Genomic DNA, 123,815 nt, shown 5'->3' on the forward strand with positions numbered 1-123,815 from the left:
GGTGAGAAAAGGATCCAGGACAGGGCCCTGAGGGAGGAGCAGCCAAGCTGTGGGGTGAGGAAGAGGTGCCAGCAAAGGAGGCTGAGTAGGACAGACAGATATGTATAAGGAACAGCGAGATCAGAAATGTGAGTGCCCCGTAGCAGTCCTGAAAACCAAGGGTTCTAAAACCTGTAGAGAAAGGAGCAAGAATCTAACTCTGCCCTCACCTTAGTCCCATTGGTAAGATGTGCCCTTTGCCTCCCAGGAGTGAAATACTTGCATTCCTTTCTTTCTCTGCTCCTGGACTTAAGTCTCAGAGTTCTCTTTTTATCTCCCTCCTCATTACAGGGCGTCCCTCCTCTTCCCATGTGTCACCAGCACATAGCCTTGGGGTCACCCTGCCCCAGTCACCTGAGGAAGCAGCAAGTCTCTCCAACATATGGCAGCCTCATCTCACTCTACCTCTGCCTCCAGATGTTCATACTGGTTGCAGGTAGGAATTCTTACAAGAGTCTCTGATTCTCTGATATGTAAAGGGGAGGGAAAAGTAAAAGGAAGGGAAGCTGGAAGGAAAAGTTTGACAAAAATACAAATGCTATGAGATCCTGGGAAAAGTAAAGAAATTAGGGCCGGCCCGTGGCTTAGCGGTTAAGTGCACCCGCTCAGCTACTGCCGGCCCGGGGTTCAGATCCTGGGCGCGCACCAACGCACCGCTTCTCCAGCCATGCTGAGGCCGCGTCCCACATACAGCAACTAGAAGGATGTGCAACTACGACATACAACTATCTACTGGGGCTTTGAGGAAAAAAAGGAGGAGGATTGCAATAGATGTTAGCACAGAGCCCGTCTTCCTCAGCAAAAAGAGGAGGATTAGCACGGATGTTAGCTCAGGGCTGATCTTCCTCACAAAAAAAAAAAAAGAAATTAACTTTATTCCACTTACCAAGTGCCAGGCACTCTACTAGGCATTCTTACTTGCATCTCCTGGTCCAGACCTGCTGGTGTGTGTGTGCATGTGTGTATATACACATGAGTACAAATGTGCATGTGGTGGGGCAAAGATTGAGAGAAGGTGAAGGAGCCCCAGATGGAAATAAAGAAGTATAAATTCTTAGAGCCTCCAGATGATGTAGAATAAGATTGGCGAACATAAGCTTGTATTCCCCCATTTTCTCATTCCATGCTTAATGCAAATATTAATGATTCTCAAACATCTTTCCCACTGAGCTGCTTCAGATTTTTCTCAACACAGTTATCCAACTATCCACTCCAGAGCCATCAGTGCTCCTGTGTGATCCCTCCATCCTACAGACAAGGACTGAATCTGACCTGAAGGAACCAGCATGTCTATTCTCCATCTCCTGCAGTCACATTCCTCAGGTCCCTCCCCACAGGGTGAATTAAGTGAGGCATCTAGGGGGCAGAATTTAAAGAGGCACTCACTCACAGGATCTTGCCAGCCCTGCACTTGCACACCTGAGTGTGAGTGCCTCTTTAAATTCTGTGCCCTAAGTGCTTTGCTTCCCTCACCTTAGTCCAGGCCTACACCTCCTACTTCCAACAACTCCAGCTTCCTCCTAGCTCTGTGTGTATGTTCAGGTCAGAAAAGAGACCCCCAAGATCCAGCAGCCATCCCCTTCCAGACCTTGCCCCTCGGACTTTGTGAGGATGGAAATGGCCAATCACGTGTGTAATCAAAGCCCCCTTCATCTGCCCAAATCTTCCCCAGAGTCCTCCCTGACTCCATCTCTGTTCTCTTTTCAGGAGCATTTCAAGTTCAGGGGCCTCATGAACCCTTGGTGGCCACGGTGGGTGGTGAAGCCGAGCTACCTTGCTTCCTCTTGCCCACTCAAAGTGCTAAGAATATGCAAATAAGCTGGTCCCGCTCCCTGCCCTCGCAGGTGGTGCACCTGTACAAGGATGGAAGGGACCAGCCTGAGGAAGCCATAGAGGAGTATTTGGGAAGGACAGAGCTTGTGAGAGATGTCATTTATAAAGGGATCGTAGTCCTGAGAATCCTCAATGTCCGACCCTCTGACAATGGGCAGTATCGCTGTGGGTTCCAACATGGCTCCTTCTAGAATGATAAAGTGATTGAGCTGAAAGTGGCAGGTAATGGCCCACATTTCTCCCCCTTGAAACCCTACAGGGGTGAGTTTATTCTGGGATGGGCTCCTTCCTCTGATTCATTTCCTGGGAAACATAAAGGAGAAGTCATAAGAGAAAGGGAGATAGCCATTACTTCTCCAATTCACCCCATTACTCCATATATCACTGCTTGGAGCAGACTACCTTCATGGCTTGGGACTAAATACTAGATAATAAAGAGACTCATAGTGGGAGTTAAGAAATAGCCAGGGGCCATTTGTGTTGGTCTGTGTTGGACTCCTCTCTAGCCTATGAGTCTAGATCCCTCTCCTTTGTTGCCAAGACTTCTTCAGAGCCTCAGTTTCCTGTTCTATACATTGGGGTCTAGTCAGCAGCAATAACTTTCAGAAGCAGGGCAGGGTTACGTGTGAAGGAAAATAAGCTTAGGAGCTGACTTCTCTCTCTTCCTCTTCCCAGTTCTTGGCTCAAATCCTCACTTCCAGGTGGAGGTCACTGAGTCCAGAGAAATCCAGTTAGAGTGCAAGTCAGAGGGCTGGTTCCCTCGGCCAAAGGTCCAGTGCATAGACTCTCAGAGAGGGGAAGTTCCAGCTATGTCTGTGTCTCATACCCAGGATAAAGGTGGCCTGTTCCAGGTAACAACGTCGCTGTTACTCAGAGAACTTTCTCAGAAGAATCTGATATGTTCTGTCTGGAATCCAGTACTGAATCAGAAAAAGGAAGAACAATTGTCTATAGCAGGTCAGTTTTCTCTCTCCCTTCACTGTGCCCCCAAAATGGGCTTTTATGCTCAGACTCCATAGTGGTGGCAGCTCTAACCTGCCACCCTGGGAGAGTTGTTCCCCTCACCAGGTATGCTCGGTTCTGCTCTCTTCCATCACGCCCACACCAACATTGCTGCCAGGACCCAACTTCCCTCCTTTTTTATCTACCACCTCTCTTCCTTTCCTGAGCCAATTTTTCGGTCTTCGTCCTATTAACTTCTCCATGGAATTAGACTTGCTCTTCTTAGTCCATTCAGGCTGGTATAACAAAATATCACAGACTGAATGGCTTATAAGCAACAGAAATTTATTTCTCACAGTTCTGGAGGCTGGAAGTCCAAGATCAGAGTGACAGCTTGGTTGGGTTCTGGTGAAAGCCCTCTTCCAGGTTGCAGACTGCCAGTTTCTCCCTGTGTCCTCACCTGGTGGAAGGGGCTAGGGAGCTCTGTGGGGTCTCTTTTATAAGGGCATTAAACCCATTCATAAGGGCTTTGCCCTCAGGACCTAAGCATTTCCATAGGCCCCACCTTCTGATACTATCACATTGGGCATTGTGATTCCAGCATATGAATTTTGAGGGGACAAAAACATTCAAACCATAGCACTCTTTACCACAAACCACTTTCAAACTTTCTCCTCACTAGACCTCCAATAGGCCAATCTGTCTGGTTTCTGCTATTACAAGGTTTCTCCTCAGCCTTGCTGAATTCTCCCTCTACCTAGATGGCTTGCTGCAAAAATACTATGAGCCTAAACACAGATCAAATTCCTGTTGACATGCAGTTATGACTTTGACATGTCTTGCTATATATATATATATGTTCTACCTTCTTTCCTGATTTCTGCTAGGTTCTGTTGTCTTGCCACAGTTTCCTTAAGGTCTTGATTTCTGCTCTGTGGTATTCCTTCATAGAGGTTATTATTCATTAATAGTTTTTAAATTCCCAGATAAACATTTGGCTACAGTATTCATCTGTCCTATGGCAACATTTTTCTAGTAAATCTCGATTATCCTTTTTCTCCTTTTTCCACGCATAATCTTTGTATTGTTGCTATGCCAGTTATTTTTCTGTTACTCATTATTCCATGCACTGAATTCTCCTGAGCTAGCTATTTCCACAAGTTTCTTGTGAGGGAGGGAGGCTAGTGTAGTCTTTCAGAATAGCCAATTCTTACAATCCAACTGCTGCCAGAGAAACAGGCTTCTTCTACAAATATGGCTAATGTGTGTGAATATTTGCATAGCCCATTTCCTCTTCTTCTCTAAACAAAAACAGGTTTAGGATTGCACACCTCAGTTCCTGGGCCCATTGTTACAAACAAGCACGTAGCTTTTGACCTTCAAGGTGTGCCCCTCATCTTCAGTAAGTATATTTTTGCTAGTGCTTTCCGACATTTGGCATTGCATAGTCTTCTCGCCATTCTCCATGCCCCTCTTCACTTTTCCCACATGGCTGCTATGTGATCACAGCTGCTTTTACACATATTTTGAAGTCTGGTGTTTGCAGTTTTTTTCTTTGGTTCTTTTGCATTGGCATCTTATTTCCAAGAAGGGAAGAGGAATATACCGACTGATGCAGTCATATTGATATTGGAAGTCTAAAGTCTGAATTTAAGTCAGGGGTGGGGCAATTCTGGGTGCTGACAAGTCCAGAAATGACCATGGTGGAAAGGTGGAGAAAAGTGGGTCAAAGTAGAGGCTACGAGGAGCAGCATACTTTGCCATCTCCCTAATTCTCAAACGTGATCCCAGTTAGTCTCCCTCTCTCTCGCTGAGCTTTAAGTACACTGGCTTTGACTGTTTCCTCAAATGCACCAACTTTTTTTTTTTTACATTGGGCCTTTGCACTTGCTGGCCACTCTGACTGGAACACTCTATTCTGGATTTCTTCTTAGTGGAATTTATTTATAGTTTGAGAGGGTGACATGGAGAGATCACACCAAATCCTGCTATGTCCCTAGCTGCAGTCTCCCTCTTCCCCTCCCAGACTCACTCTTCATCGTTTTATCCCTTTCCTTCTAAACTGTGTCTTTCCTTCTATTATAAAGGACAATTCAGCTTTCTCTAACTCCTACCTCCAAATTTGCCTATCCAAACTTCTCAAGGCCTCAGCTGAACTAAAGGCCTTCCATCTAGTAACCATAGTCCTTAGAAGGAGGTTAAAATAAAAGTAGTAGGAAAATAATGTGTATCTGCCATTACAATGTCTGCATACATTCCAAAGAGAAAGTCAGAGAAACTGACATATAGAAAGAAAATCAGACTTGTCTGAGACATGTTATCAAACCAAGCCTGGTGTAGCTGAGCACCAAACTCTCGCCAAACTCAAGTTCTCTGTCTCCCAGCCCAGAATTGTTTTCACCAAAACATTGTACCCCATTTGTACATGTTTGTTTTTCAATTATTCTCTCTATTCTTCATCTGGATAACTCTTACTTACTCTTCTGCTCTTGGATCAAATATTACCTCCTTAAAGAGGTTTTCTTTTACTGCCCCTCCAGCTGAATTAGGTTCCAGTTTTATTCTCTTTCATAGTACCTTGTTGTTTTCATAACCTTGGTACCAAAACAAATTCAATTACATATTTCCTTGTGCATTGATATTTAATGTCAATGTCACTCAGTATAGAGTAAGTTTCATAAAGATGGAAGGCATGATTTTTATTTTCAATTGTTCTCAACTTACTGAGTAATATAGTACATGGAAAAAAGAAAGCATTCAATAAACATTTGTTGATAAACAGTTCAATAAAGAGAAAGACATAGGTTTTGGATAGCTTGTCCATGTGGACACTAAATTCACTAAGGATATTGACAGACCTTGGCCTGTAGAGTGGCATGGAAGCCAGGGCCAGGTGCCATCAATGAATGGCAAGAATGACGATGAGACCAGGCAGGGAGATAAAGGGTAGTGCTATGAAACAGAGCTCAAAAGAGAGGGGTTTTATATGATCAGGATTTAAGACGTGATACAGGCTACTCACCCCCATTCATTCTCTAATTTGAATCAACTTCCTACTGGTCCCAATTCCCTCAATCCAAACTTCTCCTCTGGGCCCTCTAGAAATTTATTCCATTGAAAATAACTCCCATGACATCCTCCACCTCTTCCCTCAAATTCCATCTACCTTCTTGCCTAATTAAAACCTAAATTTACCCTAAGGATCTTATTTTCCTTGCATTGCATTCAATTCCCAGCACCAATTCCAGCCCTTTCTCCTTTTCCAATCATGTAAATACTTCCTGTTTTTTAAGGTTTTGTCACAAGCCAGTCACTCCTTTCCATTTACTGAAGATTCAGTTGTACTCTGCCTCTCTACCTTAATACTTGCCATTTCCTTAGTTTACTTCAATGTCCAAGGAGACAGTTCATCTAACACACTAGCATCTCAGTTCTATGTGGAATGCCACATTTCCAGTGTTATTCATTCATCAACACATTTATCCAACAGATATTTATTGGGCAACTTTTGTGGGCCAGCACTGAGAATGTCATAATGGTGAAGACATAGTCTCTATACTTACGGGACTTACACTCTAGTAGGTGGAGAACACTGTGTGACAGGAAAAAGTCCTTAAGAACTAGACCATGTCTGCCTTGTTCACTGCAGTATCACTAGCACCTATCACTGTATGTGGCATCTAGGAGGAATTCAATACATAGTCTTTGAATGAATGAAAGTGACAGTTATAATACAAGGTATGGAGTAAGCACAGGATGCCATGAGCACACAAAGGAGAGATAGATAATGTGAAGAGGAAGAAAAGAAATCAAAGTATAATTTTCAAAATGTTAAAAATATAATTCTCATAAAAATACTTAGAGGGCTGGCTCCGTGGCTTAGTGGTTAGGTGCACGCACTACACTGCTGGCGGCCCGGGTTTGGATCCCAGGTGCGCACCGACACACCGCTTCTCTGGCCACGCTGAGGCCGCGTCCCACATACAGCAACTAGAAGGATGTGCAGCTGTGACATACAACTATCTACTGGGGCTTTGGGGGAAAAAATAAATTAATTTAAAAAAAAAGATGAGGTCATACTGAATTAGGGTGGGTCCTAATCCAAAATGACTGGCATGATAAGAAGATAAGAGACACAGATACAGAGCCATAGAGAAGAGAATGTCATGTGAAGATGCAGAGAGAGAGAGGGAGAACACAGTCATGTGAAGATGGAGGTAGATATTGGAATTATGCTGCCACAAGCCAAGGAATGCCTGAGGCAATCTGAAGCTAGGAAGAGGCAAGGAATGATTCTTCCCTAGAACCTTCACAGGGAGCATGACTTTCCCAACACAGTGATTTTGGACTTTTAGCCTCTAGAACTGTGAGAGAATAAATGTTGTTGTTTTAAGCCAAACAATTTGTGGTACTGTGTTACAGTAGCCCAAGGAAACTAATACAGACCTCCCACCTAAATGTAAGAGCTAAAATTATAAAGAATGGATAAATAAATTGTGGTGCATCCAGACAATGGAATTTTATTTAGCACTATAAGAAATGAGCTATCATGCCATGAAAAGACATGAAGGAACTTTAAATGCATATTACTAATTAAAAGAAGCCAATTTGAAAAGGCTACGTACTGGATGATTCCAACTATAGGACATTCTGACAAAAGGCAAAACTATAGAGACAATAAAAATATCACTGGCGGGGCCAGCCCTGTGGCCTAGTGGTTAAGTTTGTCATGCTCTGCTTCAGTAGCCCAGGTTCAGTTCCCCAGCGCGGACCACTCATCAGCAGACATGTTGTGGCAGCGACCTACATACAAAATAGAGGAAGATTGACACAGATGTTAGCTCAGGGTGAATCTTCCTCAAGCAAAAAAGGAGGAAAGATTGGCAACAGATGTTAGCTCAGGGTGAATCTTCCTCAACAAAAAAAAATCACTGGTTACCAGAGGTAAAGGAGAGGGTGGGATGAACAGGCAGAGCACAGAGGATTTTTAAGGGAGTGAAACTATTCTGTATGATATTATAATGGTGGATACATGTCATTATACATTTCTTAAAGCCCATTGAATGAACACCACCAAGAGTGAACCCTAATGTAAACAATGGACTGTGGGTAATACTGATGTTTAAATGTAGGCTCATCAGTAATAACAAATGTACCACTCTAGTGTAGAACGTTAATGGTACAGGAGGCTGGGGGAGGGGAAGTATAAGGGAATGCTCTGTGGGCCAGCCCAGCGGCGTAGTGGTTAAGTGCCCATGCTCCGCTTCAGTGTCCCAGGATTCACAGGTTCAGATCCCAGGCGCGCACCAATGCACCGCTTGTAAAGCCATGCTATGGTAGCATCCCATATAAAGTAGAGGAAGATGAGCACAGACGTTAGCCCAGGGCCAGTCTTCCTCAGCAAAAAGAGGAGGATTGGCATCGGATGTTACCTCAGGGCTGATCTTCTTCACAAAAAAAAAAAAAAAAAAGGGAATGCTCTGTATCTTTCACTCAATTGTGCTGTAAACTGAAAACTGTTCTAAAAACATAAAGTCTACTTTTTTTAAATGAGCAGAGGATCTAAATAGACATTTCTCCAAAGAATATTTATAAATGGGCAATAATCATATGAGAAGATGCTCATTAGCCATAAGGGAAATGCAAATCAAAACCATGAGATACCATATCACACCCATAGAATGGCTATAATCCAAAAGGCAGAAAATACATGTTTTTGATGAGGATGTTGAGGAATTAGAACTCATATACAGCTGATGAGAATGTGAAATAGTGCAGCTGCTTTGGAAATCAGTCTGGCAATTCCTCAAATTGTTAAACACAGAGTTACCATATATTCCAAAAAATCCACTCCTAGGCATATACCCAAGAGAAATGAAAACAAGTCCACACAAAACTTGTCCAAAAATGTTCAGAGCAGCATTATTCACCATAGCCAGAAAATGGAAAAAACCCAATTTATCAACTGAAGAATAAATAAATAAAATCACAGCACAGACCCTTAGAATTCTGGAGCAAAGCCCTGCCATCCTCTGAGGATAACTAGGGAAACAGTTTTGGCTTTCTACTGGGGCTTCACAGAGACTGAATGCTTAACCATGGGCCACCAAGTTACCATGCGACCTGAGCTGCCTTGTGAACTGAGTGGTGTCTGCCCCAAGAAGCCATAAATTGGACATACATAGTACCACTCTATCATCAAATAGAAATGGTATAGGGTTCAAGATGGCAATGTAGGAAGATCTTGAACTCACCTCCTCCCACAGATACACCAAATCTACAGCTATATATGGAACAATTTCCTCTTAAAAAGGACCCTAAAAACTAGCCGAGCAACTCCTATACATGGTGTAAACAAGAAAAATCCCACATAGGAGTGGGTAGGAGAGGCTGAGACACAATTTCACCATAAACCTTACCACCAGCACAGCAACCCACAATTAGGAGGGAACCCAAAACCCGGAGCTTCTCCCTGAGGAGTGAAGAGTTTGAACCCCTCATTGGGCACTCCAACTCTTAAGACCTATGAGATGAGCCCTCAAAATATCTGGCTTTGAAAACCAATGGGGTTCACATCCATGAGACCCAAAAAGCTATAGCAAACTGAGAAACAGTTCTTAAAGAGCTCACACGCTGGGACTTACTCCAGAGACTAGAACAGAGCAGCCAATTGAGAGGCACCCAGGCTTTATGTGAAAAAGGTTTATTTGCTTACTTAAAGCACCAGCCTGAGGGGCAGGCATCTAATTTAACAGACAGCTGGGGCCCGCTGGAGTACTCTCTGGAGATGGAGGCCAGCGAGTGTCATCTTTGTGCTCTACTTCTGCCTCGCTCCAGCTCACCAGTATCTCCTGGAAAGGAGCTTGTATCTTCCTCTGGCACATTGATTTTTGCAGCTGCCATCCAGGGGACACCTCTAGATTGCCTGGCCCTGGTGGCCAGTGGGGCTTATGCTTGAGAGTCCCACAGGACTATAAACTATGAGGAAAGTGTTCTTAACTGGCTATCATCCCCAGGGCAAAGCATGAGGCAACAGTCGAAGGAGCCCAGTCTTTATGTGAAAGAGGCCTATTTCTCTTTCAGATTGTCTTCCAAAATGGCTGTACTATTTTGCATTCCCACCGGCAATGAATAAGCGTTCCTGTCGCTCCACATCTTTGCCAGCATTTGCTGTTACAAGTGTTTCAGATTTCCAATAGGTGTATAGTGGGATCTCATTGTTGTTTTAATTTGCAGTTACCTAATAACATACCTTTTCATCTGCTTACTTGCCATCTGTATGTCTTATTTGGTGATGTGTCTGTTCAGATAGTCTGCTCATTTTTTAGTTAGGTGGTTTGTTTTCTTATTGTTGAGTTTTAAGAGTTTTTATATATTTTGGATAAAATTCCTTTATCAGATATGTGTTTTGCAAATGTTTTATCCCAGTCTGTGGCTTGTCTTTTGATTCTCTTAACAGTGTCTTTTGCAGAGCAGAAGTTCTTAATTTTAATGAACTCCAAGTTATCAATATTTTCTTTCATAGATCATGCTTTTGGTGTTGTATCTAAAAAGTCATCCCCAAACCCAAGGTCATATAGATTTTCTTCTATGTTATTTTCTAGAAGTTGTTTAGTTTTATGAATTATGTTTAGGTCTATGATCCATTTTGAGTTAATTTTTGTGAAAGCTGTAAGGTCTGTGTCTAGATTTATATATATTTATATAAAATTTTTTTGTTTTGTTTTGTTTTTTGGTGAGGAAGATTGTCCCTGAGCTAACACCTGTGCCAGTCTTCCTCTGTTTTCTATGTGGGATGCCACCTCAGCATGGCTTGACGAGCGGTGTGTAGGTCCACGCCTGGGATCCAAACCTTCGAACCCTGCACCACAGAAGCGGAGCATGCGAACTTAACCACTATGCCACTGGGCCGGCCCCTAGATTTATAATTTGTTCATGTGGATGTCCAGTTGTTCCAGGACTATTTGTTGAAAAGACTATCCATTCTTCATTGAATTGCCTTTGCTCCTTTGTCAAAGACCAGTTGGTTATATTTGCACGGATTTATTTCCGGGCTCTCTATTCTGTTCCATTGACCTATTTGTCTATACTTCTGCCAATGTCTTAATCATGATGGCTTCACAGTAAGTCTTGAAGTTAGATAATGTCTATGCTCTTTGTTCTTTTTAGTATTGCGTTGGCTATTCTGGTTCTGTTGTTTTTCCATATAAACTTTAGAATCAATTTATTGATAGCCACAAAATAACTTGCTGGAATTTTGAGGGATTGCATTGAATCTATAGATCAAGTTGGGAAAAATTGATATCTTAGTAATATTAAGTCTTCCTATCCATGAACATGGAATATATTTCCATTTATTTAGACCTTCTTTGATTTCTTTCATTAGACTTTTATAGTTTTTCTCATATAGATCTTGTTCATATTTTGTTGGGTACATAAGCATTAGCTATTACTATTTTTTAAATTAATTATAGCAAAGGAACCTTGGACAAGGCTAGGAACTCCCCTAAAGTTTAGGGATGCAGGGCAAGAGGGGAATTGCCAAGGAACAGAGTGTCATGTTTCAAGGGACCCACAAATCTTCATCCCCTTCCCAGTTAGCCAGAAGCTTGCCTCTCTGTCTTGTTTGTCAAAAGATCCCCTCCTTATTCCTACCTCTCAGAACACGTAGCAAGATCCCTTCAGAAAGCTTAGACTTTTGGAAAACAAGAGCTGGAAGGGAAGATGTAGAGCACACCTGCTCTCTATCTGACCACACATCCTGAGGCAAGAGAACAATTAGGGACTGGCGACCTGCTTCAAAGGGGAAAAAAGTTGGGGGAAATGTAGAGAAAGAAAACATAAACTGACATCTCAAATACCCATCCTGACCTAAGAATAAAGCTAGCTTCATAAATGGCTCAGGAAAATTTCCTTTTTTCTTTTATTCCTTCTCTTAGAACTGGAAGAGTAACCATTGAAAGAAATTGCCCATAAAACGATCTGGGTGGGAGCATATTTTGGAGGCAAATTTCTTAGACTTAATAGGCAAAAAATAAAACCAGGGCCTACCTATGTAACCAAAACAAACTACCCTATGGTCATAGATTTCACATTTGCCGGAAGCAGTTCATGTGTAAAAACCATTGATCCAGGAAGTCTGAATCAGTTTTGTACGTGAATTGTTACCCGCTGTACCTCAATATGTGAAAATCTCTTGTCACCTTGCTAGGCCTTTTCTGTGCAAGTCATATCTTTATATACGAGAATGATAGAAGCAAGATAGGTTACCCCCATTTTATGAATGAGAAAACAGGGTTGTTGAGATCACACCACTAGTACATGGTGGAGCTAATATTTAAATCTGGTTCTGATTGACACCTAAATCTATCCTGTTTCTACTATACCTCCATTGCTTTACAGCAAATTAATGACAAATACTTGAATCTTTCTCCCAAACTTCATTGTTGCAAACTGAGATTTTTATTAGGTCTAGCTCTTTGATAAGCCCTAAGCTGAGAGAAGACCGATAAAAAAATATATATGTTTATGAACAGCAGAACTAATTTCACTATAGAATATAAACTTCCTAAAAGTTTCTCTTGAACAAGCTGCATCCTGATTAATCTCAGATGAAGATCTTCTATACCATGACAGGAAGTTTTCGAAAGGTCAGTTGGGAAGTGGATGGCTTAGCTGAACATTGGAGTCTTGTAGGCCTCTTTAAAGCAGGCTTACGCACATATTGTCTTGGGACTTTTTTCCAAAGCCGCTATATGTGATGACTCCCCCAAATTATATCCCAGTAAGAAATTAAGCATTGTTAATGGGAAAGGAATATCACCCACTTCTATTTTCATGCAAATGGTCCCAGCAGAATAAAAGGGGGATAGAGAAAGTGATGACACTGATCTAATTATCTGCAGGCCAATATCACCAAGTTCTTGAAAGGAACCCACAGAATGGCCTGACACAGACACACAAAACAGCGGGGAAACAATTGGGACCTTAGCAACAAGGCAAAAACTGGCTCCTCTCTGCATAAAGAGCTATTTTATGAGCATTTCTTGTTACTTTCCATTAAGCCCCATCACCTCCCCCCAAGGAAGGTCACAAGCCATTTTTAATCGATGCCGCAGTGCCCTACAATCATTGACATATTCCATTCCAACAACTTCTGCTTTCCAGGTCTATTATCCACTCGCACAGTTTCAAGCCCTAGTTTTATGGAAAATGTAACACATAAGAATAAGACTTCGGTGGATACACAGCCTCAGCATCCAGAAAGCGTGGTGCTTCACAAACTCTCATATGATCTTCATAACCACAGAGTGAGGCCAATGTTAAAATCTCCGTATTTAAAATGAGGAAAATGAAATCCAAGGAGATGAGGCCACCTAACAAGACGTCCCAAGCTAGCAAGTAGAAAGAAAGGAACTTGAAGTCTAAGATTCTTTATACTGCACCACCTTGCAGCTGTGTTGGTACCATATCAGCAAAAAGAGGAAATGAGAGGTATGCCCTAAAAAGCAACATTCAATGCAATTCAGCAGTTTCCTGGTTTACGCTTTAGGGTCCTGAATCCACCCTGCTTTACCCGGGTTCCAAGGCCTTCCCAACTTTGCTGAAGAGCCTCCTCTCTCAATGGGATGTGCCCTATCCCATCTCTCTCACCACTATCTCCCAACCTGCTGCCAGCTATAGCCCTATTTCAAATCCTGTCGCTGCCTTATCCCCACCCTCTATTGTCTAAGTATCATCACTCCCTGGGACCAGATATAAATCTTTGCCTCCTAAAACCAGCTCTGATGAAATCAAGTTCATCACAACCCCTTAGGCTCTGGGCCATCCCCCTCAGGGATCAGACCTACAGACACCTTAGTTCCCCCAGCCCCAGCCCTACCTAAATCCAGCTCCATCCACTTCTCCAGGGCCTGACACTAAGGTTCCACACCCTCTAGCAGAGGCAGTGTGGGTCAGGCAATGACCATAGGCTCTGGAGTCAGGCAGACAGACTTGGATTTGAATCTCATTATGTGAGATGGGCAAGTTATTTCAGCTCCATAAACCTCTATTTTCTTACCTGCTTAAGGAGAATGATACTATATGCCTTAGGAGGAATCAGCACACAGTGATCGTTCAATAAAGTGCAGGTGTGTCCACAGTCATAACTTTCATTACATTTAATCAAAATTCTTTCTACTGTTATTTAAGGATAACTTTACATTCAAATTCAATGGTGATAAATTGCCTTACTACCTAAAAATAGCTCACACTATTTAAGGAGTGAATAAATGATTAAATAACTGGTTAAATAATTGAATGAATCAATCAAACCATTGGATATACTTGGTATAAGTGGATCAATTCAATTAAACAAATATATATTAAATACTGTAATGTCCCAGGCACTATGCTAAGTTCCAGGTAAATAGCAGTGAATAAGATAGAATCTTTGCTCTCATAGAGCTTACAGTCTCCTTCCATTGGTTTTTGATGCAAAATCTATAACATTGAATGAATTCCAGGAGGCTGCCCTAGAATTTACCCAAGATCTGATGGGAACAGGGGTTTGAGCAGGGAAACACTTTGATGCCCGGTTACAATTTATGGATCCAGAGAATGAATTTAAATATATATATATCTTAAAGGAAAATGCTGATGTTGTGACAGAAAAATGAGTCCAAAATAGTATGTCAACTGAAGAGAGCCAAGGGATCAATGAGAGTCAAATTGGGAACCAGGGAGCAAGAAACGGTGGATTTGAGGAAGCCCATGGCAATGCCCAAATTAATTCTGGAGACCAAGAGCTGATCCTGCTGCTCCTATTGTATCTTCCTACCATGTATTTGAGCAAGTGGGCCCAGGTTAGTTAAAGGAACAGAACTATGTGAATGCTGGTAACCTGTGGTGCTTCAAACCTGCTCCAGGGACTAAACGAAATTTGGACTAAGACTGAGTAAACTTGAGAGTGGTCACCCTTTTCCTGACAGGAAAATTTGTTCTGCCTTCAAAGACTCAGGGCTTGACTAAGAAAATGAATTCAGGGCCAGCCCCGTGGCATAGCAGTTAAGTGCGCGCGCTCTGCTGCTGCAAGGGATCCCGGGCGTGCACCGACGCACCCCTTGTCAGGCCATGCTGTGGCGGCCTCCCACATAAAGTGGAGGAAGATTGGCACGGATGTTAGCCCAGGGCCAGTATTCTTCAGCAAAAAGAGGAGGATTGGCATGGATGTTAGCTCAGGGCTGATCTTCCTCATAAATAAATAAATAAATAAATAAATAAATAAATAAATAAAAGAAAATGAATTCAATCAGCTGTCGGACACCTGCACAAACAGGATGTGCCAGGGTTTCTTCACCTTCTTTCTGGTGTCACAGGTGGAGGAAGGACAGATAACAAGGGCTAACAATAACTTGCACTTACTTATACAATGGATGGTGAACAGGAAGGCTGAATGCAACTGTTTCATCCCTGTCAGAGCTTATAGCTGGAGATCTCGAACATCTGAGTGCCTACGGTTTTCAACTATTTCACAGAGGAACCCTTCAGAGTAAATGGAGCCCGGTAGGTCATTTCACAAAGCAGATGGTAGCAGAGCTCCTGTGGATAGAGTGAGGATATGAGGTCTGGAAGGCCACCTGCTCAGCCTCCTCCTTGTCCCTTGCAGTGGTGGGGTGCGAGGGGCAGGCAGGAAGAGGGACCGCGGAAAGGATGAGGAGGTTGTGGTTCATAAAGAGAAACCACAAGGCTCCAGAGCATTAGGGATTTGATATTCTTTCAAGGTTTTATATTTTAAAACAACGGTGAACGAGAATGGTCAGGAATGAATAACTGGCTGCCAGGATCCTCCCTAACCATGGCGATTATCTCCCAGCCAAAGTCAAGAGGCAGCAGACCGATAAGAGTCACATCAGCTCTTCTGTTCACAATTCATTTAGAGCTTTGTTTTTTCTTCATGTGGAGGTCAATTTATTCAGACTTCCAAGCTAGATCTTTAGTCAGCAAATGGGCATTTGTCCCTTATTCCTCGTCCTCTCTGACTCCTCAAAACCAGAGAGGAAAACGTACTAAACCAGCTGGTCAGAAAGGTCTGAGTTCACGCAGAACCTTCTTTCAAAGGCTTTGGAAGCAGAAGCCTGTGTAAGTGCATTGCCTGTAGCCAAGCATCTGCAGAGGCCCCTCTCCCACCACACTCCAGCTTTAGGTAGCTGCTTCCTAGCTGCACTGGTTGCCAACCCTCAGACTGGAGAAAGGGAAATAAACCATTGCCATTGGTCACCTGTCAAAAATTCAGACTCCACTTGTCTTGGACAGCACAGCCAGCCACAAAAAGGCAACCACCAGTCAGAGGATAAGAAGGATGTGAAGGAAAGCCGGGGGGCCTGTATCCCCGCTGCAGGGAAGAAGACAGGAACATAACAGAATATTTTGCCACTCTCTTCCTGTCTTTGAACTAAATAGGAAGGCAGAGTCTTCTGATGTGTGCCTCTCCAGGAATAAAAAGATCTAGCTGAGGGTCTCCATTCCACCCCTTAACTGTGTGCCTTCTGGAAACTTACTTGATCCTTCTCAGATCTGGTTCCTTCACCTGTAGAAGGAGGATAATATGAACACTTGCTTCAAGGTTTTTCTGAAGGTCGACTAAGAAATGTGATGAGCTTTATGGACTGTAAAGCACTGTATATCATCTTACCATCCACTTGTTTCTGTTCCTTCCCGTGTATGACCGTGTTTGCCTCGTGTGACTGAAGGAATCATCGACAGGCAGTGCTGCCGGAGACAGCAGTCCAATTAGATCACCACAGCAGGCTGCAAGGTGTTAACAGGAGGCTCTGAAGGTTAACAGGCTGGGGGCCCAGTCCTGCCTCTTACCAGCTATGTGCCCTTTGACAAAATATTTATCTCTAAGTTTCTGTGTCCTAACTTTCCCTGTAATGTAGGGCTAAGAGCACCCACCTTCCAGGTAAAGTTTAAGTGACACAATATCTAAAACGCCCAGCTTATCATAGTGTTAGGTAAAATAAGCATGATCTTTCTTGTCCAGGTCACTAAGACAAAACATCTGAAAATTAGTACTGCTGTAAGGGGGGTACAGATTTAACAAACTACCATTTCACCTTTTCTTTAATTGCTTCAGTCTTCCCCAAAAGTTGCAGGACCAAGAGGACTTAGAATTTTCAATTCCATAGTATTTCTTTCTCATCTAGTTTAACAGTCTTTTTCATATATCTTGATGTGTTTTGGGTAAATGCTTAGGCTTTTGGCTTTCTCCTCCTTCCGTGGATCCACCCCAGGTCGCATATGGGTCTGTGAGGAGGAGGTTTCATAGGTTGGTGGCAGTTGGGGAGGAGGGTCCTCATATCTCTTCAGGAAGTTTCTTATGCTTCACCCTCATGCCTGGTCCCTGAACTGGTACACATGGAGGTGTTGCTGACCCCATCAGATCTTTTGGAATATCACACCTGTATCTACTGCTCTTAAAGTTTACTCCATTGGCCATTTGCCTCTGGGTGAAAAATTCCTATTCCTATATGACCTTGTCTTTATCTCAACCCCAACTCTGCTAGTCCACCCATCTTCTCACTGGATCTGAGCCCCATCACCAAGCTGAGCAGAAACCTGAATTCCCTGTGTGCTCCTCACAGGCCAGGGACCCAGCAGTGCTCTCACAGTGTCTGTCTAGACTACTTGTCAGCCCCTGGTACACTGTACAGTTCCTGACTCTGGTTAGACTCAGTGCTAACTCAAATGCACGACTTCTCCTAGAGGCTTAAGCAACCGTAGGCCCAGGACCCAGGCCACTAGTTCCAATGCTTTCAGGTCCCTCATACCAATCTGAAGACTTCTATGGTATACACACACAAGCACACACATACTCACTCCCTCACACACGTTCTTCAAGGTTATACCCTAAAAATGTGGGGAATGAGGATTCTGGAGTCTGAATGTCTTACTTTACCTCTTCCATGGTCTCTCTTCTCCTTCCAACATTAACAATGCTAAGAGAGGTGGAATTTCTTCAGTCTCATGAGTCAGAGCCTTTCCCTATGTCTCCTGACTGTTCCCTGCACTATGATTTATAGGAGTTTTTAATTACCTGCTATAAGTTATTAATGTGTTACAAAATCAATCTAGTATTTAGCATTTCTGTAAATGAAATAAAATAGAATTGAACAGAACAGAAAGTATTAGGGGGCATCCCCTGAGCTAAGGGCAATACTATTTCCAGAAACTTTTGTTTCAATTTTACACAAATATATGCGCGTGTGTGTGTGTGTGTATTGGGTGATGATAAAAAATGTATTTCTTACCATGGATTGTGGCCAAAAATTCTGAAAACCACTGGTTAAAATTACTTGTTCATGTTAAGAAATCTATTTGCTTTTGATATATAAGGGTAGCTTAAGATCTTTAGAAATCTATCTTTTCTTTCAAAAATGCCTAACTCTCAAAACTATTATCTTCCTAAAGATTCATGAAAGAATTTAGGTCTGAAACTTAAAGCTGAATAACGGACACTTTGCTCTAGGTGCCCTTCCAATGGAAGATAATGACATTGAGTCATTGAGTATAGAGCTGCCAGGCAATGAGATTTATATTAAAATGAATAGTCCAAAAAGTATGATCCCCAATATCCCTTTTAGAAAAGCATATGCACCACTAGCAGATCTGACCCAAGAAACACCCCAAGATTCAATGACCTGTTACTTCCTAGTATTTTGCCAGACATCTCAGAATCAAAGACATCCTGGCTGACTTATATCCTATCACAAATGGTCTATTTTAATCCAGTGGTTATCATCAGCCAAATTGAGTTATTCATTATTCCTAGAGCCAAATTTAGGGGTGGGCCAGCCAGGCCACTTCCCAAGACCCCAATTCATAAAGAGAGCTAAAGCAGGTCTGCATCATATAATGTCAACACAGATGGTTTTAAACAAATGACAGCAGCCCAATTTCACCAGAAAACCCCACCAATAGAGTCAGGAGAAAGTCTCAGAGCACCTTGTGCTACATAAATGAGAAGAGTCCCTTGGAGTCTGGGTTGATCCAGACAAGACCACTTCTCTCGAAATTCTGTGCTCTTGATGGGACCCTTTACCCAGCTTAGAGACTACAATCTGTCATTATAATTTCTCCCTTACATGCACCTTCAACTATCTTTTCCCTTTCTTGCTTCTTTGTACTCTTCTAAATAATTCTATTTAGAAGTCTAATAGGCATCTCAAACTTAACATGTCTGAAGCCAAACTCCTGATCTTCCTTTTAAATCTCTGCTTCCACAATTTTCTCTATCTCAATTAATGAAAACTCCAACTTTCTGATTTCTCAGATCAAAAACTTGGAGTCAACACTGACTCCTTTCTCTAGTACCAGACATTGAATCCATGAGCAAATTCTGCCGGCTGTATTTTAAAAGTATCTAAAGACACCGCCACAGTACAGCCTGACAAGCAGTGCATGGTTGTAGCTCGGGATCCGAACCCGGGCCGCCAGCAGCTGAGTGCACGCACTTAACCACTATGCCACGGGGCCAGCCCCTCTCCAAACTTTTAAAAATGTGTCAGATTGTGTCATTCCTCTGCTCAAAACCCTCCAGTGGTTCCCATCTCACTGAGAGTAAGAGCCAAGGAGCTGCATAGAGTAAACCACCTATTCTCTGAATCCTGTATGTGCCACTGTAATAGCTCTTCTCACACTGGACACTAATGAGCTTGTTGACTGGTTTGTCATTGCCCACTCTGTTAATTTCTTGAGGACATGGGTTGTGGGCATTTTCTTTTTCTTTTCAATTCTGGTATTCCCAGCTCCTAGCACTCTGCCTAATACATGGAAGGAGATCCATAAATATTAATTGAATTTTAATTGCACATGACCAAGTGGGTCCTCCTAAATACCCAATTTTTCTTGATGAAAAGTCCCAGGTATATTCCCAACTAGACTATATGCTCCGTGAGGACAGAGATTGCATCTGCCTCATTCACAGTACGTAGCATGACACCTACTACAGAGTGGGTGGCAGGTAAATGACTATGGAATGAATGAATGATGAATGAGTAATGAAATAAAGATCCCACACCTCAGGCTGACTGCCCTCCCACCAAATGCCACTGTCATCTCCAGAACAACTCCCTGTACTTTTCTGAGAGGAGGCTTAGAGCTGTTAACTTCTTTCAGCCCTGCCGAGTTGGCAGCGAGGAGCCGCTAGCCTTGTTTCCTGGGCTCAGCTGGCTGGGCTCCGAGTTCCATGGCCGGCCCTGGGTTAGGGGGAGAAAGGGAAGAGCTACCATAGATCACTGCTTCAGTGAAGTGACGCAACCCTTGCTTCCGCAAAGAAAATATCTTCTTTATTCACCTTCACCTCAACTCAGAAGAGCTCCTGAGCAGCCAGCTTTGTCCCCAGACTCTTCCTTCTCAATTTCAGGAAGCCAGGAGCCAGAGCCCACTCCCTCTTTTCTGGTGTGTGGTCTGAGTTTCAATTCTGTCTGCCAGACAGTATGGAGGACTCCAGGTCAGCAGGGTCATCAGAATGCTAAGAGGAAATCTGATTGATGAGCAAGTGTCAGCAGGAATGAATGGGAGCCTTAATTAATGACTTCTGCCCTGTTTCAAAGAAAAGTTCCTTACACCCAGTTCTCTCTTTTCTCTGGAAAAAAAAAAAATTGGGGTGGGGTGAGGAACTGAGGAAGAAAAGGAGGAAAAAACACCCCTATAATCCAAAGTTTTCTAAACGACATAAAGGAGACTTCAAAGACAGACATGGTCAGTTTTTTATGTGAGAGACTGGTTCAGTGATTCTCTCCTCTCTTTGTTTCCATGGACAGCTAGGCTCCATTCCAAAGCTAAAAAATAAAAGGCCACATTGTTCTGAGGGGAGCTAGCTTTTACAAGAAATTTCCTCCTCACCACTGGGACAAATTAACTGCCTCGGCCCTGGGTGCTCCAGGAGCATTTCTTCTAGAGCTGGTTCAGCAGGCCAGCCTCCCACTCCTGCCCTGCTCACTCTTGCCAGAGGGAAGCATAATCCACCTTGTCCACTCAATGGACTGAGAAAACTGACCTGCCTGAAAGATCACAGTCAGAGTAATAGGTGTGGTAACAGAGGTCTGATCAGGGTTCATGGGCACCAAAGAGGCAACATCAGGACTCCTAGAACAGGTGGTGTCTAAACTGAGGTTTGCACTCAGGAAGTCTAGTTTGTAACTCGGCATTGAACGTCTGCCACTTGCCTAGTCATGGAGCTGGATGATGCAACAGAATATAAAGAGAATGGTTCAAATCAGCTCAGCAAGTCACTTAAATTCTCTGCTCTTAGAATCCCCACCTTGAAAGTGGATTTCATAATATCTATTTCTAGGGGTTTCTGAGGAAGCAATGAAATGAGATAACATAGACCAAATTCTTATACAGTACTCGGCACGGAGAAGTTAATCAATAAGTGGTAGTTTAGAAAGGGGGAGGGGAGTTAGTCCCTGTCTGGAAGCCCTCTCAGCCTAGTGAGAACAACAAACTTGAAAAACAAGTAATTACATGATGTCTTAGTCAGTTTTGGCTGCTGTAACAACTTACCATAGAAAGGGTGGCTTATAAACAACAGAAATTTATTTCTCACAGTTCCGCAGGCTGGAAGTCCAAGATCAGGGTGCCAGCGTGGGCAGATTCTGGGGAAAGCCCTCTTCTGTTGCAGACTGCTGGCTTCTTGCCATGTCCTCATTCATGAGGCTTCCACACTTATGACCTAATACCTCCCAAATGCCCCACTTCCTACTACCATCACATTGGGGGTTAGGATTTTAGCATATTAATTTGGCGGGGGGTGGGGGGACACAAACATTCAGTCAGTTGCACATTATAATATTACAAAGACTACAAGAAGTATGCACAAAATATAAGTATAAATTATAGTGTACACAGTATAATAAATCTCAAGGGGAAGTTTCAGCACAGGTTTAATAAAGAGGCCAAATTTAATGAGTGTTGAAAATCGAGTAACAATTCACCAAGTAAAGGAAGCTGGGAGGACAATCTGAGGAGAGAGCCCAATGAAATTACATCAAGCTGTTACTATGGACCATATGAGTGGAGATTCAGTAAAAGATGAGAGCGACATTGGGATGACAGAAGCAATTGAACTTGGCAATGGATTGGACGTGGAGTAGAGGGCAGAGGAAGAAGTCAAAGATGGCTGAGGGTGGGTTTGAAGGAGGGAAGATGGTGATGCTTCAAATTAATCTTACAAGGAACAACGCAGAGTTGCTCATCCAGGGGAAAGACGAAAGAGCAGATTGAGTGGATCTACAAATCCACGACCAGTGGGGTAATTTAGATGCTCTAACGCTTCCAGAAGTGATGAGCTGGAGGGAGGATGCTTGGCTAATTTTGACCCAGCATCCTCAAATTGTAACAGACTCCACTTGTGTAATTTCACCACCTTGATGAATTCCTCCTGAAATTCTCATCAGATATTCCTCTGGCAATCCTGTCAAGCAGGTGAGCACACTTGCTGTCAGTTTAAAGATGAGAAAGCTGGAACAATGAGTAGCCTTTTACTGAAAAATTATAGGCCTGTTAATTAACTTAATTGACTTATCTGATTGTGCTTGAGTTAAAATTCAGAGATTCAGTTTGCTGAATTTTGCAAAAACACCCGAAACGAGTAAGTCAAATTGTCTTCCAATGACAAATCAAGTCTACATAAAGTTAATATGCAATAATTACTTCTTACAGTTTTTTTTTTACCATTTGTACTTATTTTTTGACTAGAAAATACATCCACGATAAAAAATTCTAAAGGTATGAAAGCTTACAATGAAAAGGAAATCTACCTGTCCCCCAGCACCCTCATTTATCCTCTCCAGAGCTCACTACCTGTTTCTTGTATATCTTGAAAAAGAATATATTATCTTGCAAAGTATATTTGACACTAATAAAATCTTATTTGTATAGTTCCTTTTATTTACATAAATGATATTATACTATACTCACAGTTCTGGACCTATATTTTTCTCCACTTAGCAATTTATCTTGGACATTGTTCCATATCATTATAGAGTTGTTCTTTCTTTTTCACAATTTTACCATTCAGAAACAATGCTTTATTAAATATTCTGGTATATAGGTCACTTTAGACTTTGTAGAATAAAGTCCAACAAGTGGGATTGCAGGAAAAGAGGATGTGTGCGTTTTTACTTTTTATAGTTATTGCCAAATTGCTCTCTGGTTAACTATCCCGTTAGCAATTTATGAAAGTGTCTAATCTCCCTCACCCTCTTCAAGGCAAAGTGTTATCAAATATTTCTATCTTTGCCAATCTGATTGGTAAAAATGGTCTCTTATTATGAGTGAGGTTGATCATTTTTTCATATACTTAATAGCAACTTGTATTTCCTTATCTATAAATTCTACATCTTGATTGTTGATCTTCTTCTTAGTGAGTTGTAGATATTTCTTATACACTTATTTTGTGTCAGGCACTGTTCTAATCATGTTACATAAATTAACTCTTTTGGTCCTCATAATAACGCCATAAGGTAAGTCCTAGCACCCCCGTATTCTTAAGTGAGGAAATGGAAGCTCAGAGAGGATTAGTAATTTTCCCAATGTCACACAACCACAAAGTGGCAGAGCTTGTGTTTGAACACAGGTAGTTTGGCCCCAGAACCAAGAGTTAGCTAACCATTATGCTATACAGCTTCTGAGCATTGTACCCCTCTTCGTAATCTCATGTCCTCCACATACTATGTGGCACTAGATGAAAGAGGGCACAAATGAATATTTAACCCAATAGGAAGACCAAAAGAGGAAGAGTAAGGCTACTCAGAACAAAAAAGCTGCCTCCCTTTGGGCACTGTCCAAAAGGAAGGAGAGAAATTGGGAAATTGCTTTAGAGGAGATCAACCTGTTGCCACCCCACAGCCAGTGAGTCCTTAGGCCCAAGGTAATTTGCATGCGTCTTGGAGTCCCTTGAGGAATGCTGATAAAAGGAGCTTCATTGATCCAGATATTTTAACAGGGGTCTGGAGGCAACTGGAAGCACTGTCTTTTAGAGAATGTGCTCCTGTACAAGCTGCTTTCACTCTGGCCTTTCCCCCACCACCTCCCCAACACACCATCACCAACGCATTTCATAACAAAAAGAATTGAGAGCTTTTATTTCCATAGGATGTAGAATTTGGAGAAATCACTTGAATCCCAATCAAGAATAACCTTCCAGTTGCCCACCAAGATTGAAAAATCAAGACCCCAAACTGGAAGTGAATCATGCAGCTCCTTTCCATAGGGGCCAGACCTCAAACCTTTGACCCTGATTCCCACCTCAGTACTTTTTATACTATTGGGGAAATATAATTAAAAACAAAATCTCTTCTCAACTCAGAAAACTTCTCCACAAAGGTTGAAGAGAAAGAAAACAATTTTATTATTGAATAAGCTTTAAACCAGAATATGATGCACATCATAGGCAATCCACTAAGAGATTACAAAGACAGAAAGAAATCTCACCTTTTTATATAGCTGTCATAAGCTGAATTTTTTCCCTTCAAAATTCACATGTTGAAGTCCTAACCCCCATTACCTCAGAATGTGACTCTATTTGAAGATAGGGCCTTTAAAAAGGTAATTAAGTTAAAATGAGGCCATTAGGGAAGGCCCTACTCCAATCTGACTGGTATCCTTATAAGAAGAGGAAATTTGGACACACGAAAAGCCACCAAGGATGTATGTGCACAGCAGAAAAACCATGTCAGGACACAGAAAGGAGGCAGTCATCTGCAGGCCAAGGAGAGGCCTCAGAAGAAATCAAACCTGCTAACACCTTGATCTTGGACTTCTAGCTCCAGAAATGGGAGAACATAAATTTCTGTTGTTTAAGCCAACCAGTCTGTGGTATTTTGTTATGGCAGCCTTAGCAAACCAATAGCCAAGCAGATGCAATCCACTTCATACATGTTCTCAAGATAAACAATAACTAGTCTTCAGGTAAGAGGATTTGTCAGCACCAATTGTCACACAATAGTTCATCCTAGCTGCACCTGGTAATTAAGGTGGCCATCTGTGTTCTCTAATTGGCTTTATCCAAAGGAAAAATAAATTCAGATCTTTATGAAAGGAGGTAGTTTTACAACTTGGAGCAAGGCACCCACTGAATGTAGGCTCCTACCTTCCCACAGAAGCTGGGAGATAGGGGTGCTATCTCCTTTGATGATTACATTTCAAAGAGAGGGCTCACAAGATGGATAGTGGTGTCACTGTGCAACAATGTGAATGTACTTAATGACACCGAACCATACACTTTAAAATGGTTAAAATGATCAATTTTGTATTATATATTTATTTTACCACAATAAAAAAAAAAAGAGAGATGGTTCCCACGTCCTTGAGAAAGACATTCCTGGGTTGTAAAACTGGCAAGATGCCTTTTAAAAGATTTACATGCATCTCAAAGGGGCAGGGAAAGAATTTATAAGTTTTCTAAAGAAAATGCTCTAAGAAAAAAGAGGAGAAGGCTCTTCCCTTATTCTCAACAGGGAGAATTAAGCCTTTTATTTTTCATTTGTATTTGCCCTTGCAATCTAAATGCTATTCCCCAATTTCACACTTATGGAAACTGAGGCCCAGAAATGATGAAAGAGCTTGCCCAAGGTCACATAGTTGGTGAATGGCTAAGCTTGGACTTGAACTCAGGTGTCATGACACCCAGGCTAGTATCACTTTTGAGATCCCTTCAGAGACAAGAAAGGCCCTACACCTGTATCTGGAGATGCAGCATCTTATCTTGCAACTCACTGCTCAGCTGCTCTGCATGTTAGGAAGGCAATGCCCTTTGACAGCATCTGTGCGGCTGGAGTCAATACAACAACTCATCTCAGTTTGAGCCAAACACAAACAACCAAGAAGTCTCTCCAGGGCCTCACTCCCTGCTTTGAGGGGAAGGCGAGTGAGGAGGCAAGCAGCACCTGGCCACAGTGTTTGGGGAAGTTCCTCTGCCTCCCTTTCTAATCTGTCTTGGTTTGGACAGATGGCATAAATTCTGTACTTCCCATCTGCATCTAGGCCAAGGAAAAGCCCTGTGAAGACAGCGTGGAGGAAGCAAAGCTTGAAGGGGTTAGAGGAGAAAATCCTGATGCTTGGCCCAATGTGGTACCATCTCCAAGAGACTGGATTACATTATTCTAGGCACTAACAAGAACAGTGACTACATTTCTATAGCACTTAGTTTTCAAAGTACTGTAAAACTATTTTTATCATCACAACAACCTTCTGAGTGAAAAAGGAAGGGTTTTATACACCCACCACCTTTCCCTTCCCCTAACATAAACACACACACACACGACTTCACCCTCTAGTCAAAAATACATACATACATCTTTTCCCCCTACTCCCTATGCTATTTTTTTTTTAAAAAAACTCCTCAAGACATTCAGGAAGTCAACCAAGATGGCAACATTGAGGGCTCCTGAACTCCTCTCCTCCCATGGATCCAAAAATACAGCTACACATGGAGCAATTCTCTCTGAAAGAAATCCAGAAACTAGCTGAGCAACACTTACACAACAGGCAAATGAGAAAATACCCACATCAAAACAGGTAAGAAAGGCTGAGACACACTCTCACCATAGAATTCACCCCCTACACAGTGCCAAGCATTCAGGAGGAAACTCCCAACTCCCAACTTTTTCCTGAGGTGCAAAGGGTTTGGACCCCATGTATAGTGTTCTAACTTTCAAGGCTCTCACCTGAGAGATGGGCCCCCAAAACATCTAGCTCTGAAAGCAAATGAAGCTTGTGTTCAAGGGTCCTACAGGACTATAGCAAACAAAGAAGCAATTCTTAATGGGTGCACAAGCACTAACTGCAGCTATATCCCAGGGCTCAGCACAGAGGAAGCTGGCAAAAATGCCCATCTCCCACTATTTCCCAGTAGTCCACCTGCATACTTTGAAAGCTGCTGCCTGAGGTCAGGCTTCTAATTTAGCATATATCTAGGGGCTGTATGGGATCCTCCCCAGGGACTGAGGAAGCTGGTGGACACCTCCTCTACCTTCTCCCTCTCGCCCACTCCAAGTCACCAGTATCTCCCTGGAAGGAGCTTGTATACATATCTGTGCCCCAGCTTTGTGGCCACCACCCAAGGGATGGTCCCTAGATTGCCTGGCTCTGATAGCCAATGGGGTTTCCACTCATGAGTCCCATAGGACTGTAGCAAACAAAGAAGTAGTTCTCAACCAGCTATCCCCCCAGGACTCAGCCCAGAGGGAGCAGGCTAGATGAAGCAGAGAAAGGATCAGCAAACTGAAAGACAGGGAGGTAGAATTCATCCCATCAGAGGAGCAAAAAGAAAAAAGAATGAAAAAGAGTGAAGATAGCGTAAGGGACTTATGGGATGCCATCGTGTGGTCCATGGTCCATCAGGTGGACCAATATATACATTATAGAAGTCCCACAAGGAGAAGAGAGAAAAAAATGGGGAGAAAACCTATTTAAAGAAATAATGGCTGAAAACTTCCCTAATCTGGTGAAGGAAAGAGACATTTAGATCTAGGCAGCCCAGAGAGTACAAATAAGATAAAAAGAGACCCAGGCTGAGACATATTATAATTAAGTTGTCAAAAGTTAAAGACAAGGCGAGAATCTTAAAAGCAGCAAGAGAAAAGCAACTTGTTATGTACAAGGGAAACCCTCCTCCCCCTTAAGACTATCAACAGATTTTTCAGCAGAAATTTTGCATGCCAGATAGGAGTAGCACAATATATTCAAGATGCTGAAATTAAAAACCTACCAACCAAAAATACTCTACCCAGTAAGGAGAGATAGAGTTTCCAGAAAAGTAAAAGCTAAAAGAGTTCATTACCACTAGACAGAATTCACAAAGAAATGCTAAAGGGAATTCTTCAGGCTGAAATGAAAGGCTGCTAATTATTACAAGGAAAACAAATGAAAGTATAAAAATAACTGGTAAAAGCAAATATATAGTTAAATTTAGAATACTCTAATGTTGTAATGGTGGTGGGTAAATCACTTAGAACTCTAGTATGAAGATTAAAATACAAAAGTATTAAAAATAACTTTATAATAGTTCATTAATGGATACACAATGTAAAAGATGTAAATTGTGACAACAAAAACATAAAATGTAGGAGGGGAGTGTAAAAATGTAGAGCTCTTGTATGTGTTCAAAGTTAAGTTGTTATTAGCTAAAAATAGATGGCTATAAATGTATGGTGTTTTATGTAAGCCCTATGGTAACCATAAAGCAAAAACCTACAATAGATACACAAATGGTAAAAAGAAAGGAATCAAAGCACACCACTAGAGAAAATCATCATATCACAAAGAAAGAGAGCAAGAAAGGAATAGAGGAACAACGGAATCACAAAACAACCAGTAAACAATTAACAAAATGGCAATAGTAAGTCCATACCTATAAATAATTACTTTAAATGTAAGTGGACTAAACTTTCCAATCAAAAGACGTAGAGTGGCTGAATGGATAAAAAATCAAGATCCAACTATATGCTGCCTGCAAGAGACTCACTTCAGCTTTAAGGAAACACATAGAGTGAAAGTGAAGGTATGTAAAAAAATTTTCCAAGCAAATGGAAACCAAAAGAAAGCAGGGATAGCTATTATCAAACAGACTTTAAATCAAAGACTGTAACAAGAGAAAAACAAAGTCATTATATAATGATAAAGGGGTCAATTCATCAAGAGGATATAACAATTGCAAATATATATGCATTCAACATCAGAGCAACTAAATATATAAAGCAAACATTAACAGATCTGAAGGGAGAAACAGACAACAATACAATACTATGAGGAAGAAAAGAAAATTACAGGCCTATATCCCTGATGTATATAGATGTGAAAATCCTCAACAAAATATTAGCACACTGAATTCAACAATACATTAAAAGGATCATACACCATGATCAAGTGGGATTTCTTCCTGGCATGTAAGGATGGTTCCACATCCACAAATCAAGCAAGTGATATACCACGTTAACAAAATGAAGGATAAAAATCATGATCATCTCAATAGATGCAGAAAAAGCACTTGACAAAATTCAACACCCATTCATGATAAAAACTCTCAACAAAGGGGGTACAGAGGGAATGTACCTCAACATAATAAAGGCCATAGATGACAAGCCCACAGCTAACATCTTACTCAACAGTAAAATGCTGAAAGCTTGTCCTTTAAGAGCAGAACCAAGACAAGGATGCCCATTCTCACCACTTTTATTTAACATAGTATTGGACGTCCTAGCCAGAGCAATTAGGCAAGAAGAAGAAATAAAAGTCATCCAAATCAGAAAGAAAGAAGTAAAACTGTCACTATTTGCAGATGACATATTATACACAGAAAATCATAAAGACTCCACCAAAAGACTGTTAGAACTAGTCAACAAATACAGTAAATTTGAAGGATACAAAATAAATACGCAAAAATCTGTTGTGTTTTTATACACTAACAACAAACTGTCAAAAAGAGAAATTAAGAAAACAATTCCATTTACAACAGCATCAAAATAATGAAATACTTAGAAATAAATTTAACCATGGAGGTCAAAGATATATACACTGAAAACTATAAGACATTGATGAATGAAATTGAAGAAGATATAAATAAATGGAAAAATATTCCATGCTCATGGATTGGAAGAATTAATATTGTTAAAATGTCCATATCCAAAGCAATCTACTGATTCAACGCAATCCCTATCGAAATTCCAATGGCATTTCTCACAGAAATAGAACAAACAATCCTAAAGTCTGTGTGGAACCACAAAAGACCAAAAAGATAGCCAAAGCAATCTTGAGAAAGAAAAACAATGCGGGAGGCATCACACTTCCTGACTTCAAAATATATTACAAAGCTACAGTAATCAAAACAGTATGGTACTGGCATAAAAACAAACATATTGACCAGTGGAACAAAATAGAAAGCCCAGAACTAAACTCACACATTTACAGTAAACTGATCTTCAACAACAGTGCCAAAAATACACAATGGGGAAAGGATAGTCTCTCCAATAAATGGTGCGAGGAGAACTGGATAGCCACATGCAAAAAGAATGAAATGGGACCCCTATTTTATAACATACACTAAAATCAACTCAAAATGGATGAAAGACTTAAAGGTAAGACCTGAAACTGTTAAACAACTAGAAGAAAACATAGGAAAAATTTTCTTGACACTGGCCTTGGCAATGATTTCTTGGATATGACACCGAAAGCAAAGGCAACAAAAGCAAAAATAAAAAAAGGGAACTAGGGCCCGGTCCAGTGGCGCAAGCAGTTAAGTGTGCATGCTCCACTGTGGTGGCCCAGCGTTCGCAAGTTCGGATCCCGGGCTCGCACTGACACACCGCTTGTCAAGCCATGCTGTGGCAGCGTCCCATATAAAGTAGAGGAAGATGGGCACAGATGTTAGCCCAGGGCTGATCTTTCTCAGCAAAAAGGAGGAGGATTGGCATCGGATGTTAGCTCAGGGCTGATCTTCCTCACCAAAAAAAAAAAAAAAAAAAGGTGGGATTATATCAAACTAAAAAGCTTCTGTACAGCAAAGGAAATAATCAACAAAGTGAAAAGGCAACCTACAGAATGAGAGAAAATATTTGTCAATTATAAGACTAATAAAGGATTAAGATCCAAAATATATAAGGGACTCCTATAACTCAATAGCAAAAAAACAAATTTAAAAATTGGCAAAAGATCTGAATAACCATTTCTTCAAAAGGAAAAAATATTTAAAGATCATAATAAAGAGTTCAATTATAACAAAAGCCATAGACACACGATGTTTGGCAACCTTCCTTAACAAAGGTCCCCTGAGAAAATTAAATCCTACAGAAAATATTTTGAATGACTTTTTTTTTTAATTCTCTTAAGGATGGTACATAGCTAGGACCATTTCTAGATGCAATGGAGAAAAGTTAATTTATTGCACACAAAGGATACTTTCAGCATTGGGGCATAATTCCTTCATGAAATATATGAGAAAGGCTTGAATAGAGAGCCTGAGGAAGAGGGAAGGGTCAAGAAGGAAGCCTGAGTTTCAGGCTTGGGACTTGAAAAGCCGGGAGTTCTATTTAGTGAAACAGGAAACACGAAATCCCACCCCCACCCCTCTGAGTGTAGAAAGCTCTGCCACATCTAGAGTCCTATTTCTTGAACTTTCTGCCCAGTCTGCCTGGATGTCCCAAAGGCAGAATTGCTACTCATGTCCCAAAACCAAGTTCTCGTTTTCCTTTTCCCTACATGCCCTCTCTACCCTCAGTTGATGAGACTTGACCCTGGAGATGAGAAAAAGTCAGTGTTTTGAAATCATCTCTTTAAGGGCAGATATATTTCTGCAGTCTCACCCAGTGCCTGCCACAGGGCAGGTGCTCCATACATATTGAGTGATAATTAGGAATACATTTATGATGACAATCATTTGGGACTTTTTAAGCAAGAAAATGACTTAAGATTTATGTTTAAAAGGATTACTCTGGTTGCAGAGTGCAGAATCTCCTAGAGCAGTTTTTCTTATCCCTGATACTGTTGATATTTGAACAGGTTAATTCTTTGTTGGGGGGTGGTGTCCCGTGCATTGTAGGATGTTGAGTGGCATCCCTTGTTTCCACCCACTAAGTACCAGTAGCACCCCCCTCCCCAATTATGACAGTCAAAACGTCTCTCCAGACACTGGCAATGTTCTCTGAGAAGCAAAATTGCCCCTGGATGAGAACCACTGTCCTAGAGGGAAAAGAAGATGAAAGATCAGTCAGGAGGCCATTCACCAGATAATGTTATAAGAGGAAGGAAGAAAGTGCACTCACATTGACTGAAAATGTCTACTATGTGGTGGGCACTTTACGTATATTATCATATTTTAAAGGGGGATATTGGATAAGAGAGCCCCACTCCCATACCAACTGCCTGCTGAAATCCCTTTGGGGTTACCTGAGGTTAAGCTCCCAAATGATTAAACCCTAGAACAAGATATCATCACTTTCTCTGTGATTTGAGCGCAGTGAACTCTAACTCCCACGTCATGTTACAGAGGAGTGTTTGACGTTGCTTAGTGGATATTAATTTAAGTTATTCTGGAGAGGCCTCAAAATCACTTTCCAGCCAACGCCAAGGGGCAACAGGGCAGAGGTTCTTTGGCACAAGCTGGTCAAACTCCCTCCAGGACATGGGTGTCTTCTTCCTTTGCCCAAGTCCTTGGCCATCCTTAGGGAGCCTCTCCCTGGGGACCACACAACAGCTGGGCTAAGAGCTGAAGGCTGGAGCCAGCTGGGTTGGTTGGTGAGGTCCAGCTCAGAGGACCCTGGCAGGTGCCTCTGCACTCTCTCAGCAGCCTCGGGGACTCAGTTTGCTCTTCTTTTCTCCCACCAACGCCCGCTGGTTGCTGCTGGTATTAATAACATGAGCAGCAGGAGGCTTTGCACAGAATCGGGGCTGTCTGGATAATTATCTAGTGGTCCAGGACCAGCCAGTAAATTACTCTGCGACCTGGGAATTTAGCAGGTTACCACCATCACTCAATCCTGTTCACTTTATTGCTCTCCCCTCCTGCTGCACTGACATTTATTTGTCTAGTTTACATTCAGAGCATTGATTTCATGCCTTTTTGTTTTCTGTCTTAGAGGTGAAAAGTAGCCCCTTTGGGGAGACTGGTTCTCAGGTCAGTGGGATGGCTGTAGTGACATGGGGTGGGGGAATATTGGAGTTTTTGTTTTGTGCAATCATTTAGTGTGCCCCTAGCACATCAGCACCTGCTCTCTGTGGCACTCACAAATATATTTCAATCTCTTTTGTCAGAGCTGTGACACTCTCTAGTAAACTGCCTGTATATGTAACCTTGCATATTGGGGAAGGGGAGGTCAGAGAAAAAAATCTCATGTCACTCCCACTGCACACACTACACTTCAGCTATACCAAATGGTAATAGCACATTCAAGTTAATTTTCCCACGTGTAGTGGTCTCTCTCCTTGGGGCATTTGCATAAACTCTTCCCTTTATCTAGACCACTCTTTACCCTCCCCTTCACCACACTCTTAGTCATCTTTCAGGTCTTACCTTAGAAGTCACTCCCCTCCCAGGAAGCTCTTTCTCACTCATCCAGAACATAGTCGGGTTATTCATGCCCCTTCTGGACTGCCATAGCATCCTATTCCTTGCTATATGACTAATTCCAGTTGATTGCAATCACCTGTTTTCCTGCCTGTCCTTTCTTTCAGATTGTGAGCTCAGTGAGAACAAGAACCAGCCACATCTGTACCAGGCCCCCACTTAAAGTAGCCAAAGAAAATTAATAAATAGACGTAGAAAGATATCCCCTAACTTTACCTTCCAGGCAAACCTGACTCCCAGCTTCAGTTCAGCCAAGATGCTCACTTATATATCCACATCCTTCTCCAAAAAAGAGCTGTCATGAAGTTTCCCATTGGGGAACCTATAGCTTCAGCTAAGGGCTTGATTCCCATTCCCAGGAATCACCTACTACATCCCTCCCTCTTTTCAAGTCACCAATTTCTGTAAATGCACCTGAAGACAATCCTATAACTCATTTATTGTTTACTTTAACTCCATAATCCATCTAAAAAACACAAATATTCCTGACTCAGCTGTTTAAACTGCTTTATAACCTGGATTAAGACATTTACATGCATTCAGCCTTGACTTCCTTTTGCACAGAATGAGTTCATGATCTTTTAAGTGCCTTCCATCCTGAAAGTTTTCTAATTCTAAAATCTGAAGCATATTTTATGATTCTGCACCAGAAAGGTGGCAACAGTTCTCAATTTGCTGCAAAACCCTTTTTGACAAACAGAATATAAATCAAGTAATTAATTAAAATAAAAATTTACCCACTTTTTTCCACAAAGGTGCAGTGTGAGAGATCATAACCTGGTCCCTCCTTAACTCTCCCAGCTGCCCCACTCCACTACAAATCACACACTGCTTCTAGTTCCTCTCCGCACAAATGCTTTTCTAGCCAATATGCTTTAATCTACACTATTCCCTCTGCCTGGACTGCCTTTTCTCCTCTGTACACCTGGAAAACTTCTAATTCTGTTTTGAAACCCAGCTATGGTCAACTCCGCCAGGAAGTCTTCCTTGACTTCAGATGCAGCACAGCACAATGAGTAAGAGTTTAGACTGTGAAGTCTGACATATCTGGGACTCTAATTTGGCCCACCACTTATGGCGGAAAAGTGACTTAATTGATCTGACCGAGCCTCAGCCTCATCTGTGAAATTGGCACAACAGTTCCTACCTCCTAGGGCTATAAGGATTGAATGAGGTAACAAGTAAAGAATTTGGCTCAGCTCTTGGCAAATAATAAGCACTGTATAAGAGATTTAGCTATTATTATTGACCCCAAGTTAGAATTAATCACTTCTGATGCACATTTATCAAGCTGAATTTTACATGCCTGCCTCCCCTCCAAGACTGTGACCTCCTTAAAGGTCAGAGACCTCTCTTCATATCTGTATTCCCAGAACTGTGCATAATGTCTGGCATATAGTAAATAGCCAACAAATGTTTTGTTGAGTTGAATTATACATTTAGAAGAGTATTCTTTAAAAGAATAAGAATTAAAAATAATGCTTTAAATAAAGTAAGATAAAATAAAAATAAAAGTGTATAGCATGTTATTTGATAGTCTTCTAGCTTAGCTGTGACATTTTCACATTCATGTTCACATTTTCACTTTGGTTCTCACAGTGAATTTACGTGGCAGGTACTATCATCCCGAGTTCACAAAGGAGAGATCAGCCTCAGAAAGACTTAGTTTGGGCCAAAGTCACAGAGCAAGTTGCAAAACTCAAATCTGTATCACTTTCCCCCACTCTTAGTCTTCCCTTGCCCACCCACTAAAAAAGGAGCTGCTAAGCCAGTCTTAAAACTCAGGTGTATGATTTTAAGCTTCCACAAGTGACCCCTCACCCAGCACCCAATGAAAGCAGGCGCCAGGAAGGAGGCGCCTCGAGATGCCATTCCCGCTGGTGCCCGCAGCCCTCACTTCTCCGCATGCCACGGAGAAAGCATGCATGTGCTGTATGTTTTGCCCTCATTCAGAGGAGACGCTTGGTTTCTGGCAGTGCTTTGGGCTCCTCCAGGCTTTTCCTGTGCTTTTGTGCAGCTGAGAAGGTGAAGCGTAAGGGTATCAAAAGCTGCAAACAGTCCCTACCTCTGGAGACAGGCATTTACTAGAAGAAAGGACGGACCAATGGCTTCCCAGAGCATTGTTCAGCCACATTAGAGAAAGGATTAAGCAGATACATTCAGCTATTCTAACAGATTTTCTTTAAGCCTTGAATATGCCTCTCACACTCACTCAGATAATCACATTAGTTTTGTCATTAAAAGATCCCTTTTATAGAAAGTACCTAAACCGCTTAAACCACCCAGAGAGGTTGCATACATTATCAAACACCAAGACAAACAAAAGGGATTTTCTGTTCCACATCTCAGTTTTCCTTATTCCTTAAAACATTTGTGAAATTGAGGTAGAAATGATTCTGCAACGGACAGTGGCGAGACAGCAATTCTCACTCCTTCCTTCCCTTGGCAGTCCCTCAGCAATAGGAACTGGGAAGACGGGAAAACTCCTTTACCACTGGGGCCAGCAGAAAACAAAAGTGAAGACAGAAATGAAGACAGCAAGGCAAGGAGGGGGGTAGAAAGAAGTGGGCTTGCCTCTCTGCCACAGGAAATTGCATTTGGAACCAACGAACAGTAGAAAAGCACCGGATTTGGGATCAGACAACTCCGCTTACTAGGTCTGTGGCCATGGTTGGGGGTGAGTCATTTAATTTCTCTTGGCCTCATGGTCCTCCTTTATAAAATGGAGGTAATATCCGCCTTGCCTTCCGCCCAGGGTTGTTGAGGGGCTCCAATGAGAAGAGGCAGGCAGCAGAGTTCTGAGGCATATAAAGTCTGATATAAGTATTAGAGGGAGGTTTCCTTTGGCTTTTCTTTTATAACCCCCATAATGACAGGCGCTATGTCTGTTTTTTTCACAGTAACATGATGGGTGCCTAACACTTGGTATATAATGGGTGCTTAATGATTTTTTTTTTTTTTATGAATAGTGCTTTTATTGCCTTTCTCACCAAGCCCCCTCTACCCTGCAAACTCCCATCTTTCAAATCTCAGTTCAAAGGTTACTTCACCTTTAAATAAGCCTTCCTCAAACCTTCAGGATGAATTCATCATTTCTGCCTTCATGCTCCCATAGCATCCTGAATGCAACACAATTCTAAGCCCAATGTATTTAATCTGACACAGTGACTATCTCTCCTCATTAACATTGAGTTTCTTGAAAACAACTGGGCTTTGCCTTTTTATTCTTACTACCTACCACTGTACCTGCATAGGGTTGCCAATCAATAAATGTTTGAATGAATGAAGGATAAACGAACAAATGATCCAAAGAATTGGGGCTACTTAGCGCAAGGAAGAGAAATTCAAGGAGTAACTTAAGAATCGGTCTCCAAAATAAAGGTTATTAAGTTTTAGAGAAGAGGGTGTCTGTACTAAACATTGTGCTATTGTGTTATTTAGAACGTAAGACTATTGGATGGGGCCGGCCCCGTGGCATAGCGGTTAAGTGCACGCGCTCCGCTGCTGGTGGCCCGGGTTCAGATCCCAGGTGCGCACCGACGCACCGCTCGTCAGGCTATGCTGTGGGAGCATCCCACATAAAGTGGAGGAAGATCAGCACGGACGTTAGCTCAGGGGCAGTCTTCCTCAGCAAAAAGAGGAGGATTGGCAAGGATGTTAGCTCAGGGCTAATCTTCCTCACACACACCCAAAAAAAAGACTATTGGATGAATTGAATGAACAATCAATTTTTCATCTCCTGTGTTGGGTAAAACTTGAGGAAAAGGCCTTAAGTTATGATGGAGAAGATTGAGGTTAGATATCAACACTATTGCCATTTGGGGCCAGATAATTCTTTGTTGTAAGAGGCTGTCCTTTGCATTGTAGGATGTTTAGCAAAATCCCTGTTGTCTACTCATTAGATGCCAGTAGCAAGTCCTCTCCACCCCACGCAATCACGTCTTCAGACATTGCCGGTTGTCCCTTGGGGGGCAAAAGTACTGCCAGTTGAAAACTACTTGCTTAGACCTAAAACCTAAAGAGTCAATTCTTGCAGGTGAAGGTTTTGTGGCATCAGAAAAGGAGACAAAAGAGATGGTGGAACTCTGACCGTGAGTTCCTTAAATATAAAGCAGATGGATATTTTACTGGTTTCTATTGTAGCTTCCATTCTGAAAGCAGGTAGAACTGACATCATGGTAACATATGAAATGTCTTCTGTCAACTGTAAGGGATATTTCTTTTTTTTTTTTTTTTTCTGGTGAGGAAGACTAGCCCTGAGCTAACATCCGATGCCAATCCTCCTCTTTTTGCTGAGGAAGATTGGCCCTGGGATAACATCCGTGGCCATCTTCCTCCACTTTATATGGACGCCACCACAGCATGGCTTGACAAGCGGTGCGTCTGTACGCACCCGGGATCCGAACCGGAGAACCCTTGGCCGCCGCAGCGGAGCCCGTGCACTTAACCGCTTGCGCCACCAGGCCGGCCCCTAAGGGAGATTTCTTAAACAGAAATAATCCGATAGCCTTTACTGATGAGAAAAGGAAGCCATTTATCAAATCATCTGGCTACATCTACAGTATTGCACTTATTCAAGGGCACTTACTGTATACCTTCAATGTCATAGCATTTTACATACCACCTGAGCAAAAAGTTTCATTTAGAGTTTAATACCTTGGAGTTACTGATTGCTGGTTTTCTGCAAACCTTTGTTTGGCTATTTGCCTCTAGATTTCAGGAGCTACAAAACAAAGAAAAACAATTAAAACCACTCCCCCAAAGCCATAGAGGAAGTTTGCTCAGATGCAAACATCTCTGCAGTGGAAGAGGCACCTGATTCCTTGTCTTGGCTCTGCCTCCACATGGCTGGTGAGCTACCGTTGGTCCCACAGTCCACCTGTGAGCCAAGTAGAGTGATAGTAAATTCAGGTGTCTGAAGTATTTCATTTGTGTTATAAAACATTCATTTCTTCCCCCTGTTCAACTATCTACTAAGGCATTCAAACTGGCCAAGAAACATCTATCTGGCAAAATTTTGGGTAAGAGTGTTCCTCCAGACACTGTAAAATCTATTTCTAGATTAAGCCAGATCAGCAAAGAAAAATACACCAGTAGCATATTTCATTAGTTCATTATAGAATAACTGTTATACTTGGGTGTTGTGATTTTCCTTTATACTGAAGGATTGTATAAGGATGAATACAGTGAAACTTAGCGATATACGTAGAGAAGTTGAAGATCTCATTCGTTACACTTTTCCCCTTTCTGAAGCTCTTTCAGGAAGTTCCTGACTGAGCTTCTCCAGGTTGATGGGTGTGGTTTTATCTTATGCACAGTATGAACTGTTTAACTGACCGTGTTTTCCTCTTTGCAGATGGCTGCTAGAAAGCTTAGAGCCAAATTTTCTTAGCCCCTATCTTCAGAACTCCATGGCAGCATTTCCCAATGGGTGTTTGGCAAGAGCACTAGTTCCTCAAATGTTGTTGAAAAAAGGGTTCTGGATCAAACAAGTTTGGGAAATGTTGCATTCTTGTTGAGTCATGATGTGCATGGCACATCAAAGGTTTGAGAGATTCTATTAAAGATAACCTGTTTAAATTTATTTCCACCATGTTCAAACATTTTGATCATGTACCCTTGTTGTATGTAATAGTCACTAATATCTGGCCTTACTAGCATTCTGTAGAAGCTATTTGATAAATGCTGCTTTATGGTTTGCATTCCTAGATCCATTTTACATCTCTATCCCTTTTAAATCTCTTCTGTTCACTTATGCTACATTTAATGTATATCTTTAGCTCACCCGAAATCCTTTCAGAAACAGGTGTGACAAAAATAAATAAATGAATGATAAACATGTTAGCCGTATGACCTTGGGCAAGTAACTTTCACACTCCAGGCCTGCGTTTCTTACTAAAGATGTTAGCCATGTTAAACACGCACATGGAACTAATTGATCCCAAGATTGCTTTCAGCTCTGCTATTGTAAGCTTCTATCCTCCCATCTCCATTATTAGAAAAATCTATTGGAACCAGCCCCTTCTTTGACCCCTTGAGTTGAAAAGTGGCTCCAGAGAAATCTATCCACTTGAATGGCTCTGTTTCTACTCAGTATTCTGTTCCCACCTAACATCAAGGCAGAGTTACATTCAGCCCCCTTGACAAAGAGTGCTAGGCTGATGGAGAGGAAGGGGAAGCCCCGGGACACACGTAGTTGAAAAGAGGGTAAATCAGGAAGTCTAAGTTCTAGAGGTATTGAGTACTAGGTGATCCCCTTTCCAAAATCCAGGGAAGCCAAGGGCAGGAGGTCACGTGAGCACTTCAGAGCTATGAAAAGTGCTTGGCTATAGAGAGAGATGGATAGAAAGCTTGGCCTTTCCTCCTTGAAATGTATCCATTCATATAAGTTTATGAAGGGCCTACTGAGACCTGGCTGCCAGGCCCCAGGTTAGGTGCTGATTACTAAAAGGACTAAGACATACTCCCTACTCTCAGAGACCTTGGCCTTCCTAAAAATAAGGTGAGAACATTTAGCAAAATATTACAGTTTGGGGTATGTGTATTAAATTAGAAATGGTCAGGCACTGTCTTAAGATACTAGAGATGCAGAGATGAACAAGAGAGACAATCCCCACCTTGGTGGAATTTACATTCTAGCTGACACACTAGTGTGAACCTTTTTCTGTGAGAGCGTAGATAAGGAAACCAGTCCCTTTAGGAAAGCTGAGAAAGACTTCACAGGGGAGGTAATCAAGTTCATCGGGGCTTTGAAAGATGCACATAAGTTTGCCAGTGAAAACATACTGGAGGATAGTGCTGAGAAAGAAATTTTAGACAGAGGAACAGTATTTTAGAATGATGGGAAGTTTGATGTGGCTGAAGTACAGACTATTAGGAAAGTGAAGGGTGGCAGTAAGAATGGGAAACGAGTGCAGAGGGGTAGATCCCAGTTTAAGCAAAGGCTGTACCAGGGCTCAAGTGGTGGGTTGGATCAGTAGAGTTGTATGTACTATAGTTGTAGGATGTTTGAGGATTTCTTAGGAATGTATCATGGTAGGTACAGTACAGTAACAGCTCCTAAAGCTTGTTTCCTGAACACTAGTTCCTTAAGCTCACATCCCATACTTTGATTACCATCTATTCACCCATGCTCTTCTGCCCAGATTGGGTTCCAGATCTTTACATCCAACAGCCCTACTTGACGGCTAGTTCCACATGGTTATTTCAAAAGTGCATAAAACTCAACATGACAAAATTGAACTGAACTCATAATCTTCCTGCCAAACCTGGTCACCCTCTAGTGTTCCCTTTCCAGTGTACGGCACCACCATCTATCCAAGTGCACAAGCCAGAATTCATCCTTCTTGATACCTGCCCAGCTCGTATCTCATATAGAACCCATCACCAAATCTCACTGACATTCCTTACTAAATCTCTCTCAGTTCATCCACTTCTCATTTCCACTTCTACCTCCCTAGTCAAAGCTTCATGTCTTCCTCCTACTAGAGCGGAAACCACATTAGAACAGATACTGTGTTTGCTTTTCCACCATTGTTTTCTTCAGGTTCCAGAAAAACACCACATGCCTTATAGATGCTCTGTAAGTAAGGGTAGGAAAAGTTGCATTTCTCAATTACCATTTTAGAGAGTCACAATGCATGTTTACAGACTGAAAAGCAACAACTATTTAACTTTGTTTAACCCATCATTTTACAAAATTGCTTTGCTATGGATCTTTCTCCTACATAAGTTATTGGCATTTTGTTGGACACCTGTGTTCCAAGAAACACTGTGTGATAGATATGTATTGAGTTGCCTGAACTGCTCCTCTCCATCTTAAATAGTGTATCTCTGAAGTCATGTTTTTATGACCTTGTCCCTTCCTAACCACCTGAGAGTTCTGGGCTTGTAAGGTGGTACAGACTTAGGGGCCTGAGGATACCATTCTGGGAAGTCACCATGGGCCTTGTGCAAGCAGAGAAACAGCTAGTCTACAAAGAGAGAATGAAGCAGCCATGAGAAAAGAAGCCTTAGGCAGGGTTTCCCACACTCAGATAGGATCAGGCAGGACAACAGGAGTGAGGAGAACTGAAGGGGCATGCCCTGGCTGAAGAAATTCAATTTAGAATCCTTTCAACTAGTGGTTCTCAAAGTGTGATTCCCCAGCCTCACCTGGGAACCTGTTAGAAATGTAACTTCCCAGGATCCACTCCAAGACATATTACAAACTCTGGGGTGGGGCTCAGCAATCACTGTTTTAACAAGCCCTTCAGGTAACTCTGATGACATGCACACTTTAGATTGCTAGCCAAACTATAAACCTCTGAGGAACAAACCTCACCCACAGGCTGACAACTAACTGGTGATCTCTATTGAAAGTGAGAGAAAGAGAAAGGAGCAGTCTTGACTTTTAACGACTTTCCAGACCCCAGTTCCATTCCCTCATGATTCCTAGTTACCCAAGTCCTGGAGCTATTCCTGCATAGTTTCAATAAATTCCCTCTTTTGCTTAAGCTAGTTTGGCGAGGTTTTGTTGCTTGAATCCAAACAAAGATAAGCTACAACAATAAAATGACAACAACAACAGTCAAACCTGGTTCTGACAAAAATGAGCTATGAGGCCTTAGACAAGTCCCTTCTCTCTGGGCCACATAGCCATCACCTACAAATGACAGGGTTGGACTGGATGATATCTGAGGTGCCTTCACTCTCTAATATACTAGACTAGATATTGGCTCCTCTGGATAATCTCTTGACTCTACAGATTCCTCAGGAAAGATCCTTAAGTTTCTTTAGTTCTACTCATTGACTCCAGGTAGTTAAAGTAACAAAAACAGAAAATAAAAAACACCCCATCTCTCTATGTCTCACTTCCCCAGTCTTCCAAAAGCTAATTAGAGGGATGCTTTAAATAATATGGCTTATTTGATGTTCCAACTCTTTTTCAATTTAAAATTAAATTTTAGCGTATTATAATTAAGCTAACTAGTTAAGGTTGCTATTTGTCAAGAAATGTACATAGAAAAACATGCACATAGGACCAAATTATATCTGTAGAAAAATAGTCATTTTTTTGGCAATTTTTCTCTTCACAAAAATGCAACTCATCCTAACAATCAACCTTAAATGAAGTGGCAAAGTATTTTAAATATTTTAAGTAAGTAGAAAGGTTTCAAGCAAAATATCCTAAAATCAACAGTACCCTAAAATAAATAGTAAGAATATCCTCTATTAAGCCCATAAACCCTGCATTATATAACTTCTTAGTTGACAAAGATTAAAACTAGTATTGTTTAGACCCTTAAATTCCCACCCTAGCAGACTTTTCTCTGACGCTGAAATGAAAATAGTGACCGAATGCTTTGATGGACAACTCATTACAATGAGAACTGAAGGCTTCCGAAAGCTGACAAAGATTTTTCTGTGTCTCCCAGATGTCAGGGAAATATTTCAGTCTCCCACCCAAGAATGAACTTTATATCTGCACTTTAAAAAAATAACTGCTTTAGAAATGATCAAGCTCAAGGTACAGTTTTTAAAAAGCAGAAAATGTTCCCAAGGCTGGGTGAAGAAAAAAAAATTTATTGAGAGAAAATAAAAAGAAACAAGGGAGAAGAAATCTTTCAACAGAGTAGAAACTGTTAGTCTCTCTCTGTGCCCCTGAAAGGTTTTGATCCAACCCTATTTGTTATCCTAGAAAAGCTCTTCTGAAGAAAGGTCTCAGTGTAAGAACTGCTTGAAAGAAGCCAACCCCTTGGAAATAGGAATGGTGCGGCCATTTATTAATGTCAAATATGCTGCCTGCATGAATTAGTCAGCTTGTCTTTTGGAAGCCATACAGAAAAGTTCTCGTGCACCTGCCTCTTAGTGTCCTGACACTTCTGGCTCTAATGACAGCAGCAACAGCCACCAGAAAATAAAATTTAAAAAACAAAATGCTGAACATAACTACATTCTACCTTCTGAATAGCTGATTCATCAGTTTCTAAAGGCTTCTTACTGAAGTATCATCAGTGACTACAGTATATAAAAACTTGCTCAGATGTAAAAGGAAAAGCAAAACAGAGTCATTTTCCTAAACTGGCAAAATGTAACCACATTACCACAAACTGCCCTCAGAAAAAAAAGAGAAATGGAGCAGAAAAAGGCCAGATTTCTCACTGGCAGTACCACAGTGGCAAATATCCCAGAACTAAGAAAAGCTGCCAAGTAGAAGAGAGAAAATTAAAGGACTTTCCAAAAAAAGCCAGGCCCAGTGCACACAGCATTCCCAACAGCTGGAGTGAGCTTCAGAAGCAACACACAGGTATAAGGTCCAGCCTTATTCTTTATTTACAGCACAGTTCAAAGTCATTAAATCGAGTACAAAAGAAATGGCTCCCATTTCCTGGACTGGCATCAGACATCCTTCCTACCAGCTGCAATTACATCATTTTTATCTATCTTCAGCTTTCCTTTTGGGAGGATAGAGGTGGGGAGTGACACACGGGCCAAAGAAACTTCAACCTCAAAACCAAAAGAAATCCTGCTTTCAGAGAAACAAAAGAAGTGACTCTCCCTCTTGTGAAAGGCAGTTGGGAACTCTGTTCTAGTTCTGAGGGCCACTGATGCTGTGGGAAAGCTGTCATGACGAGATTCTTCCTGGAGGCCGTGCAAAGATGGCGAGGACCCAGGGTGTGGGATGGCTGCTGTTGCCACCATCACCCTCTTTCTCTCTCAACCTTTGCCCCACCAAATCTAATGATAAACAAGGGAAAGTAATTACATGTAGAAAACCAAAGTGAATGGGAACGTGGGTGGAATGAACATAAAAGAAACTGAAAATGATCACAAGTTGCTCAGTGCTTCTTTCTCAGACTGCCATAGAAATTTTTGATCCACTGCTTCATGTATCTAACTTCCAAGGAGCGCGCTAATAGCACAGTCGTTGGATCAAAGGCATTGTTGGCTCGGAGATCCAGATGATGGGCCCCTTCTGGGATGGTAATTGCAACCAAGGTGTCTGTGATGTCCTTGGTTACTCCACCTCCTGACCAGGGGTCTAGGTCACCATTGCTAAGTGAGGGAAAGAAGAAAAAAATAAGACTGTTAGTTTTTCATATTTACATGCAGATAAGACAGGAGAAATCTATTGTATGTACAACATCTAAAATTATAAGCTTATAACCTGAGGAATTTGATCTGAGGATCTAATCTGTCATATAGAAAGGTGCTTCATACTCGAGTTTTAAAATATTTTTGCAACCAGTTGCAAGAAATAGGACTAGAGAAGACTGAAGCTGGCGCCTCATGAATCAAACCAGATTGTAGTGGGACTTGGAATTTAGAAGCCTGAACTCAGTGCCAGCTTCATCACTCAAAAGCCATACGATCTTACACAAGTTATCTGACTCCCTTTCCTCATCTGTACAATAGAGATAACAACGCCTACCTGATAAGGTTGTTGTAAGGGTTAAACCAGATGGTACATGTGGATGTATTCAATAAGTACAAGTGTTAGGCTCATAGGAGTCCCTCAGTCAGTGCACGTTTCGTTTTTTTCCTAGGACCCAACTACCAAAGCGATAAAGAAAAACTCCCACATTTAAAAATGCTAATTATCTCTTAGTTCTTAAAAGAAAAAACAAAACTTGCTTCTTTTTTTTTTAATTTTTTTTAACAATGCTTTCCTCTTAGTACAGTACTTTGGGAAATAAGGTGGTAGAACTGAAAAAATTCCCCTGGATCTGGAATCAGAAAATTTGGGAATTACTCCAAGACTCTCATTTTACATTAGCTCCACAGTTAAGGAAATGCTATTAGGTTATTAATCTTGGCTGATTCACACAACACATTTCAGAATGATGTAAACAAGATCAGTCACTGAAACAGGCTATTTAGTTTAGCTGAGTAAAAAAGCTCTAGGGGCCAGCCGCATGGTGTAGTGGTTAGGCTTGGCGTGCTCCACTTTGGCGGCCTGGGTTCACGGGTTTGGATCCCGGATGCAGACCTACACCACTTGTCAAGCCATGCTATGGTGGTGACCCACATACAAAATAGAGGAAGACTGGCACAGATGTTAGCTCAGGGTGAATCTTCCTCAACAACAGCAACAAAAAAAATACAACCACAGACAGCATCCCTAATAATATTTGTTAACAACTTTGTTGAGATATAATTTACCTACCACAAAATTCACCCATTTAAAATGTACAATCCAATGGTTTTTAGTAAGTTCTGAGTTGTGAAACCATCACTACAATCAATTTTACAACATTGCATCACCCCAGAAAGAAATCCATACTCATTGACAGGCAATCCCCATTTTCCTCCCCTACACCCCATCACTCTCAGCCCCAGGCTACCACTAATCTACTTTCTGTCTCTTTCTGCCTATTCTGAACATTTCATTTAAATGGAATTATATAGTACGTGGTCTTTTGTGATTGGCTTCTTTCACTTTAGCATAACCTTTTCAAGTTTCATCCATGTTGTAGCATGTATCAGTACATTATTCTTTTTTATTGCCAAATAGTATTCCATGTATGGATATGACATATTTTATTTATCCATTCATCAGATGTACATTTGTGTTGTTTCCACTTTTTGGCTATTACGAATATTATTCCTATGAACATCTGTGTACAAGTTTTTGCATGAACGCATGTTTTCATTTCTCTTGGATATATGCCTAGGAATGGAATTTCTGATATATATGGTGACTTAACTTTTGATGAACTGCCAAATTGTTTTCCAAAGTGGCTGCACCATTTTACATTCCCTCCAGCAACATATCAGGGTTCCAATTTCTCTGTATCCTCGCCAATACTTATCATCTGTTGTTTTGATTATAGCCATCCTACGTGGGTATGAAATGGAGTCTCATTGTGTTTTGATTTGCATTTCCCAAATGACTGATGGTATTGAGCATTTTTTCATGTATTGATTGGCTATTTGCATACCTTTTTTGACAAAATGTCTATTCAGATATTTGCCCATTTTAAATTGGGTTATCAATTAAATCATTTGATCCATTTTGAGTTAATTTTTTGTACGGTATGAAATAGAGATCCAATTTCATTCTTTTGCATGTGAATATTCAGTTTTCCCAGGATCATTTCTTAGAAAAAAACTATTCTTTCCCCATAAATTGTCTTGGCACTCTTGTCTGAAAATCAATGGACCATACACATAAAGGTTGACTTCTGGACTGTCACTTCTCTTCCACTGATCTATATGTCTATCTTTATGTCAGTATCACACTGTATTGATTATGATAGTTTTATAATAAGTTTGAAACCAGGAAATACAAGTTCCTCAAATCTGCTCTTCATTTTCAAGATTGTTTTGGCTATTCTGAGTCCCTCACATCTTTATATGAATTTTAAGATCAGCTTGTCAATTTCTGTAAAAAAGCCAGCTGGGATTTTGATAGGGATTGCATTGAATCTGTAGAGTAGTGACATCTTAATAATATTACTACTTCCACAAGAACATGAAATGTCTTTCCATTTCTTTAATTTACTCCAACAATATTTTGTAGTTTTCAGTGCATATGTCTTGCACTTCTTTTGTTAAACTTATTCCTAAGTATTCTATTCTTGATGCTATTGTAAATCAAATTGTTGCCTAGTATTATTAATTCCACACATACATAGACTGGTTTAGTGTTATACAGCCTTTCACATTTGACCATTATAACAACTCTATGAGGTAGGTTTAATTACAACTTTTTTATAGATGAGAAAACTAATGCCCAGAGAAGTTAAAAGGCTTGCCCAAATCATTCAGCTAGAAATGGCAAATCTGAGATACAAACTCAGGTCTTGGAACCCTAGTCTAATGCTCAATTTCATACTACATTGCATTTCATGGACACTTGCTTGCTGCTGGAAATCAACAGCACATACCCTCTTGACTTGTGTGGTGCAGAGTAAGAAGAGCATGAGCTTTGGGATCAGACACAGCTGGGTTCCAGTCCCAGGTCTGCCCCTCATCTTCCTAAACTCATGGAAGCTTAAATTCCTCAGGATAAAATAGGGACTGAAATACCTGGATTTAAGTACCTGGCGCACGGCAGGTATTAGATCCCTTTCCCCCTGTAAGGCACCTCTTGGTATATCTTTATCTACATTTCTCTTGAAATCACTTAGAGAACACTTGTACCTGTGTTCTGACATTTGTTTAATGCACATTCCATTTTGCTAACATTGTTACAAAGCCTAAAATAACAAATCTTCAAGGTCACATTATCATATACATGAAATTATTCCCATAATTTGCATAATCATTAAAAAAACACTCATCTATAAGTACAATCTATATACAGACGACTACCAAATAACGTCTCTAGTCAGGACCTTTCCCCTAAACCTCAGAACCAAAACTCAGCTGTCTATTTGACATTTCTACATGGAAGTCTAATTAGACATCTCAAACTTACCAGGTCCAAAACAGAGCTCTTGATACTCCCCAACACCCAACCAGCCCCTCCCACTATCTTTCCAATCCCTTTTAATGGCAACCCTATCCTTCTAGTTGTTCAAGCTGAAAATTTTGGCGTCACTCTTCAATCTTCTCTTTCTTTCACACCCAATCCTGTCAGCCAGAAATTCAAATATATCCAGAATTTGAACACTTCTCACCACCTCCACTGACAACACTCTGGTCCAAATCACCATTATCTCGAGTCTGAATAGCCTTTTAACTGATTTTCCTGCTTCTTCTCTTATCTCCCTACAATCTAATATCAACAGGGCAGCCACTTGATCCTGTTAAAACCTAAATCAGATTATGTTATTCCTCTGCTCAAAACACTCCAAGTTTTCCCATCTCATTCAGAGTAAAAACCAAAGTCCTTACTAGGATCTACAAGTCTGTACGTGATCTGGGCCCTCAGGCGCCTCTCTGATTTCATCTCCTGCTACCCTCTCCCTCATTGACTCCACTCCAGCCACACTGTACCTGCAGCAGAGCATGTTGGGGACATTTACCTCTCAAGGCCTTTGACCTTGCTTACTCTTCTGGAATGTTCTTACCCCACCAAACTCATGGCTAGCTAGCTCCTTGTTCCAGATCATTCTTCAAAAGTCACCCACTGGTGAGGTCTTTCTTGGTCACTCTCATCTAAAATTTCAAACCTCCCCCTGCCCCCCAACATTTCATAGCCCTCATCCCTGTTTTACTTTTTCTCCTTAGCACTTACCTCCTTCTGCCGTGTTTATAGGTGCTATCTTGTTTATTACCTCTCTCTCAAACTAGAACTCCTCAAGGGCAGGGATTTTTATCTGTTTTGTTTATTACTATACCCTCAGTGCCTGGCACATGGTAGGAGACACACAAATATTCATTGCATGAAGGAAAAAAAATGTAAGTGTCTAGTTGTCTGTGGCCTTATACCAGATGCCCTACACAAAAGAGATCTATAAATACATGTATGCAGGTTCAGGAACATGTAAATCACTTCAGTACTTTTTACATGGGAAAGCAGACGATATAAATGATTAATATAAATATGGAAAGACAGACCTTCAGCTGTGTGTAGTAGTGGCAAGAACAATGAGCTAGTCAGCAGATCTAAGTTTTATTCCCTTACTATCCACATGACTCTGGTTAAGCCACCTGACCTCTTTGAACCTCAAGTCCCACATGTATAACCCGCCAAAACTTTTTAAAGATAATGCCCCAACCTCATAGAGATATTATGAGGCCTAAGTCGAATAATATACGTGGAAGTAAGGTATAAACTATAAAATACTACACATATGTTCAGTCTTATAATTATTATTATTATCATATTCTATAAGCAAGAGAAGTGTTAATACTTCTGAGAGGTAAATGAATCATGAAAAGGGATGTGAAAGCATTTCTCATAGAAATTTGGTCGGAAAACTAATGCAACCAATTTTCTAGGTAAATGTACAAATTAAATGAGAACATAATCATTTAGGTACATTAAATATATGTGTGTTTGAAATACAAGTTTAAATTCTCTGTTCTATTCTCACAGTTTTCTTAAAAAAAAATTAATTCAATTGTAACTTAGCATCATTCTTGGAAAAAAAAAAATCACTCCAAAAATGTACTTTTTTGGCTTTGTTAAAAACAAAAGGGAAAACTCACATGCAAAATGGGATCCTTACTTTTCAACCACCAGATAAATTTTTAAAATAAACTACACAAGGGGTTGAATTCTCTTAAGTGAACAAACAGCCTTTATCATTATTCCAATTTGACAGGACCAACCCAGATAGGAAACTCCATTATTCACAAAACAAAAAAGCCATCCCAACAGCCACATAATAAGCAAACCGCATTTGATTTAAAAGGTCATCTGAACCAGACTAGTGGCTTAGCAACAGTGTTTGGAGTTGCTGAGAGACCCAAGATGCACATGGACTTGAATTTCTTGGTCCTAGACATGTGAAAGCTAAACCAGTCACTGGGAAATTTACCAAAAAAAAAAATACTGGCTTTCATGAGAGAATCTAGATGCCTGGATAAAATCCCTACAGCTAGCCTCACTTAATTGCTGGCAACAATTAATTTGCCTGAGAAACTATGTTAAACTAACCAGCTTCTCGGACTCCCTTTTGGATTCAGATTTAAATAACTGAGAATGACCATTAGTAAGATAATTTCTTACCAACTGGCGTTGGGGGAAAAAACAAATCTTTCCAACAAAACCACTGTGGAATTTAAAAAATTGCTGAACTAGAGCTATTAATAGCTACTATTTACTAAGTCTTCATTCATTCAACAAATATTTACCGAGTGCTAACTATGTGTCAGGCACTCATTAGGCACAGGAGACTCAGCAGCAAACAGACAAAATCTGTGCCCTCATAGTGTTCACCTCCATGATAATCTATCTACTCCTTGAAATAACCCTGTTAGGTAGTCATTGTTTCTAACTTATATAAATAGGCAAATTGCCTGAGGCCACACAGCTAATGCGGTGAGGAAGCAGTAAGGCACCCAGTCTCCCTGACTTCAAAGCCCAAGCTCTCAACTGGCAAATCTGCAATCCAGCAATTACAGTTTGATTTTTCCAATCAGAAAAGCAGTCACACTTGGCTAAGGAGAGAAGCATGAACATAAAGATACTTTGCACATGGTTCCTTGGACATTTTTTTTGAGTAATGAGGAGAAATGTTTTCTAGCTGGTAGCCACTAAGTCAACAGTATAGAGACACCTGAGGCTGCTCCTTTACTATGGGAATGTGCTTTCTTCAGAAAAGCAAGAGAATTTTGAATTTTTAAATAACTTAAAAGTTGACTTGCCACTGCAGAAAGATAAACCAGCATCTTCATATAGTCCTGCCTTTAAACTTTCACATGCCCCTGAAGCCTTCCTGAGCTTTGTATTTCATTCCTCATCCTTATCAACACCCACATTTATTGGGCATCCATTATGTGCCAGTCACTGTAGCAGGTGCTAAAGGCACAGAGATGATTAAGACAAAGCCTCTGCCATTGAGAAGTTCACAATCTCCTGAAGCAGATAGAAACACAAACAGATAATTTCCAGACAGAGTGCTAAGTGACAGACATAGGCCCTGTGGGAGCTAAGGGAGTGGGGAAAACCAAACCTCCTTGGAGGAGTCAGGGAAGTTTTCTTGGAGGATGCTGAGCCTTAAGAAAAGGATAAAAAGAGGAAGGACCAGGACACTCAGGGACAAATAGATAGTTCCCTGTGGCTAGAACATAAAGTGCAAGGCAGAGAGTGTGCTTCTATTTATTCATTCAACACGTATTTTTTGAGTATATATTATTTGCCAGGTCTTGGCCAAGTACTTCACTGGGTTAACTCTTTTAAGCATCACAACAACTCTATGGAGTGAGCAGTATTATTACTCTCATTTTACAGAGAGAAAACTGAAGACCAATAAGCTTAAGTAATTTTACTTAAGACAGCTCAATTTACCTTTGCACAGCGCTGTATGAGACGGATTGACTCCACAAAGGAAGCCATACGCATGAGTCTAAAAAGCTGAGGAGGGCTGCTGAGGACAGGACATTGTGGACGTCACTCATTCATAGGGTCGCCAGGAGTCAGAGCCGACTTGACGGCACGTAACAACAGCTGTTAGCAAGTCCTTTCTTACACTGAGCTATAATTTCCACCTACTGACTTCTGTTCTATCCCCCAAACTTTTCTCACAACATCTGCCTCCATCCCCAACAATGCTGATGATGATGATTGTTATTTTGATAGCATGAGGAAAATAATATAAGAAGACAAATGGATAACTGAAATACTTATCTGTAATGACTGAATCCAACAAAAAAGGACAATGTAGTTGACCAAAACTCATATATTAAAACCTTCATACAGGAATTTAAAGACTCCACTTTACAATTCAACTTGAACTTCAGCTTTGTAATGTCAAAGCAAAGAAGATGAGCTTAAAGTGTCAGGATGCTAGAGAAATCCATATAAATATAACATGGAGATAAGGTCCTAAAGAAAAACAGGAAATTGACAAAGTACTTCCTCCTCTGAGGGAACAAAGATGAGCTTGGAGACCTAAGGCTTGTATTTAAGCCTTTTTCAGTCCTCTCACATTTTCCTGATTTCAAACGTCCTATTTTAGCAGTTTCCTTAAACACCCTAAATAGATGTATTCGCTCAACTGTCAGTCTGTAAGGCTGAGCTGAAGAGTATCGTTTTGAGGAATCCTATTGAGGACAAGGAACACAATTTAAGGAAATTAAACAAAAAGAATCTTTAAATTTTCCATTGAAGTGTGTCACCTTTTTTTGGGCAGGTACCCTGCTGGGTAAGAAAATAGCATGAATCCAATAAGACAGAGGCTCTTTTGCAAAGTGGGCAGTGCCACCAGCCAGACCCAGAGAGTCATCCTTCACTCAAAATGGCACTCTTCACTTCTTTTTTTTTTTTTTCGTGAGGAAGATCAGCCCTGAGCTAACATCCATGCCAATCCTCCTCTTTTTGCTGAGGAAGACTGGCCCTGAGCTAACATCTATTGCCAATCCTCCTCCTTTTTTCCCCTTTTTCTCCCCAAAGCCCCAGTAGATAGTTGTATGTCGTAGTCGCACATCTTGCTAGTTGCTGTATGTGGGACGCCACCTCAGCATGGCCAGCAAGTGGTACGTCAGTGCGCACCCGGGATCCGAACCCAGGCCTCCAGTAGCGGAGCGCATGCACCCAACTACTAAGCCATGGGGCCGGCCCCCACTCCTCACTTCTAAAAGCCATGGGCCACGTTCCCAAGGCCACATTTGACTCTTGTTTAGAAGAGCTTATGAAAGAATGACATTTACAATTTAAACAATAGCTCCAGATTAAGAAGCATGTATGAGTATCTCTCTACTATTTCCACATAGATTTGGAGAAACTTTTTGATTAACTGGTTGCTATCTTAATAGCTGACAACCTAATGTTCAGCTAAAACATGGAAATTTTGAAGTCACAATCAGATACATGTAGAGTCTACTCAGTTAACTCTGATGTGAACCAATACCAAATATGTCACTTCTAAAGGAGCAGTGTAACCTAGAAGAACAAACATGGGTTTTGTAGTCAGACAAGCCAAGGTTGAAATCTCGCTTTTTATCACTTAGTAACTAAAACAAAGCTGGATGAGCTTTGGCAAGTGACTGAACACAGTGACCTTCACTTTCCTCCTCAGCAAAAAATGGACCATAACCACTACTTCACAGGGCTGTTCTGAGGATTCAATTAGGTGATTTATCTAAAGTGCCTCAGATAGTGCCTGGAACACAACAGAATGGGCACTTCAAAAGTATTCATTGAATAAATACTGAAAAATTTTTATTATCGTTAATAAAAATAGTAACAATAGTAAGACAAACTGAGAACAAATGATGCTTCATTTTGTGCTGGAGAGGTTTTTTTAAAATACTTTAATTTTGTTGCTCTTGTTTTTAAACCTTTAAGCATGTTGGTAATAGAGTATAAAATCATCTCTCTTCTCAGAATCCTCTGTCTTTCAAGGAACAGGAAAACATGATGGATACTACTGCTGTATTCTATATTGTTTTACTGTCCAGCATTTTCCTGGTTCTATTTTCTCAGCTATTCTACAAATCTCTCCATCAACCAAAGTTTTTCTCTGGACCAGCAAAAACTCACCTGAAAATGATGTTTGTGTGTGAACTGATGTTTTTGCCTCCATACATAGTAGTGATCCATGAGGGCCTCGGTCTCACACCCCACTGTTTAAAACAATCATCAGAAAACTCCTGCAAGTTCCACGAGTGAGGTTCAAACATGTCATCAATACCATTACTACAAAAGGGCATGACCATTTCTGTGCAAGCCTGAAAAAACAAACCAGGAGAGAGTCCAAAGATAAAATGAAGCACAAAGAAGTTAAATTGTTCAAGGTCACACAGCTAGTAAGCAGCAAGGCTAGGGTTTGAACTCAGGCAGTCTGGCTTCAGAGCCCTTGCTCTTTACCTCTATGCCATAACCACCTCGCGTTACTCCTGGAAAGGCTTTGCTGAAAAGTCACAGAAGTTAGGGCTATATATTCCTTCTTCGTAAACTGCTTTCTTTCGCACCTATTATCATATTTAATCCTCAAAACAACTCTGGAGGAAAGTATTAGCAGTAGTAGTAGTCTCATTGTACAGATGAAGGAACGCAGGCTCAGGGAAAGTCAAGTTAGACGCCTCTTCTTTTAAGTGTCCACAGAGTGCTTCCTTTATAGGACTTATCAAGATCTATTGTAATATTAGTTTGGTTATCTATCTTTTTCACCAAGCTATATTTGATGGTAAGATCACGTCTTATTTATCTTTGTATCTTTGGAGCCTAGAAGGGCTGACACATAAGTAAGTACTCAGAATATATTTGGCAATGATTAAACACATGAATGAATGACTGAATGAATAAGGAAATTTATCCATGGTCTCACAGTATAAAGTAACAGAGTCCAGATTTGAATCCAGGTTAGCTGACAAAATCTTGTGAATTCTCTGTTACAGCTCAACCATTACCAATGAAAAGTAAGTTCCACTTGGGGAAATTATACACACTTACCTGATAGCTCCAACCCAGGGATCCCAGACTGCTAGTTGCTGTCTCTGACATATTCAGGCATCTCACCTGGCCTGAATAATTGTAATATACATTCAGCGCTTGGAAAATATTCTGCAGCAACTGTGTATCAGATACACTGGGATTTTCCAAATACTGGCACACTACCTGTCATTTTAGAGAGATAAAAGGGAGAAGAGTCAGATTATAAATATAAAATTATAGTTTAACAAAACAAAGAAAAAATATGATTTGATTTGATCATAAAATAATCTTAAGCATCTGACTTCATTGTTTGACAATTTCTATCTCTTGAGTATAATCCCCTTCATAAATGAATAAACCTTTTAAATTACTCCCCAAGCTATAGAAATAAACCAAAATCATTTGCATGCTATGGAAAGTCCTCCCCACCTGCAACTCCAGCTTCATATTCTGCTGCCTTTGCTCTAGCTTAGTAAAACCATTTCCACCACACCAAGCTCTTTCCCTCCTCTTTGCCTTTGCTCAGCCTGGAAGGCCCCTTTCCCACTCTTGCATTCCACTAATGCCTGGCAAACACCAACTCATCTTTCACAATACTCAGCTCAAGTATCACTCCTCTATGAGGCCACTGTAGCCTATGCCCTCAAGTCAGGGAGAACTAAATCACTCCCTTCTTTGTGCCTCCACTATACTCTGTGCCTATTTCTATCAGAGCCCCTGTAACACTGTACCGTACTCATTTGATTCCCACAGCACTTAGCAAATATCTGGCAACTAAACGTTGGCTGAATAAATGACATTTTTATGAAAATGCAAAATTTATAAAATTTCTTATGGAAAAACTACACCAAGCTCCAACATCTCTGGTGTGTGATAAGAAGCACATCAGGCAGTTCCTCAGCTCCCCAATACTCCTATCACTAGACTATAATCAGTGCCTGAAATTCTAGACTAAAAACCACAGGAATACTCAAGGTTGGGAGCAAAGGCAGGGACTGACTAGACAGGAGCATGGGGATCTTCTGGGGTACAGAAATATTCCATATCTTCATAGAAGACTGGATTACACAACAAATAGTACATTTGTGCATTTCACTGTATGTAAATTTTATCTAAAAAAAATCATAAACAAATATTGAGCTCTAGTTAATGATGTCAAAGCTAAAGTACTTAGGAGGAAGTGTATTGACGTCTGCAACTTACTTTGAAATCTATTTAAAAAATAAGATAGAATGAAGGATAGATAGAAGGATGGATAGGTGAATATATATGTGATATATCAAATATAGCAAATACAGAATTTAATTTATAGAATTTAAGTGGTAGGTTTATGAGTGTTCACTGTCCAATTATTTCAACTTTTCTGTGTTTGAAATTTTTCACAGTAAAATGTTGGGGAAAAATCACAGGCAATGGAATCATAACTGAATAACATAACAACAACAATAGCTACTGATTATTGAGCCCTGGGTTAACAGCATCACATCATTTAATCCTCAAACAATCCTATCAGATATATTATCATCCACTGTTTACATGAAGAAACTTATTCTTAGGTTAAATCACTTTATTCAAGGTCCTCCAGCTAGTAAATGGTAGGACCTAGATTCAACCCCAAGTCTCTCTGGTAATGAAATATACATCTTATCCGTTATGCTACACAGCTTAGGTAGTATCCTCTTGTAAAACTGCAAATAGCCCAAATGGCAAGGAAAACACATTAGGTTTGCATCCTCTATTAACATCTTGACATGAATTCAGTGATGTGATCCTTTCTCCTCTCTTATGGAAAATATATATACAACAGGCAAGTTCTGACAAGAAAGAGATGAGTCCAGAGAAGAAAGAACCAAGAAAGAAAGAGCCCAGTTACCCCACTCCAGAGAGAGATTCTGGGCAGCAGGAGCAACAAGGCCTGGGCTGGGGATGTGCTCCTAGCCAGGAAAGGAGGACACTGAGAAAGAATGTGAGTGGCTGCAAACAAACCCAGCCTCTCTTCACAGTTCTTCCTAGGACCAGTTTCCAGCAACACCTTCCTGAAAAAAAGGTAAACTTGAAAAGGCAGAGGAAGTGAATCATAGGGAAAATTCAATGCCTTCCCCCAAATGTGTTCAGAACAACAGTATTTCTATGGAATATTACATGGTACTTCGTGAAAAAAAGGTTTCATAGTCAAACAATTTTAGGAAATGTTGAATTAGCAAATGTAAACAGTTTTCTCTACTGAGGACTTCTCAGAGCCTTTAACATGCTCAACTGCAATGTGACTTTCCAAAAGGGAGACAGAGTGTACATTATTCTCAGTAAGCTTTTGGAAATGCTGAGTGTAAGAAAAGTCAGAAACGAAGATGTCCAAATAACTGGATATACCTCACAGAAATAATTGTGAGGTCATAAGGGGTGGGGGATGCATATAGGGTTTAGGGTATACATAAAGAAACAGAATTGAGCTAAACTGAGAGCTTTGCAAACCTATCAAGCCTAAAACAATAAGGAAATGCAAGTTGAAAAAAGGCAAAACAGTGTTTTACTATTCTGACAACGCTCGACTATTCATGGTAAATCAAAAAACTCCTAATTGCATGGCGCTTTCCTCAGAAAATGTTCCTAAGAAATCTGCCAATCAGAAATACTCAAGAAAATATGGACATCAAGAACCAATCACAGATTTTATTAAACTATCTATTGCTAACAGTTGATCAGCATTCTTTCCTGAATATGGACACCAACAGAGGACTCGGTTCTTTCAAAATGCAGTATAAAACTACGGAATAGACCCAGGGAAGGCAGAGAAGAGCACCATGTTCAAGCACAGCATGGTGGAGGAGGTAGGGTGACGACGCAAGCTGGGCAGGGGGAAAAGGGGGTACTGCTACTCAGTAACAAGTGGCCTAAAACTCTGGAAAAGAACAGTAGCAAGTGAGTGTGACTCACATGCTGGCATCAGATCCCTTCTCAGAGCTAGAACACTGGGCCTCTGTCAGGCAAAGAAAAGGAGTCCCCATGAATAGCCATCTCTGCAAACAGCAGTTACTGTCACTCCTTAAAAGACACAAGCATGGCTGGAGACCGGCACCGGCTGACAATTCTTGGGTTTCGGCAGCCCCAGTTACATAGAACATCACAGTCAGAAACCTGGCCTCTGCTGATAGAAATTCCATGTCAGATTAAGGGCAATCCTGAGCCTACCGTCCTCTCTGAAGTCAGAGCACCCTTGGAGTACTGGGTCCAGTTCTAAGCACCACACTTCAAGAAGGACACTGACCAACATGAGAAAATCTAGAGTGGAGCAATCATGATGGGGAGTTGAGGAATAGTTGAACAAGCGCAACAAGTGGTCATTTGTATCACTCCCAATCTTTTTATTACAAATAAGGCCACAATAAATATCCTTGGGGCTAAATCTTTACATATACCCTTAATTGTTTTCTTAAGATAAATTCTTAGAGGAATGACTGGTTCAAAGGAAATAAACATTTTAAGGGCTTTGCTACATCCTATGAAACTGCCTTATAGAAAGGAAGTACCAACTTGTAACTCTACCTACTAGATAGAATGCCTGAAAAATAGCAATTAAAATTTGTTTGCAAAATATTTGCAAATTTACTAAGGTAATTTTGTCATTTTAGGTGGTGCTAAAGTTCCTTTCTAACTCAAAGATTCTGTGAGTCCAAGTATTATCCTCTAGCATAAAAAACACAATATCTATGTATCTCTTTGTACTTCCTTAACAATTCCGGTAGCAAAGAATGAAGTTTTCCAAAAAATACTGAAGTCATACTAGCAAAACCTCAGCACTATTCCCATGCTTATTCCAAGACTGTAGTAATTCAAAAGGAGATAGTCATATGCTTTTATTAAAGATCTATAGGACACACAAAACATGTATATGAATGTTAAGTTGAACTATATGAAATTGCCATGTTTATAAGTCAAACAGTCAAATATCGGCATATTTCTTCAACCTCATATAATACTCACTTCAGCTTAAGCCTGATAATTTGCAGATACTACCCACTTGATGAGGGCAAGCACTTGTTCTGTTGATTGTTTACTTAGGGACTGTGATCTAATCAGACAACAAGGAAAGAGTCCCTGCCAACCACTTCCATCCAAAATACACAACACCAAAGTAGCTTACTATAATTTCTATTTATTTTGTGGACACTAACAAACAACATCTTCTGAACAATTTCTATATAAGGCATAGCATTCCTACTTATGCCATAAATTCACTGTTAAGGGGGCAGCTGAGGCTGCTAGTACAACTATTGAATGTTCCTTGAGGTCAGGTACTCCTACAATGACCCAGGGAGAAACAGATAACGACCATCCCCAGTTCACAGAGGAAGCAACAAGTCAGAGAGGTCTGGCTACAGATACACAATTTAAAAACTGTGAATATAGGTTCTGAACCCAGACTTTGGCCACAAAGTCCCAGTATAACAATCTGTCTCCTGATATTATATAATAACAATAATAGCTATTGCTATTATTATTATATAACTAGCATTGATTCAGTGCTTACTATACACCAGGTCCTATTAAATCCTCATAATGACCCTAAAAAACATTACAATTATTATTATCCGCATTTTGCAGATGAGGAAACTAAGCACAGAGAGGTTAAGAAACTGGCCCTCAGCTACACAGCCAGGAAGTGGCTGGGCTGGGATTCAAATGCAGACTCACTACGAAGCTTCCATTTGTGACTACTACACTACATACCCTCAACTTTGAGGTTATAACGTAAGAGACAAATAACAACACAAACAGTGCCTAAATATACCTGTATTCTCATGCTTAATTTTTTAAACAAATATTGTTTTTATTCTTAGATTTTCTTTATATATTTCTAAGTTTATTTGTTTTAGGTAAAAACTTAGGTAGAAGGGATTCTGTGGCAACATAAAATCATAAAACTTTCTATTTCCTAGAATGAAAGTGAACATTCAAGAAAAACTTAAAAGAACATTAGAAGCCCATTTTAATAATTCTGGTTTTAAAGAGTGTAGAAACTGTGGAGATAGTATAACATACCAACCTTAGTACCAAATTAATCAGCTTTGCACACAAATACTTAGGTTCTGCCCTTTGACCCCATGTACACCACAGAAAGTAAAGATAACAATTTGTTTAAAAGCTTTAAGTGTCCTCTACCTATGAGAATAAGCACTTGAATAAGAGAAAGAAAAAGGAAGCAAAAAAAATTTTTTTAAAGAGAAAGGATAGAAGATAGGTTAAAAAAAAAAAAGACCAATCTCCTCTCAGAGAGTATGGTCCATCCACATTAGAGAAAGGATTAAGCAGATACATTCAGCTTTTCTAACAGATTTTCTTTCTCTAAGGCTTCAATACCCCTCTCACACTCACTCAGATAATCACATTAGTTTTGTCATTAAAAGCTCCCTTTTCATAGAATGCACCTAAACCGCTTAAACCACCCAGAGAGGTCGAATACATTATCAAACAAACACCAAGACAAACGGAAGAGATTTTCCTCCTTATGTCTTATTATTTCACATCATCTATCTGTATGCTCAGAAGGCTAAGCCAAAAGATTTGGTGAGCTATCAGCTGAAAAATGATTCCAAAATAAACAAACTCTACAGTATCCTTTAAAACTACTCTTTAAGCTAAAGAGACCTAGTCGTTTTTATGCTGACAGAGCAGTCAAATGACAGAGGGGTATTCTATTTTCCTTTTCTCTTCTTCCTTGTGTTCTATCAGCCAAGTCCATGATTATTTCTGCATGAATGTTGCAGCTTCTGTTACCAGTAAACAAAAGCAAATGGAGTCTGAGCGTGCAAAGACCAAAGACAAATTAAAAAGAACGATACTTGAGTTGACACGGAAAATGGCATTCAGTCGCTGCCTATGGATCCTTCAGAACTGTACAAGGTCCAGGCAGAATTGGAAATCTCCTGCTTTTTTCATTACCCAACTGTTACATATTGTCTCAGCATCATAAGCCTGAGTTACAGACTCAGAAAAGGACGGCTGTTTGTCAGCCCTTTAAAAAGGAGGAAGTGTATCAGAGGGAGGAGGAGCCCTGGTTAAATGGAACTAGCCAAGTGAAAGAGCGGTCCCCAACCGGGTAGTGTTCCAGGGATTAGTGGGTTGGGAGAACAGAGAGGGGGTCAAGAAAGGAAAAACAGAATGAACAGTGAAAGAAAGTGATCTGAAGCTAAAAGTTTGGGAGGGAGATATGTAGTGGAAAAATTCTAAAATCAGATAGGATGAAACAGGAGATGGATGTAGGCAATGGAAGTTTCTCAAGCAAGACGCAAAGAGAGATTACTTTTGGTGGGATGTAGGCAGGAAACAGAATCATAAATATATTATAAGTAACCAAGAATTCCTTAATATATCAAAAGAAAGGGTGAAGTCAGTAAGAAATAACTGAAGAAAATAACTAGTCCTGGATAAAAGAAGTAAAAGGTGACTGTGGGGCAAAGACACAAAGTTATCATGCCTTAAAAATAAACTTTTATAATGTACATATACAAAAGGTAAAAGAAGGATTGTGCTAAATCGAAACAGATGATAAAATGTTTGAGATATACTCCATTGGTTTTCAGTGTTTATTTAGGAGAGAGAAAGGGGAGAATATTTATTTACATTTAAGACTCAACAGCAAAATATCTCAAAAAGAACATTAAACAAGTGGGGAGAATATCAAAGTTAGACTGTTTAATGTTCCAAATCACTCACAAACAAACACTAAAAAGCTGTATTCCTCTGGCTTTTTTTCTAAATCAGAGGTCAGCAAACTACAACCCCCAGGCCAAATCCAGCCCACTGCCTGTTTTATAAATAAAGTATTATTGAAACATAGTCATCCTCATTCATTTATATATTGTTTATGGCTACTTTTTTGCTACAGCTGCAGAGTTGAGTAACTGTGACAGAAACTGGATGGCCCACAAAGCCTAAAATATTTACTATCTAGTCCTTTACAGACACTTGAACAACCCCTGTTCTAAATAACAGGGGAATTCTCTGTATGTTTTTTTTTTTTTTTATAATTTTATTTATTGATTGATTTTTCCCCCAAAGCCCCAGTAGATAGTTGTGTGTCATAGCTGCACATCCTTCTAGTTGCTGTATGTGGGATGCGGCCTCAGCATGGCCGGAGAAGCGGTGCGTCAGTGCGCGCCCGGGATCCGAACCCAGGCCGCCAACAGCGGAGCGCACACACTTAACCGCTAAGCCACGGGGCCGGCCCTCTCTGTATGTTTTTATCATCCGACAATCATTTGTTCTTCAAATGGGCATAAAGATGCAAATGTAATTCTCACTTTGTACACAGAGTAGAGTTAAATCTGATAGCTATCACATTGTGGCTAGCAATCCAGCCAAACCTCAGTCAAGTCTTCTCCTCATCCAGTACAATGTGGTAGAAGATCATAATTCTCTGAACAACGGCAGACTCAAGTTCAAATCCCACTTCTACCACCTATTAGTTCAGTTTAAATTTCCTCTCCATAAAACTGGGATTATACCTCTTTTTCCCCACAGTATTTTTGTGAGGATTAAATGAGATAGTGTATATAAAATGCTTTGGAAATAGTAAGATAATATAGAAGGATAAGGCATTATTAACAAATAGACATTTATGGAGAGTATTTGGTTACGATTTATTTTTTTCTCATTGTTTTGATCCAAGTTTTCTTCCCACAAAAGAGATTCGCTCTTTTAAATAACTTTTTATTGTCAAAATTCAATTTAATTCAATACACATTTACCTTTGGCCTGCTATGTGCAAGACACCCACTGGTCATTCTACTTTTAAGATGAAGAAAAATATCTCTAATAGCAAATAACCTGTTCCACTTGGATTACAGAGTTTTAAGCAAGGTGTGCATTTAATAGTTCAAAGGAACGGTTATATTAAAAGTACTTTTGAAACCTGGTTCTCATTACCAATTCTATTTATATTTCCAGCACTCATTCTAGCTGTAGAGTCAGTTATATTCTCTAAACTTAATTACCATCAGTCGACCAACCTTTGTTTTTAAAATTAATAGGAATGGTCTTTATAAAGGAGTGCTTAAAAAGAGCATACACAATAAACAATTTTGGCATGAAAAGAACATTAAAATTTATGGTATAATGTGTCTTTACACTTTCCAGAGTGTTTTTACTTCCAATATTTTATTTGATCCTCAGCAAATAAACCCTATCGAGTATGTAAGTATCGTTATCCCATTCTGCAGAGGAAGACATGGAGGCTCGGGGAAGACGAGCACCTTGCTCGAGATCGCACAGCTAGTAAACGGTAGATCTGGATCAAACCTTCACCTTCAAGATCCAAGTTGGTGCTCTTTCCACTCCACCATGCTGCACAGGGATCACCCATTTATGACGTGTGTAGCACTCAAACGTGTTAGCAGTTGACTAAATCATAGTACTATGACAACAGCTGCCACTTATTAAGCACTGACCATGTATTATATAGATCTATGTGTCTCACATCTATCACAAAGATTAGGTAAATTGTGTATGTAGAGTGTACAGCAAAGGACTTGGCACATAGTAATTATTTAATTAACAGCAACTATTGGTCTTATTTCTAATTCATATAACTCTGTAACCTATGCATTTTATCTCTATTATTCAAATGAGGAAACTGAGGTTCAGAAAAATTAAGTAACACATCCAAGGTTAAGTAAACAGAAAGTGACAGAAGCCAGGATTCTAGCCCGGTATGACTAACTCCAGAGACTCTATGTCAATGGGACTTCCTCTGATGCTGAAAGTCAGAGAATACACACACACAAAAATGAGAAATATGTTATTAAAAGTGATAAAAGGACATTTTCCTGTTACCTTGATAGGCCAAGCAGGCAAAGGCTGTAAAAAGTTAGACTCGTAAGGGTAGTCCACCATTGCCAGGTTTACCCAGGTTTCAGAGATCCAGTCTTTCAAGCGCTGGACATCCTGAGAATTTGTTAATGGGCTGCATAAGTGAAGGGCTTCAGAAAGCCAATGCAAGCCAGTGCCTGAGAAAAGAATCACATTGTTGGAATCTAAAAAACACTACTGAAGAGAAGAATTACAGACCATTTATTCTTCACTTGGTATTTTAGAAAACTCAATCTTCTACCATTTCTCCAAGAATGCTTTTTCAACATTCAATAAAATATTTTTAGAGCAACTGGATAATCCCATAACAGACAAGTTGCCTATCCTCATGCAGCTTACCAGAATTAGTATTCCTAATTATTCCCCTTTAAAAATACTATTGGAATAAACAAATGGAACACTATAGAGCAATGGGAATGCATAAACTACAGCTAAATAAAACAAAAGGATATATCTGACAAACACAGCGTTGAGAAAAAGACAGCAGACCAAAAAATACATATTATGCAATTCTAATTACTAAAAAATGCAAAAGCAAAATGAACCTATGATTCTAGAATTCAGGATAGTGATTAGCCTGGGAGGTGCAGAGGTAGTGACTGGAAAGGGCACGAGGGGATTTCTTGATCTAGATGCTGATTACACCATATATTTGCTTTGTGAAAATTCATCAAGCAATGTATTTTAATTTGTGTGCCTTTCTGTATGTTATACTTAAATAAAAAGTTTACTGAAAAAGTGGAAGTGTTGAATTTAACAAGTGAATGGTTAAAAAAATCCATGACTTGGGGCTGGCCCGGTGGCATAGCAGTTAAGTTTGTGCACTCCACTGCAGCGGCCCGGGGTTCCCAGGTTCAGACCCCGGTCGCGCACCAATGCACCGCTTGTCAAGCCACACTGTGGCGGCGTCCCATATACAGTAGAGGAAGATGGGCACAGATGTTAGCCCAGGGCCAATCTTCCTTACCAAAAAGAGGAGGATTGGCATCGGATGTTAGCTCAGGGCTGATCTTCCTCACAAAAAAAAAAGAAAAGAAAAGAAAAATCCATGACTTCATTGTCTTATTTAACGCTTACCTGTACTTGCGAGTCGATTAATGGCATCCCAGGACCTGTGGATGCTCTCTGAACAATTTGGGCCACTTTTCCTAAAATCTCTAGTTACAATCTCCATAAATACACCACAAGGTACCATATCCTCAAACTGCCAGATGGGGGCAGAGGCCGCAAGAGCTCTAAATGGTAAGAAAAACAAATAGGGAAAAAAGAAAAAAAATGTAACTCAGTGAATTCAAGTTCTAAAATTGAAACTGATATTGAACAAAAACGATAAGAAAAATAATATAACTGTTAATGAGATAGAAACTAGAAATCTCAGTACAATAGGATGGAACATGTTTTACCCAAAACAAATCTCTAAATTTGCCTTGACAATCATTAAGAAGTGCTCATGTCCACCATAAATGCACTTACCCAACCACCATATGAGGATATTTCATCCGGAACCAGGCTGCAAGCATGCCACCGTAAGAGCCCCCGAGGGCAATGACAGGTTGATTGTTAGCTCCTGGGATTGTTCTTTTCAAGTGTTTGATTAACTCCGCAAAATCAGCCAGAGCTTGTTCTGATGTCAGAAAATTCAAGTGCGTGGAATCCTAAACAAAAATAACAAAGAACACGGGTATAAATGTGCACATAATAGCAGCTTAGGCATAGCATAGATCCCGAAAAAAGTCAGTCAGGTAAGCTCTTCTCCAAATAGAATTTCTAGGCAATTGAGTTAAAATGCCCAGTCAGAGCAATAGCAATGCTGATTTAAACAACTCACGAAAAAAGCGATTTTAAGTTTGTGGGAAGAAGAAAATGTATTTTGCATTCAAATATAATTTCTATTAAATGCCATTTACCAAAGACCTTGTTAAGATTGTAGAAAGAATAGAAACAAAATGTAAGTAATATTTAACAGCAAATGTGATGAAATACAATACTAAGCTTAACAGACAACTACTGTATTATAACTTCTATTTCAAATCTTGACACATGTAAAATGGCTATCATATGGGAAAAGGTAAACTAAATCTTGCAGAAAATTGAAATAAGAATCATCATTAAAAATAAAATTCATCCTTCCTCAACAGAAAGATTATTATTATGTCCATTATACCAACAACTAGAAAAAATCAGCCTGCCTGTTGTAAACAACTACAAAATTGGAGTTAAAAAAAAAACAACTATTTTCAGGCATTGGACAACAGGCAACACAAGGCATTGATCCCTGAAAGAAAGCAAACTCATAAAGTAAGTTCCATGATCATCTAGCTCTCTGCCTAGGGGCAGTTTCCTCCTTGCAATGTTAGGAGGTGGAGCTCAAACAGAGTCCTGCTGACTTGAGGAGGCTAATGAAGTGTCTCCCTTTAAAAGGTGAAGCCTAATTCCTCTCCCTTTGAACTTGGGCTGGACTTAGTGACTTGGTTCTAATGAACAGAATGTGGCAAAAGTGATGACAGTGACTTTCAATGTTAGGTCATAAAAAACACTGCAGTTTCCACCTTGCTCTCTTGGCTTGCCAACTTCGAGGGAATTCAGCCACCATGTCATGAGGCCACTCAAGTAGGCTTTTGGAGAAGCCCAGGAGGAGACAAACTGAAGCCTCTTGCCAACACCCAGCACCAGTTTGTCATTCATGTGGATCCTCCAGCCCCAGTCAAGCCTTCAGACGACTGTAGCACCAGCTAACACCTTAACCTTATGAGACCCCCTGAAACAGAATCACCTAGCTCAGCCACTCTTAATTCTTTACCCACAGGACTTGTGAGATAATAAATGTTTATTGTTAGTTTAAGCCACTAAGGTTTGAGGTATAATTGTTATGTAGCAATAGATAACTCATACAGTTACATACCTATTAGGCTATCCTGTCTGACCTTCATGCTTTGGTCTCACTACTCTGTTTGACTTCTTCCATCATTTGGTACATTCCAGAATCACACAGTTCCCATGTTTCCTGTGTATGTCATCTACTCTTTTAGCCTTCCCCTTATCCAAGATGTATGCTTTCTGACTTCTTACCTCCTCTTTGTCTGTCACTATTCCTTACTTCCAGTTATCATGACACTATGTGTAGTTGAATGCAAGTTTTTTTCCATTCCTCACATAATATTTGTAATATCCCTTATACTACTGACAAATTTTGTAAGCACATGAAAGAAAAAAGCATATCAAAGAGAGCCCTTAGCTCCATTTTGCTAATAAAGTATGAACCACAGAGACCTAGAAGACGTTAGGTTTCTATCTGCAACAAGCTGAATGCTTCCTGGTGGTTTCAGGACCTGTCAGCTCCCCTACCCTAATCAGATAATTATGCAAAAGAAAAAGCTAAAGAATAGAGTTTCCCATGCAGCACAATAATTATCAGCAAATTGTTCTGCTTTTCATTTATAACACAAAGTCTATTTTATTTACTTTATTTATTCATAAGATGAGATAATAAAACCTCTGAGAACAAAAATAAAAACTCCTTCCAAAGCAGGCAGCCTAGAAAATGATTGACCCCAAGTTCTTCTAACTCAGAGTTCCCTGAAAGCACGGTATGTATGATGGTGATACGTATGATGATCTTAGGTAGTACAAAAACATTTTTTAATTTAATATTTATTGTTTTATTTCAGTGTAATTTAGAAAAAAAATAACTAGTACATAAAGCCCCTTTAAGATAATGCTAAGTTTGAAAAGTGAGTTGTTTAAAGAAAAATATTAAGTAAATAATAGTACAGATGGCAAATTCATATAGCCAGAATCACAAGGGTAGTACACAAGCGACTCAGTTTAGGAAAAAGTGTCGTGGTTTATTAGGTGTAGAGTCTGAGGCCAAAGCTTCTTGTGAGACGAGGAAAGGCCAGAAGGGAATCCAAGTGGCCAGCTGGCCTCACTGAATCATAGAGATCATGTGTCCTCATTTTAATCATCATATTTTATTGAAAAACATTTATTAAACAAACATTTGTGTGCTCATTATATTTTTTCCAGTGTTAGATCCAATAATTTAAGTGTATAATTTATAAAGCAAAATTGTTTACTGACTTTTTTTTTTTTTTAAGATTTTATTTTATTTATTTATTTTCCCCCCAAAGACCCAGTAGATAGTTGTATGTCATAGCTGCACATCCTTCTAGTTGCTGCATGTGGGACATGGCCTCAGCATGGCCGGAGAAGCGGTGTGTCGGTGCGCGCCAGGATCCGAACCCGGGCCGCCAGCAGCAGAGCGCGCACTTAACCGCTAAACCACGGGGCCGGCCCTTTACTGACATTTTTGAAACAATGAAAAGTTCCCTCCGCTGTCTCTAGCCTCATCACACTGCATTAAAAACAGATTAACATTAGAAATGATAATAATATGGTTTTTAAAAGCCTCAATCTGTTCAAATTGTATATAAAAAGGAAAAATTAAATACAAATTATTGAAATTTCAGGCAGCTCAAGTTAAAGCTATCATTTTTTTCTCACAGCGGGACATGTAATTAGAAAATGCTCTAAACTTAAAAAAAATAATAATAACTTTTAAAATTAAAAGTAAAAATTATACCTTGAGCGAGTTGGCACCAAAGGGTAGGGACTCTCCATAGTATCGATGCTCAGCAAACACCAACATAGCTTTCAGTTCCTCAGCCACATCCCACATGAACCCCTTAGAAGAAAAGGATTTATTCACAGCATAAAATCAGGACGTGAAAAAAGTCATCAAACGTTTTTATAATTCATATGAAATGGATGTTAAACCAGAACAAAAAGAGCTCTCTGAGAAGCTGCACAATTTATATTTGTTCTACAGATAAACAATATAATGGCTGTTTCATTGTTGCACATCAATCTCACACTGTATTAGGGTGAAACAATTAAAAATAAGCCCAAGTTGCCCATCCACCAGTCATTCCAACTCTCCGTATTCTGACACTCTAGTCCTAGAATCAACATCATGTCTAAAATACTCTTCAAATTGCACTGTGTGCCAAATATTCTAGGAAAGAGCCAAGGATATCTAAGTTAGCTACCTACTCATAGGCATTTACAACATAAAAGAGAAAATAGTACAAATAAGCATACCGGACTCCCTTGGTTTTTTTTTTTTTTTTTGGTGAGGAAGATTAGCTCTGAGCTAACATCTGTTGCGAATTCTCCTCTTTTTTTTTTTGCTGAGGAAGATTGGCCCTGGGCTAACATCCATGCCCATCTTCCTCTACTTTATATCTGGGAAGCTGCCACAGCATGGCTTGATAAGCGGTGCATATGTGGGCACCTGGGATCCAAACCTGCGAACCCCGGGCCACCAAAGCGGAGCATGTGAACTTAACCGCTACACCACTGGGCCAGCCCACCTTGGGTTTTATATTAATCTTATTTACTTGAAAATAAATAGTAGCTAACAATAGCTAAAACTAATTGAGTATTTACAGTGTGTGAGGTATTATTCTAAACACTTTATATGTATTAATTCACTTAGTTATCACAACAATCTAAGAGACAGGCACTTTGATTATCCCCATTTTATAGGCTAGGACACTGAAGCACAAGAGTGTAAATAACCTGTGACAGTCACACAGCTAGAAAGTGGCAGCAGCAAGATTCAAACACAGGCTGTCTGGCTCTAGGGCACAATCATCGGGTGCTTTTAGATCCCCTTACTCCCACCCCTAAGGCTGCTCATCCATCAATCACTGCATTTTTTCACTTACCTCAGTTGTGTCCTCAGAATCCTTCTCAGCATAACATGCTAGGCAGCCAACACCAATCAATCAGATTTAGATTTAGCACAGATTAAAACTGTCATTCCTAGTGCACATTGTTGCTTTCTAATGAGCTGCTGCTCCCTAACAAGGACGACGAACCTCTGAAAGTTTTCGTTTGCTTTGATTAATAAATGAACAATTAAAAGAGTTGTATGCATGTGAGGATGGAGACTTTAACCTGATATCTGTGATGGTTTCAATAAACTCCACTTTCTCTCTTAAAAACCTGCTCATTCCCTGCCATTCATCTACAGATCCTGTAATACGCAGCTCAAGCAAGCCCTCCTCTGCCTGCCCCACCCTGGCAGTGCTGATCACTCCCACCTCTCAATACCACTGTGCTAGGTATAGATCTCTATTACTGTGCTGCAATATTTGCTTACATGTGTGTCTTAGTCTATCAGACTATGAGCTTTTTAAGGGTAAGGACCATGCACCAGAATAGCCAGACTTCTGTGGAGTTGACCTCAGGCTTTGAGACGAACCAATTTAATTAAACTGATTCACACTGTAATGAGTAATTATTTGCCTGCATCTATTTCAGGGGTATTTTTATTTTTCAAAAGAGGTCCATATAATATAATAACATTGAATAACATTATTGTGCCAGCATTGTTCTAAGTTACTGATTCTTATTTAGGCCTCACAACAACTCTATGAACTAGATATTATTACTATACCCATTTAACAGATGAGAAAACTAAGGCACAGAATAAGAAACTTGCCCAAAGTCACACAGCACAGTGGCAAAACCAGAATTCAAACCTTATCAGTCTGGCTGAAGTCTTCACTCTTGACCACTGTGCTACACTGCCTCTCAATAAATGAACATCCAGAATATGTGAATACACAACTGGAACATTTTTGTATGTAAAGGAAGGTGTCTAGGGCTGGGAAAAGGCCAAGATCTGTCCTTGTAGGATCTGCCTCTAGTAAGTTCTCTGGAACTGTTCCTACACTGAGTATCTCTTCCTTTCTACCACTTTAAAGGTCAGAGATTCCCGCAAGTCTTCAGTATGCTGCAGTGCCTATCAGGGCGGTGGGGTCTGGTGGAGGCAGGAATAGCTGCCTGCCTATAATAAAGAAGAGGAGCTGAGAAAATAACTTGACAGAAGCTGCCCTGTGGCCTTGGCATAAAAGGCAAGTGACACAAGAAAGAGAAAGGGAGACACGGCAGCCTCAGTTGTTTCACAGAATAACAGAGCAAGAATCTGATAGAAAATAAACCCTGGTTTCATTTGTCATTGATCTAAGAGAAATAGACATTTGGGACCTCATTTTTCAGGGAATGATTTTATTTTCAACCAACATATTTAGACTCTTAACAGTCCTGAGGAAATAGTCAGAAATGTGGAATGCAGTAACACAGGATAATTGGGTTTATATTTTTGCTTTCAATTCAGTTCAGTTTAACAACCATTTACTGAGACCTCCTGAATACCTGGCACCATGCCAGACACTGGCAGGAGAGAAAACATGATTCAGTCTCCACTGTAGGGTCATTCATAGACTAGCTTTTTGGTTGACCTTTCCTAGCCATAGCTCTGACACATTAAAAAGGAAAAATTTCTTCCTTTCAGGTGTCTTTCTAAATTAAGTTTTGTTAATGGATTTAAGTATTATAAAAGATGATAGAAAATACAGTCAAGCATGCAAGCTGACAGCTATACTATTTTTTACCCTCACAAACATAAGAAAAATGGTAGAACAGAAAAGCTAAATTAAAACACAGCTACAACTTGACCTTTGCCCATTCCTACTTGACAATCAAACTTGTGTTTTTTTGTTTGCATTGGCTTTGTTTAGGTTTTAGTCATTTATTCATTTAACAAATACTTATTGAGCACCTACTACATGCCCAGCACAGTCCTGTACTCTGAGAATACAACACTGAACAAACCATACAAAAATTCCTGCCCTTGTGTTTACATTCTAGAGACCATAACCCAAAAAAAAAAAAAAAAAACTATATGCAATAACACTCCTGTGCTCATGTCCCTCATATCTTGTTCACTCTAGAAATAAGCTGGGATTTTATATCTTTTAAAATTCAATTGCCCAAAAATAGTATTTCATTCTTTTCACATGTAATTCTTTAAGACTGAACAGGTAGGCTTATTGGGTATCTACTTATATTTATTCTTTTCTGAACTGCCTATTCACGTAATTTTGCTGTTTTTCTACTATTATTGAGTTTATCTTTTTGTTACTTTTTAAAGAACCTCAGAATTAAGTACAGTAATACTTGGTCATATACACTGAAAAACATTTTTTGCAGTTTTTTCATAATAAAAGTCAAATTGAGCACACGAATTTCACAAATCTGCACATACCGTATTATTGCAAAACCAGATAATGTCCCCTTCATTACCAGTGTAGAAAAGTATTGATCCACCATCTTTCCTCCAGTGTTTATCAGCTATTAGGTATCGCTGTTTAAAAGTTTTATCAGTATTAAATCCAAAATGATTAACCTATGATAAAAGCAAAACAGACAAGACATATTACAAAGTAATTAAATGAGATCAACACAAAAGTAATTAAATTTATTCTTCCATTAAAATCAACTTTGCTACAAAAATAATCATAAAAATTTTAAACTTATTTGGTTTTGTTAGTAGTAGTAATATTGATACCTTTATTTTGAAATAATTTTCTTTACATTGTAAGATAAAGAAATGTTGGGGCCAGCCCAGCAGCATAATGGTTAAGTTCTCGCATTCTGCTTCTGTGGCCCGGGGGTCACAGGTTCGGATCCCGGATGCAGACCTACGAACCACTCATCAAGCCATGCTGTGGCAGCATTCCATATACAAAATAGAGGAAGATGGGCACAGACGTTAGCTCAGGGCTAATCTTCCTCAGCAAAAAGAGGAGGATTGGCAAGGGATGTTAGCTCAGGGCCAATCTTCCTCACCAAGAAAAAAAGAAAGAAAGAAAGAAAGAAAGAAATGGTATTGGCAGTCAAGATTTTCAGTGTAAGAGCAAAGATACAATTATAAAATCAAGTAGCTACTTAAAAACATAATAATGTTAAAATTGAATTGGAAATAGTGATATTAACCCAATATTTTTTAAAATACACAGATTCCATACTACCTGAATTTTCATTATTCAAACCTTCAATATCAAAATTCAAGAACTAAACAGAGCACTGAAAAGATCTATAAACACTGTTACCCCAGTAACAACTGACATTCCAAGTGCCAGGATTTTGAAGGAACTAGGGCTTGTTAGTGAAGTGGCCGATTGACATTTGGGACAAGGAAGCTACAATATAAACCTACGCATCTTTCTGTGCAAGGAAGCAAGGAAATGCTCAAAAATTAATGGAGTTCTATCTAACGGATATAGGAGTCAAATACAAGGGACTATCGTGGCTAAAGTTTTGATAAATTGAACATAAAACAAACTGAACATAAAAGAATGACTGTAGTTGATTGAAACTTTCAATTCATGAAAATCTATTAGCCCTTAAGGATATCAAAAAAGAGAAAGAAAGAAAAATATTCATTTGCTACCATTTAAGTTGTCTATTAAACCAACTCCTTACTTTGAAATTGGGAATTAAAAAATAAAGAATTCAACATTTAACCTGCCTTTCTAACAGAATTGTGTTTCAGGGTACCAAATAGTGCCAGCCGATGAAAAAGAGCTCTGTTTAATCAAATGTCAGCTAATGCAGAAGGAATGACAGAATTAGAAAAATGATAGTTTTGCGAGCCTTAATGAAGTTACTGATTCAGGCAAGAATTACTAAATGGTGTTAAAAGTAGTAGGAGAATGGAGGACAGGGAAATAAACATTCATATTAGTGCCAAAGTAATACCACAGAGAATACTCTTTTGTCATGAGGGGAAAATGCAACTTCCCCAAAACAATGGAAGGATCAGGTTGTCATCACCTTAATCTAATGATCACAGTTAGCAACACTAATAGTGGGGCAGGCAGGGATTACGTATCTCCTCATGTGGTACAACATGAAGCACATATCACCTATGATGTATTCTTGCCAAAAATGTTCAACTTGTATCTTAGTCCAGCTTTTAGATCTAATTTCCAGGTTCCAGGAAATACACAGGGTAGAACAAGCTGAAGACACTCTGAAGAGGCAATCAGACAAATCCAAAGGTGGGACATTTTACAAGACAATGACTTGTAATTGCAAGGCAATGTCATGAAAAAAGGACTGCTTTAGATTAAATAAATTTTAAGCAACATAATAACCAGATGTAATGTATGATTCCACATTGTATTCTGGTTTGAACAAATGAGATATAAATGACAATTCAGGGACAATTAGGCTAATTTTAATATGGACTAGGTATTAGATGATATTAAGGACTTAATTTTGTTAGGAATGATCACATTATTTTGGCTACATAAGAAAATGTTTTTATTTTTTACAGCTGTACATTGAAGGATTTAAAGATAGCATATCATGCTGTCTGTAGTTTACTCAAAAATACTTCAGCCTAAAAAAGTAAAATGAATTTAAAGGCAGAAAATTTAATCTATACTGAAAGAGACAAAACACATAGGACACCAAGACTTTCAAGGCAGATAATATAAAATGTGGCAAAAAACGATTAAAGTGACAACAATTTTAAGCTTAAATTGACCTTTAAATATATTTTTTGATTTTTTTTACCCTTCACTTAACAAACTCACCATCTAAAATATAATTATCAAGTCCTATAAGATGGTAAGATTCACGTACAACTATCTGAATTTACAGAATTACAGAGTTACTGGGGGCTGAATTTACCAGTGCTTTGGAGGGACAGGAGTGAGAATGCAGTGTCTGGTGTGGACCAGGCATAGGCTGACCCAGTGCTGCTCCAGCCTCCCTGGGGCAGGAGGTGGTTCGGACCTAAACCAGACCCTGCAAGACTTCCCTAGGCCATTCTTAAACAGATGGGACTTCCCATGCCCAGCTCCATCCACACACACGCACACACACACTTCACACTCATACCACAGGTCCCAAAATGCAAGTTTCTCAAAACTGCACCTAACTGCATACTTCCTGATGTCTATGATCACCATCATACACAGCCCTAAAATATAAGCAAGCTGTTCTAATCTCAATACTGCCTACCTTTCAGGAAAATAAGCAGTTAGGACAGAGTAGGTATATAATAATGATGTCCACGTATTAAAAATCCTTCCCATTATATACATTAATTCACTCAACCACTCATGCAACGAGCATCTATCGAATGGCCAAGTACTTGTTCTGGGCCAAGGAGAAGCTAAGCAACAGGATAAAGAGTTGGCTGAGCCACAACCCCTACATTTAACTTAAACTAATTCAACTACACCCACTCAACCTAAAAATAAAAGACAGCAAGAGAGACAGACAGCAAAGGGAAGACAGACAAGTGATTCCACCTGCTTCCATTCAACAAGTACAGGGGTTCTCCACGTGAGGTCCCTAGAGGAGCAGCATCTCTGGGAAATCTGTCAGAAATGCAAAATCTCTGGCTGAATCTCAACCTACTGCATCAGAAACTGTGGGGGTAGAACCCAGTAATCTATGTTTTAACCAGCCCTCCATGTGATTCTGACGTATGGCTAAAGTTTTGAGAAACAATGAGTTAGTATAAGCCCCAAAATAAGACATGAATCTGCTATTCCTTCTCTTGATCTAGGTTTCAGAATACTTCTAATACTGGAAACACCTCACGTTGCTGAATAAGACTCTGGTATTTAAAGATGTGAATTACCACCCAACATGGCCCCCAAACACAAGCCACTGCATCATTTGAAGCTCAACAGGAAAAACCATGATCTGTTGCAACAGGGGAGGAAAGACTGACTGTGTTGGACTTGGAAAAAGGAAGTACATGGCTCCCTAACAAGATGCCTTCCCGTGGGATTCTCAAAGATAATTTTGCCATAGTGATTTTTACCTTGCCCACTGACTTTAGAACCTAGCCTTCTCGTAAAATGAGATATTGCTGTACTCTTTTTTTTTTTTTTTGAGGAAGATCAGCCCTGAGCTAACATCCATGCCAATCTTCCTCTTTTTGCTGAGGAAGACCGGCCCTGAGCTAACATCTATTGCCAATCGTCCTCCTTTTTTCTTTTTCCCCTTTTCCTCCCCAAAGCCCCAGTAGATAGTTGTGTGTCATAGTTACACATCCTTCTAGTTGCTATATGTGGGACGCTGCCTCAGCATGGCCTGACAAGCGGTGCATCGGTGCGTGCCCGGGTCCCGAACCCAGGCCACCAGTAGCGGAGCGCACGCACTTAACTGCCAAGCCACGGGGCCAGCCCTTGCTGTACCCTTTAAAAGCCGCCCTCAAAGAAACACATTCCAATAATTCAGTCTAAAGGTTTCAAATTGGAAAACATGGGTATGTGTTTGTACATATCATGTTAAACATAAATGGTAAAAAATTCTTGGCAGAGGAAAAGCTTCCATCTAGAATAACAAGGGCCACAAGAACTTCAGAACCAGAGAAAGTCAAACTTCCTTGTGTGGCCACTCTCAGGGAACTCCAGCTCCTAGCAATCATCCCTAACTGTTTAGATTAGGGGGAGGGGGAAGGAACCCTGGTGTGGTAGAAAGAGAGTTTGAGAGTTAACAGATCTGAACTTGAATCTCTATTGTGAGGGCTCAGGCAAGTCACTTAACCTCTTTGAGCTCTGGTGTCTTTCTATATAAAATAAGGATAACAACACATACTTCAAAGGATTGCTGTGAGAATTAGAGAAAATGTACCTGAAGTACCAGGTATGATTCCTGATATATAATAAGTGCTTAATAAATGTTCTCCTCTCCATCCAATTTGCACACCAATCCTAAGCTGGAGTACTCAGGTGGGGCAAATGAGGTAGAGAGACGATGAAGATCTTTACAGAATTACAGGACCCTTAGAATGTCAAAATCTGCTATTTTTTTGAGTGCTTCACCTAAATATTAAACAGCTGGAAATAAGCAGTGAAATCTCCTTTGCAAAACATTAATTTACAGAATTTTCTTGGCTCCTTCCTATCACCAAGGGTATCAATTTCTGGCTACATAACCATAGACAGTTTCCAATACCTAATGGCCTGGCACACTAGGAGCACTGTGCCCTCTGCTGCTGAGAACCGAGGCCTGCATGCCACTTCCCCATCTCTGCACTCCTGAATAATGAAATTTTATAAATCACAACATGAAAGAGGACAAGGGCCTTAGAACCCATTTGACCTGTGTTGTTCAACTGAAGAAACTGGGCTCAAAGAGATCAAATGACTTGGCCAAGGTCAAAAGTCAGAGGCAGAGCTGCAGCTTTTAATTATTTTTGCAATTTGGTTTGTTGAAATAACTAAAATAAATAATAGTTCTGTAAAAGCAACACAAGCATGACCTCAAAAAGGAAACACACCTCTAGTCACACACAGTAGTTCTTTCTAGAATGTGGTCCAAGAAATTTCAAGAGATGCTTCCCTCGTTCACGTTGTAGAGGAGAAAGTGATCCATGAGAATGGGTAAGCAAGAAGGAACAAAAAGAACATCCTTTACATAAAGATTATTAGGGCAAAAATAACCATTTGGACTTTAAAACTGCTCAAAAATGAGGTTTATATCCAGAAAAGCCTGCAAGAACGTTACATCTGTTAGATACAGTTTTGGAGGCAATTTAGGGGCAGGGTGGGGCATGGGGGGAGGGCAGATGGATAACATAGAGCACCTACTACGTGCCTGATACCTTGCTGGTGCTTTCCACAGATCACCTCAACCTCCCAATCACCGTCGGGGAGTGCTTTCATTACACCACTCTTACAATAAGGATGTTGAAACTCAAAGAGGTTAGATAACTTGCCAAGGTAACATAACTAACAAATAAAAGTAAAACAATTCTTTTTCATGTGCTTTTATTCCCTCCCCAATCCTACCTCTAACAAAACCCAGTCTGCTTTTGTCCCCTTAACACACTATTGCAGATAGGGCTGACAACGAAGTTCAAGCTTCGGAAGGGGACACTACAGTATATTTCTCCTGCAAAATGAAGGACATATCTCCCAGCTATTTACTAATAGTTATACTGAAGAGTACGTGGAATATTGGTCTTTTCACTGACCTGACTCAATAATTGTTACTATACTATTATTTTTAATTCATTTAATTAGGCCACTGATAAAAAACAAAATCACATTGACTCTTATTCAGTAGCCTTGGGTTTTAGAAAACTCAGTATACAGTTAGTTTTATTTATGTCTCCAGATATATGATAATAGCTAACTGAAATTTTACTAAAGATATGAAAAGTATACTCAGAGACATACAGGACAAAAACAATGGACTCACACCTCCAATAAATCAAAGCACCTTGAAGGAGGGTGCTGTAGTTTCCAATTCTAATCCAGAGATGCTACAATAAAATAAGACCCCCTTTCTTTCATTTGATGTATGTGTCCTATATTAATTTTGGAATTGTGGCATTATATTGTTATAGTTCCTAAATGGAGACTGACATCATTACTGGGCAAGCTTGATCTCCCCTGAGGGGTGGACACCTTCATGTTGGAAGGATAGGAGTTCTCAAAGAAGGAACCAAAACCAGGAAGGAAGGTGAGGTTTAGGCAAGCCCTAGGTCTATAGTCAGAGAAAGGTGGATGTCTATGAGTGGATTCCCACTAAGTTAAGTTGTCCCTTACACAGGAGTAGCCCCAGAGTTAGGACAAGATGGGAGAGCAAGCCGTATCTTATGAATCAGATCATGCGTGACTCCTATTTATTTCCACTTCATAATGTCAGGGCCATTCAAAAATCCTGCTTAAATGTTCTACCTTTGCTCACCTGTACTATGAAGATACCAGGAAGGACTGGAGACTAAATATGACTTAAAGAATTAAAACAGAAACAGTATCCCTTGAGGATGGTGTTGTGGTGACAAGGGAAATGATCCCAAGTCCCTCTAAGAGGAAGGTGAGCATAAGAAACAGGATTGTCCTTCCCTTCCCGCAGGGATGCTCTCTTCATTGCTAACCTTAGCAAGTCTAGTTTCCCTTTTAATAAGGAAGGTGAAAGTCTCCTCAGATATAGCCTTCATATGAAATCATCATTATGTCATAAGACACTTCTTCACACATCCTTCTGTCCATATTAACCAGGAGAGAGAATTATATTCTCTCCTTCTATACTTTTTTGGTAACCTGCCCCTAATGTTAAAAAGGAGATTCTTAGAAATAAATTATTTATTTAAAGAGAAAATGACAAAGGGCAAAGGGAAGAAAAGGAGTGATATGGGAGAGTCCACCACGGAAAAAGTCTGGCTATCCAGCCTCCCATACTTATAAATGGATAGTTAGAAAGGCAAGAACACAATAGCTACCACAGTGCCCCTGTACAAGACAGATACTTTATAATAATTATTAAATGAATGCAGTTCAAATCTTCTAGATCAGTGGTTCCCCACGTTTCTATGTATGAGGTCCCCTTGTTAATGTTAAAATTTTCATAGACGTGTTCTATTTTAGTAGCCAGTGCTTGAGAAAATATATAAGCGAAGCTATTATAAATTCAATACTGATATAAATTAATATCACAACAGCATCTAAATACATTTAAAAACATAGTATATGCTTGGTAGGAAAAGGGATTCAAATATCTCCAATAACTGTGCAGTGCTCAGTCTCCCTCCTTTCTCTGACCAATGACTGTGGGGTCCAGAGGGGGAATCACAGTCTAAATTACCAAAGTTCTATGAAATCAAAATACTTTCTGCTCTACTGCTAAAGCAAAGGTGGAGATATCCTGCCCTTGAGAGCACCTAAAACGTCCCAGTAAATCAAGAAATAACATGTTTCGTCAAACAACAGTTAAGTGTTTCATCAGCTAAAGATTCTGGCATCATGTGTTAGCTGAACAACTCTGTGAAAACACCACATGATCGATAACTTCCAATGGCTTCAGGAAGCTTTGCACCACTAGCATTACCTGGCCACAGCTTAAGCTTTCAAATTAGAGATCAAGTACCACAGTGATTATGAAATACATAAATTTTAGGAAATGTTACACCGTCAGAGGGCGCTGTTGTATAAGAAGTAAAGGGGGAGAGATTGTTAAATTTTAAATATTAGATTCATAAAATTTTAGGACAAGAAGGGAACTTAGATCTCAAGTTCAAATTCTCAATTAAAAAAACAGATACAGAGAGGCCAATTATTTTAAATCTTTCTTTTTAAAATAAAGATATATTCACATAATTTAAATATGGCATTCATCACTCATTTTTAAAGTCAGCGTTCAAAATTCACACTGTTAGAAGTCAGAATAGTGTTTACTCTTGCAGCGGAAAAATGATGCAAAAAGAGAATTGAGGGGATTCTGGAGTTAGAATGGTGCATTTTTCTATACATATAATAAGATAATTAACAGATTTGGAAACATTTAAGATTTTCTTTAAGATATATGTATTATTTTATAACGTACATGTGATGTTCACATTTCTATTTCACTATAGTCATACGTAAATTATACTGCACTAAATAAATCTACATTAAATTTTTCTTTCATTTAAAAATATATATGGATTACTCATTAAATGACAGGCATTGAGGAAGAAGAACTGAGTAAGACACAATTCCATCTCTCCAGTTTTGAATCTAACAAAAGTGATGAACATACTAACAATCACATGATGGTGGGGTTAAGTTCTAGACAAAATGCTATGGGAGCTCAGAAAAGGAAGTTACCATCCCGCCTGAGGGAATTGTGGAAGGCTGTGCCAAGGAGGTCATATCTGAGCTGAATCATGAAGAGTAACAAGAATTTTTCTAGGTACAGAAGAGCATTTCAAGCAAAGGGAGCATGATGAACTGTGCAAAACAAACATATTCAGAAACTGTTGTTTATTTTATGGCAGGACGTAGATAGTTTGAGGGTAAGAGAGGGGAGACAGGATTAGATTCATCAGGCTGCTGCCAGATGTAGGTATAAAAATCTTCCTATAGAGAAACCTAACTGAAATCCGAGATTGCCTCTCTAAACCAACAGTGAATGCAATCAGTCCACTAGAAATACAGCCTTAATGATGCCAAGACTTCTGTCTGTTTTGTCCACTGCTAAATCCCCAGTGACTAGAATAATGTCTGGCACATGGGAGAAGATCAATGAATATACAGAGATGCATGCATACATCCTAGCTCTGCAATTGGTATAACAGACCCAACATAGCTTCAGACAATAGCATGACTCAACACAATGAGAATGGAAATCAAAGCTCCCAAGATCAAGTTTGTGCAGTTCATTTATTGCATGGGTCTGTTACTGGCTTTGGAAGACTTATAAAAGGCTGAAGTTGGATGTGCCTTTTGCCCAGTAACAAATCACATGCCTAAGATAGAACCCAAGCACAAAATCTAAAACCAACTCATAACAGTTGAACCTTCCCGGCTGCTGAGGAAACAGGAACTGCATGCCCTCTGCTGGGGGGAGAAACAGGAAGATAAATAAATAACTATAAATTAATACAGACAAAAGACCGGCATCTTGGTGGAGGGGCAGGGGAAGGAATAACCAGCATTTTACTGAAGTATATAATCTAAAATATACCTGACCTTGTGACAAAGTTATAGTCACAGTTTTTAGGGCTGGAAAGGAATTAAAGCTGTAGCTCTCAGCCAGTGCACAGTTATTTAACCTGAATAACAGCTTCCTGTAAAACATGTATCATAATGTCTCAATCAACAGCATACTAGTGTTTGGTAAAGCCAAAGGTACTGCAAAATGTTGATTTGATCAATATGTAAAACACATTTCTCCAACAGAGTTTTATGAAGAAGGAAGAAACATGGGAGAGGTATAATGTCCAAGGGCAAAAAGTGATTAGAGGGAATAGTTGAGATGCTGGGTGAGAGGGGGATTTCATGATGCAGGGAGATTCTGAGGAGGCAGGAGGGAATGGAGTCAACAGCACAGACAGAAGGATTTGACTTGGACAAGAGGAGGAACCCCTCCTGTATTGGGAAACAGGTGCAGAAAGAGTTACATTTCTAGGTGGAAAGGGAGAAAACTGAAGGGGTTCTAGCTAAAATGCCTCTCACACAACACCTTAGTTTTTTATTATTTTTTATTGTTTTTTTACTATTATTATTTTTTTGCGTGTGAGGAAGATCAGCCCTGAGCTAACATCCATGCTAATCCTCCTCTTTTTGCTGAGGAAGACCGGCTCTGAGCTAACATCTATTGCCAATCCTCCTCCTTTTTTTTCCCCCAAAGCCCCAGTAGATAGTTGTATGTCATAGTTGCACATCCTTCTAGTTGCTGTATGTGGGACACGGCCTCAGCATGGCCGGAGAAGCGGTGTGTTGGTGTGTGCCCGGGATCCGAACCCGGGCTGCCAGCAGCGGAGCACACGCACTTAACCACTAAGCCACGGAGCTGGCCCAACACCTTAGTTTTTTAATCAGTGAAGTAGAAGCCAAGGCTATCTATCTATTAAAAGAAAGTAAAAGATGTAGCAGTGATTTGAAGACAGAGGTAAAAGTGTAGCATGGAAGAAGGTACTGATGCTTAAGCTTCCAGAGGGTCTCTGAGTTGGAGGCTGAATTTGCAGACATGACAACTTACCTAGTTGTAGGTTTGCTTCAGCAGAAATCCACAACCCAGGGGAAGGAGTAGAGAAGTTTACAGGCTGGATAAAACTAGGATGAGAATTTCATAAAGAGGCTGTGACAGAAGGACAAGGGGCAGGAGAGTTGAGGTCATCCCTGATCTCCACACAATCATGAATTCCCAGACCCATGAGGTCCTCTCCACCACAGACAAATGCTGCCAAAATCTGCTTGCTGACTTGCAAGAGAATCTGAACTATGTTATATTTATTCTGTTTTAAAGAGTGAAAAATGTTGCCAAATAGTCAAATACACAATACGTAAGCATTTCAATGGTAATCTTATGAAAGTTATGTAATACTGTGTACTATCAAACAAAGCTTTACAGGTTTATATTCTCCTGTTTTGTTAAATATAATATGATGTATTACTAATGTTTTTCTTCCTTTATACTCTACTGTTCTGAGTGCTTCTGAACATGCAAAATATTCTCCTGATAGCACTACTATAATCACATACCATGCCAGATCTTCCAAGAGATGGAGGCTGGTATCTGATATAATATAAAAAGACAAAGATACCACCCCACCCCCCAAAAAGGCAAAAACTGTGCTTCTCACATACAGGAATACAGACCTGTGATATATGTGATTTATAATCCGATCTTCTATACTACCCCTCATCTGAAGGGACAGCCCTCCTGCAGAGGGCTGTGATGACTTCCCAAATCTTCTCTTCTCTACCTGAGCAACCCCAGTTCTCACCTAGTTCATCCTAGTCCAATTAATTACATTCCCTCTCATGGATTGCGTGCCCAGAATTGAATACAATGCATGAAATGTACTCGGATGAAGTGCCTTGCTCACCATCAGGCCAGAAATAAATAGCTTGTGAGAATGTTTATAGATATAGCTCCACTAATGCAGCCTACTTTAAACTCAGAGTCAAAGAGGGTATATTGGGTTAAAGAGGGCCCCCCCAAAATTCATGTCCTTCCTGGACCTCAGAATGTGACTTTATTTGGACATAGGGTCATTGCAGATGTAATTAGTTAAGAGGAATTCATGCTGGAGTAGGGTAGGCCCTTAATCCAATATAACTGGTATCTTTATAAGAGAAGAGACAGAGAGAATGCCACGTGAAGACACAGATACACAAAAGAAAGATGGCCATGTGATGACGGAAGGAGACATTGGAATTATGCAGCTTCAAGCCAAAGAGTGCCAGCAACCACCAGAAGCTAGGAGTGGGGCATGGAACAGAATCTCCCTCTGAGCCCCCAAGAAGGAACCAATCTTGCCGACACCTTGATTTTGAACGTCTGACCTCCAGAACGATGAGAAAATAAATTTCTGTTGTTTTAAGTCTCCCAGTTTGTGGTACTTTGTTACAATAGCCCTAATAAACTAACACAGAATGCCTCTCCATGGAGGGGGCATTGAAAGTAAAACCTGAAGGAGCCAGCCAGAAGAAGAACTCTAGAAAAAAGGAACAGAAAATACAAAGGCCAGATGCCAGAAAGGGCTTGGCAGGTTGTAGAAACAGAAAAGAGACCAAAGTGTCTGGAACACGGTGAACAGGAGGGCAGTGGCATGGGACGAGGCTGAGGGCCGGGTAGGCCACGGTAGGGAGTTTAAATTCAACATTAAGAGCAATGCGAAGCCTTAAAAGAGTTTTAGGACTTGTTGTGATCTGTTTTAAAGAGATCATTAGGGTGTTCTGTGGAGGCTGGCCTGGAGAAGGAGATGATAAAGACACAGAGAAAGAATAAACAGAGGCTATTAAAAGGTCCAGGTGAGAGATCACAGCAAATCTAATAAATAAGCCAGGTTTCAAAGCCAAGTCTCTATTCAGTTGCTACATATATAACACAGATAACAACGTTCACTTTCTAAAATCATAATACACCCAGGAAAGATCACAATGAAGAAGGACCCAATGTATGACATTAGCAGTATTCAAATAACAGCAATCAACAAAAAGAAGTCTTTTGAACAGCTGTTAACAACCACTACTGCCTTTTAATAACTGATTCTGCACTGACCCTGACCTGGTTACCTCTGTTAAATTAATAAACTATTTTTTTAAAGTAGTACATAAAAACAAGACACTACAACATAATGCCAAAGCACATCTCCTCTTCCCCCACAGAGGATCTTCTGCCAATTACACTGTGAGAACCACTGAAACAGAAAACCTACAATGTTCTCTTTTTAGAGATTGCTCTAAAATGAATTATTTTTACTACATTGACTAATACATGATTTTCAAGGCTTTTAGCGTTCTGAAAAATTACACTTTACAAAATCCTCACATGAAAAGCATCCACAAAAGGAAGCAACTGAAAAAGTAGCTGCCTAAGCTTTTTCCTCCTGGGGAACTCCAACATCAAATTTTGAGTCCTGGTTTCACAATAAAATGGCCTCAAGAGACTTTTTATCATCAACTTAAAAATACCCTCTACAGACTACTCATTGTTTTCAGCATTCATCCGGTCTGAATGATAAGGGCACTGTAAAAAAGATAAAGGAAGGGAAAAGGATATCCTCAACTGAAACCAAAAAGCTCAGAACAATGACAGCAAGTTCAAACATGACCGAGTTGCTTCTTTGATTACTTTCAGGTGCTTCTGCCACTGTGTCACCATCTTGTATAGCAACTCCCCAGAGCTAACAGGATGTACAGAGAAATGACAATCAGTGGTTATAGTCATTCATTCATTTAACAGGTATTTCTTTTTTTTTTTTAATTTTTTGTTTATTGCAGTAACATTGGTTTATTTGTATAAATTTCAGGTGTACCTCATTATACTTCTATTTCTGCATAGATTACATCATGTTCACCACCCAAATACTAATTACAACGCATCACCACACACATGTGCCGAATTATCCCTTTCGCTATCCTCCCTCCCTGCTTTCCCTCTGGTAACCACCAATCCAAACTCTGTCTCTATGTGTTTGTTTGTTGTTGTTATTATCTACTACTTAATGAGGGAAATCATACGGTATTTGACCTTCTCCCTCCGACTTATTTCACTTTGCATAATACCCTCAATGTTAACAGGTATTTCTTGAGTGCCTACCATGGGATAAGTGCTAGATGTACAACAGCGGACAAGCCAGATATGGTTACTGCCCTCACAGTGCTTACAGTCTACAACAAACAAGCAGATACACAATAAAGAAACACTTTAGAAACCGTAATTGTGCAGGTTTGATTCTGACAGAGAATAACAAAATAGACCTAATTTTAATAGGGAGGTCACAGAGGGGGTCTCAGAGCAGGCAATAGTTAACTAAGCCTTTAATCTCCAGAGCCTTCTAGTTAGGTATGTCAATTGTGTGAAAAGTTCAGGGGATTCTATTCAATGCCACTTCCTACATGAAGCATTCCTCGGTCTTCCTGTCCTCTTTGTGCTTCCATGGTAATTTTAGTTCTATTATAGAGCTTTTCAAATGTAGCCTTGCACTATAGTTATTTATATATACATATCATATACCTGTTATACTATTATAAACCCCAAGACTAAAGCAACTCTATATAAAAGAGGTATAGATATAAGAATCTACTGATCAAACCACGTGTATTATTCCCATCTGCCCCTAAGAATCATGTAAGGGCTGCAGTAAGAGCTAAATGTACATTCTCTCATTTGTTCTTCACAGAACATGTGAAGTGGAGAGGCTGAATTTTTCCCACCATGCCATGCTGCCTCCCCTTTCCTTTTCATATCTGAATCCCCACAGCACAAAGCACAATGGGCACATGACTTGTTCCATCAATGACCATTGAGTTGAATTGAGTAGAAAAAATGAGAAGTGTAATGTGATACCAGAAGACCAAGTGACCTAGACTGGACTTGGACTACACCAGTTAACTCTGCTCTGGGCCCTTGGGTCCACCAGTGAGACTGTTATCTTCCTATCGAGTGTGTTAGCCTCAGGAAACCTAAAATTATCAAGTTAAAATCCAACTCAACCTTGAACGGGAAGAAGAGTGGTAAACACAGAGGTGACTATGATTAATACTGATTCTCCTTAGCAAGGCCAAGGCCCTTTCATCCTCCCACCACTTCCTGAGTGCCTACTGCGTGTCCTTGCTACAGCAGATACAAGGATAAAAGGCATAGTCTTTGCTCTCAAAGTGGCCACAGTCTAGTGGAGATGAGCAAGCAAGGAAACTATCTCTACACAAGGGATGCACATTATGAATGCAGGTAAGCACAGGATGTTTGTTATGGCAGCAAAGAGGAGATGCAACCCAACTAACTGGGGTATACAAGGCTGCAATGAAGGCAAACTCAGAGGAGCTGAAAATGCCTGTACTGAGACCCTGCCCACCTCTTTTCCAACCTCATCTTCTACCACTTGCCCCTCTCCCACTTCATAATTCAAAAATACTCTAGACATAATAGGCTTTTCAAGTCTCCAGGTTGCTGCATATGAATATCCCCCTCCCTTGAATATCCTCCTCCTTCACGTCATTACAGAAACCTTCTACTTCATCCTCTATCCATCCAAGTGTTCACTCAAGCACTGTCCCCTCCATAAAGCTTTCCAGGACAACCCCAGGCCCAGAGGAGAGTGCTCCTTCTCCAGTGGAAAGAGCCCAGCTCTCTAGCCTGACAGTACTGAACTGAAATGCTGATTGTGCCCCTTTCCAGCTAGGTGAATTCCAGAAAATTTTTTCATATCTCTGAATCTCAGTTGCCTCACCTGTAAAAGAGGACTAATATCTTCCCTACAAGGTTGCAAGGATTCAAGGCAGTGTGTATACAAATCCTTGACCATAGCAAAGGCTCAAAATTTATTGAATTATAGCAAATACTCCCTCATGACTGATAGCCACCAATAATTTTACCTTGTGGTATTAAAAAAAAACCACAAAAGTACATTACGACTATATGGATATTTTCACATTTGGCATGTGACACTGGGGAACCCAAAAAGCAGTTTGAGGATACATTTTCCCCAGGTACAATTCTGTCCTCACTAAGGCAACAAAAATAATGTAAGGTAGCCTTTACATAAAGGATCTTCTATAAGGGAAAAAAGCTACCACAAAGAATATAATCAAGAAAAGCTTCACCTCAAAGGCTCATTACATTTTTTAAAAAAATCCACAGAAAACAAACCGCACATTCTGAGGGAAATTTCTCAGGAGTAATAATTACAGTCTGGCAACACTACTTACTATAGGACGTTGCCTCCCTCTAAAACTCTAATTCAAGCAGCCTACAATGAGAAGATAATTACAACTATTTGCAAGTGATGTTTTCATCCCATAGCCTAGTACCTCTTAGAGCTCCCCATTTTTAACATAGTCTTTTCTGTTTGTCCCCAAAATGGATGAGTGTTAAAAAACAAATAAATCTTCTCCCTTATGGTATCCTCCTTTGCTCATTAGTGTTTAGAAATACAACCCAAGTCAGGAAACCTCAATTACAAGCCCTCCTATTATGCAAGCACATAAGCACTGAGAAGAAAAATAAGATGGCGAATACATAAAGAGGAAATGAATGTATATTATTCCCACCTACCCTTGGGGGGAAAAAAAAAGCAACTCTGCAAGGAATGATTTAACTATCAAGGGAAAATCTATAAGACTGCTAAGAGATACCCAAGTCCCTTCTCCCCCAAACAGAACCATCTGAATACAATAGGAAGTAGTTTTCACCATGCAATTCTCCTTCCTCTGAACTCTCATGCTATATACCTCTCTTGCAATATTTCACACTCACCCTATAGTAAAGACTTTTGCTTCCAAGCCTTACCTCTCCATTACAGAGGAAATACTCATCTTTGTAAGACCCATATAGTCTAGATTAGTGTTTTATAAAATGAAGGTTGTGATTCATTAGTGGGTTATAAACTCAATTTAGTGGGTCACAGTCAGCTTTTCTCTTTAACAAAATTGTACACTATTCAGGAACCTAGCTACAGAATTTAAAATTATCTCTATCAGGAAATTTTACTAATCTAAATGCCCTGAACCATTACCCCACTGTGGGTGTATTAATTCTAGGGCAGGATATTCTGCACCCTCCAGAATTCTGGAGGGATAACTACCTGTTAAATCACATTCCAAGATGTAATGACATTTTGGAAACAAGAGCCATTTTCACAAAACAGAGCACAGTTAACAGCCAAATGAGTGCTACAGACAATAAGTACTAGGGAGCCCGGAGAAGGATAACTCATGGTAGGCTGCGTCAGTTGGGAAAGGTTTCCCTGAGGAGGTGTGGTTTAAGCAGGACCCAGCAAGGCCTGGATTGGAAAAGAGGAGAGGAGGAAAAACCATAGTGCCAGCTAGCCTGGACCAAGGCTGAAAGAACAGAGGGACTGAAGAAGTTTTTTAATAGTTTAGCTTGGAATTACATTGGCCTGTACAAGGTGGTAACCCTGAGAATGTAAAGGAAGGGTAGAAACTGGGAAGGAATCATGGAAAGGTCTTGGTGATTGATTGGATTTTGGTGTGGTGGTGAAGGGTGGATTTTGGTGTTGAGGAATCAGATGATTCCCAAGTACTCTGACCGGGAGGAGAGTAGTGCCATTAACAGTAATGTGAAAAAATAAACGGAGTTTTAAAGGGATTATTATGTAATAACATTAATATTTGTTATAAAAGTTTAATTTGCTTTGAACACCTATACCTCTGAGTTGCACTTAGGTATCCATATGAGGGGTATTAAGCAGTATAAGCAGGATCCTATTCTTAAGGCACTCACTACCTGGAAGAATCAAGGCTGATACTCAGCCAGTTCTTAAAATATTGAAATACTTCTATACCAGTTGGCAAATAATTACCTTAGCACCTTGAGTGATGCCCACCCCCTCTCTATGCCCACCTGCCCCACTGCCTCAGTCCCTTCTCCAGATCTCTAGACCTAAAGAACTAATCTATGGCACTGCAAGAGGGCTCAGCTCTATGACCAGCTTCTGTTCTGATTGGGCAGGATCTATGCCATATTGGTAGTAACTAGGCAATATATAATAAAAGCAAGTGCTAACAGCATTCAGAGGAGGGAGTAATCACTTCAGCTTGGGCCAGTTATTCAAACAGCTCTTGAGGCGTACACTGAGGATAGACTGATGGTTATGGTCCCAGCACTCAGGCTGCCGACAGTCTAATGAGGACACCAACATATAAACAAACCATTACAATCCAGAGTAGTTGCACAGAAGTATCTACAAAGTGCAATGGGAGGCAAAAAGGGGATAGTAGTCGATTACCCTGCCTGTGGGAGAGAAGAAAAGCAGTCCCATAAAATTTCACAGAGAAGGTGATGCAAGACCTAAGCAGTGAGGGATGAACAAGAGTTTGCAAGGCAGAGAAAGGAGGAAGACAAACCATTCCAAGCAGAGAGATACCAGCACTGTATCAGCCACATCCCAGCACAGCGTGTCAAAACAAGGAGATGACCAATGTGTAATGCCTGGCACACACTGTCAATAATAAATAACAATATATAATAAATATTAGAGATTTTCTTCTAGCAGATTTATTCCTCTGATTATGTTTTTAAAGGTTGATTCCAAAATTCATTTGCATGCTCTAAGCCTACACTAACTGAGCAAGGGACAGGGCAGTCAAGGTATCCTGGGAGGCACAGGGTCAGTCAGTTTGGAATGTAAAAATTAAGTACATGGAATCTGCAAATCAAACAGAGCCGAGTGCACTTGCTAGACGTGTGTAAGCAAAGATGAGGGAAGGACAGTGCTGCAGCCACCCAGACCCAAAGATGAGGGAGACCCAAGGTTGCTGCCATTGAGGAGATCACAGAGAGGTACTCAGCAAATACGAATTCTCTTCTCCTTTAAAGGGTGGTCATTTTCTAGAAATTAGACTTCATAAAAAGGCAAACAAAAAGCTTGTTTTGGTCTGCACTGGCTGCACCGGTCATCGTCATTTAAAGCCATTTGTTCAAGAGAAAGGAAGCATCCAGCGCCAAGGAGAAGGGAGTCCTCACCACTGCTTTCCAAAATTGTTGTCTGAGCTGCTCCTTCAAAGGAAGAGGCCATCAGTGCTCAGGAAGTGACAGAGGTTTCCGACAGTTTTAAAGGACAGTGTCTGCAGTGTGACCCGTGGTTCAAACTGCATAAAAATAAAAATTCACTGACAAACGATAACAACTACTTCCTCACTTTCCTATCCACTGAATCAGAGCCATTGTTGGGGTTGCAGTTCCTTGTCTGAATTAGGTTATTAAATCACAATGATGTTGGCCAAACATTCCAGTCACACACCATCAGGAAAACTTATCAAAAATGCCCCTTGTGTGTTAAGGCTGAAACACACACACACATACACTTTTGCACAAATAAAATCTAACCAGTACCAAAGGCATCTACAAAAACTTTGGTTTTTTTCCTCCTGAAAACCACAATGTTATGTGATATAGTGGAAAGAGAAAAGAACTTGAAGACAGATCTGAGTTTGAGTGCCAATTCTGCCATCTATTAGAGCTCGTTACTTCATGTCTTTGAACTTGTTTTATTATGTGTAAAATGAAAAAACTAATACCTATCCCAGAGGGGTCTTGTGATGATTAAGTTGGATAATACATGCATGCAAGTGCCCAGTAAGGGCCTGCAGGATGTGACGGCTTGATGTATTACTAATACATTTTTGTAGGGTATTATTAGCACGCACCTCCCAAGTCTAAAACCACTGCCAAACGTACATACAAACATACACAATGATACATGTTAGATGTTTAATATTGCCACTTATGAGGAAGAAACTGTGATATAAAACTTTAGCAATTTGTTCTGTGTTCACTTGAAAAACCATGCATGATACTGCAAAGTAAAATTTAAAAAAATATTTGCAGCTACCTTGGAACCAATGACAGCAACAGGGCAGTGACTTGGTGACAGTGAGAGCCTTTTATTCACCAAATATGATGTGGCCTGGTACATGATATCTTTTTGCTTTTGACTTTCTGTCCAGTTACCAGTCACCAGTGCTGTGACAGTGCAATATACCTTCAGTCCACATTCATCACTGTATAATTTATATAGCTCTGAGGGAAGGCACATATTGCAGAAATAAAACATGATTGCTTTGGATATCTTATTTATAAAGAATTTAAAAATAATCTGTGATAACACTTTTATCACTTCATATGCTGAAGATATGGATTATAAATCCATATCTCAAGGGACTGAGATGGCAGGATAATATTATTACAACCATGGCTCAACAGCAAGGCTTCTCATCAAAGTAGTTAAAGAGATTAGCTGAAATTTTCAGTCTAATATCCTTTAAAATGATAACACTTTATTAAACAGAAGAATAGGGCCAGCCCCGTGGCTTAGAGGTTAAGTACATGCGCTCCGGTGCTGGCGGCCCGGGTTCGGATCCCGGGCGCACACCAACGCACCGCTTCTCCGGCCATGCTGAGGCCGTGTCCCACATACAGCAACTAGAAGGATGTGCAGCTATGACATACAACTATCTACTGGGCTTTGGGGGAAAAAAATAAATAAATAAAATTATAAAAAAAAATACATAAATAAACAGAAGAATAGTACTATTATTCTAAACACAATGTTAAAAGATGAGACCAGTATCCAGGCTTTTAAAGAAAACGAAATACTTAGGTACAGTTAACTGGGCTTGACTCCCTAATCCAGGGGCTGGTAGACTTTCAAAAGCAGAGCGCCAAACAGGGGATCTTTGTTCCTTTGAGTTATCGGGCAGGAGGGCGATATGCAAGGACTTCTGCAAGTGGAGCGGAAGAAGAACATGTGGCAGCGACTAGTCCCTGCAGCGTAGATTAGGGACATTCACATGAATCTTATGAACTTATTCCAAGACAAATTTTGTACACGGACTGCTGGGAAAGCTTAAAATGGAGGATTTGCTGACAGAATTAGGGTAAGCTATACTGAGCATCAAGCTTAAGGGGACAAAGGTCTAAAGTAGTGACTTCACTCCTGCCTCACCAATTTAGTCTCCTCCTTTATTCCTTTGAGAGTACCTTTTTGTGACTATCAATGGAGGTCTCCTAACATCTTTTATTCTAGAATGTATAGAGCTACCCAAAAATATCTCATAGTCCGTTTTATCTTAGAAGGTTTCATAATCCCCTTCCGTGGTTAACAGTTTCCATTCATTTAAAGCTCTTCTTTCCATAACACAAAGCCAAAGTCAGAAGAAAATTCTGCATTGTTGAAACCTCCATTATGATTTTTTTGGTCTCCAAAATTACCCATCCTGGTGTTAGAAAGAGAATTGAGATTCCTCTTATTTCTCAAATTTATTACTATCTAATCTTGATTTCCTTAATAAAGGTGACTTCCACAATTGTCTCTAAATCAGGCCATGAATTACAAAATCTTCTGTCTATTCCAGAAATACAGTTAGTACAGAGGCAACATGGAGCAAGGGCTTTGATGTCAACAGAGCTTGGTTTAAATCCCGGTGCCTTCACTTATCAGCTGTGTGATCATGGATATATTACTTCACCTCTGAGCCCTTTATTTCTCTATAAAAAAGATGCCGTACCTTCCTCCAGAGTGAAAGACAAATATATTAGGAGCACTTACGTAGTACGTGTCACAAGGTGAATGTACCTACTCTGGTCAACAGAGCAGTGCTCTGCCCCACACCACTTCAACACCAAGCTATGCTCTTAAAGTTAACGAAAGCTTCAGAGAAGGAATACCCACAACATGAGTGTGTAAATGGAAATAGGGACAATATTGACCTCACAGTGTTGAGGGCCCATCTCCTACCTCGTCGTCTCTGACCCCCTATCCCAGGCTTTACTGACCCCCTTTCAGTTCCTTCAATACGGCCTGCTCTTTCCTAACTTAGGATCTTGTACGTGATACATCCCCACACCTGGACAGAAATCTCGATCATCTCCCTTCTCCTGCTAACTCCTACTCAGCTTTCTGGTCTCTGCTTTAACACTCCCACTGCCTAGAGGATTCCCTAAAACCCAAGACTTAGGACTCCATTGCAGATCCCATAACTACTTCCTTAAAGCACACATAACACTTGCAATTACTTGTCACTATCCTCTTTCCCACTAATCTGTAAACTTCAGGAGGTCTGTCTTTGCTTTCCACTTATCCCCAGCTACTAACACAGTGTATGGCACATAAGAAGAGCTCCACAAATATTCATTGAATGATTATATAACTGTGCTGCTTTACTACATAAATGTAAGGTATTATATCAGCTACAATACTGCTGTGACACTTCACTGTATCACATAACCAAATTGCAGAGCTGCTCAGAGAAAGCTCCTAAAGAAATCTGCCTTTTCCTAACCCATGTGGGCAGCCCTCACAATATGAGCAGCAAGAAAGAAAACACCTTGAGCTTGACAGACACACAGCAGCTGCCCCTCTCCAGTCGCAGCACTGGAGGGCAACTTGGAACTAACTGACGTGTATAATAGATAGTAAGGATTTACAAATGAACACAGTTAATTGGCCTCTGTTTGCAAATGAAAAACCAAAATCATAAAAAGAACTGCCTTTACTTTAGCTCTCTAATAAATATGGGCAGTTCACAATTACCACAGAAGTAGCCTTTAAGGAGACAATTTTTATAATGTGTTCATTCTTCGCCCTCCCCCTAGGCCTCACCCAGACAGACACAGAACAAAGAAACAACAGAAACTGCTACACTCCCTCGCAGGACTCTTTCTCTGTAGATACGCTGGGAGAAGCGTCAGCACAGGCAACCCAGCCACAGCTTCCAGATCATCAAAATAAGAGATGAGAACAAGTAGGCCTGTTTTTATTTGCCTGACATTCTACCTTGTTCCCCAAAAGCATTTTAGACAGTTGAAAATCAAGTTTCCATACTCTTCCTCTCCCTACACACACACACACACACACACACACTTCTCTTATCTCAGTGTGTAGGGGAAAAGATACAGATTCAACAAACATTTGCAAAGACAATAAGTAAAACAATGTGCAGTATGCTATGGAGGAGTATAGATACTTACAGGACATGGTTCCTGCTGTAAAAGCGGACTAAGACAAGAGTACAAAAGATTTTAACATAAGGCTAGAGCACATGCCATGAAAGAAGTATAAAGAAAGATCCGACCAATCACACACTTTCTGGGAGATTAAGAAATGGCTCCAGGAGGACCCAGTATCTGAGATGGAGCTTAAAAGATGGATGGGATTGATAAAGGAGGGAAGGCCATGGGAGAGTCAGTCTAGGCAAAGAGAACAATGTGGACTAAAGCATAGAAACAGGAAAGGAATGGGCATATGTGCAGAACAGATAGAAACTGGAAAGGTGGGAAGGCCTTGAATGCTGCAGGATTTTGTTCTTAATAAATTAACAATAAGGAATCATTGCAGGTTCTGAGTAGAAGAGTGGTGTGACTGGAAGAAAGGTGATTAATATGACCCATGGGGACGGCAGTGGAGGCAGAACTGCAGCTAGCAAGGACGGCAGTGGAGGCAGAACTAGCTAAAAGACTTCCAATCCAGGAAGGCAGTAACAGGGGTCGCAACCAAGGATGAAGGCCATAAGTGAAAATAACAGATATACTCTGAGGACGGAATCAACCCAACTTGGTAATTACAAGGGGTACAGGAGAAAGAAAAGCCAAAAATAACTGACATTTCAAGCTTTAGGGACTTTATACTTTCTGCTCGCTCTCTGATCCAGTGTTCCTTCCTCAAAGAAACCTTCCTGAGATAAAGCCTTTCCCATCCGCTGTACCCCATATTTACACATACATATCACCTTGCTTATTTCCTTCAAGACAATCATTACAATCTATAACTATCTTATTTATTTAAGGTTTATTTCTTTATTATCTACTTATTTCCTTACCAAAAAATAAGCTTCATATGAGCAGTCCATCTGTCATCTCCAGAACCATGCCTGACATACATGCAGACCCTCAATAAATATTTTTTAATAAGAGTGCAACTGTGAGAAAGCTGGACCAAGTCATAGCCAGATGAGTCTGGTTCTGAGTCAGACCTACAAAACCTCCAAGTAGAAACATCAGGAGGCAGATTGAGGTAGTGATTAAAACACATAACGCTCGGTATCTCAGTTTCTTTACCTATAAATTGGGGATAGAAGTACCAAGACCTCATAAGGTCTCTGTGAGAATTAATGAGCTAATATGTGTAAAGTGTTTAGATCACTGTCTGGTACATAGTAAGAGCTCAATAAATATTATCTATTATTACTATTATGATTATTCTTGGAGAAATGGGTCAGAGAGGGAGAGAGAGAGAGAGAGAGAGAGAGAAATCTATGGATTTGGGAATGATCTGCAAAGCAAGCCCTGAGATGAACCATGAGCTCTTATCTTTGAAAAGCAGACAGATGGGAGGAGTTGGAGACTTAGGGAGAATACAAGCTCTGGCCCTATTTAGGTGACCTTAACTCCTGCCCCCCTCTTCGACACAGGTACAAATTTCTCTGGAAACATTTCTTTCCTTTCCTCTCCCCCTCTTCTCCTCTTCCATTCAGCAAAACCTTAGGTTGAAATGAGGTAGAACAGGGCATTGTCCTCTTTTTCCCCCTAGCTCCACCAAAAGAGTTCCTCATCCCTGGCCCAACTGTGTATGGAACACAGAATGTAAAATACTTAAGGAAAAGATGGCAAAGCAGCCATGGCTAGGCAGCAAAAGAGGAACAAGAGCAGTCATCGGAGGCGACTTGATGGCTCGCCTCCAACCCAAAGGGGTTTACCCAGAGGCATGGTGCTAGGTGGTGACAGTCTGGAGTCCGAAGGTCCAGGTTCTGATGCTGCCACATACTGCTCATGTGAGCCAGGACAGGTCAACTGCTTTTTTCTTATAACAGATTATAAAATGATGCAGGTTCATTATAGATAATTTGAAAAATACAGAAAAGTATGAAGAATAAAATGAAACATCACCCATACCTTTCTACTATTGTTAATATTTTAGTATATTTTATTCTACTCTCTGTGCAGCTATAAACATATTTTAAACATATTTGACTGTCTCAAGTGGTAGTTGATTTCTCTCTCAAATCACTGGGCCTGGAGGTAGGAAAGGTATTCTCAGTGTCCCTAATTCTGCCTCCCACTTCCCCAACCCACTGCCTTTAAATATTATGTCATCAAACTATATTACCCCACTACCCCTCTTGCTACAATCATGTACTGACCCCTGCTTCCCTTTCCCTCATGCCTTGAAGATTTTAGCTCCTTGTTCACTGTCATTCCAACATAACTCCTTTCGAAAGTCTTGAGTGATTTCAATATCCTGGCTCCTGAGTTTCTTTTTCTCCTCTCCTCCAACGACCTTGTCCTCCACCTACCTTGGTCACTAACTCATGAGCAAACCCTAGATCTTGTCACTCCCAGTAACCGTAATCCTGCCACACTCTCAATTTCAAGTATTCTACTTCCTCTTATCTTTCCAGCTCATTCCCTCTACTACTATTATTCCACAAATCCTTCAACCTCATATTATCCACCCTTTCACTGTCCCTCAACCCATCCTCACTCCTCTCCTTACTTGGTTTAAATTCCAACGTCCATGAGTATAATCACTCTCTTGTATACACGCCTCAGCCCCCATGTCTCTCTCTCACTTTGTTTTACTCATTTGGCAAGAGGGTAATCCTGGTTAAAAAGAACTCTCCACCAACTCCACATCCATACCCAAGAAACTGAATGTAGTTTAAGAAGCATACAGCCATGTCAGGTGGTCTTACTAACTTGCAAGAGACTTCAAAACTGCCCTGCCATCAAACTTGATTTCCCTAATCCAATTACTTTCCTTCACTGCTAGAGGAGTATTTACATCGTCTGTCTTCCCCATTGTCCTCTTCCCCTACTACTCTCTCCCTTGGACACGTCCCTCCAGCCACGTTGGCCTCCCTGCAGTTGCTCCCACCAGGCGCAAACTTACCTCAGGATTTTTGTACTTGCTCTTCCCTATGTCTTGAATGTCTTCCCCCAGTGCCTAGAATAGTGCCTAGCACATAGTGGGCACTTAATAAAAATTGAGTAATGAATTTGGAAACACATTGTACATTCAGTTTTCTATTTTGTTTTTCATTTATCATTAATTCACGAACATTTCTCCACCTTGTAAATATACTTCAAGGCCATTATTTTTAAGGGCTAATAATATTCCATTGTATGGATATACCACAGATCATTTATAATTTGGGATTGAAAAACAGGAGATTTACAAGTGGGATATTTTGGATGTTTCCTCCTTTGATCTTTTCTGAATCTCAGTAGTTTCACCTCTAAAAATGAGGATAATATCCACCTCATAGCATTGTTATAAAGACTGAATGTGTGATATAAATAGATACAGACATCAGTTTTGTTACTACTGCTTACAACACAGAGGCATCATAATGTAACTGAATGAAAGATCATAAATCTTGGAAGCACAATATTGTCCCTTACTAGCTTGACCAAGACACTTAACCTCTATGAACCTCAATTAAACTATCTATTTTTAAAAGTGATTGAAAGAAAATTATTTCAAGCGAGGAAAAAAGTTAATTTCTATGCCTTAGTTACAAATATTAAATTATATCCCACTGATAAAAAGACATATATGTCCTCTTTATGTAACAGAAAACAGTTCACATTGATTTTGATATTTTCATGATAAGGGATGATTTAAATATTTTATTCTGAGTGGACGGGGGGAAGGTAAAGCCCTACATTAAGAAACTGCAAGATAAAATAAACATTTACCATTTATTGAGTGTTTACCAAGTGACATAACTGTGCTAAATAAGCACTTTACACATACCAGCTCATTTCACAACAAATCTGTGAGATGAGTAGTATAATTAGCCCCATTTTGCTGATTTTAAAAATGGAAGCTCAGAGTAACTTCTCTGAGGTTACTCAGGCAGTGGTAGAAACATAATTGGTTCTCAAACTTGTATGGTAGTCAAGCTTCATCAAGTTCCTGACCCTCCATTACTTAGATCAAGGTCAATTCATCATGTCTAAGAGGTGGACTACATGATCTCTAAGACTCTTTCTGACAATGATTCTGTGAGCAAAAACAGAAATCAGTTCAGAATTTACATAATATTTGCAACAGTATACTCCAGGTCTAAGAGGAAGGCCATCAATAGATGAACCAATAATAAGAAGAGGACAAGAAGGAAAAAAAATAAATAGAAGAAGAGAAAGAGCAATAGGCCCTTCCAAGGCACCCAACACAGCTACACTGTACTAGACACGAGGGCCACTGTGACAAGGGTGGGAAAGGGGAACCCAGAACGGGAATTGAAAGTAGAACAGTAAGGGATGTACATAAATTGAAATAGCTTAGCCCACTGATGTGACTGCCTCACAGTAAACAAGGAAGGAGCCGTAGGAAGGCCCTGCAGGAGTCAGTGGCCATAAGCTCAGTGCTGGGTCAAGATGCAGCGTTCTAACATAAACACTGGCCAGTAGTTAAATAGGAATAGTTGAGTACAGATGACTGACCACTAGGTTTCTAGAAGAGGCATTACCACAACCATCATGCATTTGGATCAATCTGAAATGTATAACACTCTGGAGACTGCGGTTTTAGGACAGAGCGGGGAAGGAACCAGCAGGTACTCTATTAAGTTCCTTAAGTTCCTACCATGTTCCAGGCACTGAGCCTCAATGTCCTCATAATGACATTGGTAGATGTGATAGTTAATTTTACATGTCATCTTGGCTGGGCCACAGTGCCCAGATATTTGGCCAAATATTCTGGATGTTTCTGTGAAGGTGTTTTTTGGATGAGATTAACATTTAAATCAGTGGACTTTGAGTAAAGCAGTTTACCCTCCATAATGTGGGTGGGCCTCATCTAGTCAGGTGAAGGCCTGAATAGCACAAAAGACTGACCTTTCCTGAGCAAGAAGGAATTCTGCAAGCAGACTGTCTTTGGACTCAAACTGCAACTCTTCCCTGGGTCTCTAGCCTGCCTGCCTACCCTGCAGATTTCAGACTTACTCACAATCATATGAGCCAATTCCTTAAAATAAATCAGTCTCTCTCATTTATTTAGACACATCCTATTGGTTCTGTTTCTCTAGAAAACACTGACTAATACAGTAGATATTATTCTCTATTTCACCACTGAGGAAAATGATGGCCTAAAAGGACCCATTCTCCACTCCCCCTTATCTGAGGGGCCTGGGTGGGAGGTGGAGGGTAATGAGAAGCAGAGAAACTTTGTAACCATAGGCCACACATCCCAAGGAGCCCTTTACACCACTGCATCACACATGGACCTAGAGCCTCGATATACCCAAGTCACATACGATCCTTTGTCTAGTCTCTTGATTCAATTATTTTGGATAAAAGAAATCAAATATTCCTACTAAATCAACCATTTGAAGATTTTGAAAGAACAGGAAAAATAACTGGTAAAGAATGGAAACAGGGCCAGCCCTCTGGCATGGTGGTTAAAGTTCCGCACACTCTGCTTAGGGTTTGGATCCTGCGTGCAGACCTATACCACTCGTCAAGCCATGCTGTGGCAGGGACCCACATACAAAATAAAGGAAGACTGGCACAGATGTTAGCTCAGGGCTAATCTTCCTCAAGCAAAAAAAGAGGAAGATTGGCAACAGATGTTAGCTCAGGGCAGACCTTCCTCAGCAAAAAAAAAAAAAAAAAAAAAAAGAATGGAAGTAAAAGATAAAAAGAAAAGTAAACAAAAAATGATTTGTATCAATTAAATGATGGTAGACTTTGCTTCGCTTAGGCTTTCTTTGGATAATCATTCACTCACTCCCTCAACAAATATTTATTTTGTATTTTACACTTCATGGGCTCCTCTGGGTAGTGGAGAGTGCTACCTAGGTGGGGGACAAATACAAAACAGTAACTGTGCAGAGTGAAAAAAGATCAACAAAGTTGCCCTAAATTTAAGAAAGTTTCACAGAAGAGGTGACATTTCAGCTGGGGGATAGAAGTGTGAGTTTAACTAGTGGAGAAGAGGGACGGTGTTCCAGATAGAACTTCTGATGCAGTAAAATTCAATTGAGTCTATATTCTATGTTGCTCAAAGTGTATGTGTGTGTTGGGGGGTAGGAGGAGAGGGGGGCTTATGGCAGGATATGAAGCTGGAAAGGCCAGCTGGGGTTATGCAGTGAGGAACAATGCCAAGGATTTTGACCTTTACCCTGCAAGTAATCAGAGTTATGAAGGATTTCTAAGCAGGGGAGAGACAGGGCCATGGGCTAAGCATTTTTACAGAGACCATTCATGGAGCTTATGTGTCTATAAGGACAACTGGGAATAGCTTGGTCAGCTGGACAGATACAACCACAGATAAAGAAAATCATTATAAAGTTTGGTAAAAATTAAACCTTGAATAAAAACTAAGCCCTATAGTTATAATAATAATGTTTAATATTAAAAGACATAAAAGTATTTCATGTGCTCTAACCAAAAAACTTAAAGGTGGTTTATATATACATAGTCAGTCTCAACCAAAAATCTATGGTCCAGAAGTTGGCAACTATAATAACCATTATTATGCAATAAACACATATTTTCTCAAAAAAACAAAATAAAACTCAATTGCAGTCGATGTAAGGAAAATTATTATTATGGTAATAAATATATATGTGGAATCTGTCCTAAAATATTAACTAAATATAAGCCAGAGGGCAAAAAGTGGCTGAGTAAAGCCAAACATATTTTGCAAATCACCAAAAACGGAAAAAGAACAGGCCTTAAATTATCTTTCTAAGGAGTAAAGTGGTCAAGAAAAGCAGGTACAGTGAAGGAATATAAATTCGGAGCTAACAGATCATTTGTTCTCTTCTACCCTTTTGTTCCCCTCTTTTACTGCTGATAGTTCTCTCTTTTTCATCATTCCTAAAGAGATTTTAGAGATCCTCACTCCAATAGTTTCCCTTCAGTTTTACTATAGCAAAGGAACTCTGTCTATAGTAAACAGTCGCATACACAATCCCAGTATATAAAACAGATAAAAGCAGAAAGCTCAGGCTGAAAGAGGCCAGCGAGAGGGGGTACTAGAGCACCCAACTTGGCCTCCACTTGGGCCTTCCCCCACCGTCCCTCTGAGACAGTTCCCCAAAGAGCCCCTAATTTTCCTCAGCAAAGTGTGAAACACACTGCTCCTTGTCCAAACCTCTCAATTTACAAATGAGGAAACTGTAGCCTAGAGTTAATTCAAGTGAGCTGCCTGAGAAAAAGACCCCTGTTTCCTGGTACCTCTGCTAAAATTAAAATGCTTTCTCTTCCTCATAAGCTCTAATTTAAATTTCTGGGTTAAAAACCATTTCTTATATGTTCTTCTACAAGTTCATACCATCCCTCTATCCCAAATTCCTATTCAAAATTCATATAGGTCAGTAACCATGAATTTAATAAATGAGGTCAGATACTCTGCTAGAGATATGTCATCTGCTCTCATTTAACCATCATCAAATCCCCAGATCAAGAAACTGGGCTCAGAGAGTCAAATTATCTCTTCCAAGAGAGAACTTACCTAACTTATCCAAGGTCACAGAGCTGGCAGAGTGGAATCTTGGTCTATCTGACTCCTAAAGTCAAATCTCAGACTCTTGTACCTCTAATCCCAATCTTTCCCAAATCCTTGCCTATCTTTACACAGGCTCCTAGAAATACAGAACTATAAGGGATCCTGTCATTTCACACAGGATGTACTTTTCCACCCAGGCTTGTTGGGAATGCCTCATGCTGCGGCCAAGCACCAAGACATCAAGCCTGCCTTAAACCTCTGAACTCAAGCTTCAGAACCAGAGAGATGCTAACCTCCACCTCCTCTCCCACTCCCAAATCTTGACACACTTCCCTTACAAGCATGAGCTACATATATATTCAGTCTTACGGACAATAGGGAAGGTTAAAAACTCTTAGTAAAAAGACTACAAAATCAACTTTGAGCCGAGCATGAGACGACAGGCTGGCATTTTAAGTTTAATAAATATTATATATTATCTAATAAGACACTGGAAATTTGTATTTAGGGGCTGCTTTGGGACAAAGGATGACTGTCACACGGAATAAGGACCAGAGTTGGCATTAAATAATTTGAATTTGGTGGGAGGTCAAGGGAATTTGGATTAGGGCATCCTCTGGGAAGAGGAGTTGAAGTGACTGTTGCGGTCAATTACAGAAGAGTGTGGAACTAGGACTGATATTAAATTGTTGTTAACGGGAGTAGAGATTTTAAACAGAACTGAGACTTAGGGCACCATCTAGCAAGTGAGAGCCAAAGATCGGACAGGTCCTAGGCATTAGGGGTCTGAAATTCCGGGTGGGCTCCGGTGGCTGGGGTCCTGTCGGCTGGGCTGGGGACTGAGAAGCCCTAGTCCCTCTCACCCACCCCCCTCCCCGCCTTACCTTCTGTTGGATGTAGTGAATCGAGTACTTCATGGCTACGGCGGGGCGGGATGTGAAGCTGGTTGACAAGTGCAGGTTGCTGAGGGCCTTCAGGGCCGGCGGTACGGGGACAGCGGCCCCGGGGGTCAGGAAAGCCAGGAGCAGAAGCAGGAGGGCGCGGCGCCCCATGGCTCAGGCTGGCGTCTGCAGTCGGGGTGGGAAGGAGACCAGCAGATGCAGGCAACTTGAGCAGGGTCCGGCCCGCAGCTCCGCCCGCCGCAGACACGCTCCTCCCAGGAGAAACCCAAAGCCACCACGCCCCTCAGCGACACCGCCCCAACCCAGGTTACCCAAGCCACATCGCCCCCGTCCCCATCCCAGAGGGCGCCGCATTTCATTTCCCTGTCATGCTATCCCCTATTTAGGTCCACCTTCATTGCAGTCACACTCCAAGTCTGTCCTTATCATTCCAGGGCTTCCTCCCACCTGACCGCCGAATCCCATCCTTAACTATACCACCCCCAAGTCCACCTTTCCGCCAGGTCACCCTATATCCTCGCCTTTACCATCCCCGCCAGATTCTGCCGTCTGCCTCAATCCCATTGCCACACCCCTTGCCCTCTGCAAATCCCCTATAATAGTAATAATAGTAGCTCCCATGACAATTTAGTGGTCGTTCACTACATGTCACTATTTCACTAGGCACAATGGCACACACATCATCTCGTCTAACTCAACCATCACAGCAATCTCGTGCCTCGTGTATGATTGTTATTCCCATTTACAGATGAGGAAACTGAGGCTCAGAGAGATGCGGGGGCTTGCACCGGGTCACTCGGATAGGAGCAAGTGGAGCACGGCTTCGCAGACCGCTCGGTGTGGCTCCTTGCACCGCACCTCCAGTACGTCGGCCTAACCACCTCCTGTGGTACTTCGCCCGTGGGTCACCCCAAACCTTCGTCTTGCCGGAAAAACCCATCCCTTACGGAGGTCGCCCGGCGGCCACTCAGTCCGCGAATCTCGCTCGGACCCTGTCCTTGCTAGGTTACGCTCCCTTTCTCCTCCTGGCACCCGCTAGCCCACTGCAGACCCCGTCCCCCCTCCTCCCACCACCTCCCCCGGGCCTTGCCGTCCTCCTCGGGCAGAGCCCCCTCCCTTCTCCACGGCTCCGCCAACCTCCCCCACCCAGATTCCACGCCTCCTGCCAGTCACCCGCTGAACCCCAGTCCGAGGGGCACTCCCGCCGGATCCCACCCTCCCGGGATCCCTACGCCGAGCTGGGTCAGCGCTGCCCCAAAACCAACTTTCCAGACTGTACTACTGCTGCACCAGTCGAGGAAAAACTTTCCCCAAATCCTGCCTTTACCCCCAGTTTAAAGAAAATGGTCGTTCCCAATGCTCACAGGATCTCGTGGTTAATCTCCTCCCTCGGCGGCGCCTTCTTCTGATTGGCTCTGAGGAACCAAGGCCAAAGCGTCACTTCCGGCGGAAGGGGACGCGGGAGATTCGATTGGAGGGTGGTCGGATTGTGGCTGAGGCCTGCCGGCTGAGTCCCGCCAGCTGAGTCCCGGAGCGTCGCCCGGGCAGGGTCCCTGTCCTCTGCCTCAGGTGAGGAGCGGCGGGGAGAGGTTCTCGGGGAGCGCAAGGGCTGGAGACGGCTAACGAGGCTTTCAGCGTTATTATGAATGAGACTCAGAGCATTGTCTGTTGTTTTTCCAGGAGTGGAAGTATGTTGTTCCAGTATGTTGTTTTCCATTGTATGTTGTTTTTCAGTCTCTTCTATAACAGGGCGGTCATGAGGGGAGAAGGGTAAAAAGGTCAATCGTTTTAATTTTCGACAGTGCTATTGCATCGCTCAGCGAGCGTTTATTGAACATTTACTGTGGCATCGAGCTAGACACGGGTGAGCATCTGGAACCGGAAATACAGAGAGGAAAGGGTGCTACTCCAGCTTTTGAGATGCTCAGAGATGCATATTCAGCTGGCTGCTATGCCAAATAAAACGTGCTGAAAAGGGGTCTTTCCCAAACTGCATCGGTGGCGCAGAGGGAAAAGTGCTTAATGGAGCGGTGTGCTGGAACAAGAAACTTGAAAGTTTTCTAGATTCCTTCCTTCTCTCTCTCATCCAGCCAGTCATACTAGCCTCTTGCATATCTCAAATCCGTACACTTCTCGCCACTTTTACTGTCATTACTTTGGTTCAGCACCATGACTGCTACAAAGCTATGAAAGGAGCCTCCCAGCTGATTCTCTTTCTTTCAACCTTGTTACCTTCCAATCCAGTCTCCACATGGCCAGGCTGATAAAGCGCAGATCTTAGGGCATTCCCCATTTAAAACCTTTTCATGGCTCCTATTTGCCCTCAGGTTTAAGTCTAAACTCCTTAACATGGTTTACAGGGCCCTTCTTGTCTGGCCTTTGCCTACCTCTCCAGCTTTTTTTTCCTCCACTGTAGCCCTGGGCTCCAGCCATACAGAATGTCGTTGTGAATTCCTCAAATGCACCATCATCCCTTGCCTCCAGACCTCTTCTAACCTGGTCCCCAACCTGGCTAATTCTTACTCATTCCTTAGGTCTTCATTAATGAAGTCTTTTTTGTGTGTGTGTGTGAGGAAGATCAGCCCTGAGCTAATATCCATGCCAATCTTCCTTTTTTTTGCTGAGGAAGACTGGCGTTGGGCTAACATCTGTGCCCATCTTCCTCTGCTTTATGTGGGAGGCCACCACAGCATGGCTTGACAAGCAGTGCCTCGGTGTGCGCCAGGGATCTGAACTCGGGCTACCAGCAGCGGAGTGCGCTCACTTAACTGCTACGCCACGGGCTGGCCCCTATGAAGACTTTTAAGTCAGGAAGCCTTTCCTGACCCTGCACAATTGGGTCACAAAGCACCCAGTAGTTAGTTATTCATTCTGCGGGTAGTTTCTAAGTTCCTCCCTGCTGTGTACCAAGAATTGCTCGATGCTAGGATTACAATGGTGAACAAGATAGACAGAATCCTGTCCTAATGGAACTTAAACCCTTTTATGGATGGACTTAAGAAGAATAACAGGAGAACCTATTTGAGTTAGGTTGGTCTGGGAAGGCCTCTCTGAGGAGTTGACATTTAAATTGAGGCCTAAAAGACGAGAATGATCCAACCATGCAAGAGAGAAAAGGAAGAACATTCCAGAGTGAATCAATTGTGCGAGGCCCCTGAGGCAGGAAAGAGCTTGACATCTTAGTGTTCGAGAATCTAGGAAAAGACTAGTGTTGCTGGAACAGATTCAGAAAGGACAGTTGTATGAGATGAGTCTGGAGAGATGGGCAGGGACCTGATCTCACAGTTATGAGGCTAGTGCAGCAGCGTAAACAGGAGATGATGATGGTTTGGAATAAAGTGGTGGCAGAATATATGGAGGAGAAAGCAAATGATGGTTTTTAGGTATGGAAATAGACTCAAGGACTTACTGATGGGTGTAATGTGGGACTTGAGGGAAAGAGAGTCATGAAGGATGACTCCTAGATATCTGGCCTGAGTTGCTGTTTGGAGAGTAGTACCATTTACTGAGATGGAGAAAACTGCAAGTAAAGGAATTTGAGAGGAAACTAAGAATTCAGGTTTTTTACCCACTAAATCTTGAGATGTCTATGAGACATCCAAGTGTAGTTGGCTCTCAGGTAAGCAGTTGAGATGGGGAAGTCTGGAGCTTGCAAATACTGTGTGTACCTTTGTGTGACTTCATTGGTAGTTATACATTAGCCAATAGATTATAAACTCCTGGAACACAAGAGCCTGTTTTCTCTATCTGTAACCCTGTCCCATTCCCTATCCCTAGAATAGTCCTTTCCCTATCATAAATGTAATAGACAGACTGTGTGTTGCACTCACTAAGATTTTCTGGCTAATGTTTTAAAAATATTTTTCACCAATATTTCTCGAAACAAAAGAGGTTTTGTCCCTTTGGTTTTTTGTTTGTTTAATTTTCTGTCTCCTGCCTGCCTCTCTCTTCCCTTTCGAGAATTTTCGTGTTAATGTCAGTAAATCATTTCTCAGGGACTTGTTATGACTGCCTTTAGAAAAATTAGACAAAGTATGCACCCTTGGAGGAGATCATTAGATACTTTTAAGAAACAACTCAGAACAGCCAGCCACCCTTCCCATAGCTGAGGACTCTTGGCCTGTAAAATATGGAACAGAAAATCTGAAAGCAACAAAGTGACAAAGATTTTCTTGCAAAGCAAGAACGGTTTTTGAGGAATGAAGAAAGAGAGGAAAGTTAGTTCTATCTCTTTTTCCGTATGTCATTAGAACTGGGGACTGTTTTTTAAAGGAGTGATTTCATCCTTTGGCCACAGTCTGGAAACAAATACAAATAGTTTAAGTGTGAAGCTTGAGCAATGTAATGGACTAGAAAGACTGGTGAGCTACTCATCAGGAGCCATAAATGCCAGACCTGATTCCACGTACTTCTTGACCTTTAATTAGTTAATTTCTCTAAGTGGATCGGATAATGATGTGAAAGCATTTGAGAACTGTAAAGCCGTCAAAAGGAATTATGAGCCCAACCAGACTGTAAACTTCGTTAAAATATGATCCACATCTCACACTTCTGTCTTCTCTTCATCACCCTCCCCATATGCCAATTCACACTCTTAATTAATTTTTTCTCCATGATCTAACATTTAATAAGGATTATTCTAGATTTTCTAATCTAGCCCAAAGGAGAAAAAAAGTGTGTCGGTGTATATTCATACATTGGCATGATTTTTCATAGACTATTAAGGTGCCTTCTAAGAACTTGGTAATGAGGAAGTTAAAATGAAAAGTCACCAAATAATAGATTAGAGCAAAGAATTACAAGGTAATCTGAAAGAGACTGAAGTGCCCTCAGGCTTTACGATTTAAGTATAACCGCGTTAATTACAGGCGTTGTTCACCATTAGACAGCCCCAATGGCTGGGCCAGTGGTTTTCAAGTATAGGCAACATAAGCATTCTCAGGCCCTAATCCCAGACCTACTGAATCAAACTAAGTTGGGGCCCAGAAACCAGTGTTTTATCAAGCCCTCCAGATGATTTTGATGCACACTGAAGTTTGAGAACCACTTGGCTAGTATAAAAATGGGATGCAGGGGTGGTAATCAGTGAGCCTGTATATCTGGGCCCATTGACAAAACCTTCTCTAGTGTGAAAAGGATGCATCAACAATATTAGCCTGAGTCTATTAAATATCTGATTCACCTAACACCCCATCTTCAAGCAACTTTCTGTTTATAATTTGGCATAAGATGTGTCCCTTCCCTATAACGGTAATTTTTCATCATAAATTAGTAAAGCATCTTTGGATTGTGATTTAGCTCCCCATATGGCTTGGCTTGACTAGGAGAGGAAGCAAGTGTTCTAGAGTATTCCGTGTTAAATTAAAAATGCACTAAAGAGGCCGGCCCTGTGGCGTAGTGGTTAAGTTTGGCATGTTCTGCTTCGGCGGCCCAGGTTCACGAGTTTGGATCCCAGGTGCAGACCTATGCCACTCATCAGCCATGCTGTGGCAGCAACCTACATATAAAGTAGAGGAAGACGGGCACAGATGTTAGCTCAGGGCTAATCTTCCTCACCAAAAGCAAACAACAACAACACTATAATGTGTTTGCCTGGACCTCACATATTTTAGTAAGTGTAAGTCTATCAGAGTCTTCATTCCTGGTTGTTGACTTGGGTAATCTTGGGCCTTCAAAACAAAACCCAAGGGAAGCCCTAATTAGTTCCCATCAACCCACTGTAACATTTACACTTTTCTCCCTCTCCTGCTCAACCTCTTTGTTTCTACTTTTATGTGTGAGAGATTGAGAGGACCCAAGGTTTTCTTTGTATGCTATTGCTAAGTTCTCTACCTAGTGTTTTTATTATATTTATTGATTTTTCTAATTATAAAAGTAATACACTTAGAAAATATTTTAAATATGTAAAGCAAATAGAAATCACTTTTAATGTGACAACTCTGAGAGAAAATACTTTCCAAAAAAAGATTATATATTTTCCTTCTTTCTCCCCATTCCCCCCAGCTAAGAGCAAATCAGTCCCCTTGTTATATTTTCTCCTGATATTATGTACATTTCCATTATAGAATTTGCCACAAATTCAGTTAAATTTTTTGTGTGGTTATCAGCTTAATATCTGTCTCTTGCACTAGACTATAAGTCTAGTGACCAGTTAGGGACCTTGTTTATTTTGTCCATCATTTGTATTATCCCCAACACCTGGTATTTAGGAGCTGCACAACAAATAACTAAGTAAATATATTGAGCTTATTAAATTGGAATATGTTTTGCTGGCTATGATGGAGCTGAACTAAATATAATACTATATCACCATCCTTCCCAATAAAATTGAGAAGAAAGATAAATTGCAAGAGATACCACATATGAAATTGTTCCTAAGTCTGTCGTCGTATTTTCCTAACTTTAGTATTTACTGATTCCTAATGCTTCATTCAGTTATGCCTCCATCATGAATTCACCATGCTGCAAGGCAAGCAGTAGAGAGGGAGACAAAGCAAACTAGATGACAAGTACCATAAAAGGAAATACTATGAAAACAGCAAAGGGAATAACTAACAGTAACTGCCTGAAAGGGTATTATTGCATTTTTGTCCACCAGACAATGAATGGGAAGTCTTTTTGCCATTTGCTAGGGTTTACCTGTTGAAACACAAATAGTAAAAATAATTAAATGATCTTTTTCATTTCAGTTCTCAAATTTGCCCTTGAGTTATAAATATTTTTCTAGACCTACTTATTTAATCCACTAGAGGGCAATAAACCCTTAAATAAAGACAATTTAACCAATCTTCCTTTAAAAATATAACAATTAATGCTTGCACAATTAATTTAGAAATTAATCCCCACGTATCTCCGCTATATAAGTTTTTCATTTATTGATGATTTGTCTGCCCAATTAGACAGTAAGCATTTTAGGACAGGAAGTATCTTATTTTTCATTGTTTTCCTCACAACACTTAGCACAGTGTCCTAGTCATCTTACAGGTTTAATCCATTTCCTGAAGTTTGAATTTGATAACAATTGTGTAAAGAATATGATTTGATGAATGTCTGCATAGTTGTGGTACAATATAAAATTCTATTTTAGAGCCCTAAAGAAGATAATCTTTGCTCATAATATGACCACAATTAAGGAAAAAAAATTGAAAATGAGGATAAAATGTAAATAATGATTAAGTTTTAAGTAAGGTGCTATATATGAAACTACTCTATGCACTCTAATGCATATACAAATATAAAATTACTTTATGATTTGGTAAAATTGTGTTTTATATTTAATGGTATATGGCAAAACTATCTTAGGAAGAAGAAAGCTGAAAATTTGGAAGAAAGATAATAGCTGAAGTTCAGATTGACAATTTTTGAACTTGGCACTGGGAATATAAAAAGCTGGTCCTTCTACGATCTTACTCTGGTTCCAGAAAAACATCTATTAAACAGATAAGTTTACTATAATGTGGTAAGTGATAAATTAAGAAGTAGGGTCACTTAGCCTGGGAAACCTTCCTGGGGATGAGGACTCCTGAGAAGGACCTTAAAGAATAAGCATTAGCCAGGAGAGTGAAAGAAAATTTTTAGACAGAAGGAAGAGTGAAAACAAGCAAAGGCACAGAAATATGAAACGTATTGTGGTAGGGGGTGTTTGGGGATGGAGAGGGGAACAAAGAACAACTCAGATTACTTTTGTGTTCTTGTTAGCTGGTGCATAAAGAACAAGGAAGAGAATCAAGAGAAAAGTCATTAGGGAGAATAAAACCAAATAGAATAGAATAGACACAGAAAACAAATGGTAGGACTATAGAAATGCAGTAGCATAAGATGTAGGAAAAATAAAAGCCATCCTCTTTTAGTTAATAGAGAAAGGCTTTCTTAAGTGGACTTTAAATGAAAAAGGAGGAAAATCCTATAATATGGCATATACCTACTCTGATAAAAATTTTCTTAAATTGCAAGATTTTGCTTATAGTTTTCATTTATTCAATGACTTGAGAACTTACTAGGTGCCAAGCACTGGGGCTATAGTAGAGCACAAGATTGATTGATTGATAGGTAGGTAGGTAGGTGGGTAGATAGATAGATAGATAGATAGATAGATGCCTGTCTTCATGAAACTTTCAGACTAATGGAAGTAGAACAAACAAAAATATATCAGATGATATATGCATTTTCATGGTTGCATATATCATAAGCATGATTAGTACCATGAAGGAATACAATATGTGATATAGGATCTAAGAGGAAGGGAGTGTCTACTTTGAAATAAAGTGGGGCTCTCTGAGGGGTAACATTAAAGATTGAAGGATGAAATGAGCCAGCTATTTGAAGAACTAAGGGAAGAACATTCTAGGCAAAGAGAAAGGTAAGCAGAAAAGCCCAAGAAGAGAAATTGTCTGGTGTATTTGAGGAGCAGAGAGAAGGCTAGCATGGCTTGAGGTGCATTGATTAAGGGAGAGTGTGGTCCAAAGTGAGGTCAAGGAGGTGGGGCTAGATGACCTAGGGCCTCACAAGCCATGGTAAAGAATTGAGGCTTCATTCTAAATAGCGAGATTTTAAGCAGGTAAGAGATGACATTTTCAGGAGGGAGCTTTGCACTATTTTATCTCCCCTTGCTCGTGAGTAGGTGTACCACTATGTTACACCCTACCCCAAACTGGAGTTTAGAGATGAAGAGGGAAGGTGCCTTTGCTGACATACATCCATCATTTGTTGAGTTGGCAAGGAACTTCAGGTTAGTAGCACTGATAATGGCAATGTTCTGTGACCCTTCTTTCTGCCTTCCCCTTGTATCCTATGTCACCTACTCTACCTCATCCTTAGACATTGCCAGGTGACCTAAGATGACAACCAAATCTAGGAATACGTATTTGCGTTTGGTAGAACCTTATTAGTCATGTATACCCAAGGGTCTCAAAACAAAGATAACAACAAAGAATTAGGCAGGATTAGATTTTTTATTTTTTCTGTGCTCCCTTTAATAACATAGATTAGTGCTTGATATAAATCTGTTTATCTTTCATCTTTGCAAATTTCTATCTTACTGCCTTAGGGGGCAAGATTTTATTTTCACAGAAATATTATTTTGATTGATGAACAGGATTAGTGTCACTTTTAGATCTCCTTTCCATAGTCACCACATTTCTCAAGTTATGATCATTGTTAGGTAGAGCTATACCTAAAAGATTCTATTAAGATTCTTTAAACCGAAAACTTCTACTTTGTCAAAATTTGTTGATGCCAATCTCAGAAACAGTTCCATCCATTTTCAGAAATTGAAAGCTTTTGCCATGTGTTTACAAATGAAAATTTATTCATTGTTATAGCTTTATCTTAAACATGTACAGAGACTTTTATTTCAGCACATTTGTATTATGCTGTAAATAAGCTAATCAATTTTTAAATTTTGATAAGCCAACATTTGAATTTTAAAAAGAAAGTATAAAAGAAGAGAACATTGCTGTTTTATTGTTTTAATTCTCTGATGTGTTTTATTACAAGGACCCTAATGCACTTTGAACTCTCCTTTGACCACGTAACATTTTGATTTTTCTCTTTGCAAAATCTCAATTGTCTTTTGTTTTCTCTTCAAGCTATGTACAAATGTGCACACGGAAATCTAATAAAGTGATTTTTTTGGCTAAAAAGAACCATTTTCCACCCATTTAGTTTCTTTAGAAGATTCACGTAAGTTCACTTAAGTTCCTTTCTATTAATGGTAGAAACAGGTTCTATATAGCTATTCTTATAAAGATGCGAAAAAAGCGAAAGATAGTCTTTCTTGAATTACTGGGATGGAGCATTTATTCAAAAACAGAATGTTTGTTTGAGCTACTGTTTTAAATTTTATTTTCTTACTACCAATACTTTTAATTAAGCAGAAAAAGAAAATTAGTTTTTTGATACATTGACACTTACTACAAAAGACATCTGTTGGCTTTGCAGTGGAAGTTAATTGGTTTTCCTGAGAAGTAGGTTATGCACATACAATTAAAAATTTGCCATTCACCCCATGGCTATTTTGTTTTGCAGGCCACAGTGAGAACACATGAGTAGAAGAAGAAAATTTCTTCTTGCCTCAGTTCTTGCTCTCCAGAATTCGAGTTTTATATATCCTTCATGTGAGAAGTGCCTCTCTCGGGTACTCCTGGTCTCCAAAAGGTAAAAGTAAAGCCTGTAAGCGTGAGAGAGGAAATACAAGTGTATGCTGTAGATTTCCTAAGGCTCAAGAGCAAGTAGGATTAAATTCACCATACCAAGACATAAGATTCTCCTGGGTTGGTTCTTCTGTAAATCCTAGAATAGGATTGGCTGCTAATCCTCTATTACTAGAGGGAAGTTTCAAGTTACCTCTTTAAGTCTTTGCTAAGTACCTGCTTCAGAGAAGAAAAATAACTTCTTGGAGAGTAAGTCCCAATCCTGGTGCAAAAACTTAGCCCAATTCTGCCATATGCCTGGAAATAGTATAGGGGTTTTGTTTGTTTTCAGTTGATTTTTGCATGATCCCCAGATTATTTTTTTAAATAAATAAACTCCTTGAGAACTGGGACTATGTTAAGGTAATCTCTGTATTCGTCAGCAGCTTGAACAGGGCTTGGCACATAACACTTTATTATGGTGCTGAGACGCAGGCCAAGTATACCCGAGAGCCTAAGATTCTTCTCTGATCTTTATGGAGTATAAGTGAGGGGTTAGGATTGGAGTTCCTTAAGAACACTTTCTCTCTGCCTGGAGAAGAAGATAAAGATGTCTAGTAAGTACCTGGTAGTGTGTAAGAGTAGTATGCCAGCAATATTCTGAACTAGTCTTTTTGTCTCATTAGCATTGCATAAGGAGGAGTTGGCAGTTCCAACCCACATCTAGACTCTAAGTCATCTTTCCAGTAGTTATCCATGTTCCTTTATGAAAACATTCTCTCAAGTACTGATTTGTAAACTCTGAGAGAAAGACCCTTTTTGTATTTTTCATCATTAAATCTTCAGCATTCAGCCTAGGGTCTAGTTCATAGAAAATACACAACAAATGTTTGTTAAATGAATGAATAAATGACAATGTGGTAGTGTCTTAGGTTCACCCATTTTCAGATTTCTACCTGTTATTTGAAAAAACTAAAACCCAGGGGCTATTTGCCTTTGATTAGGATCTATTCTTAAAAACAATGTGGTGTAATGGAATGATTTCAAGCTTCAGAGAACGCAACAGGATTGCATATATGCTCTGACACTTGCTAACTGTATGATCTTGGGCAAGATACTTAACTTCTGTGAATTTAATTACTCATTTCTAACGTGAGATAATAATACCCATAATGTGAGATAATGTAGAGTTAGAGATAGCGACAATAGTGACATGTATTAGGATTTCCAAAATGGTAGCTGTTATTATTACAAATCTATTACAAGCATACTTTACTTATTGCAGTATATCATGGTGATTAAAAAGCATAATTCTCTGGAGCCAAACTGCCTGCATTCAAATCCCAACCCTGCTGTTTATAGCTGTGTCGATTTGCGCAAGTCACTTAGATTATCTGGGCCTCAAAGTGGGGAAAGTAATATCTGCCTAATAGGGTTGTTGTAAGGATCTAAGGGGTTAATATACATGAAATGCTTAGAACACTGTGGGATATATAATCAGTAATATATAGACGTGAAATATTTTTAAAAGTCTGGATTTTTTCCCGAGTCATTTCTTTCTCTTTTATTTTGTGAGGAAGATTAGCCCTGAGCTAACATCTGTTGCCAATCCTCCTCCTTTTGCTGAGGAAGATTGGCCCTGGGCTAACATCCGAGCCCATCTTCCTCTACTTTACATGGGACACCACCACAGCATGGCCTGATAAACGGTGCGTCAGTTCGAGCCTGGGATCCGAACTGGCAAACCCCCAACCGCCGAAGCGGAGCGCACGTGAACTTAACAGCTACACAACCGGGCAGCCCCGCAAGTCATTTCTTTTAAAGACAATCTGCAACAAAAATTGAGGTTGGATAATACTGCCATTGTTACCTCTGTAGACATAATAACAATAGATAACATGAATGAATGTTTACTGTATGCTAGGAGCTTTGTAATCATTTTATCTTTTAATACAACAGTCCTATGAGGTAATGCTATTGGTAATGCCAACCGTCAAAGGAGAAAATTAAAGCTTAGAAAAGTTCAGTAACTTGCCCCAAATCACACGGCCTGCTAGTTAGTGGCAGAAACATAGTTAACTTTAAACAATCTGGCTGCTGTCTACATTCATAATCACTACGTTGCCTCCAGATTAGCAGTGGAATTTGTATCCAGAATGACATCTCCCTCTCTCTTTCCCAGAGTTTAAGATGCCCCAGGAAAGGGAAGCTCTGACTGGACCTTTAAGTACATGAAACCCACAGCACTTGGTCCTTGCCTGTGGAAACATAGTCCACAGAAATATAACCTATTCTCTCTATATATTACATTGACAATACACAAAAAAAATCTATCCCCATAATTTCTGGTGCTTATCTTTTCTGTTATTTCTGTTTTCCTTTTTTATAACTTGGAGTCACTTGTAAGCCAAGACAGGAAACAGAAATTCCTCACCTTCATTTTCCCACTGCTACAGCACAACAAGTTTATGACAGAGGAAGTCCATACTCTATCCTTTACAGAAGATTTTAGAGACACGGAAGAGCAAAAAGACTTCTGTCTAAAGATTTTCATTGAACCCTAAATTCTTAGCAATGACAACCATAATAGATGTTTTTTGTTTTATGGAGTTAACTTTTTTCCTTTTTTAACCTCCAAGGTTAGAGCAGTGGTGGTTTTCAAATTACATTCTGCAGAGCCTTAGGGCTCCATGGAAGTGCTTCTAGAGGGAGGTAGGGATTAGAGAAGTAGTAGTGGATGTTAGAGAAGTAATAGTGGGTAGGACTCTGGGGCCCCCACTTTGGTTTCAAGAAAAGCTCCATTGAAAGCTCTTGTTGAAAGAGTTCCAAGTTAGATTTCATTTGAAAAGGGATTCCATGATATAAAGATATAGACATACAAATATAAAAAATATGTGTATAAGAAGTTAGTTTGGTCCTTCGTATGAGAAGATTATCATATTTGGGTAATATTATATGAATGGATTGGCACAGATCCATCCTCAGAGTGCCAAAAAAAGTAGCACAGATCTAATGATGGTGAATCAGCAACTTCTTGTATGAAGGATTAACCTTGGTTCAAAATAGTTACCTTTTGAGCTATGGATTTTAGGCTCCCCCTAGTGGCTATCTGGCAGCAATCAAATTTATGCAACTATCTTCAACATTATTTTCTGTTTGCATTTTGCCACTCTTTTTTGTGTGTGTGAGGAAGATTAGCCCTGAGCTCACTTCTGTTGCCAATCCTCCTCTTTTTGCTGAGGAAGATTGGCCCTAGACTAACATCTGTGCCCATCTTCCTATACTTCATATAGGATGCCACCACAGCATGGCTTGATAAGCAGTGTGTCGGTCCGTGCCCGGGATCCGAACCCACAAACCCCTGGCCGCCAAAGTGGAGTGTGTGAACTTAACTGCTACGCCACCGATCCAGTCCCTTGCCACTCATGTTTAAGCCAGATCGTTAGTGACATGAAGAAAAAGTAAAGTCCTAGGATTAACCATTACCATAAGGTGTTTTAAGGAGTTAGTTTGCTAAATTAAGAGCATGAAAGATGGATATCAGAGTTATGAGATATTGCAAACAACTAGAAAGATGGGAAACACTAAGTAGAAGTGACAGTAATCATTACAATATTTAATATAATTGTATGAGAGAAGCAGACTCACATTTATTAATTTGTAAAGATCTGCACTAGATCCTTTCTTTACTTTCTTTTCTTATACTTTGTCTCATTTTATCCTTCTTTAACCCTGGATTTTACAGATGAGGAAATTAAGGTTTAAGGAATTTAGTAATTATCCCAAGCCCAAACAGCTAGTACATAACAGTGGAGTTACACTTGACACAGTAGTTTTTGACAAGATAGCCTTTGGTCATAATTACATATTGGCTTAAAAACAAGTTAAACAAAATGTTTCATACCTAGTTTCTGTATTCTAGTAAATTTTCAGCATATTCCAATGAATTAAAGAAAGTAAAGTTATTCTTATAATGGTGAGAACAATATAACTAGGTACTTGGTGTATAAATGTTTCAAGATTATTCATTATTCTCATAACAGATATTGTTCTCTTAACAGAGGGTAGACATTAAATTTCAGATCTTCTGTTGGTGTGGTGCTCACTGCATTATATTTAGTTTGCCCCCCAACCCCAGACTATAATATGCCTCGATTTGTAAATGATGGTTTAGCTACCCAAGAAGATCTCTCTCTGTCTCACACGCACGCACACACGTACACACAGTTTTCCTTCAGTTTTCTATTAATTTGGTGCTACTTAATTTAAATCAGTAAATGTAGCTGTTATAAATAGAGAAATTCAAAAGAGGTTGATCTGAAATAGTTCAAGAAGAATATAAGTTGTATAGGTACATTTGTACACAAAATGCTATTTTTAATCTTTACTTTTCTAGATTTGTTTTTCATCATATGAAAAAAAATTAATGAACATCTCTACACCTTTTTTCCTCTGCTTTTCCAGATCTAATTGTCCAAAATGTGGCTCTACTGGTGAAGCTGAAAATGCCAGTTACAGATATAAACTTTCCTTAAAAGTTGCGGAATCAAACAAATTATTTGGCATTACTGTATTTGGAAGCTGCTTAGATGCATTTTTTGGTCTTACAGCCACTGGTTTGCACAGGTAAGAACATTTAAAGCATTCTTTTTCCTAGCTACAACTTTGGTATATCAATAGAATTTGAAGATATGTGTTTTTAAGGTAATATGCATTTAGTAAAAAGATGATCACTCAATCTCAGATCCTCAGTTCCTCTAAAAAATAATCAGATGAGAAATAGAAAGACGTTTATTTCCTGAATACATATTGTGATGTTAAACCAGGCTCCTTTTATTCAGGCCAACCGACTAAGCTGTAATTAGAACATTAAATTATAAAACTCTAATCGAGGTTAGAGAAATATAGAATAAAAAAGTAAAATTTCAACTGAAGGGTTATCCAAATTGAGGTTAGCATTCAAGTGACTAAGGTCCCTTGAGACTGAAGAAGCTATTTGTGAGAATATTTGCATATCAGATGTTGAAATTTTGTCATTTCTCTCACTTGCATTGCAACTTCATCTGCATAGTTTGACCTATTATGATGTTGTCCTGAGAACTGCAAGGATATATAATAAGCAATTGAAGGTTTATCTCCCTCTCAGTCTTCTACCCTCCCCCTAATCACTTGACAGAAAAAATCTCTGTCCCTCTCCTTGTAGTTGAGAGCAAACTGATTAGAAGAAAGGGACAGCAGAGAGACCACAGGTAGGATTGCCGGGGAAAAGGAAAGACTTCCCTCTGCTTTGAAGAGAAGGGCCAGAGATCCCACCATTACTGCCACTGCCACTTTTAGAATAATTGTTGGGCCTGATTCCTAGGCAGGCATCTACTTTATTCGTACTTGATCAATTGTTTTTGTCTTTCTAGGCTATGGGAGACTAGAGGGCACAAAATGCCTAGCTCTTAAAGTCACTTTTTTTCTCTGTATGTAACTCAAAAATTTCATGCCGCAGTTTCGAACTAATTGTTTGTGTCTTCTGACTTTATGGCAAATTAAAACTTCAAAGCTTATCTCTTGACGTTTTTTATTTTCTTTCCAATCAAGGTACATTCAGGATCCTAATGAAATTCCACAAACACTGGACAGTAATACAACTCAGAACCTATTAACTAAAGCAGTGGAAACTTGCTTTGTTGGACAAAGCTTTATTTTTGGAGTTACGGTAATTGAGACTAGCTTTCTCTTTCATATTCTGTTAATATTTCCATCGTGATGAAATGATTTGAATTCTCTAAATAGTTTTTAGGTGTCATAAATGCGAAAGCCTGCAGAAGCACTTTAAACTATAAAAATAGGCCATAGATGATCTGTTAACATCATGTGTGACAACTTCCTCTTTCAAAAGTCAGAAGAGCCTAGTTTAAATGCTTTCAGAGCTTTAAAAAATCCAATTTCATTATAAATTCAGAGTGTTAGATATTTTGTTTTGATATTTGGTGTTTATTTTACCCTTCAAACTTTGTTCAAATTCTGTAGTAAAACTTTTCATCAACTCTCTAGCTTTTTAATTTTATCATCTATAAAAGGAGAAGGCGGGAACTAACACTGAAGGCAAAGTATCTGAGTATTGATAACTCTAAGAATAGGTTAGGAAGTATGGTCTTAAATAATGATAAAAGTGATGGTAGAAGAAGTTAAAAAAATGTACTGACTGAAGGAGTAATCATTTTCTGTCTTGTCTATGCTCAAGGGAACAAATGGAAATTTTGTCCATGTCGGAATCAGGGTTTTAAAAAGGGGAATAGACAACTCTAGCTGCAACTGAACAGTGAGAAAAACCCAAAAGGAAGGTGAAACCAGGAGCTACAGAGCTTTTCTCTGTCAAAATTTTAGATAGTTCTTTCTCTTTTTCTTTCTTTTTTTTTTTTTTTAACAAGTGAGAACATTCCCTTAAACCCTTAAAGTTTATGGACGCTAATGAGAAATATAATCATAGCCACCATTTATTGAGCAACTACTATTTGCTAAGCACTGCAATTTTCTGTGTTATTACTCATACAATAATCCTGCATTTTTATCCCTATTTTATATATGAGAAAACTAAGGCTCAGAGACGTTAAATAACTTGTAAAAAGTCCCAACACTAGTAAATGTTAGAACCAGGATTTGAAGACAAGTCTCTTTACTCCAAGGTTTACTTCTCTTATTTCTGCTACTTTGCCTGTAACACTAGAGGAATTGAAATTTGGGGGTGGGGTTATAGTTGTATCTGTTTTAACCTTTTAAATCCCTGTTTCTCATTGGAATCAAAGGAAGACAATTTTATTCTCATTTAAATTCATTTACTTCTTTCATAGAATTTTGAAAACCAACATGGACAAGGTTCAGATTCTTATAACTTCTTACGTCAGTGCCCTGACCGCAGGACAGAAGTTAAAGCACTAGTAGCTTGCCAGATGGTTCTACCAGACCCAGGTGTTGCAGGCTTCACTGTCATTGACTATTTCCATCAGCTTTTGCGGCTTTCTGATTTCAGGAACCTTCACAGTGGCTACCAGACACCTAATAGCCACTTACTTGCTCTAGAACACTCAAGTAGTGATCTGAGCAACATATGTGGCCCTGACAGCAGTTCTTGTTTTTTTGAGTCACATGGCAGAGATAGTTTTTCAAGATTCTGGCAGCCATCACTTGAACTCACTTCCATTGTTTCACAACTAACAGAAGATGATCATTTTTCAGCTTCAGAACAAAGCAAGGCCATTGATACTCTTCACCAGAACAGAAAGTGCATCTCCTTTGCAGAGGCCACTGCTTCCAATAGCTGCCCTGATGCCATTCAAGGTTCATGGAGCCTTGTTTCATATATGGATAAAAACAGTACAGCACAAAAGTTGGGTGAAGAACTTGGCTTACAAGCTAATCAACCAAGTGCAGTTCACAGCAGTCATCATGAAATTGAAGTTACTGACTCTAATTTATTCTCTTTGAAAATGCGAGAGCCCCTTGAGCCAAGTAATACAAAATCCTTCCACAGTGCAGTGGAAATTAAAAATAGATATTCCCAGCGTAGGCTAACATGTCACCGGCGTCAGGATGTGGATACCCACCCTAGCCTTCAGGAGAGATCTACATGTTGTCCACCTTCATCACTCAGGCTTGAAGAGATAGCTGGTGCTTCCCAGGATTGTGACCCCGAGATTTGGGATGATCTGCCGTTCTCTGAAAGCTTAAACAAGTTTCTGGCAGTTATCGAAAATGAGATTGCTGTAATTCAGACAGATGCCAGTAGTAGGAAACATCATCTAGATAACGACATTGATAAATTACATGCAGACCACAGCAGGTTATATCTGACTCCCCAGAGAACTACTGGAACCTTGCATACACCACCTGTAGCTTTAAGATTATCACAAACAACAGTCAAAGCAAACTCTGGTAAAGATAACTTCCTTTCCAACTGTGAAACAAATTCAAGTACTAGTGTTCAAGAGGAGTCACAACCAGATAACACAGCAGAGGCTGTTTCTATAAGTAGTAGTGGAAGAGATATCTCCGAATATTTTCTACCAAACGCTTGTCTGTCAGCTCTGTTTCCATCTTCAAAAGGTTTAAGAACAACAGTTTCTCTTAAGAAGTCTGCCAGAATTCTACCACATAGGGCTGAAATTTCACTTAAGCTCAGTACTTCAGAGAGGGACCATTCTTGTCTCAATATCAAATATTTTAATGGATGTGGAGAAAAATCACTTTCAGAAATGAGTGAGAAATTGACAACTTTGTGTTCTAGGAGATATAATGATGTTTCTGACCTTTGCAACTTAGGAAATAAACAATATAGTAGGTGGCCAAAGAACCAAGGTGACAGTTTTACAATTTGCAGGAAACTTACGTATCCCTTAGAAGCTCTTTGCAGTAGTCCGAATAGAAGTACAAACACATTGAAAGAAATCTCTTATGGACATATGAATAATAACTTCACACAGAACTATTCTCCTGGTCTTGAGGGTAGCTACAATGCTTCTGCTGATCTCTTTGATGATAGTGCTAAAGAAATGGACTTGGCAACAGAAATTACCAAAAAATCACAGGGTATTTTGTTACAACGGGGAAAATCTTTGGCAGAAAGTCATCATACAGAATCTGATTTGTCGCTGAGATCACATTCTGAAAACTCCAGCCAGTCTTCACAAAAATTTTCCTTGCAAAACATGTCTGTCTCTCTGTATCCAAGAACATGCTCTTCACCTCGTTTTCAGTCAGATTCAGAATGTGATTTTGAAGATAGCCAAGACTTTGTTCCATGTTCACAGTCAACTCCAGTTGCAGGATTCCACCAAACAAGAATTCAAGGGATGGAAGGAGCTTTCAAAAAATTACCTGCCTTTTATTCAGATCTTGATGCTAACTATAAAAAAACAAGAATTTCCTCTGAAAATGATGCACAGCAAGCCACCCCTAGCTGTCCAAAAAATATAAAAACACCCAGCCAAAAATCCAGAAGCCCTATTATATCTGATATTACACAACCAGAGGTTTTCAACAACTGTCCTATTGCTGAGTGCCTGGAGACTGACGTTGATGAATGGGTCCCTCCTACCACAAAAAAAGTATTTCTTTCAGATATGCTTGGATTCCAAGCCATAGGTCTAAGGAAATGCCGTGCTGCCTGTAATTCTCCTGATGAAAAAGAATTACTAAGAAAGAAACTGAAATACGTCAAACGAAAAACTGATAAATGTTTAATTAAGAAGGGGTTAAATTTAAAGAATATGCTTACAACAGTAGTTACAAAACAGAAAACTCATAACTATAACAGTCCAAGTTCAGGCTGGATTTCCAAAGAGTCAGTCTTGGGACTTGGTTCTTGTTCAGAAATCAAATGTTGCCTTCCATTTTCAGAAAATTGCCCATCTTCAGCACCTGAAACTAAAAGTGCTTGGTCTCCTGAACTGTTTTCATAAAAAGTCACCTGAACCCAATTGCTGAACTTTAAAAAGTAAGTCTGTTTAGAAACGTTTGCCTCCAGTGGCACGGAAAGTATTCTTACCATTTTGAACACTAGAAGAGATGCAAATAGAAAAGAGGTGCTATTGTGCATTTTATAATGTTGTAAAGCCATTGTTTTTCCCAATGTTTTATCCAGAATACTCTGATTCAGATAATTTGGCACTTTATCTTATATTGTTGATTGTACTTTAGTAATATTGTTAATTTTGCTTGTTAAAAGTATTTGTTAGAATCACATGTACGTTCAGAAATAAAGCCTTTGCAAACCAAAACTTAATGTCTTTCTTATTTGTTCAGCTCAGCTGAGAAAATGCCTGCTATGTATTAGGCCAACTACTGTGCTGAGTTTGTGATATCAAGCTACAAGATCACTGATCTCAAAAGATTTTAGTCTACTGGGTAAGAAAGACATAGAACAGACAATTTCACTACAATGCAGTAAATGCAATGATAGAGGTTTTTAATGGGTATTACAAACATTCGTTGCTATGGGAACATAGTAGAAAAGCAGTTAACCCAACAGCATCTGTGGGCTAGGGATGAGAAGAAAGGTCAATAAAAACTTACTATTTAGAGTCAAATGTAAAACTCACTATTTTATTTAATAAGTATTCGTTGAATGCTTAACTCATGGCAGCCATTGTACTAGATGCTGGGAACTGAAAGATGAAAGCCAAGCCCCTTCCGTCAAGAAACTCGTGGTCCAGTAGAGTAAACAAACAATTAGTATCCGGTAAGTTCTATGATAGGAGAGAAGCTGGAAGTGCTAAGAGGAGCAGAAATGAGGAGCAGTGTCTAAACTCGCCAGTCCTTAGCAGCACCTCAGCTGCACTCTGAAATCTTTTACGGATCTCGGGTCAGCTCCCTTTGCCATTCCCCACAGGAACTATTGCAAATCTTCATTCTCTTCATGCCGCTGACTTACTGCTACTCTCCTTGCCTCCTACTTCACGGAGAAGATGGAGATTCCCTCAGCTTCCCACACCCATGCCTTCCTACTTGTCTATGTCTGCTCACCCACAGCTTCTTTCCTCTGATCTTGAAAATGATGCCCGCTTTCTATTTAGTGCTAATCTTTCTACTGGGCTGTTGATCAATGACACCCATCTTCTTTACCTTCTCTACTGGCTCTCTCCCTCTCTGCAACTTTTTATTTTGAAAATTTAAAGACCCAGAATAGTGCGATATAGCATCTGTACACAACACCTAGATTCAATCATTTTTAACATTTTGCCCTTTGGTTATGTGTGTATTTGCTTTCAGTGTGTCTATATAGATGTGTATAGTTGTTTTTGCTGAACCATTTGAAGGTAAGCTGCAGATAGGACATTTCACCCATAAATACTTCAACATAGGACATTTCACCCATAAATACTTCAACATAAACTTCCTTAAAATAACGACTTTCTTCTACACAACTACTATTATCATCACACCAAAGAAAAATAACAGTAATTCTCCAATATCATCTAATAGTCCATATTCAGATTTTTCTACTTGTCCCTAAATTGTCATAACATTGTTGATGTTGTTTAACCAGGATTTCATTAAGTTTTATCCATGGTGTTTGGTTATGTCTGTGGTCTGTTTTTCTAGAACTGTACCTCTTATTCTCTGCCACATTGACTTTATGAAAAAATCAGATCCTTGGGGCCGCCCTGGTGGCATAGTGGTCAAGTTCACGTGCTCTGCTTCGGCGGCCCAGAATTCGCAGGTTCAGATCCCAGGCGCGGACCTACGCACTGCTTATCAAGCCATGCTGTGGCAGGCATCCCACGTATAAAGTAGAGGATGATGGGCACGGATGTTAGCCCAGGGCCAATCTTCCTCAGCAAAAACAGGAAGATTGGCGACAGATGTTAGCTCAGGGCTCAGGGCTAATCTTCCTCACAAAAAACAAAAATCAGACCATTGTTTTATAGAATGTGCCACATTTCAGATTAATGTATTTGCTTCTTTATAATATCAGTACCTTGTCTCTCTATCCCCCGGTATTTCCTGTAAATGAGGTCTAAAGATTTGATTAGATTCAGAGTTTTGGCAGAGATAGTTCATAGGTTATGTTGTGTACTTCATATTGTATCACATTAGGAGACACAATGTCAAATTGTTCCACTATTAGTGATGCTAAATTAAATTGCTTGGTTAACATGTTGCCCATCAGATCTCTCCATCGTAAAGGTATTTTTTTTTTTTTTTGCTTTTTATGATTAAAGAGTCAGCATAGTTACCTACCAGTGGTATTGAATGAGTTTTCTTTTCCTTCGCTCTATCACTGTGTACTCAATAATTTTTATTTTTTCAATGATTTGCAGTCAATTGCACTTTTTGATACTCCATGTAATACTCCTTGCTACCTCCCTGCTAGCTACTCTTGTTTGTAGCCAGACTCCTTGAAAAGGAGTCTTACACCATTCACTATTCAACCTGTTGCAATCTGTTCTCTCGCCCCCACCTCCAGTGGCTATAGTGTCAGTGGTTTTCTACCCCTCAAATCAAATGGATTTGTCATTCCATATTTTATTTGATCACTTTGCACTTCCTCTATGTCCAAGATACTATTCTCATGATTTCTGGTTTCTCTGTTTTTGCTTTGTTTTGCTCAGGGCTGCCTGCAGGGCAAATATTTTTTATAGGGCCCTTGTCTACATAAACAATTTGATTTTAAAATGTGTTACAAAATTCATGGGCCCACGTAAGGTGGCTTGTCAATGAAGATTTAGAA

General features: G+C 40.0%; 2 protein-coding genes across 12 annotated transcripts; one reads left to right on the forward strand and one right to left on the reverse strand.

Moving 5' to 3' along the window:
• Nucleotides 1-43,214: 43,214 nt before the first annotated feature.
• On the reverse strand, nucleotides 43,215-102,869 carry PRCP (prolylcarboxypeptidase). Of its 5 annotated transcripts, none has more exons than XM_087433524.1 (10): nucleotides 102,830-102,869; nucleotides 101,448-101,630; nucleotides 70,882-71,022; nucleotides 67,348-67,449; nucleotides 64,239-64,420; nucleotides 63,843-64,000; nucleotides 62,730-62,902; nucleotides 53,916-54,080; nucleotides 53,004-53,191; nucleotides 43,215-43,960 (listed from the first exon to the last, which is right to left on the reverse strand). In XM_087433524.1, the coding sequence occupies exons 2-10, from the start codon at nucleotides 101,613-101,615 to the stop codon at nucleotides 43,744-43,746; spliced, it is 1,494 nt and encodes a 497-aa protein (XP_087289650.1). In that variant the 5' UTR covers nucleotides 101,616-101,630; nucleotides 102,830-102,869; the 3' UTR covers nucleotides 43,215-43,743. The 5 variants fall into 5 exon arrangements, with proteins under 5 accessions (XP_087289650.1, XP_087289653.1, XP_087289651.1 ...); XM_087433527.1 differs by lacking the exon at nucleotides 102,830-102,869 and adding an exon at nucleotides 102,793-102,809; XM_087433525.1 differs by lacking the exon at nucleotides 102,830-102,869 and adding an exon at nucleotides 102,731-102,790.
• Nucleotides 102,870-102,896: 27 nt separating this feature from the next.
• On the forward strand, nucleotides 102,897-121,362 carry DDIAS (DNA damage induced apoptosis suppressor). Of its 7 annotated transcripts, XM_087433520.1 has the most exons (8): nucleotides 102,897-103,034; nucleotides 108,768-108,924; nucleotides 110,086-110,193; nucleotides 111,053-111,146; nucleotides 111,492-111,620; nucleotides 116,060-116,221; nucleotides 117,185-117,302; nucleotides 118,438-121,362. In XM_087433520.1, the coding sequence occupies exons 5-8, from the start codon at nucleotides 111,508-111,510 to the stop codon at nucleotides 121,042-121,044; spliced, it is 3,000 nt and encodes a 999-aa protein (XP_087289646.1). In that variant the 5' UTR covers nucleotides 102,897-103,034; nucleotides 108,768-108,924; nucleotides 110,086-110,193; nucleotides 111,053-111,146; nucleotides 111,492-111,507; the 3' UTR covers nucleotides 121,045-121,362. The 7 variants fall into 7 exon arrangements, with proteins under 7 accessions (XP_087289646.1, XP_087289643.1, XP_087289649.1 ...); XM_087433517.1 differs by lacking the exon at nucleotides 110,086-110,193; XM_087433519.1 differs by lacking the exons at nucleotides 102,897-103,034; nucleotides 110,086-110,193 and adding an exon at nucleotides 103,047-103,153.
• The last annotated feature ends 2,453 nt before the right edge of the window (nucleotides 121,363-123,815 follow it).

Source organism: Ceratotherium simum, chromosome 7 (genome assembly GCF_057802395.1).
Source record: "Ceratotherium simum simum isolate JZ-2026a chromosome 7, ASM5780239v1, whole genome shotgun sequence".
Classification (NCBI taxonomy): Eukaryota; Metazoa; Chordata; class Mammalia; order Perissodactyla; family Rhinocerotidae; genus Ceratotherium; species Ceratotherium simum.

Excerpts from the sequence above, each read along its gene's own strand:
- DDIAS (XM_087433520.1), top strand. The coding sequence starts at position 111,508 with ATGAGTAGAAGAAGAAAATTTCTTCTTGCCTCAGTTCTTGCTCTCCAG. Across the intron at positions 111,621-116,059 it reads GTACTCCTGGTCTCCAAAAG|ATCTAATTGTCCAAAATGTG; the intron begins GTAAAAGTAAAG and ends CTGCTTTTCCAG. Across the intron at positions 116,222-117,184 it reads ACAGCCACTGGTTTGCACAG|GTACATTCAGGATCCTAATG; the intron begins GTAAGAACATTT and ends TTTCCAATCAAG.
- PRCP (XM_087433524.1), bottom strand. The coding sequence starts at position 101,615 with ATGGGGCGCCGCGCCCTCCTGCTTCTGCTCCTGGCTTTCCTGACCCCC. Across the intron at positions 64,001-64,238 it reads TATCCTCATATGGTGGTTGG|AGCTCTTGCGGCCTCTGCCC; the intron begins GTAAGTGCATTT and ends CTTACCATTTAG. Across the intron at positions 62,903-63,842 it reads TAATCGACTCGCAAGTACAG|GCACTGGCTTGCATTGGCTT; the intron begins GTAAGCGTTAAA and ends TTCTTTTCTCAG.